General features: G+C 44.2%; 1 protein-coding gene across 2 annotated transcripts; it reads left to right on the top strand.

Annotated features, from left to right (window-relative positions):
• The first annotated feature begins 32,881 nt into the window (after positions 1-32,881).
• Positions 32,882-119,638, top strand: LOC125525956 (ribose-phosphate pyrophosphokinase 2, chloroplastic-like). 2 transcript variants are annotated; one of them, XM_048690956.1, is made up of 8 exons: positions 32,882-33,127; positions 33,202-33,396; positions 33,771-34,019; positions 34,462-34,605; positions 34,734-34,898; positions 35,215-35,284; positions 35,380-35,461; positions 119,286-119,638. In XM_048690956.1, exons 1-8 carry the CDS (start codon positions 33,011-33,013, stop codon positions 119,464-119,466), a joined length of 1,203 nt encoding a protein of 400 aa, XP_048546913.1. In that variant the 5' UTR covers positions 32,882-33,010; the 3' UTR covers positions 119,467-119,638. The 2 variants fall into 2 exon arrangements, with proteins under 2 accessions (XP_048546913.1, XP_048546912.1); XM_048690955.1 differs by lacking the exon at positions 119,286-119,638 and adding an exon at positions 36,481-36,965 and having other exon boundaries at positions 32,897-33,127.
• Positions 119,639-144,179: the final 24,541 nt, after the last annotated feature.

Genomic DNA, 144,179 nt, shown 5'->3' on the forward strand with positions numbered 1-144,179 from the left:
TAGTTCTCCTGGTGCTACCTTAGCCGGTAAAGCGGAACGTAAGGCACCAAAACACAGGAGCCGGGCAAACCCAACATTTGACCAAAGACAATGATTCGGAGCTGATGCATATAGGGCCAAACTCGCGACGCCGAACACTCCCTAAGGTATTTGGTCTTTGTGGTATAAACCGGGCCTAAGTAATCGCCTTTGTAAGAAGCCCCTTGTGTCCTGGTACGTGCATTGTTCTGGCATGGCCACATGCCAAGACGTCAGCATCCTTCTCAACGGTAGATATGTATCAACAAGAGACAGTAAAAAAGGTTTATGCAGGGTCTTAATCTAAAAAGAATCCTTGGAGCGGGTCCCTGCTGCACGTCTGCACCTGTGTCTCCGTTGTGTCGTATCCTGGACGGGTGTAGCATGATGATCGTCTGTAAAAGAGAGGAATTTAGGTGAGGAAGTTGTTGTGTAAAAAGATAGTTTTTTAAAGAAACCATGTATAATTCAAGATGAGAAGAAATTGCCGCTTGTCTGCACGCGTTGAGCCCCTTGTATTGACAAATAGGGGTGTGACCATTTTTTTGGTATAAGTAGCGGTGCCGGACTCGATTAGTTGTGTCTGAGGTCTTGACGACCTATTGGACGCTTTCGCTGGTCCGGGCGCCTTTAGTGTGTGACTGCCAAGGCAGCCTCACTCTCTTCGGCGCGCAGAGATCGCTTGATATTTCCATGCACTGAAATGATGCCACGTGGACCGGGTATCTTGAGTGTGAGGGAGGCGTAGTGTGTTATTCATTAAAGCGAGCGAAAGCTTCGCGTCCGAGCAGTGCATGATAGCCACTTTGAAACAGAGTGATGTGGAAGGTTAAATGCTCGCGACGGAAGTTGTCGGGGGAACCGAATATAACTTGTAGTAGGAGGGAGCCCGTACAACGAGCCCCTGGGCCTGGCGTTACCCCTTTAAAGTTAGTGTTGCTATGGCGAATTTGTGTTGGGTCTAACCCCATCCTGCGGATTGTGTCCTGATATATTAGGTTTAGGCTGCTGCCGCCATCCATCAAGACTCGTGTGAAGTGATATCCGCGAATTACTAGGTCTAATACCAGGGCAGCCCATCCTGCGTGTCGGATACTTGCTGAGTAATCGCGGTGGTCGAAAGTGATCGGTTGAGACGACCAGTGGCAGGACCTCACGGTGATAGGCACTTGGGTATATTTTCCTGGGAGTGCCGCATTGTTTTTCCCCTTGATCACGTGTAACACGTTTACTGTTTTGACTTCTGGTGGAAATTTCTTTTGTTCCCCCATGTCTTGCTTGGGAGGCTCATCCTCGTCTTCACTTGGTGTATCCTCCCCCTTGTGTACGGCGTTGAGCTTGCCGGACTGCTTGAAGACCCAACATTCCCTGTGGGTATGATTAGCAGGTTTACCAGGGGTACTATGGATCTGACATACTTGGTCCAGAATTTTGTTGAGGCTGGACAATTCATCCTTGGTGCCTTTAGGGGGCGGCTTTTGACCTGGCCGAGAGCTTTTGAATCCAGCATTTACTGTCGTGCCCTTCGTGCTGTCTTCTTTATTCCGGCGTTTGTTATTGTTGTTGCATCGTGATTTCCCGTTTCCATCTCTAACTTCAGATGTACTGGGGTCGCTGGTGCTGCATCTGGCTAGCCAGCTGTCCTCACCCACGCAAAAGCGGGTCATGAGGTTTGTTAATGCGGCCATCGTTCTCGGCTTATTTTGCCGAGGTGTCTGGCGAGCCATTCGTCACGGACGCTATGCTTGAAAGCTGCCAAGGCTTCAGCGTCCGGACAGTAGACAATCTGGTTCTTTTTAGTAAGAAATCTGTTCCAAAGCTTTCGGGCTGACTCTCCGGGCTGTTGAGTTATATGACTCAAATCATCCCCATCCGGAGGTCGGACATAAGTCCCTTGAAAATTTGCCCGAAAGGCATCTTCGAGCTCTTCCCAACTTCTAATGGAGCTTTCGGGGAGGCCTTTAAGCCATTGATGAGCTGGCCCTTTGAGCTTGAGGGGTAAGTACTCGATGGCGTGGAGATCATCTCCTCGAGCCATATGGATATGAAGGATGTAGTCCTCAATCCAGACCCCAGGGTATGTTCTTCCGTCGTATGTCTCTATGTTTACGGGTTGGAATCCCTCTGGAAATTCATGGTCCAGCACCTCATCGGTGAAACATAGGGGGTGTGCAGCACCCCTGTATCTGGGTGTACCACGTTGTTCGGATGTTTGTTGTGTTGCATTGTATGCTGGGGTGCGCTTGCGTGGTCCATAGATGGATCTTGTTGCACCGTCCTTTGGGTGCGAGCCCTCGCATGGGTCGCGGTTGTATTGTGAGTGGCATTGTATGCCGCTATGTGTTGATAGAGGGGTCGTCTATCCGACCAGGTGGCTGCTTTAATATTTGGTTGTGGGGGGTCTGAGGCCTCCTCATCGAATTCAGGTAGCAGCTTTCGCTTTGGGTAGCTCTTGGAGGGGCGATTGTCGTCGTACATCGCTGCTGTGTTGAGTATTTTACTCCATCTGATTTGGAGTGTGTCTTGCACAGCCTTGAGCCTTTGCTTCTGCTTTTTCAGACTCCTCGCAGTGGCAACAAGCCTTTTACGGGCATTCTGCTGCTCCGGGTGCCTGTCCGGCGTTATGTCGTCCGGACCATTATCCTTAATAGAATTTGTTTGTTCGTTTTGATTATCCGGATTGTCGTTGTCCGGCAGCGGTTCGCCCAGCTCCAGCGCTGGGTCTGTGTGATCGCTATTTCTGTCGAGGCGGGATTTGGGGCGGCGCTTGCGTCGCCGCTTTGACTGCTTTTCGAGGGAACAAGCCTTCGGTGCGTCCTTCCGCTCTCCATCGTCATCTTTTGGTGTGTCCACCATGTATACGTCATATGACGAGGTGGCGTTCCAGGCCCAATATGCGCTGGTTCTTCATCGTCTCCTTCATCGGCGTCCATGGCGTCGATATCTTCGGAGTCGAAGTCGAGCATGTCGGTTAAATCGTCGACAGTGGATACAAAGTGGGTGGTGGGTGGGCTTTGAATTTCTTCATCGTCCGTATCCCAATCTTGCTGGCCGTAGTCCGGCCAGGGCTTTCCTGATAAAGAGAGAGACTTTAGTGATTTCATAATATCGCCGAAGGGCGAGTGCTGAAAGATGTCCGCAGCAGTAAACTCCATGATCGGCGCCCAATCGGATTCGATCGGCAGAGGCGCGAATGGTTCGGAGTCTGGAGAGGAGTCCGGCTCCTTGGAATCACGAGTCTCGCGGAGTGCGGGGCTGGTGTTCGGCTCGATCGTCGTTGGGATCGCAGCCCCCGAGGCGGCGTCCAACCGCCCATCCTCGATCGGCGCAGTTTGGCTCCGAATTAAGGGTTGAAGCCGATGCAGGTGCGGCCTCCAGGGCACTGTTCGGCGGCAGAGCTAGATCATGCTTGTCGGGACAGTGCGGCGCGCTCAACAGTGGCTCGAATCCATCGAAGATCAAGTCCCCGCGGATGTCAGCCGTGTAGTTTAAACTTCCAAATCTGACCTGATGGCCAGGGGCGTAGCTTTTGATCTGCTCCAGATGGCCAAGTGAATTGACCCGCAGTGCGAAGTCGCCGAAGGCGAAGATCTGTCCGGGGAAGAAGGTCTCACCCTGGACCGCATTGCTATTGATGATCGTAGGAGCGATCGAGCCTGACGGCGACGACACAGAGGAACTCTCAATGAAAGCACCAATGTCAGTGTCAAAACCGGCGGATCTCGGGTAGGGGGTCCCGAACTGTGCGTCTAGGCCGGATGGTAACAGGAGGCAAGGGACACGAAGTTTTACCCAGGTTCGGGCCCTAATGATGGAGGTAAAACCCTACGTCCTGCTTGATTAATATTGATGATATGGGTAGTACAAGAGTAGATCTACCATGAGATCAGAGAGGCTAAACCCTAGAAGCTAGCCTATGGTATGATTGTTGTCTATGTATGTTCTACGGACTAAAACCCTCCGGTTTATATAGACACCGGAGAGGGTTAGGGTTACACAAAGTCGGTTACAATGGTAGGAGATCTACATATCCGTATCGCCAAGCTTGCCTTCCACGCCAAGGAAAGTCCCTTCCGGACACGGGACGAAGTCTTCAATCTTGTATCTTCATAGTCCAGGAGTCCGGCTAAAGGTATAGTCCGGCCATCCGGACACCCCCTAATCCAGGACTCCCTCAGTGACATTGCCATCAACGTATGTCTTCTTCTTAAAGATCCATTTATTCTCAATGGCTTGCCATTCATCGGGCAAGTCCACCAAAGTCCATACTTTGTTCTCATACATGGATCCTATCTCGGATTTCATGGCTTCTAGCCATTTCTTGGAATCTGGGCTCACCATCGCTTCTTCATAGCTCATAGGTTCATCGTTGTCCAACAACATGACCTTTAAGACATGGTTACCACTGAGAAGTTGTACACACCCTTGTCGACCTACGAGGTTCGATAGCAATTTGATCTGAAGCTTCATGATCATCATCATTAGCTTTCTCTTCAACTGAAGTAGTTGCCACAGAAACATCTTTCTGTGATGCGCTACTCTCTGGTTGAAGTGAAGGATCAACAACCTCATCAAGTTCTATCTTCCTCCCACTCAATTCTTTCGAGAGAAACTCTTTCTCGAGAAAGGACTTGTTCTTAGCAACAAACACTTTGCCCTCAGATCTAAGATAGAAGGTATACCCAATCATCTTGTTTGGGGTATTCTATGAAGATACAATTTTCCGCTTTGGGTTCAACCTTTTCCGACCGAATCCTATCGACATAAGCATCGTAGCCCCAAACCTTAAGAAACTACAACTTTGGTTTCTTGCCAAACCATAGTTCATACGGTGTCGTCTCCACGGACTTAGATGGTGCCCAATTTAAAGTGAATGTAATTGTCTTTAATGCATAACCCCCAAAACAGCGGTAGATTGGTAAGAGACATCATATACCATATCCAATAAGGTTCGATTACGATGTTCGGACACACCATCATGCGGCATCAACTGTGAAATGATTCCACCTTGTCTTTAGTGATTGACAAACTCATAACTCAGATACTTTCCCTTTGATCAGATCGAAGGAACTTGATCTTCTTGTTACGATGATTCTCAACTTTACTCTGAAATTGCTTGAACTTTTCAAACATTTCAGACTTATGCTTCATTAAGTAAATATACCCATATCTACTCAATTCACCGGTGAAGGTGAGAAAATAACGATTTCCACTGCGTGCATCAACACTCATCGGACCGCACACATTAGCATGTATGATTTCCAACAAGTCACTTGCCCGTTTCGTTGTTCCAAAGAACGGGGTTTTAGTCATCTTGCCAAAGAGGCATGGTTTGCATGTGTCAAGTGATTCAAAATCAAGTGACTTCAAAAGTCCATTAGCATGGAGGTTCTTTCATGTGCTTTACACCAATATGACCTAAGCGGCAGTGCCACATGAAAGTGGTACTATCATTATCAACTCTACATCTTTTGGCATCAATGTTATGAACATGTGTATAACTACGACCGGGATTCAATAAACCATTCACATTGGGTGCATGATATAGAAGGTATTATTCATGTAATCAGAATAACCATTATTCTCTGACTTAAATGAATAACTGTATTGCTATAAACATGATCTAATCATGTTCATGCTCAACGCAGACACCAATGCAAACAACATTTATCTAGGTTCAACACTAATCCTGAAGGTAGAGGGAGCGTGCGATGGTGATCACATCAACCATGGAAACACTTCCAACACACATCGTCACCTCGCCCTTAGCTAGTCTTCGTTAATTTCGTAGCTTTCGTTTCGAGTTACCAATATTAGCAACTGAATCGGTATCTAATACCCAGGTGCTACTAGGAGTACTAGTAAGGTACACATCAATAACACACATATATCAAATATACTTTTGTTGAAGTTGACAGCCTTCTTATCTACCAAGTATTTGAGGCAGTTCCGCTACTAGTGACCATTCCCTTAATTGAAGCACTTTGTCTCGGGTTTGGATTCTTGGGTTTCTTCACTGGAGCGGCAACTGGCTTGCCATTCAAGAAGTTTCCCTTCTTGCCCTTGCCCTTCTTTGAAAATAGTGCTCTTGTTAACCATCAACACTTGATGCTCCTTCTTGATTCCTACCTTTACGGCCTTAAGAACGATGAACAGCTCCGGGATTATCTTCCCTTGCATGTTATAAGTTCATCATGAAACTCTAGTAGCTTGGTGATAGCGACTGGAGAACTTTTGTCAACCACTCTCTTATCTGGAAGATTAACTCCCACTTGATTCAAGTGATTGAAGTACCCAGACATTCTGAGCACATGCTCACTGGCTAAGCTATTCTCCTCCATCTTGTAGGCAAAGGTCTTGTCAGAGGTCTCAACCTCTCAACACGGGCATGAGCCTGAAATACCAATTTCAGCTCTTTGAACATCTCATATGTTCTATGGCGTTCAAAACGCTTTTGGAGCCCCGACTCTAAGCCGTAAAGCATGGCGCACTAAACTATTAGGTAGTCATCAGAACGTGTCTACAAGATGTTCACAACATCCAAAGACGACGCCAGAGGGGTTGGCACATCGAGCGGTGCATCAAGGACATAAGCCTTCTATGTAGCAGTGAGGACAATCGTCAGACTACGGCCCTAGTCCGCACAATTGCTTACAATATCTTTCAACTTAGTCTTTCTCTAGGAACGTATTAAAACAAAGAGCTAAAGCGCGAGCTATTAGTCCACAACATAATTTGCAAAGACAATTTAGACTATGTTCATGATAATTAAGTTCATCTAATCAAATTATTCAATGAACTCCCACTCAGATAGACATCCCTCTAGTCATCTAAGTGATACATGATCCGAATCGACTAGGCCGTGTCCGATCATCACGTGAGACAGACTAGTCATCAATGGTGAACATCTCCATGTTGATCGTATCTACTATACGACTCATGTTCGACCTTTCGGTCTCTCATGTTCCGAGGCCATGTCTGTACATGCTAGGCTCGTCAAGTCAACCTAAGTGTTTTGCATGTGTAAATCTGGCTTACACATGTTGTATTCGAACGTTAGAATCTATCACACCCGATCATCACGTGGTGCTTCGAAACAACGAACCTTCACAACAGTGCACAGTTAGGGGGAACACTTTCTTGAAATTTTAGTGAGGGATCATCTTATTTATGCTACCGTCGTTTTAAGCAAATAAGATGTAAACATGACAAACATCACATGCAAATCATAAAGTGACATGATATGGCCAATAACCTCTTGCGCCTTTGATCTCCATCTTCGAGGCGCGGCATGAACACCATCGTCACAGGCATGACACCATGATCTCCATCATCGTGTCTTCATGAAGTTGCCTCGCCGACTATTACTTCTACTACTATGGCTAACGGTTAGCAATAAAGTAAAGTAATTACATGGCGTTTTGATTGACACACAGGTCATAAATAAATTAAGACAACTCCTATGTCTCCTGCCGGTTGTCATACTCATCGACATGCAAGTCGTGATTCCTATTACAAGAACATGATCAATCTCATACATCACATATATCATTCATCACATCCTTTTGGCCATATCACATCACATAGCATACCCTGCAAAAACAAGTTAGACGTCCTCTAATTGTTGTTGCATGTTTTACGTGGCTGCTATGGGTTTCTAGCAAGAACGTTTCTTACCTACGCAAAACCACAAGGTGATATGCCAATTGCTATTTACCCTTCATAAGGACCCTTTTCATCGAATCCGATCCGACTAAAGTGGGAAAGACAGACACCCGCCAGCCACCTTATGCATCAAGTGCATGTTAGTCGGTGGAACCAGTCTCACGTAAGCGTACGTGTAAGGTCGGTCCGGGCCGCTTCATCCCACAATGCCGCCGGATCAAGATAAGACTAGTAACGGTAAGTAAATTGAACAAATCATCGCCCACAACTGCTTTGTGTTCTACTCGTGCATAGAATCTACGCATAGACCTAACTCATGATGCCACTGTTGGGGAACGTAGCAATAATTCAAAATCTTCCTATGTGTCACCAAGATCAATCTAGGAGAGACTAGAAACGAGAGAGAGGGGAGTGTATCTTCATACCCTTGAAGATCGAGATGCGGAAGCGTTACAAGAACGTGGTTGGTGGAGTCGTACACGCAGCGATTTAGATCGCGGTCGATTCCGATCTAAGCGCCGAACAACGGCACCTCCGTGTTCAACACACGTACAGCCCGGGGATGTCTCCTCCTTCTTGATCCATCAAGGGGAGAGGAGAAGTTGAGGGAGAACTCCGACAGCACGATGGCGTGGTGGTGATGGAGCTCATGGTTCTCCGGCAGGGCTTCACCAAGCACTGCGGAGGAGGAGGAGGTGTAGGAGAGGGGAAGGGGCTGTGCCAGGAGAAGGGTGCAGCTGCCCTCTCTCTCCCTCACTATATATAGGGGGAAGGGGGTAGAAGGAGGCTCCCTAGGGTTTCCCTAGGGTAGGGGCGGCGGCCACAGGGGAAACCCTAGATGGGTTTGTGCGCCCCCACCCCTAGGAAACTTGCCCCCCAAGCCGGCAGGGTTGGCTGCCCTAGGGGAGGCGCCCCCACCTCTCCAAGTTACATGAGATGGGGTGGGAGGGGCGCTCAGCCCCTTAGTGGTCTGATGTGCCCCCTCCCCTTGGCCCATAAGGCCCCCAACGCTTGCCGGGGCCTACGAAACCCCTTTCGGACACGCTGGTCGTCACCCGGTACCCCCGAAACAATTCCGGACTCCAATACCCTTCGTCCAATATATCGATCTTCACCTCCGGACCATTCCGGAAATCCTCGTCACGTCCGAGATCTCATCCGGGACTTCGAAGAACCTTCGGTAACCACATACTATTTCCCATAACAACTCTAGTGTCACCGAACTTTAAGTGTGTAGAGCCTACGGGTTCGGGAACCATGTAGACATGACCGAGACATCTCTCCGGCCAATAACCAATAGCGGGATCTGGATACCCATGTTGGCTCCTACATGTTCCACGATGATCTCATCGGATGAACCACGATGTTGTTGGGTTTCGTAGTAATTTCAAAAAATTTCCTACGCACATGCAAGATCATGTGATGCATAGCAACGAGAGGGGAGAGTGTTGTCTACGTACCCACGCAGACCGACTGCGGAAGCATTGATGCAACGTAGAGGAAGTAGTCGTACGTCTTCACGATCCAACCGATCAAGCACCGAAACTACGGCACCTCCGAGTTCGAGCACACGTTCAGCTCGATGACGATCCCCGGACTCCGATCTAGTAAAGTGTCGGGGAAGAGTTCCGTTAGCACGACGGCGTGGTGATGATCTTGATGTACTACAGCAGCAGGGCTTCGCCTAAACTCCGCTACAGTATTATCGAGGATTATGGTGGCTGGGGGCACCGCACACGGCTAAGGAATAGATCACGTGGATCAACTTGTGTGTTCTAGGGTGCCTCTACCTCAGTATATAAAGGACCAAAGGGGGGAGGCTGGCCGGCCACAAGGGGCGCCCCAGGAGAGTCCTACTCCCTCCGGGAGTAGGATTCCCCCCCCCCCAATCCTAGTTGGAATAGGATTCGCGGAGGGGGAAAAGAGAGAGAGGGGGCCGGCCACCTCTCCTAGTCCTAATAGGACTAGGGGAAGGGGGAGGCGCACAGCCCATGTAGGGCTGCCTCTTCTCTTTTCCACTAAGGCCCATCATGGCCCATTTAGCTCCCGGGGGGTTCCGGTAACCTTCCCGGTACTCCGGTAAAATCCCGATTTCACCCGAAACACTTCCGATATCCAAACATAGGCTTCCAATATATCAATCTTTATGTTTCGACCATTTCGAGACTCCTCGTCATGTCCGTGATCACCTCCGGGACTCCGAACAACCTTCGGTACATCAAAATGCATAAACTCATAATATAACTGTCATCGTAACCTTAAGCGTGCGGACCCTACGGGTTCGAGAACAATGTAGACATGACCGAGACACGTCTTCGGTCAATAACCAATAGCGGGACCTGGATGCCCATATTGGCTCCTACATATTCTACGAAGATCTTTATCGGTCAGACCACATAACAACATACGTTGTTCCCTTTGTCATCGGTATGTTACTTGCCCGAGATTCGATCGTCGGTATCCAATACCTAGTTCAATCTCGTTACCGACAAGTCTCTTTACTCGTTTCGTAATACATCATCTCACAACTAACATCTTAGTTACAATGCTTGCAAGGCTTATGTGATGTGTATTACCGAGAGGGCCCAGAGATACCTCTCCGACAATCGGAGTGACAAATCCTAGTCTCGAAATACGCCAACCCAACATGTACCTTTGGAGACACCTGTAATGCTCCTTTATAATCACCCAGTTACGTTGTGACGTTTGGTAGCACCCAAAGTGTTCCTCCGGCAAACGGGAGTTGCATAATCTCATAGTCATAGGAACATGTATAAGTCATGAAGAAAGCAATAGCAACATACTAAACGATCGGGTGCTAAGCTAATGGAATGGGTCATGTCAATCAGATCATTCAACTAATGATGTGACCTCGTTAATCAAATAACAACTCATTGTTCATGGTTAGGAAACATAACCATCTTTGATTAACGAGCTAGTCAAGTAGAGGCATACTAGTGACACTTTGTTTGTCTATGTAATTCACACATGTATTATGTTTCCGATTAATACAATTCTAGCATGAATAATAAACATTTATCATGATTATAAGGAAATAAATAATAACTTTATTATTGCCTCTAGGGCATATTTCCTTCAGTCTCCCACTTGCACTAGAGTCAATAATCTAGATTACACTGTAATGATTCTAACACCCATGGAGCCTTGGTGTTGATCATGTTTTGCTCGTGGAAGAGGCTTAGTCAATGGGTCTGCAACATTCAGATCCGTATGTATCTTGCAAATCTCTATGTCTCCCACCTGGACTAGATCCCGGATGGAATTGAAGCGTCTCTTGATGTGCTTGGTTCTCTTGTGAAATCTGGATTCCTTTGCCAAGGCAATTGCACCAGTATTGTCACAAAAGATTTTCATTGGACCCGATGCACTAGGTATGACACCTAGATCGGATATGAACTCCTTCATCCAGACTCCTTCGTTCGCTGCTTCCGAAGCAGCTATGTACTCCGCTTCACATGTAGATCCCGCTACGACGCTTTGTTTAGAACTGCACCAACTGACAGTTCCACCGTTTAATGTAAACACGTATCCGGTCTGCGATTTAGAATCGTCCGGATCAGTGTCAAAGCTTGCATCAACGTAACCTTTTACGTTGAGCTCTTTGTCACCTCCATATACGAGAAACATATCCTTAGTCCTTTTTCAGGTATTTCAGGATGTTCTTGACCGCTGTCCAGTGATCCACTCCTGGATTACTTTGGTACCTCCCTGCTAAACTTATAGCAAGGCACACATCAGGTCTGGTACACAGCATTGCATACATGATAGAGCCTATGGCTGAACCATAGGGAACATCTTTCATTTTCTCTCTATCTTCTACAGTGGTCGGGCATTGAGTCTGACTCAACTTCACACCTTGTAACACAGGCAAGAACCCTTTCTTTGCTTGATCCATTTTGAACTTCTTCAAAACCTTGTCAAGGTATGTGCTTTGTGAAAGTCCAATTAAGCGTCTTGATCTATCTCTATAGATTTTTATGCCTAATATGTAAGCAGCTTCACCAAGGTCTTTCATTGAAAAACTCTTATTCAAGTATCCCTTTATGCTATCCAGAAATTCTATATCATTTCCAATCAGTAATATGTCATCCACATATAATATCAGAAATGCTACAGAGCTCCCACTCACTTTCTTGTAAATACAGGCTTCTCCAAAAGTCTGTATAAAACCAAATGCTTTGATCACACTATCAAAGCGTTTATTCCAACTCCGAGAGGCTTGCACCAGTCCATAAATGGATCGCTGGAGTTTGCACACTTTGTTAGCTCCCTTTGGATCGACAAAACCTTCCGGTTGCATCATATACAACTCTTCTTCCAGAAATCCATTCAGGAATGCAGTTTTGACATCCATCTGAATTTCATAATCATAAAATGCGGCTATTGCTAACATGATTCGGACAGACTTAAGCATCGCTACGGGTGAGAAGGTCTCATCGTAGTCAACCCCTTGAACTTGTCGAAAATCTTTTGCGACAAGTCGAGCTTTGTAGACAGTAACATTACCATCAGCGTCAGTCTTCTTCTTGAAGATCCATTTATTCTCAATTGCTTGCCGATCATCGGGCAAGTCAACCAAAGTCCATACTTTGTTCTCATACATGGATCCCATCTCAGATTTCATGGCTTCAAGCCACTTTGCAGAATCTGGGCTCACCATCGCTTCTTCATAGTTCGTAGGTTCATCATGATCTAGTAGCATGACTTCCAGAACAGGATTACCGTACCACACTGGTGCGGATCTCGCTCTGGTCAATCTACGAGGTTCAGTAGTATCTTGACCTGAAGTTTCATGATCAACATCATTAGCTTCCTCACTAATTGGTATAGATGTCGCAGAAACAGTTTTCTGTGATGTACTATTTTCCAATAAGGGAGCAGGTACAGTTACCTCGTCAAGTTCTACTTTCCTCCCACTCACTTCTTTCGAGAGAAACTCCTTCTCTAGAAAGGATCAATTTTTAGCAACGAATGTCTTGCCTTCGGATCTGTGATAGAAGGTGTACCCAACAGTCTCCTTTGGGTATCCAATGAAGACACATTTCTCCGATTTGGGTTCGAGCTTAGCAGGTTGAAGCTTTTTCACATAAGCATCGCAGCCCCAAACTTTAAGAAACGACAACTTTGGTTTCTTGCCAAACCATAGTTCATAAGGCGTCGTCTCAACGGATTTTGATGGTGCCCTATTTAACGTGAATGCGGCCGTCTCTAAAGCATAACCCCAAAACGATAGCGGTAAATCAATAAGAGACATCATAGATCGCACCATATCTAGTAAAGTACGATTACGACGTTCGGACACACCATTACGCTGTGGTGTTCCGGGTGGCGTGAGTTGCGAAACTATTCCACAATTTTTCAAATGTACACCAAACTCATAACTCAAATATTCTCCTCCACGATCAGATCGTAGAAACTTTATTTGTTACGATGATTTTCCACTTCACTCTGAAATTCTTTGAACTTTTCAAATGTTTCAGACTTATGTTTCATTAAGTAGATATATCCATATCTGCTTAAGTCATCTGTGAAGGTGAGAAAATAACGATATCCGCCACGAGCCTCAATATTCATCGGACCACATACATCGGTATGTATGATTTCCAACAAATCTGTTGCTCTCTCCATAGTACCGGAGAACGGTGTTTTAGTCATCTTGCCCATGAGGCACGGTTTGCAAGTACCAAGTGATTCATAATCAAGTGGTTCCAAAAGTCCATCAGTATGGAGTTTCTTCATGCGCTTTACACCGATATGACCTAAACGACAGTGCCACAAATAAGTTGCACTTTCATTATCAACTCTGCATCTTTTGGATTCAACATTATGAATATGTGTATCACTACTGTCGAGATTCATCAAAAATAGACCACTCTTCAAAGGTGCATGACCATAAAAGATATTACTCATATAAATAGAACAACCATTATTCTCTGATTTAAATGAATAACCGTCTCGCATCAAACAAGATCCAGATATAATGTTCATGCTCAACGCTGGCACCAAATAACAATTATTTAGGTCTAATATTAATCCCGAAGGTAGATGTAGAGGTAGCGTGCCGACCGCGATCACATCGACTTTGGAACCGTTTCCCACGCGCATTGTCACCTCGTCCTTTGCTAGTGTCCTCTTATTCCGTAGTCCCTGTTTCGAGTTGCAAATATTAGCAACAGAACCAGTATCAAATACCCAGGTGCTACTGTGAGCTCTAGTAAGGTACACATCAATAACATGTATATCACATATACCTTTGTTCACTTTGCCATCCTTCTTATCCGCCAAATACTTGGGGCAGTTCCGCTTCCAGTGACCAGTCTGCTTGCAGTAGAAGCACTCAGTTTCAGGCTTAGGTCCAGACTTGGGTTTCTTCTCCTGAGCAGCAACTTGCTTGCCGTTATTCTTGAAGTTCCCCTTCTTCTTCCCTTTGCCCTTTTTCTTGAAACTAGTGGTCTTGTTAACCATCAACACTTTATGCTCCTTCTTGATTTCTACCTCCGCAGCTTTCAGCATCGCGAAGAGCTCGGGAATAGTCTTGTTCATCCCTTGCATATTATAGTTCATCACGAAGCTCTTGTAGCTTGGTGGCAGTGATTGGAGAATTCTGTCAATGACGCAATCATCTGGAAGATTAACTCCCATCTGAATCAAGTGATTATTATACCCAGACATTTTGAGTATATGCTCACTGCCAGAACTGTTCTCCTCCATCTTGCAGCTATAGAACTTATTGGAGACTTCATATCTCTCAATCCGGGCATTTGCTTGAAATATTAACTTCAACTCCTGGAACATCTCATATGCTCCATGACGTTCAAAACTTCGTTGAAGTCCCGATTCTAAGCCGTAAAGCATGGCACACTGAACTATCGAGTAGTCATTAGCTTTGCTCTGCCAGACGTTCATAACATCTGGTGTTGCTCCAGCAGCAGGCCTGGCACCCAGCGGTGCTTCCAGGACGTAATTCTTCTGAGCAGCAATGAGGATAATCCTCAAATTACGGACCCAGTCCGTGTAATTGCTACCATCATCTTTCAACTTTGCTTTCTCAAGGAACGCATTAAAATTCAACGGAACAACAGCACGAGCCATCTATCTACAATCAACATAAACAAGCAAGATACTATCAGGTACTAAGTTCATGATAAGTTTAAGTTCAATTAATCAAATTACTCAAGAACTCCCACTTAGATAGACATCCCTCTAATCCTCTAAGTGATCACGTGATCCAAATCAACTAAACAATAACCGATCATCATGTGAGATGGAGTAGTTTTCAATGGTGAACATCGTTATGGTGATCATATCTACTATATGATTCACATTCGACCTTTCGGTCTCCGTGTTCTGAGGCCATATCTGCATATGCTAGGCTCGTCAAGTTTAACCTGAGTATTCTGCGTGTGCAAAACTGGCTTGCACTCATTGTAGATGGACGTAGAGCTTATCACACCCGATCATCACGTGGTGTCTGGGCACGACGAACTTTGGCAACGGTGCATACTCAGGGAGAACACTTCTTGATAATTTAGTGAGAGATCATCTTATAATGCTACCGTCAATCAAAGCAAGATAAGATGCATAAAAGGATAAACATCACATGCAATCAATATAAGTGATATGATATGGCCATCATCATCTTGTGCTTGTGATCTCCATCTTCGAAGCACCGTCATGATCACCATCGTCACCGGCGCGACACCTTGATCTCCATCGAAGCATCGTTGTCGTCTCGCCAATCTTATGCTTCCACGACTATCACTACCGCTTAGTAATAAAGTAAAGCATTACATCACGATTTCATTGCATACAATAAAGCGACAACCATATGGCTCCTGCCAGTTGCCGATAACTCGGTTACAAAACATGATCATCACATACAATAAAATTCAGCATCATGTCTTGACCATATCACATCACAACATGCCCTGCAAAAACAAGTTAGACGTCCTCTACTTTGTTGTTGCAAGTTTTACGTGGCTGCTACAGGCTTAAGCAAGAACCAATCTCACCTATGCATCAAAACCACAACGATATTTTGTCAAATAGACTCCGTTTTAACCTTTGCAAGGACCGGGCGTAGCCATACTCGGTTCAACTAAAGTTGGAGAGACAGTCGCCCGCAAGCCACCTATGTGCAAAGCACGTCGGGGGAACCGGTCTCGCGTGAGCGTACGCGTAATGTTGGTCCGGGTCGTCTCGTCCAACAATGCCGCCGAACCAAAGTATGACATGCTGGTAGGCAGTATGACTTATATCGCCCACAACTCACTTGTGTTCTACTCGTGCATATAACATCAACATAAATAACCTAGGCTCGGATACCAATGTTGGGTTTCGTAGTAATTTCAAAAAAATTCCTACGCACACGCAAGATCATGTGATGCATAGCAACGAGAGGGGAGAGTGTTGTCTACGTACCCACGCAGACCGACTGCGGAAGCGTTGATGCAACGTAGAGGAAGTAGTCGTACGTCTTCACGATCCAACCGATCAAGCACCGAAACTACGGCACCTCCGAGTTCGAGCACACGTTCAGCTCGATGACGATCCCCGGACTCCGATCCAGTAAAGTGTCGGGGAAGAGTTCCGTCAGCATGACGGCGTGGTGACGATCTTGATGTACTACAGCAGCAGGGCTTCGCCTAAACTCCGCTACAGTATTATCGAGGATTATGGTGGCTGGGGGCACCGCACACGGCTAAGGAATAGATCACGTGGATCAACTTGTGTGTTCTAGGGTGCCTCTACCTCAGTATATAAAGGACCAAAGAGGGGGAGGCTGGCCGGCCACAAGGGGCGCGCCAGGAGAGTCCTACTCCCTCAGGGAGTAGGATTCCCCCCCAATCCTAGTTGGAATAGGATTCGCGGAGGGGGAAAAGAGAGAGAGGGGGCCGGCCACCTCTCCTAGTCCTAATAGGACTAGGGGAAGGGGGAGGCGCACAGCCCATGTAGGGCTGCCTCTTCTCTTTTCCACTAAGGCCCATCATGGCCCATTTAGCTCCCGGGGGGTTCCGGTAACCTTCCCGGTACTCCGGTAAAATCCCGATTTCACCCGGAACACTTCCGATATCCAAACATAGGCTTCCAATATATCAATCTTTATGTTTCGACCATTTCGAGACTCCTCGTCATGTCCGTGATCACATACGGGACTCCGAACAACCTTCGGTACATCAAAATGCATAAACTCATAATATAACTATCATCATAACCTTAAGCGTGCGGACCCTACGGGTTCAAGAACAATGTAGACATGACCGAGACACGTCTTCGGTCAATAACCAATAGCGGGACCTGGATGCCCATATTGGCTCCTACATATTCTACGAAGATCTTTATCGGTCAGACCGCATAACAACATACGTTGTTCCCTTTGTCATCGGTATGTTACTTGCCCGAGATTCGATCGTCGGTATCCAATACCTAGTTCAATCTCGTTACCGGCAAGTCTCTTTACTCGTTCCGTAATACATCATCTCACAACTAACATCTTAGTTACAATGCTTGCAAGGCTTATGTGATGTGTATTACCGAGAGGGCCCAGAGATACCTCTCCGACAATCGAAGTGACAAATCCTAGTCTCAAAATACGCCAACCCAACATGTACCTTTGGAGACACCTGTAATGCTCCTTTATAATCACCCAGTTACGTTGTGACGTTTGGTAGCACCCAAAGTGTTCCTCCGGCAAACGGGAGTTACATAATCTCATAGTCATAGGAACATGTATAAGTCATGAAGAAAAGCAATAGCAACATACTAAACGATCGGGTGCTAAGCTAATGGAATGGGTCATGTCAATCAGATCATTCAACTAATGATGTGACCTCGTTAATCAAATAACAACTCATTGTTCATGGTTAGGAAACATAACCATCTTTGATTAACGAGCTAGTCAAGTAGAGGCATACTAGTGACACTTTGTTTGTCTATGTATTCACACATGTATTATGTTTCCGATTAATACAATTCTAGCATGAAAAATAAACATTTATCATGATTATAAGGAAATAAATAATAACTTTATTATTGCCTCTAGGGCATATTTCCTTCAAATGTCAAGGATTTAATCAATCCCGTATGCAATTCCCTTTGTCCATCGATATGTTACTTGCCCGATATTCGATCGTCGGTATCCCTATACCTTGTTTAATCTCATTACATGCAAGTCTCTTTACTCGTTCTATAATGCATGATCATGTGGCTAACTCCTTAGTCACATTGAGCTCATTATGATGATGCATTACCGAGTGGGCCCAGAGATACCTCTGAAGGAAATATGCCCTAGAGGCAATAATAAAGTTATTATTTATTTCCTTATATCATGATAAATGTTTATTATTCATGCTAGAATTGTATTAACCGGGAACATAATACATGTGTGAATACATAGACAAACAGAGTGTCACTAGTATGCCTCTACTTGACTAGCTCGTTGATCAAAGATGGTTATGTTTCCTAACCATAGACATGAGTTGTCATTTGATTAACGGGATCACATCATTAGGAGAATGATGTGATTGACTTGACCCATTCCGTTAGCATAGCACTTGATCATTTATTTTGTTGCTATTGCTTTCTTCATGACTTATACATGTTCCTGTGACTATGAGATTATGCAACTCCCGTTTACCAGAGGAACACTTTGTGTGCTACCAAACGTCACAACGTAACTGGGTGATTATAAAGGTGCTCTACAGGTGTCTCCGAAGGTACTTGTTGGGTTGGCGTATTTCGAGATTAGGATTTGTCACTCCGATTGTCGGAGAGATATCTCTGGGCCCTCTCAGTAATGCACATCACTTAAGCCTTGCAGGCATTGAAACTAATGAGTTAGTTGCTGGATGATGTATTACGGAACGAGTAAAGAGACTTGCCGGTAACGAGATTGAACTAGGTATTGAGATACCGACGATCGAATCTCGGGCAAGTAACATACCGATGACAAAGGGAACAACGTATGTTGTTATGCGGTCTGACCGATAAAGATCTTTGTAGAATATGTGGGAGCTAATATGAGCATCCAGGTTCCGCTATTGGTTATTGACTGGAGACATGTATCGGTCATGTCTACATAGTTCTCGAACCCGTAGGGTCCGCACGCTTAATGTTTCGGTGACGATTGTATTATGATTTTATGTGATTTGATGTACCGAAGGTAGTTCGGAGTCCCGGATGAGATCAGGGACATGACGAGGAGTCTCGAAATGGTCGAGACGTAAAGATCGATATATTGGACGACTATATTCGGACATCGGAAAGGTTCCGAGTGATTCGGTTATTTTCGAGGGTACTGGGGAGTTATGGGAATACGAGGAAGAAGTAATGGGCCTCATGGGCCAAGTGGTGGAAGAGAGGAGACAGGGCGCGTGGCCCCCCTAGCCCAAACCGAATTGGACCAGGGGGTCGTCCCCCTTTCCTCCTTTTCCTCCTTCTCCTTCTCCTCCTTCCTTTCCTCCTCCTAGTAGGAGTAGGAAAGGGGAGTCCTACTCCTACTAGGAGGAGGACTCCTCCTCCTGGCGCGCCCATAGAGGGCCGGCCGGCCTCCCCCTTACTCCTTTATATACAGGGGCGGGGGGGCACCTCTAGACACACAAGTTGATCAGTTGATCTCTCCCAGCCGTGTGTTGTGCCCCCCTCCACCATATTCCACCTCGGTCATATCGTAGCGGTGCTTAGGCAAAGCCCTGCGTCGGTAGCATCATCATCACCGTCACCATGCCGTCGTGCTAACGGAACTCTCCCATGAAGCTCTGCTGGATCGGAGTTCGCGGGACGTCATCGAGCTGAACGTGTGCTGAACTCGGAGGTGCCGTGCGTTCGGTACTTGGATCGGTCGGATCGTGAAGACGTACGACTACATCAACCGCGTTGTGCTAATGCTTCCGCTTTCGGTCTACGAGGGTACATGGACAACACTCTCCCCTCTCGTTTCTATGCATCACCATGATCTTGCGTGTGCGTAGGAAAATTTTGATATTACTACGTTCACCAACAGTGGCATTCGAGCCAGGTTTTATGCGTAGATGTCATATGCATGAGTAGAACACAAGTGAGTTGTGGGCGATATAAGTCATACTGCTTACCAACATGTCACACTTTGGTTCGGCGGTATTGTTGGATGAAGCGGCCCGGACTGACATTACGCGTACGCTTACGCGAGACTGGTTTTACCGCCGTGCTATGCACACAGGTGACTAGCGGGTGTCAGTTTCTCCAACTTTAGTTGAACCGAGTGTGGCTACGCCTGGTCCTTGAGAAGGTTAAAATAGCACTAACTTGACAAACTATCGTTGTGGTTTTCGATGCATAGGTAAGAACGGTTCTTGCTCAGCCCGTAGCAGCCACGTAAAACTTGCAACAACAAAGTAGAGGACGTCTAACTTGTTTTTGCAGGGCATGTTGTGATGTGATATGGTCAAGACGTGATGAGATATAAGTTGTTGTATAAGATGATCATGTTTTGTTGAAGTTATCGGCAACTGGCAGAAGCCTTATGGTTGTCTCTTTATTGCATAAGATGCAAGCGCCAAATAATTGCTTTATAATTATCAGTATGCGATAGCAATAGTTGCAAGAGCAATAGTTGGCGAGACGACCATGTGACGACACATTGATATAGATCAAGATGATGGAGATCATGGTGTCATGCCGGTGACGATGGAAATCATGACAATGTTTTGGAGATGGAGATCAAAGGCACAAGATGATGATGGCCATATCATGTCACATATTTTGATTGCATGTGATGTTTATCTTTTATGCATCTTATCTTGCTTTAATTGACGGTAGCATTATAAGATGATCTCTCACTAAATTTCAAGATAAAAGTGTTCTCCCTGAGTATGCACCATTGCCAAAGTTCGTCGTGCCCAGACACCATGTGATGATCGGGTGTGATAAGCTCTACGTCCATCTACAACGGGTGCAAGCCAGTTTTGCACACGCAGAATACTCAGGTTAAACTTGACGAGCCTAGCATATGCAGATATGGCCTCGGAACACTGAGACCGAAAGGTCGAGCGTGAATCATATAGTAGATATGATCAACATATTGATGTTCACCATTGAAAGCTACTCCATTTCACGTGATGATCGGTTATGGTTTAGTTGATATGGATCACGTGATCACTTAGAAGATTAGAGGGATGTCTGTCTAAGTGGGAGTTCTTAAGTAATATGATTAATTGAACTTAAATTTATCATGAACTTAGTCCTGGTAGTATTAGCATATCTATGTTGTAGATCAATTGCTCGCGATATTGCTCCCCGTTTAATTTTTTATATTCCTAGAGAAAACTATGTTGAAAAATGTTAGTAGCCATGATGCGGATTGGATCCGTGATCTGAGGATTAACCTCATTGCTGCACAGAAGAATTATGTCCTTGATGCACCGCTAGGTGACAAGACCTATTGCAGGAGCAGATGCAGACGTTATGAACGTTTAGCTAGCTCAATATGATGAATACTTGATAGTTTAGTGCACCATGCTTAACGACTTAGAATCAGGACTTCAAAGACGTTTTGAACGTCATGGACCAGATGAGATGTTCTAGGAGTTGAAGTTAAATATTTCAAGCAAATACCCGAGTTGAGAGATATGAAGTCTCCAACAAGTTTTATAGCTAAAAGATGGAGGAGAATAGCTCAAACAGTGAGCATATGCTCAGATTGTCTGGGTACTACAATCGCTTGAATCAAGTGGGAGTTAATCTTACAGATAAGATAGTGATTGACAGAGTTCTCTAGTCACCATCACCAAGTTACTAGAACTTCGTGATGAACTATAGTATGCAAGGGATGACAAAAACGATTCCCGAGCTCTTCGTGATGTTGAAATCGATGAAGGTAGAAATCAAGAAAGAGCATCAAGTGTTGATGATTGACAAGAACACTAGTTTCAAGAAAAGGGCAAAGGGAAAGAAAGGGAACTTCAAGTAGAATGACAAGCAAGTTGTCGCTCCCGTGAAGAAGCCCAAAGCTAGACCAAAGCCTGAAATTGAGTGCTTCTACTGCAAAGGAAATGATCACTGGAAGCGGAAATTCCCTGAATGTTTGGTGGATAAGAAAGATGGCAAAGTGAAGAAAGGGTATATTTGATATACAGGTTATTGATGTGTGCCTTACTAGTGTTTATAGTAGCCCCTGAGTATTTGATACTTGTTCAGTTGCTAAAATTAGCAACTCGAAATAGGAGTTACAGAATGAACAGAGACTAGTTAAGGGTGAAGTGACGATGTGTGTTGGAATTGGTTCCAAGATTGATATGATCATCATCGCACACTCCCTATACTTTCGGGATTAGTGTTGAACCTAAATAAGTGTTATTTGGTGTTTACGTTGAGCATAAATATGATTTGATCATGTTTATTGCAATACGGTTATTCATTTAAGTTAGAGAACAATTGTTGTTCTGTTTACATGAATAGAACCTTCGATGTTCATACACACCAACAAAAATGGTTTGTTGGATCTCGATCGTAGTGATACACATATTCATAATATTCAAGCCAAAAAGATGCAAAGTTAATGATGATAGTGCAACTTATTTGTGGCACTGCCGTTTAGGTCATATTGGTGTAAAGCGCATGAAGAAAATCCATGCTGATGGGCTTTTGGAATCACTTGATTATGAATCAGTTGATGCTTGCGAACCATGCCTCATGGGCAAGATGACTAAGACTCCATTCTCTGGAACAATGGAGCGAGCAACAGATTTGTTGGAAATCATACACACTGATGTATGTGGTTCGATGAATATTGAAGCTCACGACAGGTATCATTATTTTCTGATCTTCACAGATGATTTGAGCAGATATGAGTATATCTACTTGATGCAACAAAATACTGAAATATTTGAAAAGTTCATATAATTTCAGAGTGAAGTGGAAAATCATCGTAACAAGAAAATAAAGTTTCTACGATCTGATCGTGGAGGAGAATATTTGAGTTACGAGTTTGGCCTTCAGTTAAAATAATGTGAAATAGTTTCACTACTCACGCCACCTGGAACACCACAGTGTAATGGTGTATCCAAACGTCGTAACCGTACTTTATTAGATATGGTGTGATCTATGATGTCTCTTACTGATTTACCACTATCATTTTGGGGTTATGCATTAGAGATAGTTGCATTCACGCTAAATAGGGCACCATCTAAATCCGTTGATACGACACAGTATGAACTATGGTTTGGCAAGAAACCAAAGTTGTCATTTCTTAAAGTATGGAGTTGTGATGCTTATGTGAAAAAGTTTCATCTTGATAAGCTCAAACCCAAGTCGGAGAAGTGCGTCTTCGTAGGATACCTAAAAGTAACTGTTGGGTACACCTTCTATCACAGATCCGAAGGCAAGACATTTGTTGCTGAGAATGGATCCTTTCTGGAGAAGGAGTTTCTCTCGAAAGAAGTGAGTGGGAGGAAAGTAGAACTTGATGAGGTAACTGTGCCTGCTCCCTTATTGGAAAATAGTTCATCACAGAAATCAGTTCCTGTGACTCCTACACCAATTAGTGAGGAAGCTAATGATGATGATCATGTAACTTCAGATCAAGTTACTACCAAACCTCGTAGGTAAACCAGAGTGAGATCCACACTAGTGTGGTACGATAATCCTGTTGTAGAGGTCATGTTACTTGACCATGACGAACCTACGAACTATGAGGAAGCGATGATGAGCCCAGATTCCGCGAAATGGCTTGAGGCCATGAAATCTAAGATGAGATCCATGTATGAGAACAAAGTATGGACTTTGATTGACTTGCCCATTGATTGGCGTGCCATTGATATTAAATGGATCTTCAAGAGGAAGACGGACGCTGATAGTAGTGTTACTATCTACAAAGCTAGAATTGTCGCAAAAAGGTTTTCGACAAGTTCAAGGTGTTGACTACGATGAGAGTTTCTCACTCGTATCTATGCTTAAGTCTGTACGAATCATGTTAGCAATTGCCGCATTTTATGAAATCTGGCAAATGGATAAACAAAACTGCATTCCTTAATGGATTTATTAAAGATGAGTTGTATATGATGCAACCAGAAGGTTTTCTCAATCCTAAAGGTGCTAACAAAATATGCAAGCTCCAGCGATCCATCTATGGACTGGTGCAAGCATCTCGGAGTCGGAATATACGCTTTGATAAGTTGACCAAAGCATATAGTTTTATACAGACTTGCGGTGAAGCCTGTATTTACAAGAAAGTGAGTGGGAGCACTACAGCATTTCTGATAAGTATATGTGAATGACATATTGTTGATCAGAAATAATGTAGAATTATTCTGCAAAGCATAAAGGAATGTTTGAAAGGAGTTTTTTCAAAGAAAGACCTCAGTGAAGCTGCTTACATATTGAGCATCAAGATCTATAGAGATAGATCAAGACACTTGATAAGTTTTTCAATGAGTACATACCTTGACAAGATTTTGAAGTAGTTCAAAATGGAACAGTCAAAAAAGGAGTTCTTGCCTGTGTTACAAGGTGTGAAGTTGAGTAAGACTCAAAACCCAACCATGGCAAAAGATAGAGAGAGAATGAAAGTCATTCCCTATGCCTCAGCCATAGGTTCTATAAAGTATGCCATGCTGTGTACCAGACCTATTGTATACACTGCCCTGAGTTTGGCAAAGGAGTACAATAGTGATCTAGGAGTAGATCACTGGACATTGGTCAAAATTATCCTTAGTGGAATAAGGATATGTTTCTCGATTATGGAAGTGACAAAAGGTTCGTCGTAAAGGGTTACGTCAATGCAAATTTTGACACTGATCCAGATGACTCTAAATCTCAATCTGGATACATATTGAAAGTGGGAGCAATTAGCTAGAGTAGCTCTGTGCAGAGCATTGTTGACATAGAAATTTGCAAAATACTTACGGATCTGAATGTGGCAGACCCGTTGACTAAACTTCTCTCACAAGCAAAACATGATCACACCTCAGTACTCTTTGGGTGTTAATCACATAGCGATGTGAACTAGATTATTGACTCTAGTAAACCCTTTGGGTGTTGGTCACATGTCGATGTGAACTATGGGTGTTAATCACATGGTGATGTGAACTATTGGTATTAAATCACATGGCGATGTGAACTAGATTATTGACTCTAGTGCAAGTGGGAGACTGAAGGAAATATGCCCTAGAGGCAATAATAAAGTTATTATTTATTTCCTTATATCATGATAAATGTTTATTATTCATGCTAGAATTGTATTAACCGGAAACATAATACATGTGTGAATACATAGACAAACAGAGTGTCACTAGTATGCCTCTACTTGACTAGCTCGTTGATCAAAGATGGTTATGTTTCCTAACCATAGACATGAGTTGTCATTTGATTAACGGGATCACATCATTAGGAGAATGATGTGATTGACTTGACCCATTCCATTAGCATAGCACTTGATCGTTTAGTTTGTTGCTATTGCTTTCTTCATGACTTATACATGTTCCTGTGACTATGAGATTATGCAACTCCCGTTTACCAGAGGAACACTTTGTGTGCTACCAAACGTCACAATGTAACTGGGTGATTATAAAGGTGCTCTACAGGTGTCTCCGAAGGTACTTGTTGGGTTGGCGTATTTCGAGATTAGGATTTGTCACTCCGATTGTCAGAGAGATATCTCTGGGCCCTCTCAGTAATGCACATCACTTAAGCCTTGCAGGCATTACAACTAATGAGTTAGTTGATGGATGATGTATTACGGAACAAGTAAAGAGACTTGCCGATAACGAGATTGAACTAGGTATTGAGATACCGATGATCGAATCTCGGGCAAGTAACATACCGATGACAAAGGGAACAACGTATGTTGTTATGCGGTCTGACCGATAAAGATCTTCGTAGAATATGTGGGAGCCAATATGAGCATCCAGGTTCCGCTATTGGTTATTGACCGGAGACATGTCTCGGTCATGTCTACATAGTTCTCGAACCCGTAGGGTCCGCATGCTTAATGTTTTGGTGACGATTGTATTGTGAGTTTATGTGATTTGATGTACCGAAGGTAGTTCGGAGTCCCAGATGAGATCGGGGACATGACGAGGAGTCTCAAAATGGTCGAGACGTAAAGATCGATATATTGGACGACTATATTCGGACATCGGAAAGGTTCCGAGTGATTCGGGTATTTTCGGGGGTACTGGGGAGTTATGGGAATACGAGGAAGAAGTAATGGGCCTCATGGGCCAAGTGGGGGAAGAGAGGAGGCAGGGCGCGCGGCCCCCCTAGCCCAAACCGAATTGGACCAGGGGGCCGGCCCCCTTTCCTCCTTTTCCTCCTTCTCCTTCTCCTCCTTCCTTTCCTCCTCCTAGTAGGAGTAGGAAAGGGGAGTCGTACTCCTACTAGGAGGAGGACTCCTCCTCCTGGCGCGCCCATAGAGGGCCGGCCGGCCTCCCCCTTGCTCCTTTATATACAGGGGCGGGGGGCACCTCTAGACACACAAGTTGATCAGTTGATCTCTCCCAGCCGTGTGCTGTGCCCCCCTCCACCATATTCCACCTCGGTCATATCGTAGCGGTGCTTAGACGAAGCCCTGCGTCGGTAGCAACATCATCACTGTCACCACGCCGTCGTGCTAATGGAACTCTCCCATGAAGCTCTGCTGGATCGGAGTTCGCGGGACGTCATCGAGCTGAACGTGTGCTGAACTCGGAGGTGCCGTGCGTTCGGTACTTGGATCGGTCGGATCGTGAAGACGTACGACTACATCAACTGCGTTGTGCTAACGCTTCCGCTTTCAGTCTACGAGGGTACGTGGACAACACTCTCCCCTCTCGTTGCTATGCATCACCATGATCTTGCGTGTGCGTAGGAAAATTTTGAAATTACTACGTTCACCAACAACCTCTCTGTCATACAGAGTGACAAATCCCAGTCTCGATTCATGTCAACCCAACAGACACTTTCGGAGATACCTGTAGTGCACCTTTATAGCCACCCAGTTATGTTATGACGTTTGGTACACCCAAAGCATTCCTACGGTATCCGAGAGTTGCACAATCTCATGGTCTAAGGAAATGATACTTGACATTAGAAAAGCTTTAGCAAACGAACTTCACGATATTGTGCTACGCTTAAGATTGGGTCTTGTCCATCACATCATTCTCCTAATGATGTGATCCCGTTATCAATGACATCCAATGTCCATGGTCAGGAAACCATGACCATCTATTGATCAATGAGCTAGTCAACTAGAGGCTTACTAGGGACATGTTGTGGTCTATGTATTCACACATGTATTACGGTTTCCGGTTAATACAATTATAGCATGAAAAATAGAAAATTATCATGAACAAGGAAATATAATAATAACCATTTTATTATTGCCTCTAGGGCATATTTCCAACAAGATATTCTCATAACTATGCGCTTTTCTATCAATTGCTCGACAGTAATTTGTTCACCCACCGTAGAATTTTCTATCTTGAGAGAAGACACTAGTGAAACCTATGGCCCCCGGGTCTATCTTCCATCATATTATTTTCCTATCTATTTACTATTTTTATCATTGTTTATTTTGCAATCTTTATTTTCCAATCTATACACCAAAAATACCAAAAATATTTATCTTATTATCTCTATCAGATATCACTTTCGTAAGTGACCGTGAAGGGATTGACAACCCCTTTATCATGTTGGTTGCGAGGTTCTTATTTGTTTGTGCAGGTACTAGGCGACTTGTGTGTTACCTCCTACTGGATTGATACCTTGGTTCTCAAAACTGAGGGAAATACTTACGCTACTTTGCTGCATCACCCTTTCCTCTTCACTGGAAAACCAACGCATGCTCAAGAGGTAGCATCTGGTACTACCGTAGATTTGCAAACTTTGCTGTTTTATCCTTCCAAATCTCGTGTTTGCTTGTTTCATTTGGTTTTGGCCCTCATCTTTGCAATAATCCTTCTCAGTTTCTCTCATGTTTGTGTCGTGTGTCATAGGTGGTGGCTCCGGTTCCAATGTCCATCGTTTGAATCCCATCCATGACACGAGTTCGAAGCGCCTGCGCAACCAAGATGAGGTTCGAGAGGGTTCCAGTGTCCCCCAACGCAGGACCTAGTCAATTGCCACCAAGATCAAGGAGCCAACAATGGGTATGGATGAGATTCCTCTTGGCTAGTTCATCACTCGCAGGAGGATCAACCCCTATGTGAAGCCCCGTGAGAATTTCAGAGGGAATGATTTGTTTTGGACCAAGCAACAGAACCTTATCTTCCTGGATGTGATCAAGGCCAACCAGAACATCTACGTGGATGTGCACTGGATTGACATGGTTCATATGAGGAAGGACAATCACCGGGAATATTTTGGTGAGGCTTTGGACCTGGTGGAGCAATTTGGCATTGAGGACTTGCTCACGTTCCACATGGACTATGACCCAGAGATTGTGGCTCAGTTCTTTGCGTCGGTCCACTTCCATCCTGATGAGGAACGAACCATGACGTGGATGACCAATGGGCAACGGATGACTGCTAAGTGGAAGGACTTCATGGCACTACTGCATGTTCGTGATGAGGGGATCAATTCGCCCGTTGGTGTTCACCCTCATGCCAACGCCGAGTCAGCTAGCAAGGACAAGCTTCAGCCGTATCTTGTTGAGAAGAAGCTTGGCACAGGCAAGAAGATTTGGGTGCTGAATCCCTTCCTTGACATCATGCACTGGATCTTCCGCAACTCCCTCTTTCCACGCATTGGTGACAAGGACAAGGTGCATGCTTATCTTGTGGACATGATGCTCATATGTGAGAAGGCACGTCTCCATCAGACGGAACCACTTGATGTCTCACATATCATGTGGTGTGAGATGTAGTTTGCCGTGCTCAACCGTAAGGTGCCCGTCTATGGACCGTACCTGCATCTCTTGATCTCTAAGACTTGGGAGCAACTCTTTCCCCATGAAGAGTTTGAAGCCCCCAACTGGATTCGCCATGAGCCTATCAAGCTGCATATCAAGAACAAGTGGGCTAAAACCACTACCCGTGCTGAGGCAGAGGCTGCTAAGATGGACGTGGATGAGGATGAGATTGAGGAGGAGGCAGATGAGGCCAAATCTGAAGGGATACTCGCTTTCATCTTTTGAGCCCTCTTGGGCCAAGAAGCTGAAGAACAAGATGAAGTCTCTGTTCTGCATGTAGGCCAAGGGACAGTACCGGTCTCATGTTTCTTAGAAGGAGAGTCGCCGGCGCGACAAGAGGATCTTGAGGACGTTCAGCGAGAAGGTATCAAGCGGGACCGAGAAGCACATCACCCCAGAGGCTGAATGGATGGTGAAGTAGGGTACAAGTGGACTGAATCTGAGGAGGAGACCATCCCCCCTGCCGAGACCGATGAGGAGCGTGACGAGTGATCACTTCAGCTTGAGCTACCACCTGTGTCGTAGGTGTCCTCTCTGCCTTTTTGGTGTCTCAATGCCAAAGGGGGAGAGAGTGTAGGATTTGCAAGTTGTGTGTCATTGTGTCGTTGTGTCTTGCTCTTTGCTTTCGTCCTGTTAAATCTCGTTTGCTTTTGCTTGTTGGTTTGTGTTTGGTTTCGTCTGGATCCAGGAGACTATCATATGGTGTAAGACATATGTCCTCAGCGTATCTTATTGTCTTCATATTATCTAGTTTGCTTAGTAGATTGTGAGCTTAGTTTGTCTTGTGCTATCATTACTTTATGCTCATATTTATTATCTTGCCCCCATGCTTAGTGTTAGTTATTTTGTTGCAAGATATGCCTCGTCTATAAAATATAGGGGGAGTGTTGATCCTAGTATGTGTGTCGTGCAGTCCAAAGCATTTCTCTAGAGAGCACACATCTAGGGGGAGCCCGTCGATATTTTATGGATGTTGGGTTTGCCTATGTTTCAGTTTATTTTCCTATGTGCAAATCTTGTATTGTCATCAATCAACCAAAAAGGGGGAGATTGTAAGGGCATATTTATCCCTAAGTAGTTTTGGTGATTGATGACAATGCATTTGCGGACTAATCATGTGCATTGAGCATTTCAGATATCTCATACTTAGGCACAAGACGATTCGTTGCCCCTCGGAGTCTAGTGAAGATGAAGTTTTTCCTATGTTTATTTTCGGTGGATTTGAGTCGTAGGAAAGCCGTACTATTAAGAGGGGGTCCGTGTTGGAAAGGCTTGGGTGGAATCATCACGTACACGTCTGTTCCTTCTGCACCACCTTTCCTTTGGCTCTTTGGAGCATCCTCCATTTTCCGTGTTTTTGCAAAATGAAGGACTCCTAGTGTTGTTGTGCTGGGGCATGAGGTATACTGCTCATGGGAGCAGTAGTACCGCAGGCCCTTGCGGTAGTACCGTCCAGGGATGCCGTAGTACCGCAGGCCCTTGCGGTAGTACCGCTCCACGGGCGCGGTAGTAACGTGGCCTCAGGCCGGGCATAGCAGCACGAGCGGAAGTAGGGGCGGATGTAATTTTTTACATCCGCGCCCTACACGATAATACCGCTCCTGGCTTGCAGTAGTACCGTGTTGGAGTTTTGCATAGATCTTTTCTCAGCGGAAGTTGCCACGGATGTATTTTTATATGTCCGTGCCTTCCCAGCCTAGACAAACCCTGCCTTGCGATAGTACCACAAGGGGGAGCGGTAGTACCGCTCCGACGGTTCTACCGCTCTTTGCTTCAACGCATCAGGGCCAGTCTGGCTCCTGCCACGCATGCGGTAGTACCACAGTGCCCCGCGGTAGTACCGCATGGCTGGTGCGGTAGTACCGCGCGTCACAGGCCGAGTTAGTGAATAACGCTTGGATTTGTCCTATCACTATAAAAGGGGTCTTCTTCTGCGACTTGACTACCTCTTCCATCCCCAAGCTCCATTGTTGCTTTAAGCTCCATTTTCGCCCGATCTTTCTCCCTAGACAATCAAACTTATTGATTCTCTAGGGATTGGTTGAGAAGGCCCTGATCTACACTTCTACCAAGAGAAATTTGATTCCCCCCACTAATCCCTTGCGGATCTTGTTACTCTTGGGTGTTTGAGCACCCTAGATGGTTGAGGTCACCGCAGATCCATATTCCATTGTGGTGAAGCTTCGTGGTGTTGTTGGGAGCCTCCAATTAAGTTTTGGAGATTGCCCCAACCTTGTTTGTAAAGGTTCGGTCGCCGCCTCCAATGGCACCAATAGTGGAATCACGACATCTCACATTGTGTGAGGGCATGAGGAGAATACGGTGGCCCTAGTGGCTTCTTGAGGAGCATTGTGCCTCCACACCGCTCCAACGGAGACGTACTTCCCCTCAAAGGGAATGAACTTCGGTAACACATCCCCGTCTTCACCGGCTCCACTCTTGGTTATCTCGTACCTTTACTTGTGCAAGCTTATATTGTGTTACATCTCTTGCTTTCTTGAGTGCTTGTTGTTGTTGTTGTTGTTGTTGTTGCATCATATAGGTTGCTCACCTAGTTGCATATCTAGACAACCTACTTTGATGCAAAGTTTAAATTGGTAAAGAAAAGCTAAAAATTGTTAGTTGCCTATTCACCCCCTCTAGTCAACTATATCAATCCTTTCACACCCTTAACACCTGTACGTGTTGGAGCATTGGGAAGGGCTTTAGAGCATCTGCAATAGTTTGTATGATAGATTTGTTGGTACAAGGTCCACGTCAGCAGCCAATAGTGTATCATACAAGTTCTCCAATGAAGCGTATGTTAGTCTGATGGGCCACACACATTAAATCAATGTAAAAAAATTGATGACCAGCACCTGAGAGAAGGAAATTCGAGAGGTAGCTGGCGCAGCTCACACCAGGTCCAGCCAGGGCCCACATAAATGAATGTAATTATCTCGGAGCTTGTGCCTAGAGCGTTGGTTCATGATCATACGATCCCCCACTCTCTCTTCTTTTATTTTAGGCTACCTCATCAAAAGAGTCTACATGGCAGATTTACCAATGATTATCACACGACCATTGAAGATGCCCTTAGGTTGTGCACCGCGACCAAGGTTGGGGAAAACGAGACAATTTGATGTTTATTCGCTAATTAATGTCATTGCATGCAGAGAATTGACCACTCCATGTTGTGCTAAGTAGTCTCAAGTAATTGAGTGCATACACATCCCACGTCTCCTATTGGCTAACATTTTTTTTCTAGGCAAAATTAGAAAACAAGATGGGTAGTTAACGCACCACGTCTAATAGTTTTGGAATTATTTGGTTTTCACAATGTTACTTATGCACTGATATGGAGGAAGTACCTAACTTGGTCAAATGTTTCTAATTTGAAGCGTGACCAAGTTTGTATGCAAAAATTCTACTCCCTCCATTAACAAATTTATAATATGTCTTGGATATTTCAATATGAACTACTTCCTCCGTTCCTAAATATAAGTCTTTTTAGACATTTCAAATGGACTACAATATATGGATGTATGTAGACATATTTTAGAGTGTAGATTCACTCATTTTGCTTCGTATGTAGTCACTCGTTGGAATCTCTAAAAAGACTTATATTTGGGAACATAGGGAGTATATAGGAACTGAAATGAGTGAACAAATATATTAAATCCTTTCTGTATACATCCGATTCAGAAGTTTTTTTAGACCATTTTTTATTTGTGCACATAAGAAGTACTCTCTCCGTCCCAAAAAGTTTATTTTAAATCTGTCTAGATACTACGAGGTAATACTTGACAAGCGTGGTATGCGTCATACGACTATAGTATGCTCAAAATCCGACGATGTACCTCCACCCTACTCCATCCGAATGAATCGATGGAGGGCGGATTTCAACCGTCGTACCAAAACCATCATACTCCATCATTTTTAAGGCAATCATTTATCTTATAGGCATTATATTTTTTTATGTTTGATTGACCATTTTTTATCCTTTTTTTTTGGAGGGGGGGGTGGTTTGTGGGGTTTATCTATAGAATGTTAAACTAAAATGAATTCAACGTAACAGATTTCAGCAAGCACAAATTGACCGCGCACGTTTATCTCAAGCAACTGTTTACAGTTTTATCTTTATCATCAAACTTTTCCAAAGTTACGGCCGCCAATTTATTCTCTTCCCAATTAACGGGTCGCACCACTTTTAGCAAGGAAACGTACCGAAAGCAAGGAGTTAACGCGCAATCGCCATTGGCATCACGGCGAATGGGAGCCGGGGCGGCTACGAGGAAGCAAGATTCTATATAAACCCCACCCCGTAACGGCCCGGCTCGAGCCGAGGACAGGACAGAGACCACGGACCACCGCGCCACCGCCCCCCGACTCCCGAGGGCCCGGACTCCGACAAGCGCCCGCCCGCCCGCCCGCCCATCACTCCTCTTCCCCGAACCCTAGCCTCCCATGGCGGCTACCGCGGCGGCGTCGCCCTCCTCCTCCCTGCTCCTCTCCCGCCGCCACGGCGCGTCCTCCTCCTCCTCGTCGGCGTCCCGCGCCGGCGCCTCCCGCCTCCGCGCGCCGGTGAGCGTTCGGTCCCGCTCGTGTCCGGCCCTGGCTACGGGATTGTGATTCTTATCTTTTTGGGTTGCGCGCAGAGGTGCGTGCTCGGGACGGCGGAGCAGCTGCGGGTGGTCGAGGCGGGGAAGCCGGTGGGCGGGGCCGACCCGTGGGCCGCGGCCTGGACGCCCAAGACGCCCGCGCAGGAGGCCAGGCTCGCCGCGCTGCCGCAGGAGGCGCGCGACTCCAGGCTCAAGATCTTCTCCGGCACCGCCAACCGCCCGCTCGCGCAGGTGGGGTTCCTGTCCCGCCGCTCCCTGTCCCCTGTCCCCGAAAAGAAAATAAAAAAGCACCTTTTTATCCGATTTGTAGCAGTATGGGGTCTCATTCGTACTGGTTGGACAAGAATAATTTCAGAATTCAATAATAATTTCTTGATTGCATTTGAGTTCGGCCCTTTTTAGATGACGAAAGGGAAAGGGGTTTGCGCCGGCGCCGCAGTTGCAATGCTGCCACTGAAGAATATACACCCAAAACCTATCAGACGTTTACACTTTATTTTATGATTGTCTGTATGTGCCATCATTCAATGCGTTGACGAAGACGAATACGACCTTTCTGGCCTATATACTTCTAAAATGCATGACTTTTTTTGTATTTCGTATAGGAAATTGCTTCTTATCTGGGCGTAGACCTTGGCAAGATCCTTATCAAGCGCTTTGCTGATGGAGAAATCTACGTGCAACTGCAAGAGAGTGTGAGAGGCTGCGATGTCTTCTTGGTGCAGCCCACTTGCTCTCCTGTCAATGAAAACCTCATGGAGCTCTTCATCATGATTGATGCATGTCGGCGGGCATCAGCGCGATCTATTACCGTTGTCATTCCGTACTTTGGATATGCCAGAGCAGACAGAAAGGTATGGCCAAATGATTAAACTGGCTAATTGCTTTTGGAAAAAGTTGGTGTGTTGTTATAACCAAGCTGTGAAGTACCAGATTTATTTAACTGGATTTGCTTCTTCCCAGCTCATGATATATAATTACAGACCCGTTCAATGAAAAAAGATATCTAATTGCCTTTTCAATTTGTTTCCTGTGTCAATGCGACTGAATGGGATATCCATATACTGAGATTTTCCTTGTAAAGATTTTCTATTCTAAGGACTTGTTTGGCGAACAAACTTCTCTTATGGATACCTTAATTTGGTTATTGTTTGGCGTACTTAATACCGACCAATCAGATGTTTAAATGGGGAGGAGTTTAAAGTTGAATATTGCCCTCAATTGGGAATATGTTCCTGCCCCCTCTATGTGATGTGTGAAAAATTGTTATGCTGAGTAATTTCTTTTGTAATGCAGGCTCAAGGACGTGAGGCAATTACTGCCAAATTGGCTGCGAATTTACTCACAGAAGCTGGCAGTGATCGTGTCATAGTATGTGATATGCATTCTGCACAAGCATTGGGATACTTTGATATTCCTGTGGACCATATATATGGACAGGTACTCTTAACAGAACAGGAAGGAACACTTCCTTTACAATGTACAAAAACTGTCTTCCCTTTCGAAGAAGTTCCTTAGCTGAACTTGAGTTGATAAACTGTTAGTGAACAGATCTTCTTTTTATGTAGCCTGTGATTCTGGATTACCTTGCTAGCAAGACAATTTCTAAGGATCTTGTAGTTGTTTCTCCTGATGTGGGTGGTGTTGTTAGAGCACGCGCATTTGCCAAGAAATTGTCTGACGCCCCTTTAGCTATTGTTGACAAAAGAAGACAGGGTCACAATCTGTCAGAGGTAAGAATCGATTTATTTGGAGTGTATCTATTCTATTTTTTCATCAGTTCTATTTGTATAACACAGTTACATGCACACGTTTCAGTTTTAGTTCTACTCTTATTACAGCATAGTGTTAAACATGTGTCCTAATAGAACTAGAAATAATATATAACCTTTTTATCACCTGATGATTAATTAGCTGGATGCTTTATTGCATTTTGCAAAGCCATCCACTTTTTTACTCCTTGACTAAGCAACGACCACATAGTTCATGAAGTGATCATGTGAAAATGGTAGATTATAATATCAAATTCCTATCTGTGACCACCTGCAGGTCATGCACTTAATTGGTGATGTGAAAGGGAAAGTTGCTATCATGGTTGATGACATGATTGACACAGCAGGTTAGCAATATTTTCTTCGTTGGTGTTGGACTAAAATTTAACATACTTTGTAGTGTGTTCTTTGTCATTTAGCCCCACTTTTTTGTTTAACGCAGGGACAATTACTAGCGGAGCAGCATTGTTAAAACAGGAGGGAGCAGAGGCTGTTTATGCTTGTTGCACACATGCTGTCCTCAGGTTTGAATTTTGATAGTTACTTGATACTTCATTGCATATAATTTTGTATTGATGTTATTAGCCTATTGCAGACAACTCACATAATATAGTGCTTTGTTGTTGATCTATGCAAACTGAGACACGACTGGTGAAATCCTTGCATTTTTTCTTGATTCCTGCTAAGCGTAACGGTTAAGTTATACAAGTTCTAGAAACTATGTGATTCTACTTGCGGCACACATAGACGAGAAAGCTAGTATATTTTTAGACAAGAGTCTTAACAAGGTGGTCAGAAATATCAGTTTCCTAGCTAATTTTCTTTGACCATGGGTTTTCTAGTTCGGTATAGGTTTGATTTAATTTTTCAGTGAGCTTGTATTTTTTTCTTGGGGTTTCTTGATTTCCTTATTATTATTAAGGTTCCATGAAAATGAAGTTTGCAAAGTCAAAGTCTATTACTCTTTTGGTAATACAGTATATATTTAGATAAACCCCATAACATTTGTTACTAATTTGTGGAGTCCCATCTTTTTGCAACATGAGTACCAAAAAAATAAAAAAAAAGTACACAGAACGGGCACAACAAAATAATTGTTATCAACCACTGGAATGCCAAACGGGGTATAATTGAATCCATGTCATTCATATGCTGGGCATTTTGACATCCTGTGTACTTTGATGCAGGAAGACACCTCAAGGTCAATCTTGATTCTTGCCTCTGTTGGCATGCATGCTTGACTAAAGTTTACTTGAAACAAAAATGCGAGAGTAAATTTGGCCATGATAGATAATTGAATGCATGTACGATGTTCATTAATATGGTACCTCTGTAAACTTATATAAGACATTTTAGATCACTACTTTAGTGATCTAAAACATCTTATATTAGTTTACAGGAGTAGCATACAGTAGCTTCATTTCAAAAGTTACCATGACGCTGGGGTTGATTTCAGCTGTGACTATTGCTGTCTAGTATTTCCATTGTATCGCAAAAGTGAGCATACTCTCACCCTTTTCCACTAACACTGTTGATTTCGTAGCCCACCTGCAATTGAAAGGCTTTCTGGGGGCATCTTTGAGGAAGTCATAGTTACGAACTCCATCCTGCTACCAGAGGACAAATGCTTCCCTCAGCTCACGGTGCTCTCCATGGCAAACCTTGTAGCAGAAACTATCTGGCATGTTCACCGTGACGGCTCAGTGAGCAGCATCTTCCAATAACGGCGAGCATCTTCTTAAATTTGGGTGGTATAGAGAAGGCACCAGATGCTTGTGCCATTGGTGTAGGAATCGATTTTGGTGACATGACAAATAAAGTTGCATTGCCGTGTAGGCATCGTACTTGTACTGGATGATCAATTTTCTGTCAACACCTACTAAAGGGTGTTTAGTTTCTAACCTCCGTCTTGACCGGATGATCAAAAATACGACTTATGTCTATCTAGCTATTTGAAGGAATTTATATTGCCAGAATGTCCAATTGGCCATTGTCAAAGGAATGGCAGATTGGTTATCGCCAAGGATCTATGCTTTGTGTTTGTCCATTTTTATTTTGAGCGATTGTTGCATAGTTAGAGTTTTGTTTCCGTTATATGTATATTCGTGTGGCCACTCGCCTCTCTCATTTTTGAGTAAAAAAAGAACATAAAAATATATATTTTGTGGGATCATGAACAGAGTTTGACATGAAAAAGGGCTTCACAGTACAGTACGAAGGTATGCTAGCCGCCAACAACACTATGTTGCGGAGGGAGTGCGACATAACAAAATGTCTGTCTGCGCACCTTCATGCTGAACCGAGTGACCAATTCCTGCTGGACGCATGAGGCTCGCTGCCCTGCAAACGTTAGAGGCTGACCCAACGCTGTGGATGCTAGCAGCTGTCCAGGATTGCGGTTGTGCTGGCTTTGGCAATGTTCCTGTGGTATGAGTGCTACGAGTGAGGTCGCTACGTAGATAATGAACGATGGGCGTCACGTGTTCTAATCTCTTTGAACGTCATCGTGCTTCAGCTTCTTGGCCCGAGGAGATACAAGCCAGCGGAGAGGCCATTGATTCCAGATGCCCCCTTTTCCTATCCGACCTACACGTAGCTTGCCCATAAAACTTGCCTTTACAGCTCCCTCTATTTCTCCGGCTACAGTTCTCACATAGTTAGATAAATTTGGTCATGTTGGCTTGCTCCAGGTAACATACTACTATTTATCATGGAGGCTGCCGACTAGACAACCACTCTCACATTGAGATCACAATGATGCTCTGATGTACTAGACCGTAACTCACGATTTTTGTGAGTCACCAACCATTAGTGAGTTGTCCATACGGTAGGTCTATGGCCCTCTGCAGGTTCACCTTGTTAATGGTTGTTTTTTGCTTGTTGCACACAACATCATGCTTGAATTTTTATAGCTACTTTATTGCTTATAATATAGTATTGATGTTATTAGCCTACTGCAGACAACACACACAATATAGTGTTTTTTGTTGTGTCTGTCCTATGACTATGAAAATTGAGACATCCTAGCATTTGTTGTTGATTTCTGCTAAGTGTATCTGTTTAGATATATACAAGATATTCTACATGTGGCGTACTTAAGAGAAGGTGTAATATTTCTAGACGAGAGTCTTAACAAGGTGGCCGGAAAGTAGCAGCCGCCTAGCTAATTTTCTTTGATCACAAATTTTCTAGTTCGGCATGTGATTTTACTTTCTAGTGAGTCTGTTTTTGCCGGGGTTTCTCGGTTTCCTTATTATTATGTACTCCCTCTGTAAACTAATATATATCTTTTAGATGACTAAAGTGTTCTAGATCAGTAATTTAGTGATCTATAAAAGATCTTATATTAGTTTACAAAGGAAGCATTAAAGTTTCTGTGAAAATGAAGTTTGCAAAGTCTGTCACTCTTTTGGTAAGACGTAAATTTAGATACACCCCCGCAGATCAGTTATCGTAATTTATGGAATCCATTTTTTTTTTGCGGGTGTGGAATCCATTATTTTACAACTTGAATAAGAAATAAAAAATACTCCCTCCGTCCCATAATGAAAGCGTCTTACGTTATGGGATGGAGGGAGTATGTACATAAAAGGGGCAAAATGAACAAAAAAATTATACACCACTGGAATGCCAAACGGAGTATAACTGAATCTGAGTCATTCATATGTTGTCCTGGGCATTTTGAAACCCTGTGTATTTTGACGCACGAAGAGAACTAGGTCCAGTCTTGATTTTTATCACCCTTGCACGCACGATTGACTAAAGTTATACTTGAAACAAAAATGCCTAAGTAAAGCTGGCCATATTAAATAACTTCCGTCTAATATTTGGTAACATGGTACTCCCTCCATAAACAAATATAAGAGCATTTAGATCACTACTTTAGTGATCTAAACGCTCTTATATTTCTTTACAGAGGGAGTAACATACAACAGCTTGGTTTCAAAAGTTATCATGACGCTGGGGATTTATTTCATTTGCCACCATTGATGTCTTTGTGTTCTTCATTGTTTTGTGCACTAACATACTGCAAAAGTTAGCATACTTTTCCCGTTAACGCCATTGACATTGCAGCCCACCTGCAATCGAAAGGCTTTCCGGAGGCATATTTGAGGAAGTTATAGTGACGAACTCCATCCTGCTGCCAGAGGACAAATGCTTCCCTCGGATGATGGTGCTCTCCATGGCCAACCTTGTAGCAGACACTATTTGGCATGTTCACCACGACGGCTCAGTGAGCAGCATCTTCCAATAAAGGCAAGCATCTTCTTACATTTGGGTGGTATAGAGACGGCACCAGATCCTTGTGCCATTGGTGTAGGAATCAAGTTTTGGTGAAATGACAAATAAAGTTGCATTGCCGTGCAGGCATTGTACTTGTACCGGATGATCAATTTTGCGTCAACACCTAGTGAAGGGTGTTTTTTCTGATCCGTGTCTTGACATAAGCTTTCTTGTAGTCGAAAAATATGACTCATGGCACTTATTCAAAAGAATTGATACTGTCGGAATGTCCCCCTTTGCCACCGACCATGGAATGACAAATTGGTTACCGCCAAAGATCTATGCTTTGCGTTTGTCCTTTTTATTTTGAGCGATTGTTCTAGAGTCTGTGTTTCATGTTTCGGTCCATTGTATATATTCATTTGGCCACCACCTCTCTCATTTCTAAGTAAAGTAAAGAAATAATTTGTGGGATCATGAACTGATTTTGACATGAAAAAGGGATTCACTTAACAATATGAAGGTATGTTAGCTGCCAACACAGGGCATCCATTAGGAAAGTGGCTCCTCTAGCTTGATTACAACGAGGAGCTTTGCGGGGGGAAGACACTCCAAGCATTGAGAAAACCATCAAGTTGAGGCCGGATTGTCGAATGACCCCGGAAGTTTGGAAGGTTCTTGGCAGTTGCTGCTGAAGCCAGTGCGTGAATGACTGAAAAAGTGGCGTCTTGGAGAGTTAAGTGGCCAATTCCTGCTGGACGCATCAGATCAAAATGGTTACTCGCTACCTAGCAACCGTTAGAGGCTGACACACTGCTGTCTCTAGCTCGTTGTGGATCCTTAGCAGCTGCCCAGGAGTGTGGTTGTGTTGGATTTGCCCATGTTCTCGTGGCATCGACATTACGAGTGAGGCTGCAACATAGATAATGAATGATAGGCATCGTGTGCTCTGTTCTCTTGAACGTTATCATGCTTGAGTATGGCTATGGTTCATTGTCATGAAGCGTACCCCGTGGAGATGCAAGCCAGCCGAGAGGCCATTGATTCCAGATGTCTCCTTTTCCTATCCGACCTACATGAACTTGCCCGTGAAACTTGCCTTTTTAGTTCCCTCTACTTCTCTGGCTACACCTCACATAGTTAGATAAATTCTGTCACCCGCAAAAAGAAAAGAAAAGATGAATTTTGTCATGTTAGCTTGCTCCAAGCAACATACTACTATTTATCATGGAGGCCATCGGCTAGACAACCACTCTCACATTGAGATCACAATGATGCTCAAATGTACTAGATCATAACTCATGATTTATGTTAGTCACCAGCCATTAGGTGAGCTGTCCATAAGGCAGGTCTATGGCCCTCCACAAGTTCACCTTGGTAGACTGTTTGTGCTTATCGCACACATGCTGTCGTTATGTTTGAATTTCTGCTAACACTACTGGAATCAGGAACTTTGCCGTCATCCGCTTCTTTGCCGTCAGCTAGACAACCACTCTCACGACAAACCTGACGGCAAAGATGCAGCTGACGGCAAAGAAGGTGTTTGCCGTCAGCTAGCTGGCGGCATAGAACCTGTGCCGTCAGCTAGCGAACAGTAAAGAGGCAGGGTTGGCCGATAGGGGTGGCAGCTTACGGCCACTATTTTTGCCGTCCGCTAGCTGACGACAAAGAAAGTGGCCGTTCTAACGTCCGTTAGCTAGGCTCTTTGCCGTCAGCTAGCAGACGGCAAAGAGCCTAGCCCTATATGTATCAAAATGCCCTTGCGCCCTGTGCCCCTCTCTCTCCCTCTCCCCACATCCCAACCCCGTGCCGTCGCCCCGCCCCAGCCGCCTCCCTCGCCGCCGCCCCGCCCCGCCTCGGCCGCTGCGACAGGCCCCGCCGCCCCGCCTTGCCGCCCCGCCGCCTTGCCTCGCTGCCCTGGCCGCTCCGCCCCGCCGCCCCGGCCGCTCCAAGGTGAGATATTTTCAATTTTTTTCTATTTTTTAGATTTAGTTTAATTAGGTTTAGTATAATTTAGTTTAGGTTTTGTTCAGTTCAGTTAGTTTACTATAGGTTTAGTTTAGTTTAGTTTAGGTCAAGTTTCTGGTTTAGTTTAGTTAGTTTAGTTTAGGTTTAGTTAGTTTAGTTTAGGTTTAGTTTAGTTTAGGTTTAGTTTAGTTAGTTTACTTTAAGTTAAGTTTCTGGTTTATTTTGAACATGTGAAATTTATTGTTATTTTTTTTAGTTCAAACATTTATTCCCGCTTCCACGTCGACGATGCCTATCCCGCATCCTCGTCGTCGACTCGGTGGAGGAGGCCTGCTTGATCAGAGGGGCCATGTCCGAGACTGGGCTCCCCCGCGATGGTACTGGAAGGTTCTACCTTCCGGGGGCGCAGGTTGGTGAGGAGTCAGCCCGTCGTTGACCCGATCCTTGTTTGGTGGCGGTCGCGTGGGCCAGTGATGGTGCTGAGGCTTTCGGACACCGCGAGGTGGTACGTCACCGTGTCAGCGAGGAGGACGAGCACGCCTGTCGCTACATGGTTGCGTTGGAGGGCAGGTTGGACAATACCTGGCAGGTTCTTCAGGGATATCATTGGAGCTACGATCCTATGATGGTCCCTTCTCTTTGGGTGTCCACCGCCCGCGACGATACCCGTCGTTCGCTACGGTTCTAGCTGTATTAGTGATGCTATATGTATGATACTATTTGAGATGTATTAGTGATAATATTCGACGATGTACGGACGCAAGAGATGATGTAGTTTTGCTTATTGAATGCATGCTAATTTAGTTTACCCGGGGACGAGCGAGTTAGGGGGTTCCTCTGTGTCGATGGTACCCTAAATAGCAAGTATATATCGTCAGTGCGAGGTACATGTGGCCATCGGTGTCGAATACTACATCCACGTCCCACAAGTGACACAGGGGTCCTGCGTCCCGCAGCAACAGTTCTTGGCGTCGATGGCGGTCGAACACCATTGCGAATTTGTCTGGCAGCCTCAGAGATGACGATTGAAAGCTAAGTGTTGAAACTTGAAACACCCAAACTGACTCAAGTCGGTTTGGTTGTTTGAAATTTCAAAACTTGACTTTAATCCTCATCGCAGAGGCTGCCAGACAAATTTGCCAAGGTGTTCGACCGGCATTGGCCACCAGAACTATTATTACGGGACGCCGGGCGCCGACGTCACTTGTGGGACGTGGATCTAGTGTTCAACGCCGACCGCCTCATGTACCTTGCACCGATGGTAGTTGCTATTTATGTTGAGGAACACAGTAATTTCAAAAAAATTCCTACGCACATGCAAGATCATGGTGATGCATAGCAACGAGAGGGGAGAGTGTTGTCCACGTACCCTCGTAGACCATAAGCGGAAGCGTTATGACAACACGGTTGATGTAGTCGTACGTCTTCATGATCGATCGATCCTAGTACTGAAAGTACGACACCTCCGCGATCTTCACACGTTTGGCTCGGTGACGTCCCACGAACTCTCGATCCAGCTGAGTGTCGAGGGAGAGCTTCGTCAGCACGATGACGTGATGACGGTGATGATGATGCTACGGGAACAGGGCTTCTCCTAAGCACTGCTATGATATGACCGAGGTGGATTATGGTGGAGGGGGGCACGCACACGGCTAAGGGATCAATGATCAACTTGTGTGTCCTAGGGTGCCCCCTGCCCCCATATATAAAGGAGCAAGGGGGGAGGCCGGCCGACCCTTGTGGCGCGCCTGGAGAGGAGGAGTCCTCCTCCTAGTAGGAGTAGGACTCCCCTTTCCTAGTCCTTCTAGGAGGGGGAAAGGAAGGAGGAGAAGGGAGAAGGAAAGGGGGCGCTGCCCCACTTCCCGTCCAATTTGGACTAGAGGGGGAGGGGGCGCGCGACCCGCCCTGGCTGGCCCCCTCTCTCTCTCCACTAAGGCCCATGTGGCCCATTAGTTCCCCAAGGGGGGGGTGATACGTCTCCAACGTATCTATAATTTTTGATTGCTCCATGCTATATTATCTACTCTTTTGGACATTATTGGGCTTTATTATCCACTTTTATATTATTTTTGGGACTAACCTATTAACCAGAGGCCCAGTCCAGAATTGCTGTTTTTTGCCTGTTTTAGGGTTTTGAAGAAAAGGAATATCAAACGGAGTCCAAACGGAATGAAACCTTCGGGAACGTGCTTTTCTCAACGAACAAGACCTAGGAGACTTGGACCCTACGTCAAGACACAAAAGAGGAGGCCACGAGGTAGGGGGGCGCGCCTACCCCCCAGGCGCGCCCTCCACCCTTGTGGGCCCCCTGTTGCTCCACCGACATACTCCTTCCTCCTATATATACCTACGTACCCCCAAACGATCAGATACGGAGCCAAAACCCTAATTCCACTGCCGCAACTTTCTGTATCCACGAGATCCCATCTTGGGGCCTGTTCCAGAGCTCCGCCGGAGGGGGCATCGATCACGGAGGGCTTCTACATCAACACCATAGCCCTTCTGATGAAGTGTGAGTAGTTCACCTCAGACCTACGGGTCCATAGTTAGTATCTAGATGGCTTCTTCTCTCTTTTTGGATCTCAATACAATGTTCTCCCCTCTCTTGTGGAGAACTATTCGATGTAATCTTCTTTTTGCGGTGTGTTTGTTGAGACCGATGAATTGTGGGTTTATGATCAAGTCTATCTATGAACAATATTTGAATCTTCTCTGAATTCTTTTATGTATGATTGGTTATCTTTGCAAGTCTCTTCGAATTATCAGTTTGGTTTGGCCTACTAGATTGATCTTTCTTGCAATGGGAGAAGTGCTTAGCTTTGGGTTCAATCTTGCAGTGTCCTTTCCCAGTGACAGTAGGGGCAGCAAGGCACATATTGTATTGTTGCCATCGAGGATAACAAGATGGGGTTTTCATCATATTGCATGAGTTTATCCCTCTACATAATGTCATCTTGCGTAAGGCGTTACTCTGTTTTCATTAACTTAATACTCTAGATGAATGCTGGATAGCGGTCGATGAGTGGAGTAATAGTAGTAGATGCAGGCAGGAGTCGGTCTACTTGTCTCGGACGTGATGCCTATATACATGATCAGGCCTAGATATTCTCATAACTATGCTCAATTCTGTCAATTTCTCAACAGTAATTTGTTCACCCACCGTAGAATACTTATGCTCTCGAGAGAAGCCACTAGTGAAACCTATGGCCCCCGGGTCTATCTTCATCATATTAATCTCCTACTACTTAGTTATTTCCTTTGCTTTTTTACTTTGCTTTTATTTTACTTTGCTTCTTTATCACAAAAATACCAAAAATATTATATTATCATATCTATCATATCTCACTCTCGTAAGTGCCCGTGTAGGGATTGACAACCCCTTATCGCGTTGGTTGCGAGGATTTATTTGTTTTGTGCAGGTGCGAGGGACTCGCGTGTAGCCTCCTACTGGATTGATACCTTGGTTCTCAAAAACTGAGGGAAATACTTACGCTACTTTGCTCCATCATCCCTTCCTCTTCGGGGAAAACCAACGCAGTGCTCAAGAGGTAGCAGGGGGGTTCCGGTAACCCTCCGACACTTCGGTTTTCTCCGAAATCACCCGCAACACTTCCGGTCTCCGAATATATCCGTCCAATATATCAATCTTTATGTCTCGACCATTTCAAGACTCCTCATCATGTCTGTGATCATATCCAGGACTCCGAACTACCTTCGGTACATCAAAACACATAAACTCATAATATCGATCGTCACTGAACGTTAAGCGTGCGGACCCTACGGGTTTGAGAACTATGTAGACATGACTGAGACACGTTTCCGGTCAATAACCAATAGCGGAACCTGAATGTTCATATCGGCTCCCACATATTCTACGAAGATCTTTATCGGTCAAGCCGCATAACGATATACGTTGTCCCCTTTGTCATCGGTATGTTACTTGCCCGAGATTCAATCGTCGGTATCTCAATACCTAGTTCAATCTCGTTATCGGCAAGTCTCTTTACTCGTCACATGATTCTTTCGAATTGTCCAACGTTATCCATGGAAAACCTGAGTATGTGTAGATTGGGTTCGTTTTCCCATATGCTCTGCTCCGGATCCGATGCAGAATTTCGTCAGTGCCTCCCTGTTGTTCTCCGGGTACACATCCTCTCTGATTATTGCTGAGACATGTATCAAGAGAACAGCGGGGAGGTGCTGCCAAAATTTTGCGTCGGATCTGGAGCAGAGCATGGGAAAACGAACCCAATCTACACATACTCAGGTGGGATTAGGATCTGTCTTTACCTATTAGCGTCTAGGTTGCATTGACGTAATAAAAGTGACAAACTCCTTTAACTGATGAATATATATATATGTGTTGATATATATATGTTGATATATATATATATATATATTTCTTATGTGTCAATTAGCTAGGCAAGATGACTGATCATGCGTGGATGTACACCGGTCACACTAGTCGGAAAGACATGACCACTGAATGGTTAAAAAAAACCAAGGGGTTTCTGAGAGCCGCATTTTCAAATGGCCAGAGGATAACATGGTGCTCCCGCGCCGGGTGCAACAATTGGCACAAGAGGACAGAGGATGAAATGGGCAAACACCTGCAGAAGTGGGGTTTTACGCCAGATTATACGGTGTGGACATTTCATGGCGAGTCTGCCCAACGTGCCAGAGCTGAGGTGCTTCGTCGTCGCACCGACGAACATGGTACCGGGATGAAAGACATGATGCAAGACTTTGATGATGCTCGGGACTAGGACGATGAGATGGAGGAATCTGCAAAGGCCTTCAATGAAATGTTGAAGTCTCCAAAACATCCTCTCCATGAGCACACCGAGCTTTGTCAGCTGGATGCCATCTCACAAATAATGGCTCTAAAGGCTTAATTCAACTTGGACAGAGAATGCTATGACGCAATTATGACAATATTTGGATGTTTTCTACCCAAATGCCATGTACTACCTTCAAACCTGTACCAGTCAGACAAAATTCTCCGTGCTCTTAAGATGCCATATGAGAAGAAACGGAAGAGTTTGCACTAGAGTAGATCTGCAAATTAGAGAAGATCATTCCGCCGGGCTTCTTTAATCCAATGCAGCACTTGATTCCGCATCTCCCAACCGAGGCAAAATTGGGGGGGGGGGCTATGCAAAATCGTTGGTGCTACGCCACTAAGAGGATGCAGAAGACACTACGAGCGAAATATAAAAATAAACGTAGAATTGAAGCATCGATGGCTAAGGAATTCATTACTAAGGAGGCGGCAAACTTCGTGACAGCACACTACGAAGCCAAAAATCGTCATTTGAATAATCCAAAGCCTCGGTACAATGCTGACGAACCTAAAAAGGGTGGATCCAACCTCAGCCTATTCAAAGGGGATCTCGCACCAGCCAGTGCTTCTAATTCCTTAACGTTGGATTTCGAAGAATGGTAGATCATTTCGTTGTATATCTTCACCAACCTAACAGAAGTGCGGCCGTACATCGAGTAAGTTCTCGGTACATTGTTTCGCAACTTCTAATTCCTTTAAACTACTCTTATTCCCGGATAAATTTGATACAGTCGATACATCACCATATTCTCGTATGGAGCGGTGATCCAAAAGGATTCCGTCTAAGAGTATGAGCTTCTGGCAAAGCATGGACGCGACTATCCCGGTTTCATCTCTTGGTTCAAACAAACAGTAATTTCCATTAGACAATTTCATTTCTTCATCTAATTTGTGGCTAATGCAATAATCCCTTTCGTATTAAACATGTAGGCCAATTCAGAGCTTATGGACGCCGAATTGAGACAAGTCGCTAATGGTTTTGACTATAAGGTCCATTCATTTGACAAATACGACATCAACGGGTATCGCTTTCGTACATATGGCAAAGAGCTATCTATGGCCAACCGAAAGTCTACAAATTGTTGTGTCTCTGCTATCGGCGAAGGAGATACCGAGTATTATGGAAGAGTTGAAGCAATTTATGAACTTCAATTCTATGGTGCAAACCCACCAAACGTCGTAGTCTTCAAATGTTATTGGTTCCAACCGAAGGAGACTAGAAGGACTCATGAACATATAGGGCTAGTGGAAATCAATCAAAGCACCCATTTGGATGTTCCCGATGTCTATATTATGGCTCAACATGCAACCCAAGTTTTCTATCTACCGTGGGCCTGTTAAAGTGATCCTAATCTCAAAGGTTGGGATGTCGTTTATGAAGTGCCGCCACGTGTTAGACCACCTCCCCCAATAAAGACGATTATGCACCTCACATTAACCCAGACACATATGAAGGAGAATTCTTCCAAGAAACATGTCTTTCTAAAAAATGTTTCAAGAACCGCTCTACTTCACCCTAGAACATTGAAGTACATAGCGACACTGAACCCGACTTCACCCCTTGGCCGGAACAAGAATAACCTGAACTAGAAGAGGTTACTGCTGCGGATGACCTATCAATGCTTGACAGATTATGTATAGGTGGCCTTCCACATGATGATGATGATGCATTTATTAATGATGATGAAGATCTCGTCATTACTGATAGTGATGATGATGATGCATTTATTGATCCCGAAGCATTTATTGAACCACATTATGACTAGGTATTCAATTTTTAATGTTGTACTTGATTTATATAGTTACTTCTATATTTTTCTTACTTTGTATGATTGTTTCTTATACATAGTGCCATGGTCTTGATGTCCGTCCCTGTCGGTCCTCGCCTTCTTTATGATTCAGATGTGGTAAATTCTCTTTCATAACTATTTGTTGCATTTCTCATTTATGACAATTATGGCCATCAAGTTGACATAGAGATATTTTAATCTAGGAGGTATGTGAACCGGAATTTTAAAACGACCCTCTTGTCGAGAAGTTAAATTTATTTGACAAATAAAATGAGTATTTGAAATAAAAAATTAAAAGAATTGAAGAAGATAAGATGACATTGGAGTTGTATGTTGCTGATGTCATCGATGATCACAAGATGAAGATGAATGGAATGCACTTGAAGATGGATGAAATGCACCTGAAGCTTAAGAAGATTAGAAAATATGCCATTGATAATGAGGCTTGGTATCATTATGCTGTTGGATCAATCTTTACCTTACTTGTGATCTTCATTGCATTTATTGTGATGAGGGTAAGTTTTCTCTAGTGTTTTGCTTAACAAATGCATACTTAGCTTACTTTCCTCCTAAATGGCATAACTACCTAAGTTAGACAAAAAATGAGCTATACTTAGCTTTCTTTCCTAAAAAATGTCATGATAATCTTTGTTACCTCCAAAATGATATAAACTTACCTTACTTTCCTTAGAAATGACATAATAACCTTAGTAAGCTCCAAAATGACCTATTTACCTAGCTTAGCTCTAAAATGACCTACACTTAGAAAAATAAAGAGAAGAAAAAATCTTCTACTTCTTCCTTTTCTTCCTCTTTGATACGTCTCCAACGTATCTATAATTTTTGATTGCTCCATGCTATATTATCTACTGTTTTGGATGTTTATGGGCTTTATTATACACTTTCATATCATTTTTTGGGACTAACCTATTAACCCAGAGCCCAGTGCCAGTTTCTATTTTTACCTTGTTTTAGGGTTTCGAAGAAAAGGAAAACCAAACGGAGTCCAATTGACCTGAAACTTCACGGAACCCATTTTTGGAAGGAAAGAAGCCCAGAAGACTTGAAGTGCACGTAAGGGAAGCTTCGAGGAGGCCACGAGGTAGGGGGGGCGCCCACCCCCCCTGGGCGCACCCTCCACCCTCGTGGGCCCCTCGTGGCCCCCCTGAGGTACTTCTTCCGCCTATATATCTCCATATACCCTAAAAACATCAGGGAGCACAATAGATCAGGAGTTCCGCCGCCAGAAGCCTCCGTAGCCACCGAAAGCCAATCTAGACCCGTTCCGGCACCCTGCCGGAGGGGGCAATCCCTCTCCGGTGGCCATCTTCATCATCCCGGTGCTCTCCATGACGAGGAGGGAGTAGTTCTCCCTCGGGGCTGAGGGTATGTACCAGTAGCTATGTGTTTGATCTCTCCCTCTCTCTCGTGTTCTTGAGGTGGTACGATCTTGATGTATCGCGAGCTTTCCTATTATATTTGGATCCTATGATGTTTCTTCCCCCCTCTACTCTCTTGTAATGGATTGAGTTTCCCCTTTGAAGTTATCTTATCGGATTGAGTCTTTAAAGATTTGAGAACACTTGATGTATGTCTTGCCGTGCGTATCTGTGGTGACAATGGGATATCACGTGATTCACTTGATGTATGTTTTGGTGATCAACTTGCGGGTTCCGCCCATGAACCTATGCATAGGGGTTGGCACACGTTTTCGTCGTGATTCTCTGGTAGAAACTTTGGGGCACTCTTTGAGGTTCTATGTGTTGGTTGAATAGATGAATCTGAGATTGTGTGACGCATATCGTATAATCATACCCATGGATACTTGAGGTGACATTGGAGTATCTAGGTGGCATTAGGGTTTTGGTTGATTTGTGTCTTAAGGTGTTATTCTAGTACGAACTCTAGGGCTGTTTGTGACACCTATAGGAATAGCCCAACGGATTGATTGGAAAGAATAACTTTGAGGTGGTTTCGTACCCTACCATAATCTCTTCGTTCGTTCTCCGCTATTAGTGACTTTGGAGTGACTCTTTGTTGCATGTTGAGTGATAGTTATGTAATCCAATTATGTTATCATTGTTGAGGGAACTTGCACTAGTGAAAGTATGAACCCTAGGCCTTGTTTCAACGCATTGCAATACTGTTTGTGCTCACTTTTACCATTAGTTACCTTGCTGTTTTTATATTTTCAGATTACAAATACCCATATCTACCATCCATATACCACTTGTATCACCATCTCTTCGCCGAACTAGTGCACCTATACAATTTACCATTATATTGGGTGTGTTGGGGACACAAGAGACTCCCTTTTATTTGGTTGCAGGGTTGCTTGAGAGAGACCATCTTCATCCTACACCTCCTACGGATTGATAAACCTTAGGTCATCCACTTGAGGGAAATTTGCTACTGTCCTACAAACCTCTGCACCTGGAGGCCCAACAACGTCTACAAGAAGAAGGTTGTGTAGTAGACATCAAGCTCTTTCCTGGCGCCGTTGCCGGGGAGGTTAGCGCTTGAAGGTATATCTTTAGATCTTGCAATCGAGTCTTTTAGTTTCTTGTTTTATCACTAGTTTAGTTTATAAAAGAAAACTACAAAAATATGGAATTGAGTTTGTCTCATACGCTTCATCTTTTTAATATCTTTCGTGAGTATGATGGAAAGGAAAATTGTGCTCAAGTGCTAGAAGAAGAAATCTATAAAATGTTTGGCACTAAATCTTTGAATGATGAGCATGATTGCAATGTTGTTAGTATGAATTCTTTGAATATCCATGATACTAATGATGATTGCACTAGTGATGATGTCTCCTATAAACATGTCAATTTTTGTGGAGTGCATTGGGTTTGTAAGTACACACCAAATAGGGAAGATAGATATTGCATGAGGCATAAGTACTTAGAAACTAAATTGTTGCAAGAAAGGCTAGATGATTGTGCTGAAAATTTAAATTTTCTTGGCCGTACTTGTGACTTTGCAATGAAAGTGGTCATTTAGCTATCCGATGCAAATTGTTTCATGATCTAATCGTGTCCAAAAATAGTGATGACTTGATTTCCCTTGCACATTATAATGAACTTAGTTTGCTTATGGGCTACGAAGAAATGAAATGTATAACTAAACATCTTCCAGAATTTGCCCGTTATAAACTTCTTGGTTTTGATCTAGAGGAAATTTATATGTATTGGGCGGTGAATTGTATTGAAAATCCTTATATTGCCAATTACATAAAGGAAAGAAAACAAATAGAAGATGAAGAGAATACTAATGAAAGGGAAGAGACTTACCAATATCCTCCTATTATTTCTTATGATGAATCAGGTAACGAGGAGGAGCCTCCTATTCAACCAATCTCATTAATAAGGAGCTCCAAAAAGAAGATTGAACCCACACATGATGTGGTGAAGAAGAAGAAAGAAAAAGGAAGGGAGGTAAAAAGATATCTCACCCAAATAATGCTGCTCCTATTACTATTGTGCCTCATGAAAATATAATTATGGAAGATAATGATACTTCTTATGATCTTGAAAATCTTTTTGGCACTTGCTTGGAAGAATATGATAATTGCTATACTATTGGTGCTATCCATACTATTAATGATGAGAGTGATTATGCTTATGATATAAAAAGGCCCAAGCTTGGGGATGCTATGTTTGATGAAGATGATGTTTTTGAGAATATATTTGCTGCAATTAATTTTTGGCCCAAGCTTGGGGAAGCTATGATTAATGAAGATGATATTTTTAGTCTCCCAAGTTTTGATATGCAAATTTATAATGATGATAGCATGCCTCCTACTTATGATGATTATTGTGATGATACATATGCTATAAAAAGTAGTGATGATTATATTTATAAAACTTGTCATGATTATGATTCCCCCTTTTCTGAACATTACTATTTTAATATGGAAAAAATTTATAGTATTCGAGTTTCTTATGATACTCCCACTATTCCGAATGAGAAGAATTTTGCTTATGTGGAGAGTAATAAAAATTATATGCTTGTAGATCATGAAAAGAATGCTTTAGGTGCTGGTTATATTTTTGAATTCATTCATGATGCTACTGAAAATTATTATGAGGGAGGAATATATGCTTGTAGGAACTGCAATAATATCAAGTTTCCTCTCTATGTGCTTAAAGTTTTAAAGTTATGTTTGTTTTGCCTTCCTATGCTAGTTGATTATTGCTCCCATATGTTGTTTGCTAACAAATTCCCTATGAATAGGAAGTGGGTTAGACTTAAATGTGCTAGTAATATTCTTCAATATGCTCTCTTTATGTTACAATTCTTATCTTTCATGTGAGCATCATTGAAATCATCATGCCTAGCTAGGGGCGTTAAACGATAGCGCTTGTTGGGAGGAAACCCAATTTTATTTTTGTTCATTGCTTTTTTATCCTGTTTAGTAATAAATAATTAATCTAGCCTCTGTTTAGATGTGGTTTTATGTTTTAATTAGTGTTTGTGCCAAGTAGAACCTTTGGGAAGACTTGGGGAAAGTCTTTGCGATCATGCTGTAAAAAACAGAAACTTTAGCGCTCACGAGAACTGCTGCCATTTTTATTTGGAAAGTGATATTTAGTTAATTAATTTTGCAGATGATTAATAGATAAATTCCTCAGGTCCAGAAATTTATTTGAGAATTTTATGAGTTCCAGAAGTTTGCGTTAGCTACAGATTACTACAGACTGTTCTGTTTTTGACGGATTCTGTTTTTCATGTGTTGTTTACTTATTTTGATGAATCTATGGCTAGTAAAATAGTTTATAAACCATAGAGAAGTTGGAATACAGTAGGTTTAACACCAATATAAAGAAATAATGAGTTCATTACAGTACCTTGAAGTGGTGATTTACTTTCTTATACTAACGGAGCTTACGAGTTTTCTGTTAAGTTTTGTGTTGTGAAGTTTTCAAGTTTTGGGTAAAGATTCGATGGACTATGGAATAAGGAGTGGAAAGAGCCTAAGCTTGGGGATGCCCAAGGCATCCCAAGGTAATATTCAAGGACAACCAAAATCCTAAGCTTGGGGATGCCCCGGAAGGCATCCCCTCTTTCGTCTTCATTCATCGGTAACTTTACTTGGAGCTATATTTTTATTCGCCACATAATATGTGTTTTGCTTGGAGCGTCATTTTATTTCATTATGTTTTGCTTACTGTTTGAATAAAATACCAAGATCTGAAAATCTTAAATGTTAGAGAGTCTTCACATAGTTGCATAATTATTCGACTACTCATTGATCTTCACTTATATCTTTCGGAGTAGTTTGTCGTTTGCTCAGTGCTTCACTTATATCCTTTTAGAGCACAGTGGTGGTATTATAGAAATAGATGAAATCTCATGATTCACTTATATCATTTTGAGAGTTTGAAATAGCATGGTAGTTTGCTTAAATAATCCTAATATGCTAGGCATCCAAGAATAGTAAAAACTTTCATATAGAGTGCATTGAATACTATGAGAAGTTTGATACTTGATGATTGTTTTGAGATATGAGGATGGTAATATTAGAGTCATGCTAGTTGAGTAGTTGTGAATTTGAGAAATACTTGTGTTGAAGTTTGTGATTCCCATAGCATGCATGTATGGTGAACCGTTATGTGATGAAGTCGGAGCATGATTTATTTATTGATTGTCCTCCTTATGAGTGGTGGTCGGGGACGAGCGATGGTCTTTTCCTACCAATCTATCCCCCTAGGAGCATGCACGTAGTACTTTGTTTCGATAACTAATAGATTTTTGCAATAAGTATGTGAGTTCTTTATGACTAATGTTGAGTCCATGGATTATACGCACTCTCACCCTTCCACCATTGGTAGCCTCTCTAGTACCGCGCAACTTTCGCCGGTACCATAAACCCACCATATACCTTCCTCAAAACAGCCACCATACCTACCTATTATGGCATTTCCATAGCCATTCCGAGATATATTGCCATGCAACTTTCCATCGTTCCGTTATTATGACACGCTTCATCATTGTCATATTTCTTTGCATGATCATGTAGTTGACATCGTATTTGTGGCAAGGCCACCATTCATAATTATTTCATACATGTCACTCATGCATCATTGCACATCCCGGTACACCGCCGGAGGCATTCATATAGAGTCATATTTTGTTCTAAGTATCGAGTTGTAATTCTTGAGTTGTAAGAAAAAATAAGAGTGTGATGATCATCATTATTAGAGCATTGTCCCAGTGAGGAAAGGATGATGGAGACTATGATTCCCCCACAAGTTGGGATGAGACTCCAGACGAAAATAAATAAATAAAAGAGGCCAAAGAAGCCCAAATAAAAAAAAAGAGAAAAGAGGCCATAAAAAAAGAGAAGGCCCAAATAAAAAAATGAGAGAAAAAGAGAGAAGGCGCAATGCTACTATCCTTTTACCACACTTGTGCTTCAAAGTAGCACCATGATCTTCATGATAGAGAGTCTCCTATGCTGTCACTTTCATATACTAGTGGGAATCTTTCATTATAGAAGGGCTTGTATATTCCAATGATGGGCTTCCACAAAATTCCCTAGGTCTTCATGAGCAAGCAAGTTGGATGCACACCCACTTAGTTTCTTTTGAGCTTGCATAAATTTATAGCTCTGGTGCATCCGTTGCATGGCAATCCCTACTCACTCACATTGATATCTATTGATGGGCATCTCCATAGCCCGTTGATACGCCTAGTTGATGTGAGACTATCTTCTCCTTTTTGTCTTCTCCACAACCACCATTCTATTCCACCTATGGTGCTATGTCCATGGCTCACGCTCATGTATTGTGTGAAGATTGAAAAAGTTTGAGAACATCAAAAGTATGAAACAATTGCTTGGCTTGTCATCGGGGTTGTGCATGATTTAAATACATTGTGTGGTGAAGATGGAGCATAGCCAGACTATATGATTTTGTAGGGATAGCTTTCTTTGGCCACGTTATTTAGAGAAGACATGATTGCTTTTCTAGTATGCTTTAAGTATTATTATTTTTATGTCAATATGAACTTTTGTCTTGAATCTAATGGATCTAAATATTCATACCACAATTAAGAAGAATTACATTGAAATTATGCCAAGTAGCACTTCGCATCAAAAATTCTGTTTTTATCATTTACCTACTCGAGGACGAGCAGGAATTAAGCTTGGGGATGCTGATACGTCTCCAACATATCTATAATTTTTGATTACTCCATGCTATATTATCTACTGTTTTGGATGTTTATGGGCTTTATTATACACTTTTTTATCATTTTTTGGGACTAACCTATTAACCCAGAGCCCAGTGCCAGTTTCTGTTTTTACCTTGTTTTAGGGTTTCGAAGAAAAAGAAAACCAAGCGGAGTCCAATTGACCTAAAACTTCACGGAACCCATTTTTGGAAGGAAAGAAGCCCAGAAGACTTGAAGTGCACGGAAGGGAAGCTTCGAGGAGGCCACGAGGTAGGGGGGGCGCCCACCCCCTGGACGCGCCCTCCACCCTCGTGGCCCCCCTGACGTACTTCTTCCGCCTATATATCTCCATATACCCTAAAAACATCAGGGAGCACAATAGATCGGGAGTTCCGCCGCCAGAAGGCTCCGTAGCCACCGAAAGCGAATCTAGACCCGTTGCGGCACCCTGCCGGAGGGGGCAATCCCTCTCCGGTGGCCATCTTCATCATCCCGGTGCTCTCCATGATGAGGAGGGAAGTTCTCCCTCGGGGCTGAGGGTATGTACCAGTAGCTATGTGTTTGAGCTCTCTCTCTCTCTCTCGTGTTCTTGAGGTGGTACGATCTTGATGTATCGCGAGCTTTGCTATTATATTTGGATCCTGTGATGTTTCTTCCCCCCTCTACTCTCTTGTAATGGATTGAGTTTCCCCTTTGAAGTTATCTTATCGGATTGAGTCTTTAAAGATTTGAGAACACTTGATGTATGTCTTGCCGTGCGTATCTGTGGTGACAATGGGATATCACGTGATTCACTTGATGTATGTTTTGGTGATCAACTTGCGGGTTCCTCCCATGAACCTATGCATAGGGGTTGGCACACGTTTTCGTCGTGATTCTCCGATAGAAACTTTGGGGCACTCTTTGAGGTTCTATGTGTTGGTTGAATAGATGAATCTGAGATTGTGTGACCCATATCTTATAATCATACCCACAGATACTTGAGGTGACATTGGAGTATCTAGGTGACATTAGGGTTTTGGTTGATTTGTGTCTTAAGGTGTTATTCTAGTACGAACTCTAGGGCTTTTTGTGACACCTATAGGAATAGCCCAACGGATTGATTGGAAAGAATAACTTTGAGGTGGTTTCGTACCCTACCATAATCTCTTCGTTCGTTGTCCGCTATTAGTGACTTTGGAGTGATTCTTTGTTGCATGTTGAGGGATAGTTATGTGATCCAATTATGTTATCATTGTTGATGGAACTTGCACTAGCGAAAGTATGAACCCTAGGCCTTGTTTCAACGCATTGCAATACCGTTTATGCTCACTTTTATCATTAGTTACCTTGCTGTTTTTATATTTTCAGATTATAAATACCCATATCTACCATCCATATACCACTTGTATCACCATCTCTTCGCCGAACTTGTGCACATATACAATTTACCATTGTATTGGGTGTGTTGGGGACACAAGAGACTCTCTGTTATTTGGTTGCAGGGTTGCTTGAGAGAGACCATCTTCATCCTACGCCTCCTACGGATTGATAAACCTCTTCTTCTTCTTCTTCTTCTTCTTTCCCAATTTGCAGATTTGCTTTATATGAGGAAGCTTGCGTTGATGGGGTCTAATATTCTCTTTATGCTTCCTTCTTGTTTTGATTTTGTATGATGAACAATGTCAAACTTTCTACCTATATATGTATGTATGGATGAAACCATTGTATGCTTGTTGTTGGATATGTTGGCTATGTATATGTGTTGGATGAAACCATTTGCTATGTATATGTGTTGGATGATCATATCCATATGGCAGGGATATGATTTGGTATGTATATGTGTTGGTATGCTTGTCGAAAGTATTTTCATATGTGTGTATATATATATGTGTGAAATTCCGTCAAATTGAATGGTTACAAGAAAAAACAGAAAAAATAGGGGCTATATAGACTCTTTGCCGTCAGCTAGCGGACGACAAAGAGCTTTGCCATCAGCTAGCGGACGGCAAAAATGCCACGTGTCAGCTACTTGTTCAACCTGGGGCAGTAAGCTGCCTATTTGGATGATTTGCCGTCTGCGAGCGGACGACAAAGAACATTGAATATTTGTCGTCAGCCAGCTATCGGCAAAGCTACCAAATAGGCCAGCCCCCCAAGTGCTGCCACGTGGCACGCTTGGCCGTCCGCCGGCTGACGGCAATGATTTAGTGCAATTTGGCGTTCGCTGGCTGACGGCAAAGATACAAAGGTCTTTGTCGTCCGCCAGCCGACGACAATGAATGCCGTTAACCCCTTAATGGACCTAAGCTAGCACGTGCGCCGTCCAGGCTCTTTGCCGTCAGCTGGCGGACGTCAAACACCTTTGTATCTTTGTCGTCCGCCAGCCGACGGCAAAGAAGCCTTTTCCGTAGCCTGTTCAGCCGGACGTGTTGCCGTCAACTGGCTGATGGCAAAGGTCTTTTCCGTCCGCCATGTGTGCTTTTGCCGTCAGCCATGGCTGACGGCAAAATTCCTGATTCCTATAGTGTAAGTTCACATTAGTGCCTTTTGTTTTGTCTTTCTCGACTATATACAAACTGAGACACCAATAATGAAATCATGGGATAGGTTCTTGATTTCTGCTAAGCATAACTGTTAAGTTATGCAAGTCTGAGAAACTATGAGATTCTACTTGCAGCCCGCGTAGACAAGAAACTAGTATTTTTTAGACAATAGGAATCTTAACAAGGTGGTCAGAAATATCAGTTTCATCTTTTGCGGGACCGCTAAAACTCAATCAACTGAGTTTTAGTCAAGTCTCAGTCGACAGTGTTAAGATTCATGTTTAGTCCTTGGGTGCGATTCTGCATTTCTCGGACGCTGCTTCCTTTGAACGCATGCACGCATGTGGGCTTCGTCCTTTTAGCCATTGTTTAATTCATTGTATGGGTTTATCTGGTCATCGGGCCTCACATGCTTGTTTGTTTTTTCATTTTTAATTAGTTTTTATTGTGAATGTTTTCCTTTTTGCGGCTGATGCGTGCCGCCAAACTTTTATGCACCCAGCCGCCATGCCTACGTAGTACATAAGAAAGCCTGTTTGGTATGATTTTTTTTCTGTTTTTTACTATAACGTTTTTTGCTTTTAAATTTATTCTCTTTTTAGTTTTTGTTTTCATTTTTATTATTCTTTTATAATTATTCCAAAATATTGCCACCTGGTTGCACATACATCTACATTGATCAAGCACAATTACATGTCTATTCTCCTTGTGCAATTTATTTATTTTTCTTTTAAAAAATATTGTCATTGGCCACACGCTTCGATAGCATGGAGTCACACATCATTCACACACAATTGCAAGCATGTCGTTTGTGTGCACCTTATTTTTCTTTTGAAAAATATTTGCCATCAACCAATTGCAAGTGTCGCCCCTAACTGCAACTCTATATGTAACTGCAAATGTCATCCCTGACTACAGATTTGTGGTGTTTGTCGTGGGAAGAGGGAAATTCCATGTCACGAGGCACGCAAACTGCAAGTGTCGTCCCTGAGTGCAACTGCATGTCTTCAACGACACCGCAACTATGTGGTGTTTTATCGAAGAGAGGACGGTTGCATGTGTGCTACTAGGCATGCAACTGCAAATGTCGCCTTCGGCTGCAACTTTCTGTTGTTTGTCGGTGGGGAGAGGGCAGTTGCATGTTTGTCACTTGGCATGCAATTGCAAGTGTCACCTTGAATGCAACTCTATGACGTTTTTGTCATGGAGAGGGCAGTTGCATGCCTGCAACTAGGCATGCAATTGTAAATGTGTCCCTTGACTACAACTTTGTGGTGTTTGTTGGTGGGGAGAGGGCAGTTGTGTGGCTGTCACTTGGCACACAACTGCAAGAGTCAGCCCCGAGCGCAGCCGCATGTCTTCAATGAGACTGCAACTCTGTGGTGTTTTGTCGGGGAGAGGACAATTGCATGTCTACTTCTAGGCATGCAACTGCTAATGTCGCGCCCCCTCCCCCGACTGCAACTTTCTTGTGTTTGTCGATTGGGAGATGGCAGTTGCATGTTTGTCACTTGGCACGCAACTGCAAGCAGTGTCGCCCCAAGTGCAAATGCATGTCTTCTACGATACTACAACTCTATGGTGTTTTGTCGGGCAACAGATAGTTGCATGTCTTCTACTAGGCATTCAACTGTAAATGTTGCCCTAGCTACAAATTTGTGGTGTTTGTCGGTGGGGGGACAGTAGTTGCATGTCTTTCACACGCAACTGCATGTGTTGCCCCCGAGTGCAAGTGTGTGTCTTCAATGAGACTGCAACTCTATGGTGTTCTGTCCAGGATTGGATAGTTTTATCTCTGCTACTAGGCATGCAACTGCAAATGTCGCTCCCGACTGCAACTTTGTGGTGTTTGTCAGTAGGAAGAGGGCAGTTGCATGTCTGTCACTTGACACACAACTTCAAGTGTCGCTCCCGAGTGCAATACATGTCTTCAACGAGACCGCAACTCTGTGGTGTTTTATCAAGGAGAGAACGGTTGCATGTCTGTTAGTAGGCATGCAACTGCAAATGTCGCCCCCGACTGCAACATTGTGGTGTTTGTTAGTGAGGAAAGGGCACTTGCACTCTATGTTGTTTTGTTGGTGAGGGAGAAGGTGCTAGTTGCATGTCGCTACTAGGCACGCAAGGGAAAGTGTCTCCCCTGACTGCAACTGCAACTCAATGGGTGTTTTGACTTGGTTATGGGGCAGTTGCATCTCTGCTGGTAGGTGACCAGGCAGTTGCATGTCTGCTGGTAGGCACGCAAGTGCAAGTGTTGCTCTCAGACTGCAACTATGTGCGTTTATTTTTGAATTTTTATTATTTGTTTTTCTACTTCCGGTTTTTCTTTCTTTTCTATTTTTGCGTTTTGGATTTGTGTTATTTTTCTTTTCTAAATAGTGATGTTTGATATATTAAAAAAATAAAGCCATAGATCTGCACACACGTCAAACGCACACATATTCTTATTTTATTATTCTTCTTTTTTGTGTCAGAATCATGTGCTCAAAATAATACGAACACACTGCACTTTTTTTATAGAAAAAATAAAGTTTTTGTATGCATTATGTTTCTTGGAGACACACTCCAGTGCAGAGAGCGTTGAAAAAAGAGGAACCAACCTAGTAGGAGACAAGATAGTAGAAAACAAAAGAAGGCTTCCCACTCTTCTTACATACAAACAACAATAGAAAAAACACAAATCTTCTAATGCCCCGATCGATGCAGCCCACTTAATAAGACAATAGGAAAAACAAAGGACAAAGAAAAAAAGCCTTGTACATGACACACCGGCCCAAAGGAAAACAAAACAAACAAGGACGAAAATCGATTGGGGCATCGGGCCTGTACATAGGACACTGACATCAGCCGACTGAGACTTCGCGAAGTCTCAGTCGACTGAGTCCTAGATAGACCATTTCTTTTGATCACAAATTTTCTAGTTAAGTATGGGTTTGATTTCTTTTTATTTCTTCTAGTAGTGTTTCTCGATTTCCTTATTATTAGAGTTGCTTCAAAAATTAGGTTCACAAAGTCGATTACTCGTTTGGTAAGACAAAGTAAATTTAGTAAAACCCTACCACCTTTGTTATCAAAATTTGTGGAATCCATCCTTTTGCAACCTGATTATGAAAAATAAAGTAAACAGAAGAGGCGGAACAAAACAAAATTGTTATGAACCTCTAGAATCCAAATGGATTATAAATGAATTTGAGTCATTCAGATGCTATCCTGCACATTGACATCCTGTGTATTTTGACGCAGGAACAGACCTCAGGGAGAATCCTCAGGGAGAATCTTGACTTTTATCTCTGTTGTCTAGCATGCTTTACTAAGGTTTACTTGAAACAAAAGTGTATTAGTAAAGTTGACCATGCTAAATAACTAAATACAAGTCTGATCACGGTAACATGGTAACTTACAATTGCTTGACTTCACAAATTAGCATGGCATTGGGGTTGATTTTATTTGTGACTATTGCTCTCTTTCTATTCTCCATTGTTACCCCAATAGAGAACACACACTCACCCTTTTCTAATAACGCAATTGACTTTGCAGCCCACCTGTAATTTAAAGGCTTTCTATGGGAATCTTTGAGTAAGTTATAGTAACGAACTTTATCCTGCTGCCAGAGGACAAATGCTTCCCTCAGCTAATGGTGCTTTCCATGGACGACCTTGTAGCAAAAACTACTAGGCATGTTCACCGCAACGGCTCAGTGAGTGGCATGTTCCAATAAGGTGAGCACCTTCTTACATTTGCGTGGAATAGAGAAGGCAACAAATTCTTGTGCCATTGATGCAGGAATGAATTTTGGGTGACATGACAAATAAAGTTGCATTGCTGTGTAGGCATCGTACTTGTATCAAATGATAAATTTTCCAGCAACTCCTAGTAAAGGTGTTTAGTTTTTGACCCGCGTCTTGACAAAAGCTCTATCATAGTCAAAAAATATGTCTTATATCTCTCGCGAGAGAACATCACACGGAAACCAAGTTTCGCTGGAAACCGATGAAAACCACATGGAAATGATGTTTTGAAATTTTGAAAAAAAATCTTTAAAAAACGAGGTCTTAAGAGTGTGATGTTCTATTAGTATGTGAAATTTCCAAGTTCAAATACATTACCATTTATGATGTACGGAAAAGACAAAAGCAACAATAAATAGTGTCAAACAATAAATGTCACTATTCATGGTTGAATTTGTTTTTTTCATAGCTCGTAAATGGTAATGTGTTTACAACAACAACAAAAAACAACAAAGGCTTTAGTCCCAAATAAGTTGGGGTAGACTAGAGATGAAACCCATAAGATCTTGCGACCAACTCATGGCTCTGGCACATGGATAGCAAGCTTTCACGCACCCCTGTCCATAGCTAGTTCTTTAGTGATACTCAAATCCTTCAGGTCTTTCTTAACAGACTCCTCCCATGTCAAATTTTGTCCACCCGACCTCTCTTGACATTCTCCGCATGCTTTAATCATCCACTATGCATTGGAGTTTCTGGAGGCCCGAGCTGAATGTGCCCAAACCATCTCAGACGATGTTGGACAAACTTCTTTTCAATTGGTGCTACCCCAACTCTATCTCGTATATCATTATTCCGGACTCGATCCTTCCCCGCGTGGCCACACATCCATCTCAACATACGCATCTCAACCACACACCTAACTGTTGAACATGTCGCCTTTTAGTCGGCCAACACTCAGCGCCATACAACATCACCGTAAATGGTAATGTGTTTGAACTTGAAATTTCACATGCCAATAGAACATCACCATCTTAACATCCCATACTTTTTCAGATTTTTTTCCAAACTTTTTAAGTGGTTTCACGAAGGTTTCTTTGAAATTTGGTTTCCATGTGATATTCTCTCAGTCTCTTATAGATATTTGAAGGAATTTATATTATCGGAATGTCCCATTGGCCGCTGACTAAGGAATGACATATTGGTTATCGCCAAGGATCTATGATTTGTGTCTGTCCTTTTTATTATTTGAGCGATTGTTGCATAGATTTTGGGTTTCATGTTTCCATTATATATATATATATATATATATATATATACTTTTGGGAGTACGTACTCCTGCTCCTCATATACCACATAGATAAATCTTTTATACCTCTTATATTATTTTTAATATACTTAATTAGTAATTATTAGATACCCAAAAATGAGTTTCATGAAAAAATTCATGTGAGTCTATATATTTTTAAATGTTTACGTATATACTAATGTGTTCGTATGTGAAAAAGGTATATTACAAAAAATATATCGTAGATGATATTTTTACAACAAAACTTGTATTGGGGTATCTTAAAATATTTAATGAATTATATTAAGAATAATAAAGAGGTATAATTAATGCGTATATGAGGTATATTGAGGATGGAAGTACATACTCCCAGGAGTACAGAAGAGGAGTCCTATATATATACAGCCGGTCTATTCTGATAATATTATCAGAATAGTTATTCTGATAACACTTCCGCACTGCAATGCAAGTGCACGTCATTGTTTGAACCAAGTGTGCTGCAGTACTCACACGAGTGAACTTCGTGTCGAAAAAAACTGCACGCAGTGTTTTTCTGGTACTGTTTTCGCTCTAATTTTTTAACCGTTTATCGGAACAAGGCGTATAATATACCATTGGAAAACTATTGATTAGGCGCAACTTTGCCATGTTGAACACTTTTTGAAATTCCTCTCGGTTTAAGAGCAGTTTCAAAAATAGTGCGGCGAATGACGAGTGCCAGCGAGCGTATTTTCGTGATTTTTTCTAAACCGCTCATCGGAATAAGGCAAATGATATGCCGTTGGAAATATATCGTCGAGGCTCATATTTTTCATATCTATTATTTTCTTTAATTCGTTACGGTTTAATAGCAGTTTCGAATTTACTAAATCGTGGAATTCTGTTTTTTTTTTGAAAATTTTGCAATTTCTGGTACTGTTTTCGCTCTAGTTTTTGAACCGTTTGTCGAAACGAGGCATGTAATACGTCGTTGGAAAGCTATGGACAAGGCGCAACTTTCATATGTAGAAATGGTTTTGAGATTCCTTACAGTTTTAAGTTAATTTTGAAAATCGTGCGGCGGACGACGAGTGGCAGCGGCCATTTTTCGCGTAATTTTTACAAACCGGTTGTCGAAATGATTCAAATGATACGCCGTTGGAAAGATATCGACGAGACACAACTTTTTCATGTAGAACACTCTAATTCCTTACGGTTTAAGAGCAGTTTTAAATTTACTAAAATGCGAACACTCTGTTTTTCGCGACACCGAAATCGACGAGTGGACTTCATCCGACAGAAAACCGCACTGCTTCAGTCGAAAATCGCACTGCATCAAAGAGTCAAGTTTTTCTTGTCTTTTTTTAATATTTTTGTGAACGAGTGGACCGCAGAGACGGGGCAAGTGAACCACGACATATATCGAAGTAAACCACATTACTATTGTTGTTTCACTATTTTTTTCGCATTTTTCATGTTGGGCACAAGTGAACATCATCACTTTCAAAAGTGAACCACATCGGAGGGCCAAACGCACTGCAGCGTTGCATTTGATATAGTGAACAATGGAGGAGTTTTATTATAGTGAACCACGTGGGAGAACAAAGTGAGCTTCAAAACATATACTCTATATTTTTTCATTATTTTTAAACAGCCACACACACAGCCATTCGACGGTGGACCACAAAGTTTCACCATAGGCGGTTTTTTGTTGCCTTTTTCTTCTAACTTTTTTTTATGAATCTGAGTGGACCGCGGAGATGAGTGCAAGTGAACCACATGAAGTGGAAACGTGGTTTGTGACATAGTCTAAGGGGAAAAGTGAAACTTCTAAGGCAGTGTGGTTTTGTCTTTTTTAAACTTCTTTGAAATTTACCTCGACTACATCCTCAATGTTAATGAGTTGCATCAAAATTTATATTCTTACTAAGTGGACCACTTAGCAATTCAGAGTGAGCTGCGTCACATCGCTTTTTAACTAGCAAACTACCAAGCCACTTCAAATATGCAAACATTGTTGTTTTTGTACAAAGAGAACCACCGGGATCCCACAACGAACTGCAATGATTTTCAACAAGTTTTGTCTATACAATATAAATAAGTGAATCGTGGTAGCACACGCCCGCAACGGAATGCAAAATTTTGGGTCTGTCGTCCCGCGGGCTGCACTCCAACGTCTTTGTCTCCGAACTGCGGAAAACAAAAATTGAAAGAACAGAAGGAATACTCCGGCCACGCTGCACTGCATCTGAGCACGCCACAAACTGCAGAGAGCGCCAAAGTGAGCTACAAACCATTCAGTTGCCTGCTGCACTGCATCCGAGCATGCCACAAACTGCAGAGCGCCGAAGTGAGCTACAAAGGGAGAAAGGTGAGCACGGGGCATCGATGTATGCTGCTCCTGTCCATGGGGAGGAGTAATGGAGAGGAGCGAACTACACTGGTCTATGGGCTACTGCTCTACCTGGGAGTGAACTCCCTGATTTCAAAAGAGGAACAGAGAATGGCAGATAGCATGGAACATCCTCCGATCAAAATCACACAAAAAAGATTCTTAACTACACGCGCACGTCACTGATGAGAAGTGGAGGAGTTCACTGGAAGGTCTAAACTACACTGGTCGGACTAGACGCACGGTCGGCGGAGTGCACGCAGATGTGCTCCGCACTGCACGGGCACGACGCGTGAACTGCACGAGGTGGAGGCGTGGCTCCCTGGAAGCAGAACATAACAGCACGCTACCCCCGGCGAAGAGCTACACAAAACCTTTTTCAAGAACAAAGTCAACTTCTTCTTCAGTATAAACTGCAGACGACACATAAACAAAATCCAAAGTAAACACATGTGTACTGCACCGCGGTCGTCGGTGGCTCCGGCCGGCCTCGAGAGATTGACCCCGATGACAGGAAGGGCGGAGGCAGGGAACGGAAGGGCCGAACTGCAAGCCCCTGTTGGTCGAGCTGCACGCCCGCGTGGGCAGAATTGCACGCCCGTGCGGCCCGTCCCGAATCCGGCGGCGGCAGCCTGGATCCGTGCAGATCCTTACCGCTCGAGGGAGAGGGAGAGGACGACCCGTGCCCCAGCGGCACCATGGTGGAAGGTGGCGGGGCAGGGGTGTATCCAACGCGAGGAAGGGGTGGCCGGGGCCGGCACCGAAGGGATGTAGTTGGGAGGGTGGATCAGATGGCGCATGCAACACGCGTGGTGGGGGTGGGTGGGAGGATGGTCAGCGGTGCTCGATCTTGTCGCCTAGTGCGCGACATGGCTGGATCCGTCGTCGAGTAGGTACGCGGGGAGGAGATTGGCGCCGGTTGCGGTGGTGGAGGAAGCAGGTCGGCAAGGGATCACGCCTAGGGGATGGTGCGGGGGCGCAGGAGATCAGCGCCGGCAGCCGCGCGGGGCGATTAGGGGCGGCGCGCCCGGATCCATGCCGACAACCGCGCAGAGTCCCTGGGCCCAGGGATGGAGGCGGGCGGGGCACCTGGGAGGTGGTGGCGGGGGGAGGTGGGGGGAGGGGAGGAGGAGATTAGAGCGGCGGGGGAGGTAGCCGGCGGGGCGGCGCTGGTGGCCGGCGCGTCGTCCAGAAGGAGAGAGGCTGGGTGCGGCGAGGAGTTGGCTGGGGGCAGGGGAAGAAGGTGGGCAGGGGTGGGTAGGTGCTGCGTGGGTGGGGGAGAGGGGAAGAAGGGGGTGGGGCTGGTTTTGCTTTTTATGTTAGCAATCGCAAGGATCGGGGTGTTAGCAGAACAAGGTCAGGTGTTATCAAAATAAGACTCTTAAGGGTATTATCATAATAGACCCATCATATATATATATATATATGTAGTGTTATTATTCATCATCCATGGTGCAGAATAAGTTATTCTTCACCCAAGATAATCTTATGATCATTTCATAATTAAATTACGTTTGGAATTCAAATATGCTCCGTTTGGATGTTGATATTCAGGGCCATGGAATTGAATCGGCTCCAATATCAAATCTCTCAGACTTTGATATTGACATTGAACTTGAATTCTGTTGTTTGGATGTGCATGATATTGACATTTGGAATTCGCATAAGAGGCTAAATTCTGAAGCTTGTTTGGATGGTCATTGTCTACATTGGAATTGCCTCAGTACACTGGTACCTATACGTTTTGTCATTGGTTTTCAGTACCAACTATATATATGTAAGGAGTAGTAGCAAGTATTTTTTTGATTGTTCTGAAACGCAAACGCATGAATTGGCTGTGAATACCTCTGCCTGAGACAACACTTGGACAGTTGCAACTACCATGTGAACTAGCGCTCTGAATCTGAAACGCATGAGCTTTCATAGTTCAGATAAACACCGACTGAATAAATGAGCTCATACATACATCAGCTCGTACATACACGACACTACAAAGATCAAATTCAGATCTGTGCAGTTCAAGCACTCCACAGCGGAATCTGAAGAATCATTCGGATCAATTTCGACAGTGGTTTCCAACATGTACATTAGCTCGTATGCCAAATTAAATAAACACTTCAGCATCAGCTACTAATGCATTGTCTTCCACGTCTTGGCCTGCCGAGCAAAACGGAAGGACCAAAAGCAAAATTTGTATCAACATCTCACGACTATGAGCTGCAAAAGGTTAAGAAAAAAACTCAGAATACTAGCACATGTGGGCGAGGATTAGAGGGGATTAGAGCTTCTGTGTAGGGTTAGGGAGGGAGCTAGGGGACGGTGGCACCGGGGCTACAGGAAGAAGCAGCCATGGGGGGAAGCAGCGGTCGTGCCATCTGCCATGGGAGGCGGGTGTACAGTGGGTCAAGCAGGCGGCGGCCAGAGGGACGAGCGCGCGGGATGGGTCAGGTGGACGCGCATGGAGGTGGGCCGTGGGCGCACGCGGGGGGAGGAGCGGACCCGCCGGAGAGAGGAGAGAAGAGAGAAGGAGGAGGAGGGCGGAGAGGTCGGACCTGCGCCGCCGGAGCTCCCTGTCGTGTCTCTGTTCGTCTCCTCTCTCGCTCGGTTGCCTGTTTATTTTCCCTCCAACGGGCGAAGCGGTAAGTTAGGCGCTCGATCCCAAATATCAGGCAAAGTCAAGCTCCTATGCTCTGAATTCGGCAACAGCTACGCGGGCTGTGAATGGAGCCAGCCAATATCTTGGCCCAATTCAGCCAGTCAATACCCTAACCATCCGAAAAATGGCATTCGGGCTGCCCAATACCAATATCAATTTCAAGGCCCCAATATCAACATCCGAACCAGGTGATAGTTACATTCCTATTGATTCACTACGTAAAATTTGACATAAGAAAATAAAAATATAGGTTATAAGACAAGAAAATTTGCAGTTTATGTGTATTTTAGACTATATTTTTACGTTTGTAATTTTACATAACATAAAATATTTTTTACGGCAATTATATATTTTCTTACGGTCTCTTTTTGCGTCGAAAATAAGACAAAACTTACGGAACGTAAAATTACGGTGCATTGATGGTAAAATAGAGGGGGATGAAGAATAACTATTCCTCACCCAGGGTGACGAATAGCGTGACCCTATATGTATATTAATCTAGCCACTCGCCTCTGTCATTTCTTGAGTAAAAAAGGAATAATTTGTGGGATTATGAACACATTCTGACATAAAAAAGGGATTCACACTACAACATGAAGGTATGTTAGCCACCAACACAGGGCAACATTAGGAAAGTAGCTCCCCTTAATACAACAGAACATAATGTTTAGCTTGTTTACAACGAGACGAGCTTTGTCGGGTGAAGGTGAAGTTTGGATTGTCCAATGACATGAGGAGATTTGAAGGTTCCTTGCAGATGTTGTCGACGCGAGTACACGAACGCCTCTAGCATCATCGAGATTTAAGTGGCCAACCACCAAGACTTCATGTGGGTGATGACCGAGCAGGCGAGAACCAAGCTTGCAACATGCTCATGTTTAGTGGGAGGCGCCGTCATGCTACACCAAGTTTCCAATTCCTGCTAGAGTCATGGAATTGGAAGCTATGTAAGGGTTGGTGGCTCGCTGGTATGGGAATGTTAGAGGCCGACCCATCGTTGTCGCTAGCTCATTGTGGATCCATAGCAGCTACCCAGAATTGCTATTATGCTCGCTTTGCCCATGTTCTCGTGGGATGTACATGGCAAGTGAGGATGTGACCTAGATAATGAACGATGGGCATCGCATGCTCTGTTCTCTTGAACGTTAGTGTGCTTGACTACGACTACGGTTCATTACGATGAAGCGTTCCTTGTGGAGATGCAAACTAGCCGGGAAGCCATTGATTCCAGATGCCTCCTTTTCCTATCAGATACATGTAGGTTGCCATGAAACTTGCCTTTGCAGCTCCCTCTATTTTTGCGGCTACACTTCTCACGTAGTTAGATGAATTTGCTCATGTTGGCTTGGTCCAGGTAACATATATACTACTATTTATCATGGAGGCCACATGCTAGACAACTACTCTCACATTGAGATCACAATAATGCTCCAATGTACTAGATCATAACTTACGATTTATGTTAGTCACCAACCATTGGCGGGTCGTCTTTTTTTCTTTCTTGCGGGGGATTAGCGGGTTGTCCATTAGGCAGGTCTATGGCCCTCCTCGCAGGTTCACCTTGTTAATGGCTCTTTATGCTTGTCGTACATATGTCGTCCTCATGCTTGAATCTTGATAGCTAATTTATTGCTAATAATATAGTATTAATGTTATTTATCTACTGCACGCATCTCTGTTTTGTTGTTCTTTCTTTCCTATGATTATGCAAACTGAGATACCACTGATGAAATCATGGCATTTGTTCCTTCTTCTAAGTGCATCCGTTAAGTTATAAAGTCTACAAAACTATGAGATTCTACTTGTGGCACACATAGACAAGAAGCTAGAAGTTTTAGAGAAGAAGCCTTAACAAGGTGGTCAGAAAATATTAGATGTCTAGCTAATTTACGTCGATCACAAAGATTTCTAGTTCAATATAGGTTTCATTTAACTCTAACAATGAGTTTGTATTTTTGTTGGGGTATCTAAGTTTACTTATAATTATCGTAGTTGCCGTGAAAATGAAGTCACAAAGTCTATTACTTTTTTTTGTAAGATATTATATTTAGATAAACCCCATCACATTTGTTATTGTAATTTATGGAATCCATCATTTTGCAACATGATTAAGAAAAAAGCAAGTAAGCATGCGACATAGTGAAACGTTTTCTATAAACCACCAAAATGCCAAATGGAGTATAAATGTTTGTTATAAACCACTGGAATACCAAATGGAGTATAAATCAATCGGAGTCACTCATATGCTTCGCATTTTACATTCTATGTATTTTGACGCCGGAAGAGACCTTAGGGTCAATCTTCAATTTTTATGGCCGTTGCCATGCATGCTTTACTAAAGTTTACTTGAAACAAAAAATGTGTGAGTAAAGTTGACCATAGTAAGTAATTGAATGCAAGTGTGATGCTTGGTAACTGGTGACATACAATAGCTTGATTTCAAAAGTTACAATGATGAGTGAGATGATTTCATTTGTGACTATTGTTGTCTTTGTATTTTCCATTGTTTCGTGCACTAACATACCACAAAAGTGAACATACTCAGATACTCTCACACTTGTCAATTAATTCCATTGACCTTGCAACCCACCTGAAATTGAAGAGCTTTCTAGAGGCATCTTTGAGGAATTTTAGTGACGAATTCCATCATACTATCAGAGGACAAATGCTTCCCTCGGCTGATGGTGCTCTCCATGGAAAACCCTGTAGCAGAAACTATCGGACATGTTCACCATGGCACCTCCGTGAGCAGCTTCTTCCAATATTGGCGATGATCTTCTTACATCTGGGTGGTATAGAGATGGCACAAGATTATTGTGTCATTGGTGTAGGAATCAATTTTTAACTACATGACAAATAAAGTTGAGTTGCCGTGTAGGCATCATACTTATACTGGGTGTGTTGTATTTTGCATTAACACCTAGTCAAGGACGTTTAGTTTCTTACCCGCGCAACACATAGGCTCTCTCCTAGTCCAAGAAATATGACTCGTGACACTTATGCGAAGGAACTGATACTGTCAAAATGACCCATTGGTCAGTGACCAAGGAATGACAGATTGCTTATCGCCAAGGATCTACGTTTTTGTGTTTATTTAATTATTATTTTGTGCGAGTCTTGCACAAAGTTTGAGTTTTATGTTTCCATTATACACATTCATCTAACCACCACCGCTCTCATTTTCAAGTACAAAATAGGAAATAATTTTGGGATCATCAACAGATTTTGACATGAGAGATCAGTAATGTGTTAAATAAGTGTGCGAGATAACACAAATATAATGAAAAAGGAGCAACTGTAGTTTAGCCAAGGGATAACAAGAGACATTTGAAAACACACACGCACGCGCACACACACACACGCACTAGGGGAGTGGAGAGAACCAGAGAAGTTCACACGTAAAACAATAGTATATCGACGTGATTCTTTTTTTGCGATGACTAAGAGATTACTATTCAACTAAAAGCACATTACAGACACTATGGAGAGGGAGGGAGGGGGAGGTGTTGTTAACAACGAAGTGTTCCACTACAAAAAAATACACTTCCGTGATGATACTTGTTTGTCACAGTAGGTCGCTTTTTTTGTCATGCATGTACATCCATAAGATAGTCATACCTGTGCTGTCGTAGAAGTGTTCCATGACATTACCAAAATTATCATCACGGAAGTGTCCACTTCCATGACGATAAATCGCGCGTCACAGAAGTGCTTTCGTCAAGGGTGACCGACACGTGGCATCCACCGTAACGGAACGCCGTTAAGCTATCGGGTCGGGTTTTGGATCCGATAACCCGTTAACAGCCCCGACTAATGGGGATTTTCCACGTGTAAAATCATCATTGGCTAGAGGAAACACGTGTCGGCTCATCGTCGGGACAGATGTCATCCACTCACTGGACAGAAGGCACCTATGATACGTCGACACGTGGCATGGCCCAACAAGTTTAAATGGGCCGGCCCAACTAAAGGCCCATAAGATTTTGTGGACCATAATGGGCCGGCCCAGCTAAAGGCCCACGAGATTTTGCGGACCATAATGGGCTGACCCAGCTAAAGGCCCACAAGATTTCGTGGGCCATAATGGGCCGGCCCAGGTAAAGGCCCACAAGATTTTTGTGTGCCATAATAGGCCGGCCCAGGTAAAGGCCCACAAAATTCTTGCGGATCATAATGGGCCGGCCCAGCTAAAGGCCCATGAGATTTCGCCGACATTAATGGGCCGGCCCAGCTATAGGCCCACAAGATTTTGAGGATCCTAGTAGGTCGGCCCGTTAATTGGCTGCCATGTTTTGGTTCAAATGCCGGCACATATTTGATCTGGTCTATTAATGGCCTGCCACGCTCCGGGCCTAATAGTGGCCCATGTGAGATCCGGCCCGTTAAAAGCCTACCACGTTCTGGGCTTAATTACGGCCCAGATCAGGTCCGACCCTTTAAGAGGTTTTGGGCCTAATTATGGCCCATATCAGATTCGGCCCGTCAACTGGACACTATGCTTTTGGGCCTAATTATGGCCCATATCAGATTCGGCCCGTCAATTGGACACTATGCTTTTGGGCCCACTTGCTAAAGGCCCAATTAGTAATTCGGCCTGATATTAGTTTTGGCCTGTTAAGGGCCCGTTTAACATTTCGGTCCTATATTAATTTTAGCCTATTAAATGCCCATCATATAGTTGGGCCTAACTACGGCCCGGTTTGCATCCGGCCTGCTCGCAGCCGATATCTGATTGGGCCAAATAAGGACCAAGACAATTTTTCGGCCTGTTAAAAGCCAGTGATTTGATTCGCACAATCATGGGCCAAGGTTCATTTCGGGCTACTGCCGGCTCGTGAGCTGATCGGCACGTTTCAGGCCCAACCTACATCGTGATTGCATGATGGCCCGATTATGTACCGTAATTTTACGGTTTGGCCGGTTTACTGCGAAAACAGGATATATATACAATAAAATAACTGCAACATCGTGAATAAGAAAAAAACCTATACTAGACAATAAAGAAATTACGGCATATTACATCCACTGGGCATCAAAGTTCGCCACTATGATAATAAAGCACAAGCAGACAGCAGATTACATATACTGGGCATCAAAGATCGCCACCGGTGCAAATAAACACGCCGACAAAATAATATACAAAACCGACATCACTTCAACAGAGTTCAAGAAAGGTTAGCCCTGCTGGGGAGCTGCAGCGCAGGCAGCTGGGCAAGATGATGAGACTGCGCTTGTTCAACACTTATATCTTCCTCACTCTGAAAGATAAACAAGCAGACAGATGACAGGTTTTGCACATAAAAGTATCAGTGCTGACAATTCATCACATTTCTTACTGACGAATAAAGTGACACAGTTTAAATTTGCATTAACACAATATGGTATTGTTCAGGTCAAGACATGGCAGGAAATGACATTGTGAAGGAGTTGGCAGCTTCACGACACCACTGGATTATAGATCAAGAACTCATAAGTATCAATGGTTAGTGTGCTGTCAATTTATACCATTTCAGATTGGCAAATAAAGAGATGGTTTAAATAATAGTAGAATGATATGACATTTTTCATAGTTAAGACATTGCAGAATATGACATTGTGCTGTAGTGGGTAGGTTCACCACACCACTGGATTACAGATGAAGAACAGAAGCATACATGCAGTGCAAAAAAAGATCAATTGCTTTGTATAGTTTAATTTACATGGTATGAAGAAGGAACTTGGTTGTACAACTGAAATCCAGTGGATTACAGATGAAGAACAGAAGCATACATGCAGTGCAAAATAAGATCACTTGCTCTGTATAGTTTAATTTACATGGTATGAAGAAGGAACTTGGTTGTACAACTGAAAACTTAAATTGAGAAAGGACGAACTTTTGTTTATGAACTACATATAATAAACTTTAAACAAGCAATTTGATGCAAATACCAAAAATAAATAGCTGTTGCAGTCATGCCTAACCAAATATATACAATAAAGTTTGAAGGCTTGAGATGGACAAACTCACATTATTGGTGAAGACAGACTCTATAAAGGCCTTGTCCATGCTGATGGGGGGGGCAATTCAAGAAGTTTACCACAGAACCTTCTTCAAAAGCATTGCCTTTATTCTACATTTTGTTAGGAGTAAATATAGATGTGATAATATACGAAAAATGGAGAATATTTAAGATAAGATGAAGAGTGATGCTACATAACCAAGTAGCTATAAATGTAAGTGCAGCGATACAGGCAAAAGGTACAGCCAAGAGCAATGCACAGCTAAACTTCTTCAGTACCAACCTTATGGTAAGAGTAAATATAGATCTGATGTGTAGAAAATGGAGGGTAAAGGAAAATAAGCTGCAGAGTGATGGTACATGAACAACTACCTGTCATTATAAGTACACTGATAAAGGACAACATGTACTTACAAGAACAATGCAGAGCTAAAAGAACATTGGCATTGGATATATTCTAGACTAATGTAACCATTCATACAGATCAGATAATTTGGAGCGAACAATTGATAAGCAAGCTATCATGCATGCTATTGTCACATAATGAACCAGGTATGTATGCAAGTACAGTGATACAGGACAACAGGTACTAACAAGAGCAAAGCAGCGGGAAGCATATTTGCGATATCCTGTCGTTCTTGTCAAACCGGAATTCTTCTTCGAGCAGATTTCCTGCAAAAAAGATCCGTAAGACACATGCGGAAAAGTAGAAGTTCAAATTGTCATGTGATTTCATAGACAGTACCTCATCCTGGGAATGAGACCAGTGCATAACAAGGTTTTTCCATTCAATGTCTTCCAAATTTAGCGCACGAGACTTCACCAGAAATTCATTTATAGACTTGCCATCAAGGTGTGATTTCCTCAGGTAACACCGATACTACTGCAATGCTTCCTTGAAAAGCACAAGCAAGCTTTGCTCGTCATGACTATCCAGATTGACCCTCGCTTAGTTACAACAATGTAATGTAAATCATTGATGTGTTCAATCAGCAAAAAACAGGAAAATAATAACCATGAATAATAGCACTTACACGTAAGTTGGACAGGAAGATGTGAAAATGGTGTTTGTCTTCACAATAATCTTCCCATGATGGGAATATATGCACGTAGTCCATAAGAACATTGAAAGCATTGTCTTTTAAACTGGGAATAAATGGAATGGGGTTCCAATCTGCAGGAATTGGCCATCTCTGCAGTTGGGATAGGTCTTCTGCCGGTGGACTTGCTGTACTTTTTGCTGGAGTGGGATTTTTCTATGGTACAGCTGGTGCTATGGAAAATGAAATCGGTATACCTTTTGCTAGAGTGCAGGTCCTGTGTGGTGGGGCTAGTGGTGTGGCCAGTGAAGTATGGGTACAGTCTGCTGGAGTCGGTCCTACGTTTTGTGTCACTAGTTGTACAGCCAATATAAGTGGGGTGCTGTCTGATTTCTCCGGCACCACCACGTTTTTCAAGGACTTTGCTGGTGATCCTTCAGGTTCGGCAATCACCCTCTTCCTTTTTGATGTCTGATGCACAAGAACATCATTTGAGTGGAAAAACATGGTATGATGACAGATGGAATATGTATTGATAATGGATGGGCATGGCATCTCGACATATATGATGAGTAAACTAAGCAGATGGCGGTGCAACAAAGTAGAAGAAATGCAAGACAACATATGCAAGATACGCGCAATCAATAAAACCTTGCCAAATTAGAATAGGCACCTTGATGGGTGAATAGGACAGGCCATCTGCCTTTGACTCCTCGAGGTTAGAATAGTCATTAGGATGATATTCTGAACAAGAATCAACAGGTGGGGAGCGTACGAGTTTCATTGCTTCCAGAATGGCACTCAATGCCTTGCTGCCAATTTTTAAGTCATTGCAGTGTTCCACAATATTCTTCTGATGCGCGGATTCTGATATTCACTGTAATTGCGTATAATATCTGAGAACCATGAAAACATAAATAGTTGTGAGATTATCTTTGTAATGCAGATGATATTCTAATATAGGGGCGCCCCTGTAAACACTTGTGTGCTATCACTGGATTCTGATGAGAGGGCTCATGTGTGCTGTAATATGGTGCGTGCATTTATATAATCTGGCAAAAGTACACAAAAATAGGCTCCAGAAGTAAGGATAGCTGGCAGATGATAGGTTCATAATATACTGTATAGAGAGTTTATTGCCAAACCATGATAACAAGAGCACACAACAACTAGGCAGATCATAGTGTACATAACAGGGGTACACCATAACCAGGATATATAAATCGGGAAAGTGGAACTGGCTGGAAATTACGGTGTTGTATTGCCACTAGTAATTGAAAGCCTATCGATCACGTACAAGCCATCTCTATCAGCTGTTGACTGCAGATGTCCCTGCTCCCCTTCCTGACAAGGAACATACCGTGCTTCCCATACAGAACACCGCACGGGCCGCCGGCCGAACCATCGGCCCCACCACCTGTGTTCCTACGCCAGCCCCACCCTGCCCCCACCCACGTCGAGTTTTCTTCGTTCGACGAGGCCCCACCACCGCCCCACAACCACCGTCCCCACCCGAGCCCCTTCGATCGCACCGGCGAACTCCGGCGAGCTCTGAAAAATTGACTGACCCAATTTTGAAATTTACTCTACTGTGATTTAACTAGTGTGGAATATAAAAGGTGAAACCATAAGCATTGGGAGTATGGTGTTGAGCGTGCCATGGCGGATCTGAAGGTGCAAACCGGACAAAGGCAAATTTGCAACCAAGACAAGAAATCAGAGTAAAGCAGTGGCGATCTATTTTCTTGCTGCGATAAATAAGTTGAGCAGATACGAAAGAGTACCGCCTCTGGTGCGGCGCCGTGTACGCATCTGCTGAGAATTTGACGGTGCTGCGGTAGCGATGGCTGTCAGCAGCGTGGAAGCAGATCTAGTAGGGTAGACGGTGGCGGCGGGGCACGATGGACGAGACGGTCATAGGAGCGGCGCCGGCAAGGTGGACGACGGCGGGGATGAAGCGAGAGGACGGGATGCAAGGATCCCGGTCCGAAGCCGTGGATGAGAGAGGTCGATCTCTTGTAATGGACGACAGCGTCGGGGTATCAGCTCCGGCATGGTGGAGGAGGACGGCGGTGGATGGGGTGGCGGACGGCGGCGGACAGAGGAGGGTGGGGTGGAGAGGGTGTTTTGGCGCCCACGGAGTACGAATGGGGAAAAGGGAGGTAGAGAGGAAGGGGGGAACCATGTATTCAGGGCACGCTTGTCTCAAATGCGAGGAAATTTACAAACTTAGCCCCCATTTCAAATTTCTACTACATCACAGCAACACTAGTCGGTTGGGGATAGGACGGTAATCTCTTATACACCAAATATTTGCCGACGAGAGTTTGTGTTTGGCGCCCACCGTGTATGAATATGAATCGGGGAGGGAGTTGATTTCGGCTGAGGACACACTGTGTTTTGGCGCCCACCATGTATGAATCCGGGTGAGAGGCGGTTACGTCATGTTTGGGTGAAATTACAAACCTACCCCTATCGAAACCTATAGAAATGCAGCATATAGGCTTTGCGTGGCAGGGATAGGCAGTAGTGATTTCCATCTCGCAGATTTTGGTTTCGGGCGGTTACTGCGACTTTCCCCGCTTCGTTCAAATTTTGCAGAGTGCACGTTTACCGTGCCAACTCAATTCGAATCCCGTTTGTATTTTTTTTTCGGGCGGGATCCATTTTCAATTGGAATTATATTCTATATACATCATTTTTTATATATATACTTTCAAAAGAACAACAAAGAATTCTGCTCCTTTATATGTATAATATGATTTACAAATACAACGATCTCGAAATCTTAAGGTTGAATTTGAATTTTTTTAACCAAATTATGTTATACTAAAATGTATGGATCAGTAATATCTACATATTAAATAACATAGATGTGCGTGAATTCATATGAGTATGCATGTTTGATAGATCAATTTTGGTTCGAGTATGGATTACATGTATCATCATCTCGAATTCAAATATTTGAATCCTTTTTTTGTTCACTCCTTTCACGCCCATCTCTCTCGCATGCATGCTCCTTCAGGTAGCTATCACTCTCTTTTCTCCAGCTCACCCGCACGCTCACTTCATGTTGCTCCTATCCTCGCAAACATAGTCTCTCGACGTCTCCCTTGAGAAGTGTCACACTCTCCCTATCATTATAAATTACACAGTTTTCATTATCTCTCACATCTCTACCGTTCTCTGGTATCACTCGGTACCTAAGCTTTCTCTTTCACCGCCAAACACACAGTCTCCACTCGTCTTTCACTTTGTCTTTCTCTCTATGAGATTCTCTCACACACCCTATATGTCTCTACATATGACTCATACAACTAAAATTACTCTCTCCATCTCTCATGTAGACACAACATTTTTTGCGGTCTCCTTTTCGTCTCCATCCCAGACTGACACTATTCATTTGTTTACCGATCAGACAACCCCGACTACCGTCTCCTCTCTCTCTCACAGACACACACGCACAACTCCTGCTTCCACTCCCCTTCCCGACTACCGTCTCTCTCTCTCTCTCACACACAAAACTCTCGCTTTCGCACCCCGACTCGTATTTCTCTCACAAACATTTATCGACTAGCTAGCCTCTAGATAGGTTTATACACCCGCACACTCGTGCTTCCACCATCACATACATGTCTCTCCCGCTCCTTTTACCTATGTAGATTTTTCTTCCCTTCTTGAGACACGCTCTCTCGATCATGCACACACACACACTATCGCCTCATTTTAAGCTGATACCTATCGCACAGACAGTCCTTGTGTCTTTGTCACACATGCACTCCGTCCTCCTCCACTCGCCCTCTCTCTCACACACACATGGGCTTTTTGCAACAACTAGCAAGATGCCCATGCGTTGCATGGAACATCAAGATGCATTTGTATGAGTAGTTTATCTTGTGGGGGAAAAGGATGAACGAGGGAAGGCTTTATTTGCAAATGTGGAGAGGGGTGTGGGTATCTTTTTGCAAAATTGCCATAGTTTCCTTCCTATCCGTCAGATATAGATCGAACGGCCTATATTGCAGGATGGCAGGCACACGATCATCACCGACAATGCTTATTATAAGAGTAGGGATAAAAAATAGAGTTGGTGATGATGGTGGGCCTGCCATCCTGCAATGTAGGTCGTCTGATTTATATCTGACGGATAGGAAGGAAAATATGGCAATTTACCCGCACTCTTCACCACATTTGCAGATAAGGCCTTCCCTCGTTCATCCTTTTCTCCCACAATATCTTGATGTTCCGTGCAACGCACGGGCATCTTGCTAGTAAGAGTAGAAATTAGACATATACCACTTCTCGAATCTTGAAACCAACATTCCTCCCTTATCTCATCAAAATCGCCAAAGGAATATATTTTGAGTGAAACATAACATATTTTTAGTGATATAAGTATTTCAAAGCTAGAATTTCTTTTTCTATCAAATCGGTGAATATGTATTAATCCAGTGGCGGAGACAGGCCCGGGGCAGCTAGGGCTATAGCCCCAGGCCTAGAAACAACTTCCTTTGTAATTTCTTCATGCAAAGCATAGAAAATCATAGAAGTTTATCACTCAACATAGCACAGCCCCAGGCGTAGTCTACATCTAGCTCCGCCACTGTATTAATCTACTTTGATCGTGTGGCAACGCATTGGCACATTGCTAGTAGTTATTATAATTTTTTGGACACCAGACAAACGGTGGAGTACATATACGAAGAGAAGAGGAGCACGCACGCAGTCAACCTCTCGCTGTCTCGCACACATGAGTGTTACGTAAAGGCGACATTAAAAAATAAACCCTAAAACCCTAGGGGCACGATTGTTGCATTCGTGGGTACCGGGTACGTGGTGGAGCACCTTTGTAGGAATAGTCAGCTCGCGTGATAATTTGATCCGTAGGAGTTGATGGTCAGGACCACAGGTGAACGACTTGGAGCGCGGTGGCTCCCAGTTGCCACAGATCAAGTAACCATGTTTAAAATATCGTTTTTTAGCGGGGTTAAGAGTTCCGATTTTCAATGGCGCGTTATAAGTAGTAAGTAGTTTTTAGAACGATTGGTATGGAGCGAAAATGGAATTAATAGTACTACGTACCTCCTTGGCGTATGGTTGTATGGTTTTTTTGCGATGGAGGTTGTATGGGTTTATGTTGCGAGATGTTGAACCTGGTAGTTCTAGGGAAAATACTATGGTTTAGATTTAGATGCTGGTTTTCTTTAATGAAAATCGGAAGGGGAAACCCTTCTTCGATTAAAAAAACTACTACCTCCATTCTGGTTTACTAGTCCCCATCGTACTTTGGGTCAAAGTTTGTCCACGAACTTTACTTGTAAAATGTGAATGGAAAACGAGATTTTGTTATACCCAAACAAAAAAGGACTGGAGGGAGTGATTGCTCTGACACGGACGCGACCTCTCATAGCGCAGGCATTGAACCGGCGCGCCGGCCAAGAGGGCCGCACTCTCTACAGGCCCGGCTGAGCACGCCTCCTCGCCGCGTGCAACCAGCTTAAGACTGCCCCTCCTGCCTTCATTGAATCCGCACGTGTGCCGGCAACACGTCCTTCCGCGAGCTGGCAGGCATTTTAGAACACAATAAATGACTAAAATATAATTAATTCACGCATGGTCTTAACTTGTTGTGCTCGCACTGGTAGCAGGAACTAGTAGAGGATTTTCTTTATTTATAACTCTCCTCACATTTTTTTGGCTTTGAAGTGAATCATGGTTGTGGACATTATGTATAAATGTGCAGATATCTGTGAACATGAGTTTGATGTGTAAGTTGAACTTGGAATGTCGGGCTTGCGCGTGAACTATACCATGTCCAATGCTTCATCTCTTATTGTTTGGAAAGTAATTGCTGTTATTACATGACCCCAAAAAAACATTTTGTGCCACATCAGTAGATGCACGGACATCACAACAGGCATCCTGACTGGATAAACATTTGAACCTAGCTATTATGAAGGAAATTTTGTATTGACAACAGTTTTAGATAGCAGGAGACGCCTAGCCTGCTCTGCCTCTGCTAGCTTATTTCTGGTTTCTTCCATCTCTTCTTTGGCTTGGGTGAAGAGAGCATCTGATTGCTCTTTTCACTTCTTCAGGAACTCAACTACATTCTCAAGGGCTGCTTCACGCTTTCTTTCAGCCTTTACTAATGCCACGAGGACACGAACAGCTGACGACTCCACCTGGCTTGTGTGTAATCCAGCATCATCTGGGAATTTGCACCTTGTGTCTAATCCAGCATCATTAGGGAACTGTCACCTTGTGTGTAATCCAGCCTCATTTTGGAAACATGATCTCGAGGTTGACCATACCTGCCTCCTCGCAGGAACTGCATCCTAACATGAAGTTACTTCTTTTTTAGATCAATACTCAGAGTAACCTAGATCCATTTAGTAGAAGCCAGATAAACAGAACTTGGAGAAGTGAATTCAAAAGGAAAAAATAAATAAAAACAGACTACAAGGTGAGAACACCCACTTCCTACATCAAGCTAAAAACGAAAGCATTAGGACGATTAAGACTCTTCTTATTACACATCGAAGAACACCACGCTTAAGAGAAACAGAAACTACAACATATACACATCGAAGAACACGAGGCTACACGATCAAAAGTAATTGAAAGGGTGTTACTTACCAAAGCTCGTTTTACAGGTTCGGTGCAGCTCCTCTTTAACTTGCCACACTCCTTGAAGATGTCCCGAATATCCCGTGTTTGGTCTTCATTTCTCCTCTACATGTTCGCACTCATGGTTCTAAAATCTCAACATGGCAAGAAAAATATACTACTAGTAATACTCGCGCATCTTGTGGGCAACATTAAAGCACTCGTCTGCCATGTTAGAGCATCTCCAGCAAGATAAACTACTCATACAAATGCATCTTGATGCGTGCAACACATGGGCATTTTGCTAGTTCTAAAAACCTTTCCATCATTTGCCACACTACTGGTTGCAAATGAAAAACCTACCCAAGCATAGCACGATACAAGAGCGACGCACCATTACAAGCTGATATTCTGTTGGACAATGGAGGCTATAACCAATTACTTTTACGGGAACAATAGCACCCAGGAAATTTGAAGGGTAGGTATGAACAAAATTGGAACTGCACATGTACTGCTAAGTGATTCAATACACACATTACCAATCGAGGAGGAGAACGATGGTCACGGCGGCCTCTGTGAGTCATGGTCGGCAACGGGAGTCAGTTCATTGTCCACAATGGTGGTACTTCTGCGCTTGGCGTCGGCTTCCGGGAAGCAGATCCGAGAACATGGAAGACGATGCCGGGGAAGAGGCTCCGTGTACGACGACGACGACGGACCGGCTCTAGTGCGGCGTACGAGGTCGTCGATGAGGCAGATGCGCTGCGGTGGACGAGTGCGCCGATGTAAAGGGGAGGAGCACGAAGGCTGCGGTGCCGTGGAGAAGTATATTTTGCGGTGGGGATAGAAATTGGGGAGTATTCAGGTGTACTACTCTGGGTGCCGGGGTGGGGTTGGCTGGGTAGGGTGAACCTAAAGTTACGAAAACAGCCCCCTACCAAGCGTCATCCGTACGCCTGTTCCGAAGGCTATGATGGTAACTTCCCACTGCTCGAATCAGGGTCGCGGGAGATTTTCCCGCCGACCTCAAAATTTTGTGACACTGGACTCCCCGTGTGGCGCGTTGAGTGATTTGGCTAAGCAACTAGCGAGTAGTAGTAGTAGTAAACTCTACATATTAGGTTTGACCGAAGTCAAACTTCCTAAAGTTTGACCAAGTTTATAGAAAAATATAAACATTTACCATAAAAAATATGTATGATGTGAAAGTACATTCAATAATGAATCTAATGGTATTTATTTGTTATTGTATATGTTAATATTTTTTGTTATAAGCTTTCTGAGAGTTTACAAAACTTGACTTTGACCAATGCTAATACGCAGACTTAAATAAAAACGGAGGGAGTACACATTTGTTTTCTTAGTTTGTAGTGAACTAATCATTTGTTGAAATTGTGAAATAAATATATTAGGCTATTGACTTCGAATGTAATGGTCTATACAATTCAATAGTTACAATCATTGTCGAATCCCAAGATGTATACAAGGTCTATAGTACTTCACAACATGCTCAAACTCACATAATCCCAGTCAAATGAGAATCTAAATGCATTTCATAGTTATAACTTTGTAGGATGCAACAAGAACAACCATAACTCTACATCAGCAATTATAGAAGCAACATTTTGACATATCCCAATGTGTGAATGAAACGTACAGAGAGAGCTTTTGAAGATGGAGCAGATAGGGCGGGAAAGATTGCATGTATGTGGACGAGAGAGTAGGAGACAAACCTAACGATACAGAGAGAGAGAGAGATAGAGAGAAAGAGAGAGGAAGAAGTTAGATCTGTGAGAAAGATGCATACATGTAATATACATGAGATGCGTGTGCATCTGGATTCTGTATACGTGGAAGGAGAAGAGACAACATGTTTGATGAGAGAGCAGGAAAAATATGGATGAGAGAGGAAGGATCTCGTAGGTTGAGGGATTGACAATTTTATGTGGGGGAGAGAGGGATTGGTAATTTTGTGCAAGAGAGAGAGAGGGTGGGGGGAGGAGTGAGTCAGACGTCGTCACATCACCCTGCTTCCAAATGACCCCGCATTCTCTAGCGCGGTGTGGTCGCCGTCTTCGATCTGCTCATTGCCCTCTTTGAAGATTGAGGTGTTGTGCATGTTGGGGTGCAAAGAAGCACAAGCGAGAGTGGTCGCCGTATAACCTTGGATGGGGATGAATTGTGTGCTCGGGGGAGTGTGTGTGTGTTGTGCTGCGTGTGTCTCTGTGTGTGTGTCAGATATTGAGAGAAAACAAACCTAAGGAGAGAAATGGGTATTCACAAAGAGATTGTGCGGGCCTTGAGGTGGGCAGGGGCCGGGTGAGGGTGTCAAAATGTGTGCGTTGATGCATGTGTTGCATGCGACCGTGCGAGGGATGGACGAATCGAGAGAGATGGTTGTTGTGTTACGGATGCTCCTCTCTCCGTCTCTCTCTCTCTCACACACACACACACAAGTAAACTAGAAGACCGTTCTCTCATGTATACACAACGTATCGGCATCTGTCTATGTCTCACTCATGCATGATCATTTGCACATTCACACCTCTCTATGTCTGTATCACACGCACACCGTCTCCACATTGCTCTTCTGCCACAACACACATATGGACACATCACACGTTCTCTCTCAGTCACACACACAAAATCAGTATTAAAAAAACTAGGGCGCACCTAAAACATCCAAATCCAAATAAACACGAACTAGAGCTAAATTCAAATATATGGAAATATTCCAGCGTCAAGAACTTTCACAGGAAAATTAGTTGAGTAATATTCGAGGATTGTTTTCACACACACAAAAAGGTACGGTGGATGTCCTTCGAGCGCGACACGGTGATGCATCGTTCGATCGACCGTGCGGCCGCGGTTCACGCGCTTGCACAGGATTCCGTATCGTGGCCGTGGTACTAAGGCTGGTCACAATGGGCAAGAACATAAGCTAGTAACTAATAAAAGCGCTGCCTAAGTCTAATGTTTACGTGTACTAGTACGGTTTTCTTTTAAGTTTGACCAACCTTATATATAAAACTAAAGTAAGCTCCCACACGCGCACTCATTAATATGCCGCCGCCGTTGCGCATGCCGGCGCCCGCCTACTCCGGCCAACAATTTCTCGCCCATCACCGCCGTGTCACCGCCATCCCTGTGCCATGAAGCCGAAGGCTCGCCCGCTCACGTCGTCTGCAGTCCCTCCTCGCGATGCCGCCGCGCTGCCAAGCACGCGAGCAGCTGGTGGAGCCGCGTCTATGCACGCAGCGTACGAAGAAGAGGACGAGCGCGTGCTCCAGCACGCCGATGAGGAGGAACTAGCATGTCATTGTCGTCTCCGCCCGCGCGGAGGAGGCGCGCATGGTGGCTGTCGCGGCGGAAGCCGGTCGCACGTGCGTCGAGCCCGCAAACCTGGTGCAGACGCGGAATCTACCTTCGAGACCTTGAATGCCACGTGGATCCTGCAATTTGAAGGAGCAATTTGGGTCAGTCAACTCATGTGAGCCGTTTGATGCAACATGGATGGCTAGAAGGGCTTCTTCCACCTCTTCTGCCGTCTTCTTCCTTCGCTCCGTCTAACTTCTTTCACAAATCGACTGACCCAAATTATACTACTAGTACGAACGTATTAAGTACAGTAGGAACACGAAGATACGAGCAGTAGTACCAACTGCAAGAAGAATAGTAGTAAGACATAGTACTAGTACTACTGTACATACTAAAGAGTTCAAATAACGAGAAAGAACATAAACATAGTTCTGCTGGGGCCTCAGCACAACACTCCCTTGAAAATAAACTAATACGCAACTAGTCTGCTTGACACTGCAGTAGAACCAGCATGAGCGACGGTACTGCCACCTACTTGGAGTGCGAGTCCACGTCCTCGACTTCGTCCTCGTCCCTCTTCCTCTTCCTCTTCGCCGACGCTTCTTTGCTTGAACCGGACACTGGGCTTTGCTTCTTCATCCAACCCTTGTAGATATTTAAACAAAGGTAGGCATCCATTGCTGCTTACAGGATGTGATCTTCATCTAATGTCTTCGACTCCCATGCATGATGAAACTCGTGATGAGGTTTCTTCAGTTTAGCGTACGAAGGATCAATCATGGCTGCTGCCAGGGTCAACATTGAAGGTTGAGAGGAGGACACCAGGCTTGCCTTCTGGAGATCGAAGGGCTGGCCTACAATGAGACCTATCCGACGCAGGACGTCACTGTCGTTCTTAAAGCCTACAGTAACGAATTTCACTCTTTTGTCCTTGAGGAAGTTCTTAAAATCCTGGCACTCAACGTCGGCATGGCATATGTGGTAGACCAAGCAAACATTATGTACGCAAACCTGGATCAGGCGGGCTTCTTCCTCTCTTTGTCCTTTAGATCCTTCTCTCGTCCCAGGACTGTGGTGTACTCAACATCTAGCCCAGCGACCCACTCATCCGTTGAACTGTTGAACATGCGTAGGAAGCGAGCAAGCCATGCTTTCACCGTCTCGGATCCACGTGTGTAGATGACGATGAACTGATCGCCGATGATGGCTCTAACCTGGTACTCAGCGGCGGCCATGGAGATTTGGGAGGCCATGGATTTTGGAGGAGGGTTAGGAGAAGTTGAACTGTTGTACCCCGCAAATAAAACTGGGAGCGAACTAATGTGAAAGGACGGGATGACCGGGAGTGAACTGTTGTAAGGTAGAAGACGGGGACGAGTAGGGCGTGCGAACAGCATGGGGTTGCTGGCTTGCCCGGTGGATAAACGGCTGCAAGCCCCCAAAGAGTTCTCGAGAACTATGCGGGACCCACTAGATGTCATGTCTACTAGACCCATATCGTAGGCCTGATGGTATAGCTTGTGCCTGTTCGCACGCCATGCCGACGCGTGGATGTAACTTCACTTAATTCCGTCAAACGTCGCGCCTCCCACGACCTTCGCCTCCCTCGTGCGGTCGCGCCCTTTGAGACTTCGACCGGTTATAAATGAGCAATTTTTTTCCTTTTTTTAGACCAGCAATTTTTTTCCTACTACGCATGCATGATACTCCCTTGGTCCTTTTTACTCCCGTCAACCGTTTGCAAAGTGTTTGACCAAATTTATACTTTTTTTGAACACCACCTTATATTAATTAACCAGCCACATGAGTACACTCATTCGATACAATATTCACCACACAGGGTGGTACGTTATTTACAAGAATACCATCTAATCTATTGTCAAAGCTATACTTAGCAATTAAGTGTGCCACCTTATTGGCCGAACGGCTAATCTTTGACAATTGAAGATTGTTGATCAACTTCGAGATGCTCAACGCTTTCATCTGTAGGTCACGCATAGCAGACCTGTCAATGCTTTGATAGGCATCAATGAAATCCCACGACCAAATTTATACTAAAAATATCAATATCTACAATACTCCCAAAACACTTAGCGTGGTGCATTAACTTCTACCTTGTTTATTGTTTCTTGACATATCAACCAATAGGAGATGTGGGTGTGCATGCTTTTAATGACTTGAGACTACCAAACACGACATGCAGTGGTTAGTTCATTGCATGCAATGCTATTAATTAGCAAATAAACATTAAGATCTCTCATTTTCCCCTCCTCCTTGGTCACAGTGCACAATCTAAGATGACTTGCTCACCTAGACGGAGGGAGTACTGATTATAATGAGTATAAGAACTACGTTTTATAATGAGTGTAAAAATATTGATTTGACATTGTGAATGTTGACACATTGTGGAATAGTTTTTTAAGTCTGCAAAAGTACTCAACTAGTGCTGTCATTCTCCACAAAAAAATGTGTTTACCAATGCATGCATGAACACTAGTTACTCTAACCCCCCTCTCTTCTTTAATTCTTTGCCACATTAGCATGTTTGCTATTCCCGTGTGCATGATACCAGCGAAGATACCACCATTATGGCCAGCCTTAATCATCGCATGCAATAATTTAGTGCACCTTGAAATATGAACATGCGTGGGGCGTGTTTGTTTTTAATGACTTGAGACTATACCTAGCCCGGCATGCAAGATGACTTATTATGCACCGTTCCCCATACCTGCAGGAAGCCCGTTCGTCTCCAAATATTTTCCTCTCCATGTGTGGAAACAATATGCCTGCCAAACTCTCCTTCTCCCTCCGGCGGTCCCACCACTCCACCCCGTGTGAAAAAATCTGCATGCATGACTCTCCTCCCCCCACGCTCGTCCAATCCGTTGTGACCAGCAATATCTCAACCCCTTCGCTTCCCCGTATTTTACTCCAACAAATATGCCCACGTAGCTGTTACTTAACTGTAGGTGCATTTGGTCACTGACATATGGGCCCAACAGGGGTCTGGCCCACATGTCAGTGACGCAACTGGACCGACAATTAAGTCAGTGCAGCTTAGTCCATATCTTACGTAGGTGTGCCATTGCTCGCTATAAATACTGCGCCTCCCACGACATCGCTATCTCCTCCCCCTCACGTTCACGTTCATCGCTATCTCCTCCCCCTCCCTCTCATGCCGACCACCATGGCATCGCCCCTCCCAAGCCCTAGGAGCCCCTCGCTGCACCACGCAGACGGTCACACGTCGCCGTTCCGTTCCTCGCCGCCACTAGTCGAGGAGGACGCGTTGGTGTTCCGCTCCTCGCCGCCACTAGTCGAGGAGGACGCGTCGGGTGTTCCGCTCCTCGCCGCGATGCGACGCATCGCCATTCCGTTCCTCGCCGCCACTAGTCGAGGAGGACGCGTCGGTGTTCTGCTCCTCACCGCGACGCGTCGAGGTGGACGCGTCGGCGTTCCCAATCTCGCCAGCACGTGTGCCAGAGGACGCGTCGGCTCCCTGCTACGAGGAGAACGCCGCGCTGCCCGCCGAGCCCCCCAGCCTTGAGGAGCTTTGGAAAGAAATGGATGTCGCCTTGTGGGAGGCTTTGCCTCCAGCAGAGCATGCCAAAATAGAGGCGGAGAAGAAGGCCGAGGAAGAGAAGCGCACCGCGGAACAAGCTGCCTGGGAGGCCTATGTCGCGTTTGAGAGAGTCAGGCAATTGGCTCTTTGGCAGAAGGCTCGTGCGAGGGCCATGAGGGTGGCAGAGGACGCCCGTGCCGACGCCCTGAGTGCAGTCAGGCCCAAGCGCCTCATCTACGCTTGGCGGAACATGGACCGGGTGCACGCTTCCAGCGAGGAGGAGTACCTGTTGGCGCCGGATCACCACACCGGTGAGATCGCGCTCGCCCACCAGCAAGCCGCCAATCAGCACCTCGCGAGTTGCCAGGCTGAGGAAGAGGCGTTGTGTCGGCGCGCTGGGAAACGGCCGCGCACCAGGGCACTCATGGCGCGCTGCAAGCGCTCCTGCAAGTGCCGTGGCTTTTAGGAGGAGTATAATTTTTGTTTTGTAAGGCGATCTCATTATTTTTGGGACGCAAATGATAAATCCCGAACGTTCAAGAATTTTTAGCGTCCTTAATTAAGTATGTAAAAGGGAAAGTTTGGAAACCTTGTGTATTCGTACGCATTTTGCAAGTACGTGCATATAGCACAAACTTTACTATATACTATCGCACTACACGTCTCTCTCGATATATGCTTGCAGACTGTGCTACTCCCTCCGTCCAGGTCAATAAGTCATCTTTGGTTGTGCACCATGACCAAGAAGGAGGGAAGACTTATACACGTAGATGGAGGGAGTACTACTATTACTTATATATGTGCAAATGCACGTTTTAACATTACGATGCGGTTTTTGTAAAAGTAGAAAAATAGCACTAGTCAAGCTTGTGAAATGATTCAATGCAAAACAAATGCAAAAATGCTTGTTTGATTGTTTACTTTTAGCTTCCTTCTCTGTGGTTATTTCTGTGTCGTACTTTGTACGGAGTATCTCACTGGTTGGAAAGGCATGCAAATTCCCAAACCGCTTCCTACACCCTGTATCTCACTAGTTGCCGGCGTTGACATTGTCACCCATGTCGAGGATGAGGTTGCCGAGGTCGGGGAAGAAGTCGTCGTTCGTGAAGTCATCCCTGCCAGCAGTCACGCGAGTGCGCTCCCCAAAAACCTGATCGCCCCTCTCCCGTACAGGATCACGAGAGGCGGGGTTCTAGAGGCCTGCTGTCCCTTCTCCCGGTGCACACCGAAAGGAGGGATGGAGAAGACTTGCTTGGCGGCGCAATGATCTGGAACAGTGGTGAGAAACTATATAGTGCGGGCCGGGTAGGTCGTGGGAGTATAGCTCTGTCCTCGGCTCGGCTCAATCCCGCAACCCGCGGCGCGTCGTGACGAGGCGTGGCGTGGCGAGGCGAGCGAGGAGGAGGAGCGCGCGTGTAGGTCTCCTCTTCTCATGCTCATACAAGTGGTAGAAGAGCTCTCCTTATAAAGGCCTACTAGCAAAATTCCAACATCGACCAGGCCGTCCATGAAACGGGAGTGGCTGTAGGGGACGTTGCGCCAGTTGAATATATGAGCAAGTTACTACGAGATTTAATTCGAATAAGCACAAAATAAATCATGACGGCTATAACAGAGATGAAACTAATCATGTGGACTAGCATAGTAGTAGGATACAGAGTAGAAACATGAATTCTACCACGATTTCGAACAGGAAGGACAGAAACACATACGGTGCAATGGGAGCAACACCGTTGGCGTTGAGGTTGTTGCCCATGTCCAAACACCACGTAGACATGGTCTTTAAGCACGGTTCGTAGTCATTCCACGCTCGGGCATTGAAGTTTGTAACTATTTTAGATTAGAATATACTACTCCTCCGGTGCTAGTAGTAGAGCAGAGTCCTACTCTACTACTCTACTCAAGCAAGTTAGGGCATAGCATTGTAGGGAGTACCCGTACTGTGATCACTCAAGCAAGTTGTCTGGCATCGACATTGTAATGCCCTCGATGCGGCTATATCTCCCATGTGTCGAAGCACGACTTAGAGGCATAACCGCATTGAAAGCAATGTCGCAAGTGAGGTAATCTTCACACAACCCATGTAATACATAAGGGAAAGAGATACATAGTTGGCTTACAATCGCCACTTCACACAATTACATGAATAAAGCATTACAACATCCAAATACAATCAAGGTCCGACTACGGAACCATAATAGAAGAAGAACCCCAAATGCGACAAGGTCCCCGATCGACCCCAACTGGGCTCCACTACTGATCAACTAGAACGAAACAACACAAAGGACAAGATCTTCAACGAGCTCCTCCTTGAGCTTCGTTGCGTCATCTGCATGGACTCATCGGCACCTGCAAGCTGGTTTTGGAAGTATCTGTGAGTCACGGGGACTCAGCAATCTCGCACCCTCGCGATCAAGACTATTTAAGCTTTTGGGTAAGGTAAAGGTATGAGGTGGAGCCGCAGCAAGCGACTAGCATATTTGGTGGCTAAACATACACAAATGAGAGCGAGAAGAGGAGGCAAGGCACGATCGAGAAACTATGATCAAGAAGTGATCCTAGAACAACCTACGTCAAGCATAACTCCAACACCGTGTTCACTTCCCGGACTCCGCCGAAAAGAGACCATCACGGTTACACACGCGGTTGATGCATTTTAATTAAGGTCAACTTCAGGTTTTCTACAACCGGACGTTAACAAATTCCCATCTGCCCGTAACCGCGGGCATGGCTTTCGAAATTTCAAATCCCTGCAGGGGTGTCCCAACTTAGCCCATGACAAGCTCTCACGGTCAACGAAGGATATACCTTCTCCCGAGACATTCCGATCAGACTCGGCATCCCGGTTCTACAAGACAACTTCGACAAGTTAAAACAAATCCAGCAACACCGCCCGAATGTGCCGACAAATCCCGATAGGAGCTGCACATATCTCGTTCTCAGGGCACACTCAGATGAGCTCTCCATACAACTAAAACCAAACCTCGAGTTTCCCCGAGGGGGCGCTGCACAGGACTCTAGTTTGGACCAACACTCAGAGGAGCACTGGCCTGGGGGGGGGGGTTTAAATAAAGATGACCCTTGAGTCTGCGGAACCCAAGGGAAAAAGAGGCTAGGTGGCGAATGGTAAAACCAAAGTTGGGCATTGCTGGAGGAGTTTTATTCAAGGCGAGCTGTCAAGGGGTTCCCATTATTACCCAACCGCGTAAGGAACGCAAAATCCGGGAACATAACACCGATATGACGAAAACTAGGGTGGCAAGAGTGGAACAAAACACTAGGCAAAAGGCCGAGCCTTCCACCCTTTACCAAGTATATAGATGCATTAATTAAATAAGAGATATTGTGATATCCCAACAAGTAAACATGTTCCAACAAGGAACAACATCTCCATGTTCCAACAAGGAACAAACATCAATCTTCACCTGCAACTAACAACGCTATAAGAGGGGCTGAGCAAAGCGGTAACATAGCCAAACAATGGTTTGCTAGGACAAGGTGGGTTAGAGGCTTGGCTCAACAATATGGGAGGCATGATAAGCAAGTGGTAGGTATCGCAGCATAGGCATAGCAAAAGAGCGAGCACCTAGCAAGCAAAGATAGAAGTGATTTCGAGGGTATGGTCATCTTGCCTGAATTCCCGAAAGGAAGAAGAACGAGTCCATGAGGAAGACAAACAGACGTAGTCGAACGGGTCCTCACAAACGCGACGTTACCGGAACCAACCCGAAGAAGCAACACCGGAAAGAAGCACACAACAAAGTATACAACCACCACATAAGCATGGCACGATGCGCAAACAAGTATGATGCATGTCCGGTTTAATGAGGCATGGCATGGCAAAGGCCAACAAACAATACTATAAATTAAGTGGAGCTCAATATGCCACGGAGTTGCATATTGAAGAAAAACACCACATGACTTATTTAGTTCCCTCTCGTTTATGTACCCAACAATATTAAATGTTGTTAGCATGGCAAGAGGGTGAAGCAAAGTAAAACTACCTATCTAGTCAAGTTTAAATGAGGCCGGAAGCAACGAACAACAAATCCGGTAAATCCCCATATGCATATATTAGGGTTTGGTACTGATCTGCCCTAAACACAATTTTAGGGTTGTTAAACATGCAAAGTAAAGCTGCCATGTTAAACTAGGCAAAATTCTACCCCATTTACATATAAAGTTTATTAGAAACCGAGCTACGGTTATTTAGTTATGATTTAAAGCATTTTTGCCTGACATAGGAGCAAATTTAACCAACCAACATTTTAAGCATTTCAAACATAGATGAAAGTTGCATATTATTAAACTAGATGATAATCTAAGCAAGTTTCATATTAAGTTTGTTTTAATCCGATGCACGGTTGGAGAGTTATAAAATGCATGATGTCTAGGGACTTTTCTGCAAAACTGGTCTCCTCTGGAAAAATAGACAAAATTGCAGCAACAGGAAAAAGCATATCAGGCCGAATCTGGATCTGGGTGAGGGTTTCTCACTTCGGCCCAAGCCCAGGTTGGATCTGGAGGGGAAGCAAGCTGGGCTTGCTCTGTGGGCTGCAGGAAAGAGGTGGCCATGGGCCGATCGCAGCTGGATCGAACGAGGGGGTGCAGGGGCCGCGGTCAACACGCTCGCTCCTGGACAGGACGAGAAGCAGGGCACGAGCGGGCATCCTCTGCAGTCTCCATGACAGGAAGCAGAGCCGCGGCGGCACGGCTGCTCACCGGAGATGAAGGAAGGGAGGCGGAGACGGCGGGTCTGGACGGAGGGGGGCGGATGCAGGTGAAGGAGCTCCAGGAAGAGACGGTTCCATGGGGTGGCGGCGTCCTTGTTCGTCCCTGAGAGAGACAGCGCGCGATTGAGAGAGAGGAAAATAGAGGAGGACCGGAGGACAGAGAGGAAGGGTCGGCGAACTGCATGGCTCCAGCGAGGTTGGGGAGGTCCGGCACATGAGGAACGGTGCGGGGAAGGAAGGCTGGGCGCGGGTCCAAGGCGCGGCAACAGGAAATGCAAGGGAGTCGACTCGGGCGCTGGTCGCTGGGCGTCCTCGTCCTCGAAGCAGCGGGTCAACGCAGGCGGCGCTCGCAGAGGCAAAGCTCGAGCGCGAGCTCGCAGTCAACGGGAAGATGGCGCAAAGCAGGGCTCCGGCGGCGCGGGGATTTGGCGAAGGCAGCGGCGAGGAGAAGACTCCGACGAGGTTGAACTCCGGCGGCGGGATGAACTTGGCAGGGCGACGACTCTCTGGTGGCCGACGGCTCATGGCGTCGCCGTGGGGCTCGATTTCCTGCGAAGAAGAGGGCAAGGGCAGAGCTTAGAGGGAGAGCCACGGGAGGAAATCGAAGAGGAGGGCTGACGGAAAGAGCAGGGACGACGAGGACGGCCTGCTGGTTGCTGCTTCTCACCGGCAGCGGCTGGGTCGACGCCGGGGTCGAGGTGCTGTAGCGCGAGGAGTCTGGCGAGGAGGCAGGAGGGCCAAGCCATGGAGGCCTCGGGCGGCTGCAGGGGCTCGGGCTCCTCGATCCAGATCGAGGCAAGGAGGGGCTATGCTCTGGATTGGCTGGTGTTTGAAAGAGAGAGGAAATTTCGATCAGGGAGAATACTACTAGTTCGGTGTGGAACCCGAGGAAGAGAGTGGCGGCGGTGGGATGGATCCCTAGAAATTTGGGATCTGGTCTAGGGTTAGACTAGCTATATATAGTAGGTGGGTTTGACTAGGGGCTATCTCGTCCCTCCGATCGTAATCGGACGGACGGAAAAAAAGTAGTTAGGGAGCCCAATTAACAAAATGGAGACGTTTTGTAGATGTTTGGGGATGATCCGGATCCAATGGTGACAACTGTCCGGGTTGGGTCCGGGGCAACTTTCGGACGTGCGCGAGGGGTCGATGCACTGTGCAAAGAGGGAGTAGGTGGTTTGGCAAGAGGGAATCGATAAGCCGATTGGTCTCAAAATGGTCAACGAAGGAGAGGGGTTTGATGGCTCAGAAGAGAGAGAAGAGAGATGCCCGACATCAGTTTCCGGAGACCGAAAACGTCCGACGTTTTGACCGGCTATACTGCCGCTATAGTTTAACGGTTGGGCTATCAAACGAGCTCCGAATGCGATGAAACTTGGCAGGCGACCTACTAACACTAAAACAACACCGCATGCCAACTTTCATCCCATTCTGAGAACATTTTCCGGACACTTATAAAATACTATTTCGGACATGCCGCGGGCGCGTGCAAGTGTGTCTGGGCTCAGAACGGACAACAGACGGAACTGGGGAACCCGGACGGATGCAAGTTTTGAAAACATGATGATGCAATGCACATGATGACATGATAAGATGCAACACGCAAGCAAATGACATGGAAACGACAACGAAGAACTGGAAGACACCTGGCACATCGGTCTCGGGGCGTTACAGACATGACCCTACGCTGCTGGTATGTGTCTCGCAAGTCAAGCGGCGTGATGTAGTCATCATCACCCGTCCACTTCCTGCAGCACATATTCGCTTCTCCATCTTTGTCCGCACATAATTTCGTCCAATCTTCCATCCCCGCTAAGGCGCCTCCCCCCTCGTCCGAAACCCAAGCACTAACAATGGCAGAACCGAGCAGCGTCCGCCAAAAGAGTGGCTGGAATTTGCTCCCCACAGAGGTAATCAAGCTCATTGTTTCACGTGTGGACAATCTCAGTACCATGCCGCTCGCCGTGTGCTCATCGGGGCCCGTTTACTCAAAGCCCTCAGGCCGGAGCTTTTTAAGCCAGCTCCTTGCTTGCTGATGCCACCTGATCTTCAGAAACGGCATGTCACGCAGCATAACGATCGAAGGGTGGCGAGCATCAACCCCCTTGACTACGATCCGATCCCTGTCAGCCTCAACTACATTAACGGTATGTACTGGGTCGACATGAACACGTCTTGGATGGTGCTCGTCGACGGTCGCGGCAGCTGGATGCTCGTGGAGGTCTACACCCGGCGATTGATCCCCCTTCCTTCTATTAACACTGCACTACTTTGGCACCGCGGCCCAGAATACTCAGAATCTTACAATAGCCAACATGATACCAAGTTTGATTTGCTCAAGGTTCTAATCTGCCAAGTGCTCACAAGATCAGCGAATTATAAAGACTTTAGGTTAATTGCGTTCTTCAACCGCGGTCTCGGCTATCTGACAGGTCACTGCGGTAAGTGGATAAATCTGCACGTCCATCGCAGGATCATACATCCTCCATGGTTCTCTGATGCCATTGAACACAAGGGCTTCATTTACGCTGTCGACTCCTTCTATGGCTGGACATATTGCTGGCCTACTCCAGTCATCGCTACAAACGGCTGTTACAACGTATGTTACTTTCCTATGATATCATGATGGCTTGCTTATATTACTGTCAACATTTGCTAAAAAAATATTCATGCTCATAACATGCTATTCTTAAGATTGACTAAACCAAGAGCCCTTTTTTATTTGACTCCAACTTAATATGATGTTGTAGGCCACCTGGTGTCCCTACCCTTCCTAATCCCAGAACCTTTCAAAGAAAAGCGGCATGTCAGATGCAGGTGGTTCCTGGCTCGATCAGACGACGGCGAAAGATTGATGATCGTTCGCACGTACCGGATGTGTTGTTTCGCAGAATACAATCACAGTCACTGCAAGGTCTTTGAGCAGGATCCCAGCTTCTCTGGGCCTTCAGGAATTTTTTACTGGAGGCTAGTAAGTAGCCTTGGTACACGCTCTCTGTTTGTCGGATTGAATTATCCGATTAACCAGGAGATAACCGACGGCAAGGATCATGATGGCAGCACGGTTTCGTTCATCAGGCAAAACTGTCTATACACATCGTACCATGCGTCTCTGCATGCACCATACCCTGATATGTGCCGCCACGCTCTGCAGACCAAAGTAGGAGAGAGGGTTGCAAGTATCAGACTTCGACCTGCTGGCTGGAGTTTCCCCCGTCAGGCACCCATCTGGTTCAAGCCGTCAGCCAATCTCCACAACTTAATAAATAGTAACGTCTAACTGAGCCAGTTAGTTAGATGCGTACACTTGGTGTAGTAGGATCTTTATTTAGTTTGATGCATACACTTGTTCTTTTTTGGTAGCCCTTTTGTAATGATGGCTGATGTTTGGTTTGGAAGAGAGAGCTGCGTCTTCACTCTTCTGGCCTGCTTACTACTTTTGTTGCACCCCCAGCCCTGGTTGCTACTGCTGTTTTCAATGTACAATCAGTAGTATATTTCGTCTGTTGGTTGAATAAATGTGTTGTTAGAACGACAAACACAATGTTTTGGAAGTCGTTGCACGGTTCAATCCTTTAGTGCCCCGTACCGTACGTAGCGCATACTATTTATCATACAGAACACATTCTTTTTGAAACTCGGAACACATTTTCCACTTGTTGATAACATGCAGCCCACTGATGAAGGCCCAATAGAGAAGCCCATAATTAACTGGAAGGGAGGCTCTCACATCAATCCGGCCCAGGTACATGCTCATGGCCCCCTAAACATAAATAAGTAAATAAATAACTAAATAAAGCTAAATGCTCATGCACCAGTTCTTTAGGAAAATAGATAGCCCAGTATTTCTTTTTGAAGAATACCCAAGCTAGGCCTATTTGTTTTCTCTGAATCACTGGGCTGCAAATCTTTCAAGACGAGGAGGGATGCATTCCGGCCTGGCTTAAGAGTATGGTCAATATCTGTTAAGAGTAATATCAAAAGGGGTTGAAAATTCCAAAAAAATTATAGCAAATGGGATATAAGTTTCTTTTTTTGTATTTGTTCTTCACTAATATCTTATACGTATTTCATTGGATTTAACATGACATAGTACTAATTTATTTTTAAATTTGTTTTAGTATGGCTATTAATTTTTGGATTAAGAATATTTTGTTCCCCAGCAAAAAATTGCGAATTTTCAAAATTTCCCACATATTTAGTTAATTTTTTGACCTTGGTACAGACCAGAAAATGGCCAGCAATTCTAAAAATGGAAAACGGGCTGCAATAAATTCCATATGAATTAGAAAATGAGTAAAAATTATAAAAATAATAGCAAATGGGCTGTACACACCACATATTTCGAGGCTGAGTTGTTTACGCAAGGCTTTGTTAGTGAACACACGATTCTAGCAGCAGTTAGTGTTGGATGTCCATCCAACGGCCGACGTGCTTCTTCAATCTCTGATCTTCCTGCTCCAGGCGCCTAAACTAGCGCCGGCGGGACTGCCTGATCCCTCCTCTTGTGGCCCGCTGTGATGCCGCGCAGGCTTCCCCGGCCCACCCTACTCCCTCCGCTGGCCTGGCCGCACGCAATCAACTGCCTCCTTATTACGTGAAAAAAATGATTCCTCCCACTGACATCTGGGGCGCACCGGTCGGGAGGCTGACCTGTGGGCCTACTAAGTTGACGCGTACGCAGGGTTTGCAACTTAGTCAACAAACGATTCTAGCAGAAGTAACCGTTGGATTTGAATCGAATGGTCCTAATGCTTCTTCAATCGTTGCTCTTCTTGCACCAGCCGCCCAAACCAGCGCCGGGGAGACCGCCTGCTCCTGCCTCCAGTGGTCGGCTATGCTGCCGACGAGGCCTCATCGCCCCCTACTACTCCCACTGCTAGCCAGGCCCTGCGACGACGGCAGCTCACACCGCAGCCGAACCAGTGAACCCTCGTACTCTTCTTCGCGTGGGCATCCACTGCCGCGTCTTCACCGGCTCCGCGTCGTCCCCTTCCTAGGCGTCACCGTCGTCCACCGCCTTGGTGCTCTCGGCGCGGCGTGGTCAACGACATTCCATCGGAAGAGTACTGTATGTGGAGAGGCTGACAGCTGGGTCCACGGCCACAGCCCAGTTTTTTGTGATTTGCCAAGTAAGTCGCTTTGTCAGGCCTGTTGGGCTACAAATCTTTCAAGACGAGGAGAGCTTTCATTCGGCTGGCCGAGAAAATGGCCCATCAGTAATGAGAAATGGGTTGTACGTTTTTAAAACACATCAAACCGGCAATTAGTTTCAAATATCTTTTTTTCATTTCGAGATTTGAAATTACATTAATTTTTATGCGTGGAGAATTTGTTGGATTTTATATTGATATACATTTATTTTTAAAATCAGTTTGAATGTGAGTCGAAATTTCGGGATTAAAAACAGTTCGGACTGCACCGAAATATGCAAAATTTCGTATAATTTTTTAATCGTGGCCACAATATGGGCTGTAATGCTAACAAAAAGAATATGGGCTCCAAAAAAAACCTTAATAATTAGCAAATGGGCTATAAATTATTAGAAATAATGGCAGATGGGTTGTATGCTGTTTTCCACTGAGGCTTTCCTAAAAAAAGGTTGACGCACAAGCAGTGACTGTTGGATGGCCATCCAATGACCGTCGTGCTTCTTCAATCTTTGCTCTTCCTGCTCCAGCCGCTCAAACAGGCACCGGCGGGACTGCCTGCTCCCTCCTCCCCGCGGCCGGCTCTGCTGCCGCGCAGGCCCCACCGCCCCACCGTACTTCCATCGCTGGCCTAGCCATCCCTCTACTCACCCACACCTGTTGTTATTCTCCGACGATAGCAGACGAACCAGTAAACCCTCGTATAGTCGTACTCCCCTCCGCATGGGAAACAACTGCTGAGTCTTCCCCGCCCCCGTGTCGTTCCCTTCCTAGGCTTCGCCGTCGTCCACCGCCCTAGTGCTCTCGGCGCGGCCTGGTCAACGTGGTCAACAACCGACATGCATCTGAAGTGGACTTTACGTGGAGAGGCCGACAGCTGGGTCCACGGCCGCACACAAGGAAATGCCTCCTTAATACGCGCAAAATAATAATTCCTCCACCAGACATCAGGGACCCACCAAAAGGGCCTCTGTATTTCGCGAAAAAAACGTTACCGCCACTGACAGCTCGGACCCATCAGCTATATCTTTGCACGCAAGGAAGTGCCTCCTTATTACGCACAAAAAAATGAATACCCCCCTGTTAGCTGGGACCCAATATAGTGGCAGGCTAACTTGTGGGCCTACTAAGTTGACAGGGACGGAGGGCTTTGTCAACTTAGTCAACATGCACGATTCTAGCTCCAGTGACGTACGATGTCCATCCAATGGCCGTAGTGCTTCTTCAACCTCTGGTCTTCTTGCTCCAGCCGCCCAAACCAGCGTCGGTCGTGCCTCGTGCTCCTGCCTCCCTTGGCCGGCTGCGATGCGGCGGAGGCCTCACTGCCCCTACTACTCCCACCGCTGGCCAGGCCATCCCTCTACTCACCCACACCCCCTGTTATTCTGCGGCGACGGCAACCTCACACCACAGCGAACCAGTGAACCCTCGTACTCCTCTACGTGTGGGCATCCACTGCCGCATCTTCCCCGGCTCCGCGTCGTCCCCTTCCTAGGCCTCGCTGTCGTCCACCCTGGTGCTCTCGGCCCAGCGTGGTCAACGTGGTCAAGGAACGGCTTCCATCGGACGTGGACTGTACGTGGAGAGGCTGACAGCTGGGTCCACGGCCGCAGCAAGGAAGTGCCTCCTTATTACGTGCAAAATAATTATTCCTCCACCTGACAGCGGGACCCACCAGACGGGCCATCGTATTTCGCCCCCTTGACTGCTGGTACCCACCAGCTACATCTTCGCACGCAAGGAAGTGCCTGACTGTCGGGACCCACCTGGTCGAAGCGTACGTAGCGTTGTCATTCTGGTCGCGAACGTGTACGTACATATATACTGGTCGATGTAGAGGCGCGCACGTATCGTAGTAGAGGCGGTCAGGGTGCAAGAAAGAAAATACGGCCATGTATGTGTACATACGGGCGGGGTCTCGAACGCCTACTCGCGCATACGTATGGCGAGGGCTCGTGTACATGGCTGGGTCAGAACAGAGAAACAGCGTCGTCGTTGTGTTCATGGGGAGGCAACGGAATGCGTCGTGTTCATGGGGAGGCAACGAAATGCTCGTGTTCATCGGGAGGGCTTGGACGGAACAGGCGATGGAAACGAGGCCTGGCGTACCGCAGAACGGAGGAAACGACCTTGTGTTCGACTGACCACGTTCAAAACGGGATCCTGTTCACCGGGAGGGGTCTGGCGTACCGCAAAATGGAGGAAACGGACCTCCTACGGTCGAAACGGGGGTCCTGTTGATCGGGAGGGGTGTGGCATACCACAAAACGGAGGAAACGGACCTCCTACGGTCGAAACGGGGGTCCTGTTGATCGGGAGGGGTGTGGCGTACCGCAAAACGGAGGAAACGGACTTGTGTTGGAGTGCTATGGTCGAAACGGGGGTCTTGTTCATCGGGAGGGGTGTGGCGTACCGCAAAACAGGACTCCACGGGATACTGTTCATCTCCACCGTCGACCTCCTCCAGCCTCCACGGGCTCCTGTTCATCCAGCCTCCACGGGCTCATGTTCATCCATCCTCCACCACGCGCTACTCCATCGGCTACTGTTCAACCACCCCTCCACCATCTACTGTTCATCCAGCCCTCCACACCACGGGGTCCTGTTCAACCACCCCTCCACGGGCACCCCTCCACCGTCTACTGTTCATCCAGCCCTCCACACCACGGGGTCCTGTTCAACCACCCCTCCACGGGCACCCCTCCACCGTCTACTGTTCATCCAGCCCTCCACCACACCACGGGGTCCTGTTCATCCAGAGCAACACCACCGCTCACTGTTCATCCAAACCCCCCGCAATGCTCACTGTTCAACCCATAGGCAGCATCGATCGGCTTCAGTTAGCAGCAGTAGCGAAGGAATCGCTCGATCGGGTTCAGTTAACATCCATCGATCGATCAGCCGGGTTCAGTAACGCGTAGTCTGCAGTGCAATCACTCGGGTTCAGTTAGAGCCCAATTCCTCACTCGGGTTCAGTTAGAGCCAACGCCTCGCACACACGCGCGTACGTGTACGAGAGAAACACGCATCGCTCGGCTCCCGACCTCCCACCGTAACCGGGAACTCCCCAAAATTTTCCTCCCCCTCGCTTCTACCATGGTTTTTTCCGTCATGAACGGCCTAAAGAATGTCATGCAGCTGCGTCTCCGGCCCGCCCAGGACGAAAAGCCCATTTTCTGTCATGATTTTTTGTCATAGAAGTAGGAGCCCACCACATCTATGATGATACCGGGTTTTGTCACAATTATCGTCATAGAAGTGTCATATGTATGACAGAAATTTTTTTCGTTCGGCCCAAAATGTCATGGATGTGTCTTTTTTTGTAGTGTTCCTTTTTTTCATCGAGCGGCTTTGCGTCTTGAACAAAAGTGAACCGCTTTAGCAGCTGTCTTGTACTCTACCTTGTTTCAACTATGACTATGGTTCACTTATGTGCAAGAAGTCCCCGGGACAGGCAAGCCAGTCGGGAGGCTATTGGTTCTAGACTAGATGCCTCTCCTATCCGAACGTCATGCCCTTCCTCTATTTCCCCAGCTACGCTTTACACATAGTTAGATGAACTTGGCTATGTTAACTTGCTCGGTAGCATGAACATAACATACTTTTTTTCGATGAATGAAAATAACATACTACTCCCTCCGATTCACTATTATAAGATGTTTTAACTGTTTTCTAAATCAGATGTATGCAAACATGTTTTAGTGTGTTTGTACACTCATTTCAGTATGTATGTAGTCCATACTGAAATATGCAAAACATCTTATAATAGTGAATGAAGGGAGTACTATTTATTATCGAGGCTACCAGCTAGACAACCACTCTCACGCTGATATCATGATAATGAGATGTCATAGATCATAATTCACGACTTATGTTAGTCACCAACCATTAGTGCGTCATTCAAGGAGCCTTCTCTTGGCTATTAAAAGCCGTCCGGTGACCGCCAAGCCAGAGGCACGCCCATTTCCCCCATTTCCCCACATGTGCAGCCACAACATCCCCGTTCGAGCGCGCCATCCGCCATGCCATCATGTGCGAGGGAGCGTGTGACCTGGTACAAGCAGTTCTCGGCAGAGCGATGAATGGAACTCCCTGCCAAGGAGCATACTACCACATGCGGCGCTTGGTGGTCGGTGTAGACCTGAGCTTGGAGGGGAGGAGCTCGAAGTAGAGGAGGGGATGGCGGTTGAACCCGCCGAGGGCATGGTGCAAGCCTACATGGACGGGGGTGACGCCATCTTTATCCTCTCATTGGAGGAGGTGGAGGTCCGATACCGCCTTGCGCAAGCCGAGGAGGCAGATCACATCGATAAGGAGGTGTGGCTCAAGTTTGAGCACGCGGCCGCGCTCACCATGTTCGAACTCGTCATCGAGAACCGCACGATCCTCTAGTCCCTAGAAGACGAGTGGGTGGTGGCGGCGAACCATTGATGTGCTTCCATGACGCCGAGCGGGACCAACTCTTCGTGAAGGACCCAAGCGATAAGGAGATGACCTCAATCGCCCAACCACCAATGACCACGAGGTCGACGACTCTAGCAAGGGGGTCACTGAGCTCTCATCCGACAAGAGTAGGGGCATTATACTTTTGGTATATGTTTGACATGTAATATGTGAAATGTCACACTTGGCTATGATACCAATGAAAGCATGTATGCTCTATGCGTATGTGTTTGTATGGATTTGGAATTTTGGAAAAATGGGAGTCCTTGCTTGGACGAGCAAATGAAGCTCGACTGGCTCCTGTCTATGAACACATCCGAGCATGTCCGTGGATAAACTGGGGGCCAAAGCACAGCCCGACATAAGATGCTCTATTCTTAAACTCTGGAAGAATGAAAGGGCATCTGTGTAGCAAAATACATGGCTTTGTCAATGGGTCCAAGCTAGGATCATTAGTTTTAGTAATTTTTTTACTTCTGTTGTTCAACTTTTTTGAGGAACCGCCAGGAGCACTACCTTTTCCTAGAGAAGGAAAGCTGAAACTCAATTTATAGAGAGGTACACGTTTTAAGGGAACGTGGCAAAAACCCAAGAACCAGGAAAAACCTAGAACAGACTCAGCCGATACCGACAGATGTCAAGACCCCAACGAAAGCCAAATCACGCTACTTAATGGCCTCGAAAGTCAGTAAAGCAACCTCGTGGTGTGTCATCCGTTGGCCCGTGAAAACTCGTCAGTTCTCTCTTTCCAGATAGCCCAAAGGGTGTAGGTGATCCAACTGCTCCCACTCGGACGCACTTGGGATGACTCGTTTACCAGCATCTTGACCCAGCATTCAGAAACAACACATGTCTCAGGCAAGCAAGCTAACACCGAAATACCCTCATTTTTTCCGGTGATCACTGGTTCCAAACAACGATCGTGAAGGGACAATCCTTGCAAAGGTGGGTGGCCATTTCTGGCTGCTGAAGACATAGCTGGCACCTTGGCTCATGTGCCTAGCCTCGTATAGCCAACATGTTTGCGGTGAGAAGTCTACCATGCAGGACCAGCCAAGTGACGAGTTTGCACTTGGGGTCTGTATGAGCAGATCAGACCTTTAAAGAGTCAAATCTTGTGTGTGGGCCCTAGAACTGTGCCATGTAAAAACAGGACAGTGCATCATGAGTTGACAAATGAAAATTGGATCAGAGCAATCATTAGCCTTTGATTCCTACAATAGCTAGGGGAGTTTTTCAATATGTGGGAGTGGATCAGTCAGACAACTTTGCTGCCATATCAGGACGACAGAATCTCCTGGAAATTGACCATAAATGGAGCCTACTCTTCCGCATCGGCCTATGCGACATAGTTCTATGGCTCACACCAAGATTTAATTCTTCCAAGGTTTGGTCTGCTCATGCGGAGCGCAAGTGCAAATTCTTTGTGTGGCTGGTCATGAATGGTAGAATTCTCGTCGCGGACATGCTGGCTATACAACCACATGACCCAAGGTGCAAGATCTGTCTTCAATAGTCGGAAACGGCGACCCGCCTTTTCAAGGACTGTCCCTTTGCAATCCCTGTTTGGAACCAGATGATCACCTGGACAAACGTGGATGTTTCGGTGTCAGCTTTCTTGCCTGATCTAGGCCTTCCTATTTTGTTGTATTATGCTATGTGCATGTAATCTTGGTTCAAACTCAATTTGTCATCTCCAATCTCCTATCTAGAAGAATATTGTATATGTAACAATGGTTATTAGTTTAAGCATGAATACATGAAGAAAAAGTGCATATTTCAACCCCAAACTCTATGATGTATTTAATTTACAACCATAAACTATGAAACCGGTGAGATCACACCCTCCAGCTTTCCAAACTAGGCAAGTTATCCCCTGAATTAGCTCAATGGTGGTTCGGGTCAATGTGGACAACACATGGCTGCTTTGGCCAAGTCAACGATTCCAATCAGCAATACACGACAACTGAGGACCTACCTTCTCTCTCTCTCTCTCTCAATTCCCCACTGGAAGGAGTAGAGCAATGGCGGGATGCGCAAAAAAATTCGATTAGTGAGGGAGAGATAAAAGAAGATTAGAGGCTGACATGTGGGACCAACAATTATTTTAGTTAACTACCGCACACTAGAATGCCACCTCAGCGTTGACTAGTCAAATGAAGTGGTGCATCACACAAAACCGCCTTCCCATCATCTAGGGGATAATTTAACCAGTATTAATAGTTGGAGGGTGTAGCCTAAGCGGTTTCATAATTTAGGGTTGTAGATTAAACTAGGCCTAAAGCTGAGGGTTAAGATATGCACTTCTCTCATTCTGGACACACACAAAATATTGTTTTAATGGTTACAATCATGATTGTTGATGCACGATCCACTTTTATTACTCTAAGTCTCTAACCTGTGCAAATGTCCATTGTCTCTAACACTGCAAACAAAATTACTCATATGCTATTATTTATGATGCATTGTCGTACGTTGCGTGGCTGCACCCAGCCTATTGATGGAGCTGACGACCACTGTATCAAAGCATTCAACGTCGTTCACGCGATATATTCCCCATTTTCTAATAGATCTTATCATGCAAATTCCATAGTGAATGAAACTGGAACCAATTTTCCACAACAAATTATTTTGCATTAACATGCAACCATTTTCACATTCGAGAAGTCACATGAACAAGAATTTTGGATCCAAGAAACAATGAAAAGAATGTTTTGGATCCAAGAAGAATGAATAAGAATATTAGATCCAACTAACATGAATATAATATTTTGATCCAATAAGCATGAACAAGAATTTCGGATCTGAGCTCAATGAGGCTCCAAGAAGAACGAACAAGAATTTCAGATCTGAGCTCATTGAGGCTCCAAGAAAGCACATACAACATACGTTTTTTTTAATTTGAGCTCATTGAGGATCCAAGAATCATAAAAAACATCCAAGGGTACATAAATTAGAAGCACGGACGTCCATAAAGGGAAGCTATTACGGATCATCATGGATTAATGGCGATTTTGCCTAGGCTAACCACATAATGTGACCCATGATGATGTCATTATTTCTACCTATTCTAGTGGACATTAGCCCTGGCAACTCTCGCAGATGGAAAGATGGCACCCAAGGCTCGTCGGGCCCTATCTTCATCGGTCCAGGAGACACCAATTACGTGTGCTCGCTCCATCTGTGGAGAAGATACAGTGAAGGTTGACGGAGATAAGTTGATTTCTCTGGCACCCTGTCCACATATTCGGGTTGTTCCACTAGCTAATATGTCTTTGTTCTAGCGAGGCATATGGTTGGCCTTGTGATGAGCTTCAAGCTTGAACGGAGATCCCTTCCCTCTGCTTCTCTTTCCTACCAGATGTTATTATGGTCTGTTGTAACCATGCCACCTATCTTTCTCATCTTTGTTGTCAAGGTTTGGTAAGTGAGGTCCCTATCACATGGAAAGGAAGGTACTTCCTATTTATGATCAGGATTGAGTTGTGATGTGCAATAACATTGTGTGGTACTCACTTTTAAGGTCCTCACCAAGTGTTTGGAACTCTGAAGCCTCAAAGGACTTCAGCCCACAGGATGTCTCGTGACATAGCAGGCAACCAATGCATAACATCATCTAGGACTATGGTTATACGAACATTTTGTTTACCTGTTTTGGTTGTCTTGTCTCACTTGGTTTAGCAAATGACCTTATGGCCTAGGAGGTGTACTCTATCTTGTACATCCAACTAAGGTTGGGGTCATAGAGATCTACGCAAGGTGTGAACTTGCTATTAGGGAGGCAGGGTCAACACAATCACTAATTCTGACTTGCCTTTTGTTCACATAGGTCACTATTTGTGAGATTCTCTTGTTCTCGTCCGTGTATGACCACTACATGACCGTGATTATGACCGATTGCGTCCATCCAGCTCTCTCCAGTTTTTTTGTGCCATCAGCGAAAAACACTTCATGGGGTTCATCAAGCCCAGGGCTGAAACCAAGATTGTATTTTTTGTCGGTTCAAGCGACCATGAACGAATCTAAAGTGAGGAGAGACAGGTTCAACGTGTTGTCCATGTATCGTGATGAAGTGGATGGAGACCCCTGTGTAGTCCTGCGGTGCGGCCTAAACCAAACTTGAATCAAAATGTTTGAGATAAGACGAGAGACGGAGGGCAAAGAAGAAGCGGGGAGAGCGAGAAGGTGCATCTGGGTAGAATGGAGACAAAGGTAACCACCCACTGTATACGTAGTACAGGACAACAACAGACCAAAAAACAACATTGTCTACTACGTGTAGGCTACAGAAGCCTACTCCATTCTGACTACTATTCAAAGAACAAAGTCAACCCTCTATTTACAACAAAAAGAGTTAAATACATCATGACTTGCGGCTTAACTTGTCATGTACGGTCAGTTTGGTGCCTAAAGTTTTAAGATACATGAAGTGGTGCTCGAACTTGTCCAGTCATGCAAATACGATGCCTCATGCCCTATCCAGGCATCATTGGTCTCCCCTGCCCAGAGCAAAAAAATGGGGGTTCAGATTAGACCGGACCAATTTGAGAAAAAATAGTGGGCTTTACTTTGTACCGACCCGTCCATATTTGGCACTGTAGCTCCGCCACTGCCGGACAACAAACCGTCTAATTCAACTTCTTTACTTTACGTTCTTTACTTTTAAGATCCTTATTATTACCGTTGCAACCATCAACTCTTGTGCCACTCTGCTATATTCGTTTCAACACATAATAACCACATATTTATATTTTCAGACAGTTATTTTGTACATGATCTGTGTGCGATAAAAATGCCCGAATTAATACTCTCGTCCGCTCTTTGTTGGTATGATAACTATTGAGATCCTTACACGAAGGTGTGTATTGGAGGCCATCACCATGCAACTGGAACCATGCCTTGGCAACACACGCTACTGAGAAACAACTAGGGACGCCCACCATCAACGCCGATGACACCTACCAATATCGAAGGCCCTACACCAATAATCCCATGTAGCTGAGAATCGTGCCCACGCACGCAGAGCCAATTTAGGCCAGTCACATGGGGCATCACAGACAAGGACCAAACCCATACATCAAGTAGAAGTAGACTCGCCATATCTTCCATCGTAGACACCTTCACGGGCCATGAAACGCACTCGAACTCTTGCACTGAGTAGGGAACTATCAATAATCGAAGCATGACACCATGAACCTCCAATATGGAGGCTGGAGCCCACCCACCTTGCGCCCTGTAGGAATGACTAGTGGTCTAGGTCACTCCGGCTAGGAGAAATATAGCCATCGCACGAGGCAGCCCACATTCGATGCAATAGAGCATGCAATGCAAAGCTACAAATTGCCTCCTAGCAAGAACTAGGAAGATGCATTGTCTCCGACGTTAATCAAGAACCAGGAATATCACCGCCACTAGAAATTAAGATTCAGGAAGCCTTCATCGTTGTCGCCGACCAAAATGGAGTCATGCTTGTCGTCCTTGCCTCACAAGCTTAGCCCGGTGGCATCCCTCGGTGACAAGGGGAGGGCACCCAAGGAAGGGACACCAGAAAAAGCAGAATAGGGCGCCACACATGCCCGTTACTCCATATCTCATCAGGTGTGGCACAAAGTGCTATATTGGTGTCGCTCCCACAATCACTATCCTAGCCCCCACGACCATCTTTTCTCAGTGGAGGGCCTCCTCGTGCTCGCAATCTCGCCAAGTGTAGCGCCGATGCATATCATCCATAATCATCCTCACTACTTGGTGGCTTCGGAAGCACCATAATGGATGCATCTTCGATCCGCGGCGCCCCTCCATCTCGCTCCTAGTATAACAGATCCAAGAAGAAGCACATTAATGGGAAAAGGAAGTGGCCTCAAGATTAGATAGCTTGTTACCTGAGAGATAGGCTTTTGTTGTTATGGTTTGAGCAAACCATGTTGGGAAAGGGAATTGGCATCGAGATTGGATAGCTTGTTACCATTGCACCATCGTCGATGAGCACGTATAAGTGAGGATTGCACCATGTACTCCCTTTTCACTTTAAAAAAATGAAATGCAATCTTTGTGTATTAAAAAAATAGTTGTGATGGCAACGTGGTCGCGTATTGAGTGCTTAGTTACAAAGCATCAGCCTTTGGTCTTGTAGATGAAAAATCCACCACGTTTAACGCACAAAGATCTTCTTTTAAGAAAAATAATAAAGTAATCCTGACCTGTGCATCATATGATGCACTCAGCCATTTTGTTGAACAAGAAAGGCAGTTCCTGGTGGTAAGCTACAAATAGGCGAACACGACAGTGCTAATTACATGCCAACCAAAGGTATCAGTGCATCTCGAACTTCAATTCCTGGTGCCTCACCTTCCTAATTTTGTTATTTGGTGGTGATTCTCTTTTTCACGGTTTCCCATGCGTCCTGTATGACCTAGTCAACAACATGCATGGGCTCGGCACTAATTGTTACATATGGCGGAGATTGTGGAATGTGTATTTGGTGTACCATGGGTGTATATGCAACCCCACTTACATAGAGCCATGCATCGAGTGAATAGCAAGTCATCTACAAAGTCCTTTCAATGTTCCTCTATATCTTCAGCTTTTGTGGTACTAGGATAACATGCCAAAGGACGAACCAAATGTGGTACACCGGCTTAGAATTCACTTTCATATGCCTGGATAGTATATTTATAGGGCTGATTTGGATGCCGTGCCAATAACAAATCCCTTGTCTCCAGCATTGTTTTGTGTGGCATCTCACCCTATTTGATTAGACTAGCTTTTGGTGATTTATAATAAACAACTACAAGCGGTCGCTTATCATGCCACGCCGCTTTTCTTTCCGGGGTCCCTTCTGTGTCATGTCTTACAATCAAATGTAAATATGATGTCTTGTAACAAAGAAGTCGACTTAGTCATAGGTGTTCTATGCATATCTTGTAATGGTTATGTCGTAGTTGACTATGTTTTGTACTCCTCTTATTGATGACTATGGCCACATTCTCTTCCGTCAACTTCAATTAAAATGGATGTGTGCATTACAATGATGTAGAGGCCACAGGTCGGGGGTTTCAACCTCCTTTTCGAAAAATGATGATACACAGAAGCTTGAGTTAAAAATATAGCTAGACCTTGGGGTTTATCTTATTTGCAACATCACTATCTTCGCCATTGTTTATGCTCGCAAAAGTGAACTACATTCACCATTTTTCATTAAAGCTGCTGGTTTTGCAGCCCACCCACAATTGAAAGGCTTTTAGGATGCATCTTTGAGGAAGTTATAGTGAAAACCCCCATCCCGCTGCCACATGACATGCTTCCTTGAGCTGATGGTGATGTACATGGCTAACCTTGTAGCTGAAACCGTAAGCAACATCTCTCCATAGTGGCAAAATATCCTCTTACATTTGGGAGGTATGGAGAATGCATCTGATGCTTGTGCATGGTGTAGGAATCAATTTTGGTGACATGACAAACAAAACTACATTTCCATGTCACTATCATACATGTACGGGTGGTCAATTTTGCATCATGACACCTAATTTATTTATTTCCTAACCTGCATCATATAAAGGGAATTTAATGATGTCAGAATATACCTCCAAGTATCTACGTTTTGTGTAAATCATCTTATTTTGATCATTTGCGGAGGATGCAAAAAATCAAGGTAGGTGTGGATAGATACAAATCCAAAGTAATCTATACACGCAAAAAAATGCACATACTTGAGAATGCATTTGATCTTTATAAGTGGCATGTGCTGCAACAATGTCACTTTCATGAGTACTTGAACTAGAGCTATTGTCACTACCAAGTATTTTAAAATATCTTATCAAATATGCAATTCATTACATGAAAATGCCACTAAAATCACTACATTATAGATTGCCAAGCTATACTCTGAAAATATCACAAAAATTCAGAAAATTATACCTCTCTCCTTTGCTTGTGCTAGAACCTTCCCTTCTCATTCATCTCCTCATTTTCCCTTCGGCAGCAACGTCGTCACATCACCCAGTGGTCACCAGTAAAACCATCACCCTGCTGCATAGTGCGCCTACGCCTGTGCACCCTACCCTGCCTCCCCTATGGGGTCTTGTGGCCAGGTCGTCTGGACTTGGAGACTAGGGGCCATGAGGCTTGCTGGCCACCGACTGTTGTCCGCTTGGCTATCACCACCCGTCCTGCTGCTAGCTGCCAGAGCTCCTATGTCGCTAGCCGAGCCGGCTCGGTACATGGTGTGTGTTGTGTTTGTGTGTTGGCTTGATGGATTCGTCAACGAACTAGGAACAACCCAAACATGTGGATAGGTTGCATTAGAAAACATACTAGCGCCGCTAGCCTAGAGAAAAAGTCCAAAATATAATTGTGCTTTCATTTTGGGAAATAGGAAAGGAAAAGAAGATAGTTGCAGGAGCAAGAAGAAAACACACTATCAATCATGCCAAGCCATGTCCAGGAGTTCGTTCAATAAAGTCAGTATAATAGCGTATAGCCGAGGAACGACCCGCCACGAAGAACACATGAAATTGCTTCAAGGTCCCGGACGATCTTGTGCGTGACTATAAATGTAATTCACTGAGACATAGTCAGTTGCATTGACGCGTTGGCCGTCAGCCAGCCTATTGATTCCCTATACCTCCTATTCTTATATATTTAACCAACATGCATGTGGCTCGTGGTGAAATTCGGTTTGCATTGAGCTTCCATTATCCTCTTGATGCACTTGTAGCACTACAATTAGCCAGATGTGGTCATCCTGGTTTGCTTTGTAGCATGAAGATACCATACTATTTGTTATTGAGGCCACTCGTTACACAGGGAGATATATAGCTACCACTGCCACCGAGATCGTGATGGTACACGGTGTACTAGATCATAACTCACGGTACATGTAATCCACCAATTATTTCTGGGTTGTGTGAGTAAGTTTGCCAGTAAGTTAGTTTTTTTATGAGAAGGGGAATACCCTGGCCTTTGCATCATATGATCACGCAACTGTTTTATTAAACTTAAACCAAAGTTCAAGTGACTGAGTACAAGATAAAAATTAAATAAAAAGCAAACATGAACACAACCAGTTGGAATAGAGATTACATAGCTCATCGGCATAATCTACCACTAGCCAAATTAAATGAATAAGCCTTGTGCAGCCGTTTCCAGCCGGCTTCACTCGAAGGTCATAAGTGCCTGGACGTTCACACGCTGTTAGACTTCACTATGAAAATGTCATTAGTAGTAAACCTTTACTGAAACATATATGGCACTTGAGTTAGACCGATTTTTCAGCCCACCTGCAACTAGAAGGCTTCCCCGAGAAGTTTTAGTGGCAAACTCCATGTTGCCGCCGGAGAACATATACTTCTCTGATTCTCTCATCTGACGGTGCTGTTTGTGGCAAACCTTATAGCAGAAATTAGGAAAGGGTGCTGATCATTACTTGTACCGGGTGATCCATTTTGCATCAATTACCTAGTAAAGGGTGGTCAGTTTCTGACCTACGTTCCGGCACATAAGTTCTCTCGTAGTCTAACAATATGACTCATGTCACTTGTAGTTGTCCGGAGGAATTAATATTGTTAAATGTCCCATTAGGATTGGCCAATGGATGGCTGAGTGGTTATCGCCAAGGATACACGCTTCATGTTTATTCTTTTATTATTTTTTGAGCGACTGATGCACAAAGTTTGGGTTTCATGTTTATATCATGAGTTAATTTCATTTTTTTACTCCTAAAATGGACCGAAGTACAAAAAATCACCCGAAAACTAGAAACAGACACATTTTTACCTTTAATTTAAAGATTCCTTTCACATTTTGTCCCATTCGAATTTTCGCCAAACGAGTTCACTAGACATGGTACGTAGGCCTTTTTGTGTGTGTGTGTGTGTGCAGGTTTTCATTCTGGTTTTCCCCTAAAAACCGATTTAGAGCAGCAGAGGTTTGGCTTGAGCTTTCCTCAAACACGTGCAGTGCGCCGTCGATATTGATCCTTCGCTGGAGGCCACGACTCACCGGCCGCCGACGGGGCCGTCACCACGGCCGCCTCGCCTCGTGCCCCGCCCACAGAGGCTCGCGCTTGCTCAGCGGGCTGAATCGAGCGAGGCTGAGCCATGGAGGGATCCGGCAGCCGCGGCCGGCTCGCAGCCGCAGCCGGTGCGCTCGCCGCGTGCCCGCCCGCGGAGGCTCGTCCACGTGGTGGCGACGTGAGCTCGCCGGCCGGCGATTGTGGTCTCCGCGTGTCTACTGCTGCTGCTCCCGCGCCGCACGGCATTGCTGCTCTTCCGCTCCAGGACAGCGCCGCGGCAGCTGGGCTGCTCCCACCTCTCGCGCGACGTCGCTTTCTTGCTGCAGCTGCTCCCCGGCCTGCGTTGCCGCTTCTTGCTGCTCCCATCTTTCGCGGCTTTGCTGTTGCTCCTATCCTATCCCCCCATCTCTCCCGCACCGGCACACGGCAGCTTGCTGGCCAGTAGGCAGGAACGCGGATTGTACTACGTACATTAAACTGAATGTTGTGTGCGTGCTCTGAAAAGTTCAGCTTGGTCTGATGATAGAATAGAGGCCACAGTGGACTTGCTCTTACAAGTTTGATTACAAAATTTTGAGCAGAAAAATGGAGATCGATGATGATTTGAGAACCGAAAGTTTTTCTTGAACGAAGCTCACATGTACTCCTGAGATTGCTATCGAGAGATTGGAGTACAACAATAGTGTGTCGATGCAATATTATTTTTGGAATTATCGAGAGATTGGAGTACAACAATAGTGTGTCGATGCAATACTATTTTTGGAATTATCGAGAGATTGCTATTCAAATAACATAAATCATGGTACATAGTACATCATGAAGGAATTCACACTAACATATCAGTGCCCTGCCAACAAATTAAAAGGCAGACACTAGAGAAATGGGTTCATGCTCGTACAGGAGAAAGACAAGGTACAATGTTGAGGTTCCCAGAAAAGGAAGCCCTTGCTGGAGGGTTGAGATGAGACAGAGTTTTAGCAGCTATCCAGCATCCGGTGGCTCCCTGCTCTGCACATGACAGAGGTCGATCCAGCACTGTCACTAGCTCCTTGCTGAAACTTTGCCTACTATTGTTGTGGCTTTGCCCATGTTCTTATGGTATCACCGTTACGAGTGAGGTTGTGACGTAGATAACGAATGATGGGCACCACGTGCTTCATTCTCTTGAATGTTAGCGTGCTTAACCATGACTATGGTTCATTTTTGTGAAGCGCACCCCCTGAAGATGCAAGCCAGCCGGTAGGCCATTGACTCCAGATGCCCCCTTCTCTCCGATCGACACACAGCTTGCCCTGAAACTTGTCTTTTGAGCTCCCTCTGTTTCTCTTGCTATACTTCCCACATAGTTAGATGGATTTGGTCATGTTGACTTGCTCCAGGTAACATACTACTTTCTCTGTTCACTTTTATAAGACCTTGAAAACATTTCAGATAATGTACAAAACAGCCCATTTTGGGTTGTCTGAAATGACTTATAAAAGTGAACGGAGGGAGTACTATTTATTGTGGAAATCACCAGCTAAAAACCACTCTCACATTGAGATCACAATGATGCTCCAATGTACTAGATCATAGCTCACGATTTATGTTAGAGCATCAGCGACGGTAAAAAACGCACGCGTGTGGGAAACATGGGTTTTAGCGTGCGTGGAATAGTTTCACGCGCTCCAGCGGGCGCGGGAGATTCCGGCGTGCACGAAAAAGCTTCCCGGCGCGCGCTAGTTTTGGCGCACGGCGTAACGCGTGCTCCCGATGCCGGTCAACCGCACACTCGAGCGCACCCGCCGCCCCCTTCTCCTCCCCGCCGCCGCCCACTTCTTCCTCGCATCCGGTACCCCTCCGTCGCCGCCGCCGCTGCCGCGCCCTTCTCCCGCCGCCGACTCCCCCACAGCCGACATGCCGCCGCGTCGCCGGAGCAGCTCGGGCTCCCGCGTCTGCCCTTCCGGCACGTTCTACGCCGAGATCCGCTTTGGTGACGGCATCTGCTCGCGTATGCTGTAAAGTTTAGCATGTCTGCTGGAGCAGTTCGCGCGCGCGCAATTTTTTGCAGCAGCTGATGGAGCCAGCGCTCCGCGGTGCTCAAAAAGTTGCTATTTCGGTGCTGTAAACTTATTTTAACGCGCCGCACAGTTGCACGCCTGTTGGAGATGCTCTTAGCCACCAACCATTAGCAGGTTGTCCATAAGACAGGTTAGGTCTATGGCACTCTGCAGGTTCACCTAATTAATGGTTGTTTATGCTTGTTGACACATGTTGTCCTCGTGCTTGAATTTTGTTAGCTACTTGTTGCTTATAATATAGTATTGATGTTATTACCCTACTGCAAACAACTCACACAATATACTGCTTTTTGTTGTATCTTTCCTATGATGCAAACTGAGACACCACTGATGAAATCGTGGCATTTGTTCTTGATTTCTATAACCGTTAAGTTATAAAGTCTGTTAAACTAAGAGTGTGATGGCCTGGCTTATTAGGGATGATAGACTACTCATATCAATAAGGAATTCCTTCTTTTCCGGTAGCCCATTCGGACAGAACTCCAAAGTTAAGCGTGCTCAGCTTGGAGTAGTGTCAGGATGGGTGACTGGCTGGGAAGTTGCTCCCGGATGCGCATGAGTGAGGACAAAGTGCGCAGAAAAGACTAGTATTGATCTGTGGGGCCAGTCTAGATCCCGCCATGAGTAACGACCACCAGCGGGTGTGTCCGGGGCGTTACAAAGAGTGTATGAGATTCTACTTGTGGCACAGGTAGACAAGAAGCTAGTATTATTTAGAAAAGAATTCTTAACAAGGTCAGAATACTGAATTCCTAGCTAATATTCTTTGACCATGATTTTTCTAGTCTAGTACAGGTTTGATTTAATTTTAGCGGCGAGTCTTATTTTTTGTTGGGGTTTCTTGATTTCCTTATATTATTATTATTATTATTATTAAAGTTTGCAAAGTCTATTAGTCTATTTATAAGACAATATTTTGATAAACCCCATCACATTTGTTATTGTAATTTATAGAACCATCGCAACATGATTGAAAAACCAAGTACATACACTGAACAAAAATACATTTGTAATAAACCACCGGAATACCAAATGGAGTATAAATCAATATGAGTCATTCATATGCTAGGCATTTTGATATCCTATGTATTTTGACACTAGAAGAGACCTTAGGCTCAATCTTAAATTTTATCTCCGTTGCCACACATGGTTTACTTGAAACAAATATGTGCTAGCAAAGTTGACCATTGTAAATAATTGAATGCAAGTCTGATGTTCGGTAACATGGTGACACACAATAGCTTGACTTCAAAAGTCACCATGATGTTGGGGTTGATTTCATTTGCGACTATTGTTGTCTTTGTATTCTCCATTGTTTCATGCACTAAGACACTAACATACTACAAAAGTGAACATACTCTCACCCTTGTCTATTAACTCCATTAACATTGTAGCCCACCTGCAATTGAAAGGTTTTTGGGAGGCATCTTTGAGGAAGTTATAGTGACAAACTGCCAATGGACAACTGCTTCCCTCAGGTGAGGGTGCTATCCATGGATAACCTTTTAACATGAACTATATGTTCACCATGACAGCTCTATGAGCAACATCTTCCAATATTGGTGATCATCTTCTTACATCTTGGTGGTATAGAGAAGGCACTAGATATTTTGTGCCATTGCTGTAGGAATCAATTTTTGATGACATGAAAATTAAAGTTACATTTCCGTGTAGGCATCATAGACGTGTACCTGATGATCAACTTTGCATTAACACCAAGTCAAGGGTGTTTAGTTTATGACATGTGTCACGACATATAAGCTCTATTGTAGTAAAAAATATGACTCATGGAACTTATTCGGCAGAATTGGTACTTTTGAATGTTCCATTGGCCATTGACCAAGTATAGATGGGCTATCGCCAAGGATTTGCGCTTTGTGTCCATCTTTTTTATTTTGTTCGACTCTTTCACAAAGTTTGGGTTTCATGTTCTCATTATACACATTCATCTAGACACCCACTGTTGATCATTTCCATGTACAAAATAAAGAATAGTTTGTGGGATCATGAACATATTTTGACATGAGAGATAATGATTTAAAGAAGTGAGTGAGGTAACACAATGTCAATGTGATTTTATTTTTGGGATAACTTAGAGATTACTATTCAACTAAAAGCAAAGTGCGAAGAGTATGGAGTAGGGAAGGTGGGGTGTTTTTTTAGAATGAAGTGTTCCTGTCTTACATCGAACGACTTTGCATCCTGAAGGTGAGCTACATTGTTGATCTTACTAGGAAAGTAAGCCCTTGCTCGAGGGTCAAGATGACTGGGAGTTTTAGTAGTTTCTGATCTTCTAGTGGATGCCTACACTGCATGTGATCAATATAGTCCGATCCAGCTTTATTGCCATCTCACTATGAAGCTGAGCTGTCTAAGATTGATGTTGTGCTGGCTTAGCCCATGTTCTCGTGGTATTAGTGCTACGAATGAGGTTATGGTATAGACAGTGAATGATGGGCATTGCGTGCTCCAGTCTCTTGAACATTGGCATTCTTTACTATGACTACAATTTACTAATGTTCAAGAACTTCCGGGGACAGGCAAGCCAACCAGGAGGCTATTGATTCCAGATGCCTCCTTTTCCTATTCGACCATCGTGCCCTTGAAACTTTCCTTTTCAGCTTTGTCTATTCCTGCAACTACAATTCACATGTAGTTAGATGAATTTGGTCCTGTTGACTTGCTTGGTAGCATGATGATAACATATTACTATTTATTGTCGAGGCTACCGGCTAGACAACCATTCTCACATTAAGATCATAATGATAAGAAGTAAGAAATCATAACTCATGATTCATGTTATTCACCAAACATTAGTGGGTTGTCTGTAAGGTAGGTCAATGACCTTGCACAGGTTCACTTTGTTAACGGTTATGGATGACTGCACATGGATCACATATGCCTTTCAAATTGTATGTGACTTGTGAAAGCACTGATGCAAACTGACTCAGATAACCCGCCGCAGTTACATGTTTTATACATTCTCCAAGATTGCAGGTTAGCCAATCATTATAACTTGAATGCATAGTCTTGTCAGATTCCAAGAACCATTGCATCACATCATTCATTAGCTAGCCACGCAAGCTCCCCATCGACGATGTGGAGGTTGGGTCTTGCTGTGCTGCTGAGGGTGGACCTCTGGATTTTGGAGAGGATTCACTCGTGTTGGCTATAGCTCCGTTGTGCCGGTTCTACATGACCAAAGATCGAAGACTCCCCGTTCGATCTCCATGGTTGTCTTTTCAAGAGTAATTCCTCCAGCGAAGGAGCAGTGGCGGCGACAGCGCGCCTTCCTCTCGCGTTGGTGGTTGTACTCTATGTTGTGTGGTCTAAGGACCTAGTTAGTTGTAATCTTATTAACTTTTGGGTCCTTTGTACTACCTTTGAATCTTCAACATAATCCCCAGGTCTTTCTGCCAAAAAAAGCTAGCCATGGTGAAAACTACGCACCACTATTACCTCGCACAAGGAAGCTTCTCCTTGACCATGGTCGGCTAAATGTCGGTCTATTTCACGATGCATGCAACCAAACACATACCCAATAATGCTTCCTTTTCCTATCATGACAATGATGAGAAATCATCTGCCAGACAACCGAGATGATGAGCTCATAGGTGACTTAGAGTTTTATAAACTGCCTCGGTTAAAATGGTGAAATGGGGCCCGGGAAGGGACTACCGTCTACCGCACATGTTTTGAGGAGTTCATAATCGAATAACACTAATTAGTATCCATGTAAGTGTTGATGCTAGAGGTCACAACCACTATTCCGCATGATAGGTGTATGGAAAATGTGTGTTGCAATTATGAATGCGCATTTGTTCGCCGATAATGCAACATCACCAATTTATAGCATCGAAATCGGACGAGTTGGAACTCTTGGTTTATTTGTTTAGAAACCAATGCGTCCAAAAGTTCGCTGATGTGTACTCGCACACACAAGGGTCGATGCACTTGCAGGTTACGTGTTGGCACAAATATTGTATGCACTATGTTATGACATTGTATCTGACCCTTAGATTGAATAAGCTTAAGCAACACAGTGATGCTTAAATCAATTGATTCCACTAAAAAACGGTAAATTGTAAATCATACCGACAAACTGGACATTGTAAAAGAACTCTAAATTAAGCATGTCACAATTGAGCCTTTCCATCTTCCGCTACCCCTTGATGGGTTCTTGATATCACGGCTACAATGGTGAAGCAAAAAACATCTTGGAGCTTCGGCAAGTCATGAGCCACACACTAAGTGAATAATTCGAGAATAATAACAAGGAGCCCTGTATCTGTATGGTGGTACGCGGTGTGTAACTACGACAAGTACTGGAGTTGAGACACGAATTCATGATGGCCTTAAAGTCAAGCCTAATTGAATAATTTTGGAACAAGAGTTGGCTATCTACTAAGTGGTATAATAGTCCTTAGCTACATTTTTGGTGTAGGCCGTAGTGGTTGTCGATGGCCGTGGCTTTGCTAGAAGTGCTTCTTGTATGTATTCTTGTGTGCTTGCTCTGTTGTGGGTTGTGAGCTGTTCTGCTAGCTCTCCATCTATCGTATTTCCTTTTCTTTGGAAGCTGTTTTTTAGCTATTTGTTGGTCAATCCTGATTCTTACCTCCGTTGGTATGCATGCTTGACAAAAGTTTACTTGAAACAAAAATGTGAGAGCAAAGTTGACCATAATAAATAATTGAACATGTATGATGTTCATTAATATAGTAACATAAAGTAGCTTGATTTCTAAAGTTAGCATGACACTGGGGTTGATTTTAGTTGCGACTATTGATGTTTTCTATTCTACATTGTTTAGAAAAAGTGCAGCACCCTTTTCCATTAATGCCATTTATTTGCAGCCCACCTGCAATTGAAAGGCTTTCTGGAGGCATCTTTAAGGAAGTTATAGTTACGAACTCCATCCTGCTGCTAGAGGACAAATGCTTCCCTCAGCTGACAGTGCTCTCCATGGAAAACCTTGTAGTAGAAACTATCTGGCATGTTCACCGGGACGGCTCAGTGAGCTGCATGTTCCAATAACGGCGAGCATCTTCTTACATTTGGGTGGTATAGAGAAGGCACTGGATGCTTGTGCCATTGGTGTAGGAATCAATTTTTGTGACATGACAAATAAAGTTGCATTGCCGTGCAGGCATTGTACTTGTACCAAATGATCAATTTTGCGTCAACACCTAGTCAAGGGTGTTTAGTTTCTGATCTGTCTCTTGACATAAGCTCTCTTGTAGTCGAAAAATATGACTCATGGCACTTATTCAAAGGAATTGATACTGTTGGAATGTCTCATTTGCCACTGACCAAGGAGCAACAAATTGGTTTTCGCCAAAGATTTATGGTTTGTGTTTGTCCTTTTTATTTTGAGCAATTGTTGCAGAGTCTGTGTTTCACATTTTCCATTGTATATATTCATGTGGCCACTCACCTCTCTCATTTCTAAGTCTGAGTAAAGAAAAGAGATCATGAACATATTTTGACATGAGAAAGGGACATGTTAGCCGCGAGCACAGGGCAGCCATTTGGAAAGTGGCCCCTCTAGCTTGTTTACAATGAGGAGCTTTGCGGGGTGAAGACACTCCAAGCATTGAGAAAATGATCAAGTTGAGCATGGATTGTCCAATGACCCAGGTCCCTGGCAAATGCTGCTGAAGCTAGTGTGTGAATCACTGAAAAAGTGGCTTCCAGGAGATTTAAGTGGCCGATTCATGCTAGACACATGAGATCAAATACTTCATAGGATATGGTTGCTCGCTGCCCTGTAATTGTTAGAGGCCGACCCAGTGTTGTCGCTAGCTCACTGTGGATCCTTAGCAGTTGCCTAGGATTGTGGTTGTGCTGGCTTTGCCCATGTTCTCGTGGCATCGACATTACAAGTGAGGCTGTGACGTAGATAATGAACGACATGCATCATGTGCTCTGTTCTCTTGAACGTTAACGTGCTTGACTATGACTATGGTTCACTCTCATGAAGTGTATCCCGTGGAGATGCAAGCGAGCGGAGAGGCCATTGATTCTAGATGCCTCCTTTTCCTATCCGATCTACATGAGCTTGCCCGTGAAACTTTCCTTTTTAGTTCCCTCTATTTATCCAGCTACACTTATCACATAGTTAGATGAATTTTGTCACCTGCAAAAAAATCGAAAAGATGAATTTTGTCATGCTGGCTTGCTCCAAGTAATATACTACTATTTATCATGGGAGGCCGTCGGCTAGACAACCACTCTCACATTGAGATCACAATGATGCTCATATGTACTAGATCATAACTCACGATTTAAATTTATGTTAGTCATCAACCATCAGGCGGGTTGTCCATAAAAGTAGGTATATGGCCCTCCGCAAGTTCACCTTGGTAGGTTGTTTATGCTTTGCACACATGTTGTCGTTATGCTTGAAATACTACTAAGTTCACATTAGTGCGTTTTGTTTTGTCTTTCCCGACCATATTCAAACTGAGACACCAATGATGAAATCATGGGATAGGTTCTTGATTTCTGCTAAGCGTAACTGTTTAGTTATATAAGTCTGAGAAACTATGAGATTCTACTTGCGGCCCACTTAGACAAGAAGATGGTGTTTTACTTTTTTTAGACAAGAGGAGTCTTAACAGGGTGGTCAGAAATTTGTTCTGATAAAGGGTGGATTTTATTGACTCAAGATGAAGCATCAAGTGGATACAAATACAATGAGTACACACCCAGCCTAAGGTGGGCAGAAATATCGGTTTCGTAGCTAATTTCTTTTGATCACAAATTTTCTAGTTAAGTTGGGGTTTGATTTCTTTTTATTTTTATAGTAGTGAGTTTGTATTTTTATTGGTGTTTCTCGATTTCCTTATAATTATTAGAGTTTCTTCGAAAGTGAAGTTCACAAAGTCAGTTACTCGTTTGGTAAGGCAAAGTAAATTTAGTAAAACCCTATCACCTTTGTTATCATAATTTGTGGAATCCATCCTTTTGCAACCTGATTAAGAAAAAAAAAGTAAACAGAAGAGGTAGAGCGAAACAAAATTGTTATGTACCTATGGAATGCAAATGGGATATAAATGAATATGAGTCATTCAGATGCTATCCTGGGCATTGAAATCCTGTGTATTTTGACGTAGGAACAGACCTCAGGGAGAATCTTGACTTTTATCTCGGTTGTCGTGCATGCTTGACTAAGGTTTGCTTGAGAAAAAGTGTATGAGTAAAGTTGACTAAATAACTGAATACAAGTCTGATCTCAGTAACATGGTAACATACAATCGCTTGACTTCACAAATTAGCATGGCATTGGGGTTGATTCTATTTGTGACTATTGCTCTCTTTCTATTCTCCATTGTTTTGTGCAGTAACATACCCCAATAGCGAACATACTCTCACACTTTTCCACTAAGGCAATTGGCTTTGCAGCCCACCTGCAATTGAAAGGCTTTCTATGGGCATCTTTGAGGAAGTTATAGTGACAAACTTCATCCTGCTGCCAGAGGACAAATGCTTCCCTCAGCTGATGGTGCTTTTTATGGCCAACCTTGTAGCAGAAACTACTTAGCACATTCACCATGACGGCTCAGTGAGCAGCATGTTTCAATAAAGGCGATCATCTTCTTACATTTGGGTGGAATAGAGAAGGCAACCGATGCTTGTGCCATTGGTGTAGGAATCAATTTTTGTTGACATGACAAATAGAGTTTTGCCGTGTAGGCATCTTGTATCGGATGATAAAATTTTCAGCAACTCCTAGTAAAGGGTGTTTAGATTCTGACTTGCGTCTTGACAAAAGCTCTCTCGCAGTCAAAAGAAATATGTCTTGTATCTCTCGTGAGAGAAGATCACATGGAAACCAAATTTGTACGGAAACCAATGAAAACCACATGAAAATGATGTTTTGAAGTTTCGAAAAAAATCTCAAAAAAATACGAGGTCTTGAGAGTGTGATGTTCTATTACTATGTGAAATTTTCAAGTTCAAATACATTATCATTAAAAGGTACAAAAAAGATAAAAGAAGCAATAGATAGCGTCAAACAGTAAACGCCACTATTTATGGCTAAATTTGTTTTTTCATTCATAGCTCGTAAATGGTAACGTGTTTGAACTTGAAATTTCACATACCAATAAAAAATCCGTCGATTTTTTATCCCTATATCAAATCACCCAAGATCTCACACACATAGTGCAAAGCTAGCAAGCAAACAAGCTAGCAGCTTGATCGATTTTGCATGCAGCAGTAAACGCACGTAGCGACCTGGACGCCAGCTCTTCGAATCGGATCGATTTATGTTGGCGCCATTGACGGAACTCTTGTGTAACTTGACGAACATGGATGGAGAAACACTAAACTGATGATTGCCAAAGCCTCGTATGAAGCCTTGCTTTACTTTGTAAATTGCTTTTTTCGTTGGTACAGATTACAGGGGCTGGGTACATGCAGGTAGGCTAGCTAATTACATGACCGAGACGTATAGGATAATCTAATCCTAGTAGGACTACCAATCCTAGATGGACTTGGATACATGCACGTTCGGTGCAAGTTAAGTCGTCTTAAGTCTAACATTCACCCCTTTAAGCATGACATCTGTCGTTACGGCCTGGATCCTAAACACGATTTCTCGTATGTTTTACCCTTGGCAATGCTTTCGCCGTTCCTCGTAGCATTCCAGGGACCGACTTTGCTATAGTCGGGTCATCCATTGCTTGACGGCAACACTCATCTTTGGTCGCGTCTTCAATCTTCACCTATTCTTCAGTGCCTGACAAATTGATTTTCGGGTCCTCATAGGGACATCTTTTGAACCCGAGTGATACCAAACTTTGATCTAAGTTTGAGTTCCAAGCTCTTGGGGCTTGCTTCAGCCCGTAAAGTGCCTTCTTGAGCTTGTAATTTTTTTCTTCTTCACTTTTCTTCTTGTAGTCGACGGGTTGTTTCATGTACACTTCTTCTTTGAGGTCATTGAGAAAAGCGGATTTAATATCCATATGATGAACCTTTCAATCCTCTTGTGCTGCCAAAGCTAGGAGCACTCTCACCGTCTCGAGTCGAGCAACCGGTGCAAACACCTCCTCATAGTCAACTCCTTAATGTTTTACGCAGCCCTTTGCAACAAGTTTTGTTTTGTACTACTTCACAATGGCACCCTTCGTGTCCTTCTTTAACTTGTAAACCCACTTCAGACCTATGGCCTTTTGGTTCGGATGTCATGTTACCAAAGTCCACGTGTCATTGCTCTCAATCACCTTCCTCTCCTCACATCCATGGCGTGTATCCAACTTGAAATTTTGCTCACCTCTACGAAGTTCACCGGCTCCTCAACTCCGAGCAAACATAGTCTGGAGTACTCGAGCGTAACTGGCTTTGCGTACTTGTAGACTTTCTTGAGGGTCTTGTAGCAACGAGGCCTGGAAAAATTCGTTGTGGCTTGCGAAGAAGGTGACACAAATTGTGTCGGCGTCGATGCACTTGAGGAAGATGGTTGAGTCCTGGGTGTGGTAGATGCCAGGTTGTCGGCATCCGCGTCGTCGACATCCGCATCATCGGCGTAGTCGTCGTAACCGTGACTATCATCTTGATTTTCATCGTCACTATGCGCCTCGTTGTCAATGTCGTTGTCGGGATCTCCGCCCGTGTTGTGCGCGTTGTCGTCGCTATCACCTTGCGACCCATGCACATCGTGGTCGGTGTCAGCACCATGGTGATCACTACCATTGTGGTCACCTTGGTTGGGCGTCTTGCCAACCACTTGGACGTCCTCCCCTACATCATCATCAGTTGGAAATTCAACTGTGAATATATTACCGTTTGGAGCATCATCGGCTACTGCACTCCAATTTCATGCTTGGTTTTCTTCAAACCCAACGTCACATGAAATCCGTAGACGGTTGGTTCATGGATCGTAGAAGCGGTATGCCTTGGTGCCGGAACTTCTCTCATATCCGATGAACACCATCTTGGTGCTACGGTCAGCAAGCTTTGAGAGATGCGGCTCCGCCGTCTTCACATGTGCCACACACCCAAACGTCCATGGATGAGCCACTTTTGGCTTACGTCTGTAAATTGCTTCATATGGAGTCTTGCCGATCACTGGCTTCGTTGGAGCCCGGTTGAGAAGATAGACCGCCGTCGAGACAGCTCCTCCCCAAAAAGTCCCGCCAAGTTCTTGCTCTTGAGTAAACTTCCCGCCATGTCAACGACGGTTCGATTGCGCCTTTCAATAGCCCCCCGCTCTGCCGTGGCATATAAGGTTCCGTGAGAAAACTTTTTATGCCAATATTCTCACAGTAGTTGTTGAATTCGTCCAACGTAATCTCTCCGCCGTGATCTGTCCATAGAGCGTGAAACTTTAGCTTGTGTTTCATCTCTGTTGCAGCCTTTAGCTTCTTGAAGCTTCAAACGCCTCATCTGTAGATCGTAGGAGACCCACATGTACCTCGAGTAGTCATCTATCACAAGGAAGAAGTACTTCTTTCCTCCATGAATTGCTGGGGTGATAGGGCCACATAGATCACCATGGAATAGCTCAAGCGCATCACTTGCACGATAGGTAGATTGAGTAGGGAACGACCTGCGGTACTGTTTTCCAACCAAGCACCCGTCACATACTCGACCAACATGGTTGATAAACGGCATCCTGGATACCATCTCCATCTTCTTCAAGGCGTAGAAGTTATTCATCACTCTTGGTGAGCCAACACTTCGGTTGAGATTAATCAAGGTTGAGAATATAGAGCCTGTTCCACGTGCGATTCACACACGCTAGCACGTTTCGGAGGTTGTCGAAGATCGTCCTCACTCCGTTCTTGATATCCACCTTGCATCCATTCTTGTCAAGTTTCCCGATAGATATGATGTTGTTGTGAAGCCGTGGGATTTAGTATACTCCGGTGAGTATGCGATGTTCTCCTCTGAGACCCTCGAAGAGGACAGAACCTTGCCCGCAAATCTCTGCTACTTCTTGAGCTTGCGTTGGTTTTTCCCTTGAAGAGGAAAGGGTGATGCGGCAAATGAGAGATACGTATTTCCCTTAGTTTTAGAACCAAGGTATCAATCTAGTAGGAGGTACACGCAAGTATCCAATCTATGCACCTGCACAAACAATCAAACACTTGCACCAAACGCGATAAAGGGGTTGTCAATCCCTTCACGATCACTTGCAAGGATGAGATCTGATAGAGATAGATATAAAAGATTAATAAAACATAAAACAAAATAAAAGTAAATAAATTGCAGCAAGGTATTTTTGGTTTTTTGGTTTATAGATCTTGCAAAAATATGATGGAAAATAGACCCGAGGGCCATAGGTTTAACTAGAGGCTTCTCTCTTGAAAGAAAACATACGGTGGGTAAACAAATTACTGTCGAGCAATTGATAGAAAAGCGCAAAGTTATGACGATATCCAAAGCAATGATTATGAATATAAGCATCATATCCGTGTCAGGTAGACCAAAATGATGTTGCATCTACTACTATTACTCCACATATCGACCGACCCATGCCTGCATCTAGAGTATTAAGTTCATAAGAACAGAAGAACGCTTTAAGTAAGAGGACATGATGTAAAGGGATAAACTCAAGGAATACGATGAAAAACCCATCTTTTTACCTTTGATGGCAACAATACAATACGTGCCTCGCTACCCCTACTTTGTCACTGGGTGAGGACACGGCAAGAATGAACCCAAAACTAAGCAGCTCTCCCATTGAAAGAAAAACCAATCTATTTGGCCAAAACAAACCGATAATTCGTAGATAAATACGAAGATATTTAATCATGCATAAAAGAGTTCAGAAAAGACTCAAATAATATTCATAGATAATCTGATCATAAATCCATAATTCATCGGATCTTGAAAAACACACCGCAAAAGAATATTACATCGGATAGAACTCCAAGAACATCGAGGAGAACATGGTATTGAAGATTATAGAGAGAGAAGAAGCCATCTAGCTACTAGCTATGGACCCGTAGGTATGTGGTGAACTACTCATGCTTCATCGGAAGGGCAATAGAGTTGATGTAGAAGCCCTTCGTGATCGAATCCCCCTCTGTCAGGGTGCCTGAAAAGGCCCCAAGATGGGATCTCATGGGAACAAAAGGTTACGGCGGCGGAGAAGTATTTTGGTGGATGCCTCTGATGTTGGGGGAATATTTGGGTATTTATGGAGCGAAGATTAGGGTTGGGAGGTCTACGGGGGGCCCACAAGCCTAGGGGTCACCCCTAGGGCTTGTGGCCTCCGCGTAGGTCTTCTGGCCTCCTCTCCAAGTCTCGTGGGTGTCTTCTGGTCCAAGAAAAATCATCGCGAAAGTTTTATTCCGTTTGATATTCCTTTTCTGTAAAACTCAAAAATAGGGAAAAAATAGAAGCTGGCACTGGGCTCTAGGTCAATAAGTTAGTCCCAAAAACTATATAGAATAACATATTAATTCATATAAAACATCCAAACAGATAATATAATAGCATGGAACAACCAAATATTATAGATATGTTGGTGATGTATCAATCTCCAGATCTGAACCATCACCGAACTTGACCGAGCCTTGAACATCATATTCCAGCTCGAGGAACATCTCCTTGCACCCCCATCATGTGGTTACTGGCACCCGTGTCTAGATACCATGACATGTTCTGGTTCGCGGATAACTTCGATATTACTTTCTTCTCATGAAGTAGCACCTTCTGGTTTGGTTTCACAATCACCATTTGGACGAGATCACAAACTTTGGCCATCAAAAGACCTAGACGTACGTCTTCCTGCTTCGCCAAATTTTCCTTCATTGCCCGCTTGTCACGCTCCGGAAAATCATTCACAAAGTGACCTATCTCGTTGTAGCTATAGAACTTGACCTCAGACATATCCAAGTTCCTTGGCTTATTCTCTTTAGACCGGTCTTGCTTACCACGACCTTGTGGCTTGCCTTTTCTGGTTTGTCCGCCGTGCTTCGCGTTGCTTGAGCCTTCACCACTGTCACGCCTTCCTTTGATACTTGAGTAATCCTAATCTGCGCGCGAGTAACCTCCTCCATTGCCTTTCTGACAGCCAAGAGCATTCTCTTCCCATGTCAGCAAGCGTCTGATCGCCTTTGTTATGGTCATGTCATCGATGTCGTAAAGCTGCTCCAGCGTGCCAATGATGTACGTGAATTTATCAGTCACCGAACCAAAAAATTTCTCCATGATTTCGGCTTCCTCGAGCTTTCCAACAAGCCCGCGGATCTCTCCCACCAAAGTAGTCAGACACATGACATAGTTGTTCACCGATTCAGTTTCCACCATCCGCAACTTGTGAATTTGAGCTTCAGCACTTGTACCTGAGCCTTCGTGACGCGATCTTCTCTGATCCTCATCTCCTTGAGTGTGTTGCACGCCTCTCTTGCCGTCTCAAACTTCGCCAATGTCATCAGCACGGAATCCGGCACAGACTGGGCTATGGCGGCCATGGCACCTTCGTTGCACTCCTCATCGACGTCATCGTTCGTGATGGCCTCCAACACTCGAAGGGTTCAGAAAATAATCTTCATCTTCACTGCCCACATACCGTAGTTGGCGCTGGTGAGCATTGGGTACTGGATGGGGATGTTGCGATGCGCCAGTACGTTGGCGCCGCCCATTCCGCCACCACTAGTCGATGTATTGCCGTCCTTCCTCACCTTGGCGCTGTTCTTGTTCACCTTGAAACAACCGTCGCTGGACTTGATCGACTCCTTGTCACTGCCCATCATTGTAGATCATCGAGACTCTGATACCAATTGTTGGTTTTTGATCCCTAAATCAAATCACCCAGGATCTCACACACATAGTGCAAAGCTAGCAAGCAAACAAGCTAGCAGCTTGATCGATTTTGCATGCAACAGTACACACACGTAGCCACTTGGATGCCAGCTCTTCGAATCGGTTCGATGTACATTGGCGTCGTTGATGGAACTCTTGCACAGCTTGGCAAATGTGGACAGAGAAACACTAAATTGATGGATTGCCAAAGGATCGTATCGAGCCTTGCTTTACTTTGTATTGCTTTTTTCGTTGGTACAGATTATAGGGGCTGGGTACATGTATATATAGCAGGAAGGCTAGCTAATTACATGAACGAGACGTATATGATATCTAATCCTAGTAGGACTACCAATCCTAGATGGACTTGGATACATGCATGTTTGGTGCAAGTTAAGTCGTGCTTAACTCTAACAAAATCACCATCTTGACATCTGATACGTCTCCAACGTATCAACTTTTCCAAACACTTTTGCCCTTGTTTTGGACTCTAACTTGCATGATTTGAATGGATCTAACCCGACTGACGCTGTTTTCAGCAGAATTGCCATGGTGTTATTTTTGTGCAAAAATAAAAGTTCTGGGAATGACATGAAAATCAGCGGAGATTATTTTTGGAATATATAAAAAATACTGGCGAAAGAATCAAGGCTAGGGCCCCACACCCTGTCCACGAGGGTGGGGGCGCGCCTACCCCCCTGGGTGCGCCCCCTGCCTCGTGGGCCCCCTGGTGCTCCTCCGACCTCAACTCCACCTCTATATATTCGTGCTCGGAGAGAAAAAAATCAGAGAGAAGGATTCATCGCATTTTATGATATGGAGCCGCAGTCAAGCCCTAAACTCTCTCGGGAGGGCTGATCTGGAGTCCGTTCGGGGCTCCTGATAGGGGAATCCGTCGCCATCGTTATCATCAACCTTCCTCCATCACCAATTTCATGATGCTCACCGCCGTGCATGAGTAATTCCATCATAGGCTTGCTGGATGGTGATGGGTTGGATGAGATTTATCATGTAATCGAGTTAGTTTTGTTAGGGTTTGATCCCTAGTATCCATTATGTTCTGAGATTGATGTTGCTATGACTTTGCTATGCTTAATGCTTGTCACTAGGGCCCGAGTGCGATGATTTCAGATCTGAACCTATTATGTTTTCATGAATATATGTGAGTTCTTGATCCTATCTTGCAAGTCTATAGTCACCTATTATGTGTTATGATCCGTTAACCCCGAAGTGACAATAATCGGGATACTTACCGGTGATGACCGTAGTTTGAGGAGTTCATGTCTTCACTATGTGTTAATGCTTTGGTCTGGTACTCTATTAAAAGGAGGCCTTAATATCCCTTAGTTTCCAATAGGACCCCGCTGCCACGGGAGGGTAGGACAAAAGATGTCATGCAAGTTCTTTTCCATAAGGACGTATGACTATACTCGGAATACATGCCTACATTGCATTAATGAACTGGAGCTAGTTCTGTGTCACCCTATGTTATAACTGTTGCATGATTAATCGCATCCGACATAATTCTCCATCACCGATCCATTGCCTACGAGCTTTTCATATATTGTTCTTCGCTTATTTACTTTTCCGTTGCTATTGTTACAATCACTATAAAACCAAAAATATTACTTTTGCTACAATTACCACTACTATCATATTACTTTGCTACTAAATACTTTGCTGAAGATATTTAGTTTCCAGGTGTGGTTGAATTGACAACTCAGCTGCTAATACTTGAGAATATTCTTTGGCTCCCCTTGTGTCGAATCAATAAATTTGGGTTGAATACTCTACCATTGAAAACTGTTGCGATCTCCTATACTTGTGGGTTATCAAGACTATTTTCTGGCGCAGTTGCCGGGGAGCATAACTCTATTCTTTGAGTCACTTGGGATTTATATCTGCTTATCACTATGAAGAACTTGAAAGATCAAAGAACCAAGATTTTTCCCTCAACTACGAGGGGAGGTAAGGAACTGCCATCTAGCTCTGCACTTGATTCACCTTCTGTTTTGAGTAAACTTGCGACACCTACTCCTGCTATTCATTCTGATATGTCGCATGTTATTGATGATGCCACTTCTGCTTTGCATGATACTTATGATGAAACTACTTCTATGCTTGATAATACTGTGCCACTAGGTGAATTTCTTGATTAACAACTTGCTAGGGTTAGAGAGAATGTAATTATTGAAACTGATAATATTGATGAAAGTGATGATGAAGATTCCCCCCTAGATATGAATTGCCTGTTGTGCATGAGGGTTATGTTATGGATGAAGAAACTGCTAGAGACTTCTTAGCTTGCAATGATAGATCTGATCTTAAGAAATTATTAGCTAATCTTAAAGAAAAGTCTTTGAATGCTAGAATGAAATGTGACCCTGCTTTTGCTACTTCACCTATCTTTATTACTGATAAGGATTATGATTTCTCTGTCGATCCTGAGTTAATTACTTTGGTTGAATCTGATCCTTTTTATGGCTATGAATCTGAAACTGTTGTGGCACATCTTACTAAATTAAATGATATAGCCACCCTGTTTACTCATGATGAGAAAACTCACTATTACTTTATTCTTAAGTTGTTTCCGTTCTCATTAAAGGGTGATGCTAAAACATGGTTTAAATCTCTTGATCCTGGTTGTGTGCGTAGTCCCCAGGATATGATTTATTACTTCTCTGCTAAATATTTCCCCTCTCATAAGAAACAAGCTGCCTTAAGGGAAATTTATAATTTTGTGCAAATTAAAGAAGAGAGTCTCCCACAAGCTTGGGGGAGGCTTCTCCAATTACTTAATGCTTTGCCTGATCATCCTCTCAAGAAAAAAGAAATACTTGATATCTTTTATAATGGACTAACCGATGCTTTCAGAGACTACCTGGATAGTTGTTGTAACATTCCAAAATTCTAAATTTTGGAATGTTATAAACAAATAGATTGATTGATTGATTGTTTGATTGATTGCGTGAAATTGCGTGAAATTTGAATTCTTTTTGAAAGTTAAATGAGAGGGAATAAAAGGACTTTCCCAAACTTTCATATTTGTTTTCTGATCTTCGTGAATTCAAATTCCTTTCAACACAAAACCCTGGAGAGAAGATGACATGACTTCTTCCATTTATTTAAATGACAAGGGGTGTTGAAAAATATTTGAATTTCATCTGAAAATATTTCCAATTCAGAAACTTTAAGCAACTCAATGATTTTCACGAGAAAAGATAAAATGACTTCTTCAAATTATGAAATATGAGTTGGGAGTTTCAAAGAATTAAATTCAAAGTTCTTTTGAATTTATTTTTCAAATTGGAATACATTAGATCATCATGCATATCCTATTTTCTTGCATTTTGGTCGATCCTAGAAATTTCACGCAACTCAAGGACCTTCGGAGAGAGTTGGAGATTTCGTTATTTTCATATTTGAGAGTTTTCTTGAATTTGAAAAAAAAGGATCATTCGATTTATTTATTTCATCTTCAATAATTTTTCCGTTATCAAAAATATAAGAGAGGGAATAATATGACTTTCCCAAAATATAGGAAAAGTGAAGATTTAATAAATAGATCAAATTTCGTTTTCCGGTGTTTGTTTGTTTTTCTTTGGATAGGGAAAAATGCGCGTTTTTGAAAATTTTATTTTAGGCCCGGAGAAAAGTTCATTTTGTTCGGCTCATTTTTAGGAGTCGGGGAAAATTTACTTTATTAGTTTTGGAGTCCGGTAGATTTTGTTTTTCTGTGTTTTTCCGAGCGCGGAACCGTTATAAAAAAAAACTCAGCGCCTTGGGCCAAAGGCCCAAGCCGCCGGCCGGCCAGCCAAGGCCAAGGCCATCGCCGCGCCACGCGCGTGCCCAGGCTCCAGGAGCCGCCGCCTTTGTCTTTGGAAGTCCTAGTAGGACTTTTGTCCTACTTCCGTTTATTCCGTTTCTTTTTCTAGATCTTTCCTACTCCTATTCTTATTTCTTGTCCCCTACCCCAAGTCTCCTCACCCCTCCCCAATATAAATACCCCAACACCCCCCCTCTCCTCCCCACACAAAATCCCAAGCCCCTCTCTCCTCTCCAAGCCGCGCCCGCCGCGCCTCTCACCCGCCGCCCACCGCCACAGCCTCCCCCGCCGCCGCCCCTGCCGCCTCACCGCCGCCGCCCCTTGCCGCGCCGCCGCCGCCCTGCGTCACCGCCGCCGCCGCACCTTGCCGCGCCGCCGCCGCCCTGCGTCACCCCCGCACCTTGACGCCGCCAACGCCGCCGTCATCGCCGTTCGCCGGAGGTACCGCGCCGCGTCTCTTCTTTCCCTTGGTTCGGTTTTCTTATAAACCGTTCCGATTCTTTTCTTCTCTACCGATTCGTTTTCTCTCGGATTCTTCGCCAAACCGTTCCGGTTTTCTAGATCGGTTTTCCGTTTACTTCTCCGAAACCCTAGATCGGATTCGTTTTCTTTTCCGATTTAGTTGCCTTTGGACCGTTCTGCGGACCGTTCGTCCTAACGAACGTGATCACCGGATTCTTCTAGGTTAACGACGCCCGTTTGTTTAACCGTTCTTATTTTTCTTCTCGTCGGAATTATCCCGCGATCGCGATCTCAGATCCGATCTTCGTTCTAGTTTATCTTCTCGCCCGTTTATCGGAATCAGGTGATTCAAGCGCCTGGAGTTTCATCTCGAAACCGCCGTTCCGTCTAATCAACTTGAACAAGCTTTTGCTACAGTAAAATTTGACCTAGTTTCAACTTGCTAGAACCGAGTTGTTTTCTTCCGTCGTTTGTTTTTCGTCGTTTGTTCGGCTCGTTCTTTCTTTGCAACCGGAGTTCTTAAGTTGAACTTTCTGGTTCGTTCTCTCGTTAGAGTTTTACTTGTGCATTAGATGAGTACTTATTGTGTGGTTACTATTGTTTGCTTACGATAGATTGACCGGAGTGTGACGAGTAGATCTATCAAGAGTTTTGAGTGCGAATCATCTTCATCAACATTGCAGGCAAGTTCACACTTTGATCATACCTTTTCTACAACCCATGTTTTATTGCATTAGATCAATCCTCACACATTGCATGATTAGGATCTAATTAAATTGTGGGATGGGAAGTAGATGAGGTAGTACCTATTACCTGTTTATTATCAAACCTTTGGGAGTTACTTCTACGTTTGCTTATTATGCCATGCTATGCTAGTAGACGTGGATTGGGTGAGTGATATCCATGACAGATGTGAGATTGATAATTTTAATGGTTTATCTAAGGTGGCAACTTAAACACACATCTGGGTGGATTGAGGCACCTGATGTCTATCAGGACTTGCCTGTTTTTTGGACCGCCACCCAGGCTCAAAGGGATCATAAGATCTTTCATGCTAGAAACTTCCGTGTGCAGCCACAAGCCATTATGGGCTCTGGCATAGTTGACTAAGTAGTGCGAACTCTTACGGGGTGGACTAGCAGATGTAGGGGATGTAGGTGTACCGGTCTACCCCACATGTAAGGTGCTAGCGCTTCTGAAAGACTATGTCTCGGTCATCCGTCTTCTCAAACACCATGTAGTGCGAGAAACCAAACGGAGGCGATCGAGTCTTGTTGGGGAAAAGTGCGCAAACCTCTGCAGAGTGTACAAACTAATCATGATTAGCCGTGTCCCCGGTTATGGACAACTTGAGTATCTAGTACTTGAATATCATTGTGAATCTCAACATGTTACTTCTAATTAATGTTGTTGGGTTTTAATTATTTTTAATTGGGATTGAGAATGCTGTCAACCATTCTCAATGTTTCACAACCACCATGATAGTTAAATAAACTTATTCCTTTGCAGTAGGGAAAAATTGGCTTTACGCAAAAACCTTATAACCATAGAGCTTTTCCACCAGCCAAATATGCATGTAGTGATAGCCATTGTTCATCATTCTCTATGGTGTGAATTTGCCAGTACATTCAATGTACTGACCCGTTTCGGGCTGCAACGTCTTATGTTGCAGGTTTCTTACGACGAGTAAGTGATACGTTAGGGTTACGATTTCTACACTCAACTTTGCCGTTGGTGTTGATGGGAATCCACAACCTTGTTGCTTCCGCTATATTGGATTGAGGTAATAGTATTTACATTACTTTATACATGTGATTTACCTCTGTTATAAATCCTTCGAGTACTGTGTGTGTCAGCATACCGATCCAGGGATGACACGTAAGCACAGAGACTTGACCCTTTCGGGTTGGGTCACTACAAGATGGTATTAGAGCACATGTTGACTGTAGGACGTGACCCTAGAAATTGGCAAGCCCATAGTAAAGATTTTTCTCTACAACTTTCCCTTTCAAAAAGATCTTTTACCTCTCTTCTCTTCTGAGCTTATTCAAAAATTCCCTTTAGTGAGACCATACCCCTTTCCCTTTTGACCACACGAAGATTCCACTAATGAGACCACTCCAAGAAGTACAGGATATCAGACTAGTAAGACCATTCGGAATGAAGAGGATTTTACCATATATTATGATAATGGAAACTACAGCTGTTGAAGACTCTGAAGACTAGGAGAATTGGAGGCTCTGAAGAATCCCTAGATTTGTATGACCTAGGAAGGCTACCCCTTATGGAACTTGGCAGACTATGGAAGCTGTCAATACCCGAGATCAAGGTGTATCGGAGAAAGACTGAAACAAGGAGTATGAGAACTCGAAGTTTTGTCAAAAAAACCCTAAGGTAGGAGATATCAACTATGGAAGATAGCTCATGGCAATGACAAGGGCAGAAACACGGTTATCCGTGATGTCATCGCCACTGATCCTATGGTCACCGAGCTGAGCTAAGCATGCATTTCTTCGGAAGGATTGGATGGTAGAAGGTTGATGGAGCACCTAACAGTAAGATGAAATTTTAACCTTAGCTGGTGTATCGCCAGAATCTGGAGTAGTACATCAAGAAATTTTAAGATGGAGCTCCAGGAAGTCGTATTAGACAAGGAAGCATTTCGTGAAGAACTTAAGACCAGAAGTTGAAAGCAGCCAAGCTATAGAAGTAAAACCTTGAGATACCGGAGATTTGTCAGGAACTGGAGGACAGTATGACCATGGTTCATGTGAAGGATGTTGAAACCAGAAGTTTGGAACGCAACTCCAGAATATTAAAGGACGTCACGAGAGACTTTGCTACAGCAAAGATGAGCTGGCAAAAGAACTTGAGAAATACAAGCATGATCGGAAGAAGCCATTGGAGGCATGAACAAGGCTTGAAGAGTTTGGCGACGTTGACTTTAGAAGACCAAACCCCTGTTATATACCTACGTTAGATGCGACGTTTGTGAGCTGTCATTTGTTTGATGTTTTTCGACAGCCACAACAAAAATCTGTCTTTCAAAACTTTTGTTTGCATTGTGTGTATCCCTCTTGATCTCTCTTATCTCACCCCAAAACCCATGGACCCAATAGAGGATGAATGGAGATGAGCTTGTATTTTCTGGACCGATGAGTCAATTGGAGACAGACCGATGGATTCAGAACATGGAGGATCATATGGAGAACAAGCCTATAGTCGGAAAGGATATGGCCCAGTATGCTCTACAATGCTTTGAAAGAGGTGCTGCTACTTGGTGGAGGATGTACCAAACCATGAATGGATGGCAAGGAGTAACCACTGGGAAAGAATTTAAGTTGACTTTGCCAAAGTCTCAGTTTGTGTCCCAGAAGTTGAAGCCTTATGGAAAGGATATGAAGAAAACTTGTGCATGCAAGCTTTGTGGAGAAATAGGACACACCCATAAAGAACACAAGGAGGAATGCCCTAATTGTGAAGGAAGTCACCCAGCTGAAGAATGCCCAACTAGGCAGATCACTTGTTTCTTGTGTGAAGGGACTACCCACTACCCTGCTCAGTGTCACATTTACCCCTTGGTACAAAGGACCATCTAGTAGAAGAAAGAAGCAACGAGAGGAGCCCTTATGGAAAATTTAGAAGAACCTGTGATGAAGGAAGATGTGGAGGACACACCCAAAGAAGAACCAATTAAACCCTACACCAAGTCTTGCTATTCATGTGGAGAAGAAGGACACCTCTCCCAGAATTGTATGAATGGGGATCTAGTAGAATTCCCGATGGAGGAAGTAGAATATGACCCACAGGAAATAGAAGCCATGATTGGTATGGAAAGGTCCAGAAAGAGAAAACGATTGGATTCCAGGAAGGACCTAAGTCATATCACCTGTTATAGGTGCAAGGAGTCAGGGCACTACCTCAGCAGTTGCCCAAAAAGGAAACCTCGATACTTGTCAGATGTAATATGTTTCCGTTGTAATAAAGCAGGGCACTTTGCCAGAGATTGTCCGAAGGAGAAGGAGACTTGTGATAAATAGTTGAGTTTGTAACAGAAGAAATATAGTCGTAGTAGTGAGGACATTTTCCTTTATATTGAGGTGTTGAGTTGAGGCATGTAATGGAAAAATAGGAGATTTTAATAATTTGAGAATCAATAAAGTTAGCAGTGTTGGTACTGATTTGGATTTTATGAGTTACTCTATGAAGGAGAATTTTGGCCATTTTGAGGATAAAAGAAATATGGTCTATGGAAGATTTGTGCATTTTAAGGGTGGTAGTACCCTGTAATGGATTTTGGACCAAATGAATACGAGTTTTGTCTCGATATGTGTGATGCCCCAAGAGTATGTGGGATGAAGTTGGAGACCGTCAGTTGTTTGGACCAAAGGAGTCGGAAGAGAATGTTAAGTTGATTCGAGATAGACTGAAGGTAGCTCAGTCCAGCCAGAAGAGTTATGTAGACTCAAAAACTCAAGGAGGTAGTCTATGAAATTGGAGACCGAGCATGTCTTCATGTGTTCCCCCTGCGAGGATTTAAATGATTTGGAGTTAAGGGACAGTTAGCCCTGAGATTTGTAGGACCATACCGAGTTTTGGAGCGTATGAGAGAAGTGGCCTACAAGTTTGAGTTACCCGAAGGACTGTCAGGAGTTCAAGATGTGTTTCACGTTTCCCTGTTGAAGAAGTGCCATGCAGAGATGGACAATATTCCCCTGTAAGGACGCTTGACCGCGGAAAGGTTAATGATGTTCCACGAAGTGGAATATGGACTTCATAAGTATAAGTTTTACCTCGGTATATGGGAAATCCCACGAGGATGAAGAGATGAAGTACTATTGGATATAAAGGAGGTATGATGTTAGTAATATGGAGAAATGGCAACCCCATGACAAGTCTGAGTACTCCCGTCTTGGTTTGGTGCCAATAGAAGGAAGGAAGACAGTACAATTGGATGGATTTAAGAATACTAGGAAGTTGGAAGTTGGAATAATGAACAGTTGCCCGATGATAAGTTCAAGGACTACAAGTGATGAGATGGGCCATAACCCACAGGCCCCAGGACCTGCCAAGAAGCAAGCACATTCTTGCTAAAGGAAAAACCCTGGAAGTGGATATACCTTTGTCGATAGACGATTTTATAGGAGTAACGCAAACCTAAGAGTTGTGAAGGAACGATAGATGTTTGTCTGGCTTGCAGAATCAATGGATTATTCCGAACTTGGTTCGTCGACGAGAGAAATTCTGCAATGCTCGTGAGGATGACCGAGTGTTAGAATGCGAGATTCGCTAAACTGTATACAAGGTAATGATTTGGGTGCGGGATGGATTGATCACCATACCGACTTACTATTATTATTCGCCTTGCTATATGGGATGGTAAATCTGAGTGACTTACCTATAGTAGAGAGACGACGATATTAAACCTTGTTAAACCTTAGAATGGTATAGGTACTTTTCCCTTGTACACGGCAGCTTTGCCAACCGTAGGTTATACGGTGAGGATCAACCCAGACCCATTTCCTGCAGGAGAAACCATAAATTGTTGACCACCATGAGACATCGATAGTTGTTTAGTTTTGGCGCTAGACCCGTCAGCTAAGAAGACCCAATCTCGGAATAACTTTACCAAGAGGAAAGGACAAAAGAATTGAGGAAAAAGGTTATGCCACTACCTGAAGAGCCTAGAGAAAGATTTATCCTGAAGATCTGAGAAGACCGACACAGCCAAGAATAAGGATGGAGTATATGAGTTTTGATGGAACAGTAACCATGCTTCTAAGGGTGGTAGCACCCCAGACCCCTTTGATGATCGATGGATTTTGAGGAGACCCCCAAACCCTAACCCATTTCTTGCTAGCCTCTCCGAATCTCGAGGATGAGATTCATTTTAAGGGTGGTAGGTTTGTAACATTCCAAAATTCTAAATTTTGGAATGTTAAAAACAAATAGATTGATTGATTGATTGTTTGATTGATTGCGTGAAATTGAGTGAAATTCGTATTCTTTTTGAAAGTTAAATGAGAGGGAATAAAAGGACTTTCCCAAACTTTCATATTTGTTTTCTGATCTTCGTGAATTCAAATTCCTTTCAACACAAAACCCCGGAGAGAAGATGACATGACTTCTTCCATTTATTTAAATGACAAGGGGTGTTGAAAAATATTTGAATTTCATTTGAAAATATTTCCAATTCAGAAACTTTAAGCAACTGAATGATTTTCACGAGAAAAGATAAAATGACTTCTTCAAATTATGAAATATGAGTTGGGAGTTTCAAAGAATTAAATTCAAAGTTCTTTTGAATTTATTTTTCAAATTGGAATACATTAGATCACCATGCATATCCTATTTTCTTGCATTTTGGTCGATCCTAGAAATTTCACGCAACTCAAGGACCTTCGGAGAGAGTTGGAGATTTCGTTATTTTCATATTTGAGAGTTTTCTTGAATTTGAAAAAAAAGGATCATTCGATTTATTTATTTCATCTTCAATAATTTTTCCGTTATCAAAAATATAAGAGAGGGAATAATATGACTTTCCCAAAATATAGGAAAAGTGAAGATTTAATAAATAGATCAAATTTCGTTTTCTGGTGTTTGTTTGTTTTTCTTTGGATAGGGAAAAATGCGTGTTTTTGAAAATTTTATTTTAGGCCCGGAGAAAAGTTCATTTTGTTCGGCTCATTTTTAGAGTCGGGGAAAATTTACTTTATTAGTTTTGGAGTCCATAGATTTTGTTTTTCTGTGTTTTTCCGAGCGCGGAACCGTTTAAAAAAAACTCAGCGCCTTGGGCCAAAGGCCCAAGCCGCCGGCCGGCCAGCCAAGGCCAAGGCCATCGCCGCGCCGCACGCGTGCCCAGCCTCCAGGAGCCGCCGCCTTTGTCTTTTGGAAGTTCTAGTAGGACTTTTGTCCTACTTTCCGTTTATTCCGTTTCTTTTTCTAGATCTTTCCTACTCCTATTCTTATTTCTTGTCCCCTACCTCAAGTCTCGTCACCCCTCCCCAATATAAATACCCCAACACCCCTCCCCTCTCCTCACACCAAAAACCCAAACCCCCTCTCCTCCCAAGCCGCGCCCCACCCCGCGCCTCTCACCCGCGCCGCGCCTCACCCGCCACCGCCCTTGCCGCGCCGCCGCCGCCCTGCGTCACCGCCGCCGCCGCACCTTGCCGCGCCGCCGCCGCCCTGCGTCACCGCCGCCGCCGCACCTTGCCGCGCCGCCGCCGCCGCACGCCGCCGTCGCCGCCGTTCGCCGGAGGTACCGCGCCGCGTCTCTTCTTTCCCTCGGTTCGGTTTTTCTTATAAACCATTCCGATTCTTTTCTTCTCTACCGATTCGTTTCTTCGCCAAACCGTTCCGGTTTTCTAGATCGGTTTTCGTTTCAGTTTTCTTCTCCGAAACCCTAGATCGGATTCGTTTTCTTTTCCAATTTAGTTGCCTTGGACCGTTCGCCGGACCGTTCGTCCTAACGAACATGATCACCGGATTCTTCTAGGTTAACGAACGTCCGTTCGTTTAACCGTTCTTCTTTTTCTTTTCGTCGGATTTATTCCACGATCGGATCTCAGATCCGATCTTCGTTCTAGTTTATCTTCTCGCCCGTTTATCGGAATCAGGTGATTCAAGCGCCTGGAGTTTCGTTTCGAAACCGCCGTTCCGTCTAATCAACTTAAACAAGTTTTTGCCCCGATAAAATTTGACCTATATTCAACCTGCTAGAACCGAGTTGTTTTCTTCCGCCGTTTGTTTTCCGTTTTTTTTGTTCGGTTCGTTCTTTCTTTGCAACCGGAGTTCTTAAGTTGAACTATCTGGTTCGTTCTTTCGTTCGAGTTTTGCTTGTGCTTTAGATGAGTACTTATTGTGTGGTTACTATTGTTTGCTTACGATAGATTGACCGGAGTGTGACGAGTAGATCTATCAAGAGTTTTGAGTGCGAATCTTCATCTACATTGCAGGCAAGTAACACTTTGATCATACCTTTTCTACAACCCATGTTTATTGCATTAGATCAATCCTCTCACATTGCATGATTAGGATCTAATTAAATTGTGGGATGGGAAGTAGATGAGGTAGTACCTATTACCTGTACTATTATGAATCCTTTGGGAGTTACTTCTACGTTTGCTTATTATGCCATGCTATGCTAGTAGACGTGGATTGGGTGAGTGATATCCATGACAGATGTGAGTTGATAATTTTAATGGTTTATCTAAGGTGGCAACTTAAACACACATCTGGGTGGATTGAGGCACCTGATGTCTATCAGGACTTGCCTGTTTTATTTTGGACCGCCACCCAGGCTCAAAGGGATCATAAGATTATTCATGCTAGAAACTTCCGTGTGCAGCCACATGCTACTATGGGCTCTGGCATAGTTGACTAAGTTGTGCGAACTCTTACGGGGTGGACTAGCAGATGTAGGGGTTGTAGGTGGTACGGTCTACCCCACATGTAAGGTGCTAGCGCTTCTGAAAGACTATGTGTCTCGGTCATCCGTTTCTCAAACACCAAGTAGTGCGAGAAAACAAACGTAGGCGATCGGGTCATGTGGGGAAAAGTGCGCAAACCTCTGCAGAGTAACAAAACTAATCATGATTAGCCGTGTCCCCGGTTATGGACAACTTGAGTATCTAGTACTTGAATATCATTGTGAATCTCATCACGTTACTTCTAATTAATGTTGTTGGGTTTTAATTATTTTTAATTGGGATTGAGAATGCTGTCAACCATTCTCGATGTTTCACAACCACCATGATAGTTAATTAAAATTTATTCCTTTGCAGTAGGGAAAAATTGGCTTTACGCAAAAACCTTATACCCATAGAGCTTTTCCACCAGCCAAATATGCATGTAGTGATAGCCATTGTTCATCATTCTCTATGGTGTGAATTTGCCAGTACATTCAATGTACTGACCCGTTTCGGGCTGCAACGTCTTATGTTGCAGGTTTCTTACGACGAGTAAGTGATACGTTAGGGTTACGATTTCTACACTCAACTTTGCCGTTGGTGTTGATGGGAATCCACAACCTTGTTGCTTCCGCTATATTGGATTGAGGTAATAGTATTTACGTTACTTTATACATGTGATTTACCTCTGTTATAAATCCTTCGAGTACTGTGTGTGTCAGCATACCGATCCAGGGATGACACGTAAGCACAGAGACTTGACCCTTTCGGGTCGGGTCGCTACAATTGTGCTAGTTGTGTTTTCAGGGAAAGAACTGTTGATCAAGCTGAATTGCTATTGAATAATATGTTGAGTAATGACAATAATTGGACATTTCCTGAACCAACTCCTAACCCAACTCCGAAGAAAAGGGGTATTCTATTTCTCAGTCCTGAAGATATGCAAGAGGCAAAGAAATCTATGAAAGAAAAAGGTATTAAAGCTGAAGATATTAAGAATTTACCGCCTATTGAAGAAATACATGGTCTTGATAACCTGACACAAGTAGTAAAGGTAAATTCTCTCTATATATTTGATGAAGGTGATATTCCTCAATGTAAGTCTGCTAGCTAATGCTTAGATGAGTTTGATAATTTTATTGTTAAACAAGAAAACTTCAATGCTTATGTTGGTAGACAATTGAAACGCAATGTTGATATGCTTGAACACTTGAGTGATTATATGTCTAGAGTTAAAGGTGAACTTAAACTCATTAGTAAACATGCTTCTATGGTTACCACTCAAGTATAACAAGTACTTAAAGCTCAGAATGATTTGCTCAGTGAATTAAATAATAAGAAAAATGATAATGCTGTTAGAGTTATGACTAGAGGGGGTAAAATGACTCAGGAACCTTTGTATCTTGAGGGCCATCCTAAGAGAATTGAGCAAGATTCTCAGAGAACTAATGTTGATGCACCTAGTTCTTCTAAGAAGAAGAAGAAAAATGATAGGACTCTGCATGCACCTAGTGAACCTATTATTGACACACGTGAGAATCCCAATGATATTTCTATTTCTGATGCTGAAACACAATCTTGTAATGAACATGAACCTAGTGATAATGTTAATGATGATGTTCATGTTGATGCTCAACCTAGCAATGATAATGATGTAGAGATTGAACCTGCTGTTGATCTTGATAACCCACAATCAAAGAATCAACGTTATGATAAGAGAGACTTTGTTGCTAGGAAGCACGGTAAAGAAAGAGAACCATGGGTTCAGAAACCCATGCCTTTTCCTCCTAAACCATTCAAGAAAAAGGATGATGAGGATTTTGAGTGCTTTGCTGAAATGATTAGACCTATCTTTTTGCGTATGCGTTTGACTGATATGCTTAAAATGAACCCTTATGCTAAGTATATGAAAGAAATTGTTACAAATAAAAGAAAGATACCGGAAGCTGAAATTTCCACCATGATTTCTAATTACACTTTTAAGGGTGGAATACCAAAGAAACTTGGAGATCCAGGAGTACCAACTATACCATGCTCCATTAAAAGAAACTATGTTAAAACTGCTTTATGTGATCTTGGAGCCGGTTCTAGTGTTATGCCTCTCTCTTTATATCGTAGACTTGATTTGAATAAGTTGACACCTACTGAAATATCTTTGCAAATGGCTGATAAATCAACTGCTATACCTGTCGGTATTTGTGAGGATGTGCCTATTGTGGTTGCAAACATTACTATTTTAACAGACTTTGTTATTCTTGATATTCCCGAGGACGATAGTATGTCGATTATCCTTGGTAGACCCTTTTTGAATACTGTAGGGACTGTTATTGATTGCAACAAAAGGCAATGTCACTTTTCATATTAATGGTAATGAGCACACGGTACACTTTCTGAGGAAACAACCTCAAGTCCACAGTATCAATTCTATTGGAAAATTTTCAACAGTTACTATTAGAGGTTTTGAATTTCCTCTTCCTATTGTCAAGAAGAAATATGATATTCTTATTGTTGGGCACATGCATATCCCCGTTGAGGTAACCTAGTGTTATTCGAAAATTCTCCGGTTTCATGTTATTCGAAAAGAGTTTGTTAACAAGACTTGATCAACCTTGTTAGTGGATTCCTTTTGATGAGCATGAGATGGATGAATTTAGAAAACACAACCTTCTGTACCCTCTTTTTACTTTCTGTTATTTATATTAAATAAAGCAAAAATAGTATTTTCTGTCTGTTTTCTGAATTATCCATGCAATGAAAAATACCTCGAAAATTTAATATGTTTTTCAGAATATTTAAGAATTATTGGCACTGAGAACACACCAGGGGGACCCACCATGTGCCCACGAGGGTGGAGGGCGCGCCCACCCCCTGGGTGCGCCCCCTGCCTCGTGGACCCCACGTGGGTCCCCTCCACTTATCCTTGGACCCACACACTTCATCTTGCTCCAGAAAAAATCATCCACCAGCTCAAACCCGAGTTCTTGCTCATCTTGCTGCCATTTTCGATCTCCTTGCTCCAAGCTCCATTCACAAAACTGCTTTGGGGGATTGTTCTTTGGCATGTGACTCCTCCAATGGTCCAATTAGTTTTTGTCCTAGTGCTTTATTTATTGCAATTTTTTGCTGCTTAGGTGACCCTGTTCTTAAGCTTGCATGTCAAATTCATGTGGTCAAAAGTAGTTTTAATGCATGATATGGCCTCTAGGCACTTGTAGGAGTAGTTGCTATCAATCTTATTGAGTTTGGTTCACTTTTATTTTAAGTTACTAAAAATTTCAGAAATTTTCAGA

Source organism: Triticum urartu, chromosome 7 (assembly GCF_003073215.2).
Source record: "Triticum urartu cultivar G1812 chromosome 7, Tu2.1, whole genome shotgun sequence".
Taxonomy (NCBI): Eukaryota; Viridiplantae; Streptophyta; class Magnoliopsida; order Poales; family Poaceae; genus Triticum; species Triticum urartu.

What these genes read in the sequence shown, in the direction of transcription:
- LOC125525956 (XM_048690956.1), top strand. Translation starts at nt 33,011, where the DNA reads ATGGCGGCTACCGCGGCGGCGTCGCCCTCCTCCTCCCTGCTCCTCTCC. An exon ending in ATGCCAGAGCAGACAGAAAG is followed by an intron (nt 34,020 to 34,461) that starts GTATGGCCAAAT and finishes TTTGTAATGCAG; the next exon opens with GCTCAAGGACGTGAGGCAAT. An exon ending in TGCACACATGCTGTCCTCAG is followed by an intron (nt 35,462 to 119,285) that starts GTTTGAATTTTG and finishes ATTTATTTGCAG; the next exon opens with CCCACCTGCAATTGAAAGGC.